Source organism: Stomoxys calcitrans, chromosome 1 (genome assembly GCF_963082655.1).
Source record: "Stomoxys calcitrans chromosome 1, idStoCalc2.1, whole genome shotgun sequence".
In the NCBI taxonomy this organism is placed as follows: Eukaryota; Metazoa; Arthropoda; class Insecta; order Diptera; family Muscidae; genus Stomoxys; species Stomoxys calcitrans.
The window spans coordinates 104,842,823-104,987,001 of record NC_081552.1 but is presented as its reverse complement, the minus strand read 5'-3'; the positions used below and the strand labels follow the sequence as shown (position 1 = coordinate 104,987,001).

General features: G+C 37.7%; 1 protein-coding gene across 5 annotated transcripts; it reads right to left on the bottom strand.

Annotated features, from left to right (window-relative positions):
* Window positions 1–33,152: 33,152 nt before the first annotated feature.
* On the bottom strand, window positions 33,153–126,161 carry LOC106091776 (uncharacterized). 5 transcript variants are annotated; one of them, XM_059370906.1, is made up of 5 exons: window positions 125,748–126,161; window positions 35,845–35,893; window positions 35,539–35,642; window positions 35,313–35,473; window positions 33,153–35,205 (listed from the first exon to the last, which is right to left on the bottom strand). In XM_059370906.1, exons 2-5 carry the CDS (start codon window positions 35,864–35,866, stop codon window positions 34,968–34,970), a joined length of 525 nt encoding a protein of 174 aa, XP_059226889.1. In that variant the 5' UTR covers window positions 35,867–35,893; window positions 125,748–126,161; the 3' UTR covers window positions 33,153–34,967. The 5 variants fall into 5 exon arrangements, with proteins under 5 accessions (XP_059226889.1, XP_059226932.1, XP_059226975.1 ...); XM_059370949.1 differs by having other exon boundaries at window positions 125,958–126,161; XM_059370992.1 differs by having other exon boundaries at window positions 126,139–126,148.
* Between the last annotated feature and the right edge of the window lie 18,018 nt (window positions 126,162–144,179).

The window sequence follows — 144,179 nt, the reverse complement described above, 5'->3', positions numbered from 1 at the left end:
ACTTAACCTGCTTATAGACCAAAAAAGAATCTGTGCAAAATTTCAGCTCAATATCTCTATTTTTAAAGATTGTAGCGTGATTTCAACAGACAGACGGACAGACGGACGGACATGACAAAATTAATATACCCCCATCCTTCGGTTGTGGGTATAAAAAAAAATAGTAAAGTATATGCCGTATGAGGACGGGTAGAGATATCTCTTAGAAACTCGAAATGGTTAGAGCTGAGGTGTTAGCGAGATTGTGTGCAAAATTTCAAGGCAGGACTCTAAGGTTGGTCCCCTCGGTTTTTCGAAAATTTGTTGGGGCTGCTAAATCCTTATTATGGTCCGATTTTCAAGACACTGGTATCGGGGAAATACGAGTTTTAATTTTTATTTGTTGAAATTTTGGCCGGGTGTGGCTTCGTATTTTGTAAGTTACGAATGCATTTGTGCTTCGATTTTCATTTTTATGCATGATTTGTGACAAAATTGAATCAAAAAAGTATTTTCATTGATTAGTGTTTATTGAAAAAAAAAAATGCTCAAATACCTTAATTTTTCTTTTTGTTTTATAAAGAAGACATATTGTAGATGCTTTTAAAGTGAAATTTAAATAAGATATGCCAAGTTATACGGGTGCTATATGTACTTCAATATAGACAATTTGTTGCTGTCTCTCTTCTTTTTTAGGCCAGATTGGGAGATTGATCAATTGTTTTGATCAAAAAACTCATTGGCAGACATTAAGAAGACCGAAAAGTGGTAGTAAAATATTTAATAACAACTAATTCCTCTAAGGAACAGGGGCAAACTCCTCACATATAAATGAGTGCAGTCCGATTCAAGTAAGATAAGGGGCCTCCTTTTTATAGCCCAGTCCGATCGGCGTGCCGCAGTACCTCTACCTCTTTGGAGAGAAGTTTTAACATGGCATAGTACCTCAAAAAAATGTTGCCACCGTTAGGAGGGCAAAACCACCGCTGAACATTTTTATACCCTCCACCATAAGATGGGGGGTATACTAATTTCGTCATTCTGTTTGTAACTACTCGAAATATTCGTCTGAGACCCCATAAAGTATATATATTCTTGATCGTCGTGACATTTTATGTCGATCTAGCCATGTCCGTCCGTCCGTCCGTCTGTCTGTCGAAAGCACGCTAACTTCCGAAGGAGTAAAGCTAGCCGCTTGAAATTTTGCACAAATACTTCTTATTAGTGTAGGTCGGTTGGTATTGTAAATGGACCATTGGAATGAAATTTTGTACGGCGTGTTTTTTTATGATATCCAACAACTGTGCCAAGTATGGTTCAAATCGGTCCATAACCTGATATAGCTGCCATATAAACCGATCTTGGGTCTTGACTTCTTGAGCCTCTAGAGGGCGCAATTCTTATCCGATTGAAATGGAATTTCGCACGACCTGTTTTGTTATGATACCCAACAACTGTGCCAAGTATGGTTCAAATCGGTTCATAACCTGATATAGCTGCCATATAAACCGATCTTGGGTCTTGACTTCTTGAGCCTCTAGAGTGCGCAATTCTTATCCGATTGAAATGAAATTTTGCACGACGTGTTTTGTTATTATATCCAACAACTGTGCCATGTATGGTTCAAATCGGTTCATAACCTGATATAGCTGCCATATAAACCGATCTTGGGTCTTGACTTCTTGAGCCTCTAGAGGGCGCAATTCTTATCCGATTGAAATGGAATTTCGCACGACGTGTTTTGCTATGATACCCAACAACTGTGCCAAGTATGGTTTAAATCGGTCCATAACCTGATATAGCTGCCATATAAACCGATCTTGGGTCTTGACTTCTTGAGCCTCTAGAGGGCGCAATTCTTATCCGATTGAAATGGAATTTCGCACGACGTGTTTTGCTATGATACCCAACAACTGTGCCAAGTATGGTTGAAATCGGTCCATAACCTGATATAGCTGTCATATAAACAGATCTGGGGATTTGATTTCTTGAGCTTCTAGAGGGAGCAATTCCTATCCGATTTGGCTGAAATTTTGCATGACGTATTTTATTTTTACTTTCAACAACTGTGTCAAATAAGGTTCAAATCGGTTCATAACCCGATATAGCTGCCATATAAACCGATCTGGGATCTTGACTTCTTGACCCCTAGAAGTCGCAATTATTATCCGATATGCCTGAAATTTTGTACGACGGATCCTCTCATGACCATCAACAAACGTGTTTATTATGGTCTGAATCGGTCTATAGCCCGATACAGATCCCATATAAATCGTTCTCTCTATTTTACTTCGTGAGCCCCAATGGGCGCAATTCTTATACGAATTGGCTGAAATTTTACACAGGTCTCCAACATATAATTTAATTGTGGTCCGAACCGGACCATATCTTGATATCGTTTTAATAGCAGAGCAACTCTTTTCTTATATTCTTTTTTGCCTAAGAAGAGATGCCGGGAAAAGAACTCGACAAATGCGATCCATGGTGGAGGGTATATAAGATTCGGCCCGGCCGAACTTAGCACGCTTTTACTTGTTTCTGATAGTCTCGCCAGGATTCGAACCCAGGTGTTCAGCGTCATAGGTGGGCATGCTTATCTCTGCACCAGGGTGGCCTCCACCCTAAAAATTGTAAAGCAGAAAAAATCAGGATGTGAACAAAAGAATGCATAAATTTCAAACGCATCAAATTGGAGGACATTGTAAACGTAGTATTTTTAAATGTTCATAATATTATCTTGTTATACCCACCACCGAAGGATGGGGGTATATTAATTTTGTCATTCCGTTTGCAACACATCGAAATATCCATTTCCGACCCTATAAAGTATATATATTCTTGATCAGCGTAAAAATCTAAGACGATCTAGACATGTCCATCCGTCTGTCCGTCTGTCTGTTGAAATCACGCTACAGTCTTCAAAAATAGAGATATTGAGCTGAAACTTTGCACAGATTCTTTTTTTGTCCATAAGCAGGTTAAGTTCGAAGATGGGCTATATCGGGCTATATTTTGATATAGCCCCCATATAGACGGATCCGCCGATTTTGGGTCTAAGGCCAATAAAAGCCACATTTATTATCCGATTTTGCTGAAATTTGGGGCAGTGAGTTGTGTTAGGCCCTTCGACATCCTTCGTCAATTTGACTCAGATCGTACATTTGTCCTCTTTGGGGGATGTTTTTGGGTAGCGGCTGCTCGCCAAGCACTTGGGCCCGCATTTGGATATCAGATTCGTATTCCACACTCAAATATTTTTTATTCAAGTCCCATATTGCCATGGTCAGGTAAATAAGTTATGTTTGGGGGGGTATTTTAGGAAAAAGGTGGACCCCCAGAAACTTGATCCGACATTTGAATATCAAATTCGTTTTCTACTTTCAAATACCTTTAATTTGAGTCCCATATTGCCATGGTGGGTAAATATGTCCGATTTGAGGTGTTTTGTGGTTTGGGGTGGTTCCCACAATACTTCGTCCGACAGTTGGATATCAGATACGTTTTCTAATCTTAAATACCTTTCATTTGAGTCCCATATTCTCGCGATTGGTCTATATATATTTGGTAGGTTTTGCGGGTGGGGCGGCTCCCCTTGGTACCTTATCCGAAATTTGGACACCAAATTTTTGTTTTTAGGTTACTATAAGAGAGCACACAAAATTTAGCTTAAATCGCACCACCTATCTTCGAGACCTGACGTTTTTGAAAATTGAGGTATGAGGGAGGGTCCGCCACCCCTTCGGATATCAAAAAATGTAGTACCCTATTTTCACCGGGGGCTCAAAAACACCATCTGTGAAAATTTCCGTTTTTGAGTCTATAAGGAACATACAAACAAACTACAAACAAACACAAATTGATTTTTATATATAGGGAGAAGAAGATTTAATATAATTAAATCTTTTGTTGGTGTTTTATTTTCCTATCCTATTAAATCTATACGCACTTGAAGTTTTCATGTCAAATTTGTACACATTTTAAAACCTTTAATATTGTATCTTTCATTTTAACTTTTATAATCTTTAAATTTTATTCATGTACTAGATTAAGGCGGATATGTATCTAAATTTAAAAGTCTGTACTGTAATGTATAAGACTTTTTGTCTTGTTGTCCACGAATAACAAATAAATAAAAATAAAACAAGTAAAAAGGCATTAAGTTCGGCCGGACCGAACTTTGGATACCCTTTGGATACCACCTTTCATAACTAGCGTAAAAAATGCATTATTTATGCACCCACAGCAACTATAACCAAATATGGACCAAATTCGGCACATTGAGTGGTCTAATAAATACAAGTCATTGTTCAATATCGGTCTTTTTGGCAGCTATATCCAAATATAGACCGCTCTGAACCATATAGGACACAGATGTCGAAAAGCCTACACTTAAAAAAATGAAATGAAAACGAATGAAAATTAAACTAAATGGTAGTAAAAGTGACCATGATTTGGCGCTTAAGATTTTTTCTCCCGTTTGGTATATACAATTCCTTATTTTAGGTATATGCGAGTGTAATGAAATCAAGTTGAAATTAAATTTTCAGGAAGTTGGGATATCTGAACTCAATTTTAGCATGTTTTCAACAACATTATAAGGAACATTTTTTTGCGATTTAATACCAATTTCATAAAAATTTCTCGTACGATAACCCTTAATTTGTTACATGTAAATTGGATTGGATAGTCTTGGATTTCTTAAAAACTATTTTTTTCTTCCTGTTTTATAAAATATTAATTTGAACGTATAAGGAGAATAGTTCCCATGAAAACTTTACCAAAATCTTTTATAAGCAAACTGCAAATTTTGCCCATGAACATTCTACTAAGGAGCAGGGGCAAACTTCTCACATATCAATGAGTGCCGTCCGATTCAAGTTTAAGCTCAATAATATGGGGCCTCCTTTTAATAGCAGAGTCCGAACGTCGTGCAGCATTAGGAGGGGAAAACCACCGCTGAAAATTTTTTTCTGATGGTCTCGCCAGGATTCGAACCCAGGCGTTCGGCGTCATAGGCGGACATGCTAACCTCTGCGTGACGGTGTTTCCCTATATGGTGTTTCTTTTATATTGTGTAATTAATTGTAGCTTAAAACTTTTACTAATTAAAAAAATTAGTTACTTAATTTGTAACTAGCTGACCCGGGCCCACTCCGCTGCGCCTTCTTTTACTTTATATGGAACAAAAATTTCCTTGGAATATTTATTTTCGACAATTAAAGATTCTTTTGACTAACAGTTTAACAATATAAGTGCCTTTATCTGAATGCCATATGATCTTTATTGGTCTACGAATTTAAGTTTGGATGTAAGGTGTACTCCATTCTTAAAATACTTCATTTCAGCCCGATATTCTCATGATGTCTGATTTAGTGGTGTTTTCGGGGGAGAGGTGGTCCCCCAGATACCTGGCCCTGAAAAAATACCAGCATCGTGCTCTTCTCTCAAATACCATTTATTTAAACCCCATATTGCCATTGGCTTAAGAGGAGTTTACAGGATGACGCGTCCCCCAAACACATGGCCCCAAAATAGGTTATCAAATTTGTTTTCTAATCTCAAAAACCTTTCATGCCACATATTGGCATGGTCGAAAAATTTTTTCCCTTTGGGGATGTTTTGGGAAAGGGATGATGCCCTAAATACATGGTCCTACATTTGGATATCTAATTCGTATTCTACTCCCAAATACCTTTATTTGAAACCCATATTGCGATGGTCACTAAAAAAATGCTGTTTGTGGGGTATTTAGGGGAAGAGGAAGACCCTCAGATAATTGGTCCCGAAAATGGGTATCAATTCTTACTCTACCCCCCAATATCTTTCATTTGAGCCCCACTTTGCCATGGCCGGTAAATATGCCCGATTTAGGGGTGTTTTGGGGAGTGGGGTGGTCCCCCAAATTCTAAGCCCTGAAAATATATCAGCAACGTGCATATATCTATATATCATTTATTTGAACCCCATATGGCCATTGCCCTCAAAATTGGATATCAAATTCGTTTTCTAATCTCATTTAAACTCCTTGTTGCAACAGTCAGCAAATATGTCCGGTTTGGGGTATTGGCCCTTAAAACGATAAATATTTAGATCCACTCTCTTTAAGACCCAAATTGTCTTGGTGAGCAAATACGTCCTATTTGGGGGTTGTTATGGTGGTGGGACGTCCGCTAAACAGTTGGAACTAATGTTGGTATGAGAAACGTGGTCTACTACCACATACCTTTAATTTGAGCCCCATATTTCCATAGTCGGCGAACATGATCGGCTTGGGGGGTTTTTTTGGGGGATGGGCGGCCACTTAGTGAGTTGGCCTTTCAAATATATATCGGATTCGTGTTCAGACACCAAAAAAATTATATTTTGTCTCATATTTGTACTCTACTTTTAAATACCTATTATTTAATACCCATATTACTCAAAGCGGTTGAAGTGTCCTGTCGGTTAATGTTTTTGGGGGTGGGGGCTCCCCGACACTTAGGGTAACATTTTAATGCCAAGTTCGTACTCTTCTCTCAAATACCTTTCATTTGATACCCATATTGCCCAAAGCGGTGAAAGTGTCCTCCTGGGGCTTTTTTTGGGGGTGGGGGACCCTTCCGAAACTAAAGAGTGATATCTGTTCGTACTCTACTCCCAAATACCTTTCATTTGATACCCATATAGCCCAAAGCGTTGAAAGTGTCCTCTTGGGCCTTTTTTGGGGGTGGGGGACCCTTCCGAAACTAAAGTGTGATATTTGTATACCAAGTTCGTATTCTACTCTTAAATACCTTTCATTTGATACCCATATTGTCCCAATCGGTGCTCATGTCCGTTCGGTTGGGTTTTGGATGGGGCGTCAACCCAGATATTTGACATTAAAATTGTTTACCAATTTCGTGTTTTTGGGGTACCATAAGGTGGAATATAAAACTTTGGCTTGAATCGGTGCACGCATCTCCGAGCTCTGGCGTTTTTGAAAATTGGGGTATGGGGGGGGTCCACTCACCCTTCAGATATCACCGGGGGCCCAAACTCTACCACCTTGTGAAAATTTCATGAAAATCGGTTTAGCCGTTTTCGAGGCTATACAGAACAGACAAACAAACTAACAAACAAACAAAGCGCAACAATTTAATTTTTATACCCTCCACCATAGGATGGAGGTATACTAATTTCGTCATTCTGTTTGTAACTACTCGAAATATTCGTCTGAGACCCCATAAAGTATATATATTCTTGATTGTCGCGACATTTTTTGTCGATCTAGCCATGTCTGTCCGTCTGTCAGTCCGTCCGTCTGTCTGTCGGAAGCACGCTAAATTCCGAAGGAATAAAGCTAGCCGCTTGAAATGCACAAATACTTCTTATTAGCGTAGGTCGGTTGGTATTGTAAATGGGCCATATCGGTCCATGTTTTGATATAGCTGCTATATAAACCGAACTTGGGTTTTGACTTCTTGAGCTTCTAAAGTGCGTAATTCTTATCCGATTGGAATGAAATTTCGCACGACGTGTTTTGTTATGATATCCAACAACTGTGCCAAGTATGGTTCAAATCGGTTCATAACCTGATATAGCTGCTATATAAATCGATCTTGGGTATTGACTTCATGAGTCTCTTGAGTGCGCAATTCTTATCCGATTGGAATGAAATTTCGCACGACGTGTTTTGTAATGATATCCAACAACTTTGCCAAGCATGGTTCAAATCGTTCTAAAACCTGATATAGCTGTCATATAAACCGATCTTGGGTCTTGACTTCTTGAGCTTCTAGAGGGCGCAATTCCTATCCGATTTGGCTGAATTTTGCATGACGTATTTTATTTTTACTTTCAACGACTATGTCAAATAAGGTGTAAATCGGTTCATAACCTGATATAGCTGCCATATAAACCGATCTGGCATCTTGACTTCTTGAGCCTCTAGAGGTCGCAATTATTATCCGATTTGCCTAAAATTTTGTACGACGGATCCTCTCTTGACCATCAACATACGTGTTTATTATGGTCTGAATCGGTCTATAGCCTGATACAGCTCCCATATAAATCGATCTCTCTATTTTAATTCTTAAGCTTCCAAAGGGGGCAATTCTTATTCCAATTGGCTGACATTTTACACAGGTCCCCAACATATAATTTAATTGTGGTCCAAACCGGATCATATCTTGATATCGCTCTAATAGCAGAGCAAATCTTTCCTTATATCCTTTTTTGCCTAAGAAGAGATGCCGGGAAAAGAACTTGACAAATGCGATCCATGGTGGAGGGTATATATAGATTCGGCCCGGCCGAACTTAGCACGCTTTTACTTGTTATATAATAGATTCAATTTGTGCTTGTTTGTTCCGTATAAACTCAAAAACGGCTGAACCGATTACCTTGAAATTTTCACAGATTGTGTGGGTTAGTCTGGAAAGAAACATAGGCTACATAATTTTCATACTTTACACCACTACTGTGGTACAGGGTATTATAACTCAGTGAATTAGTTTGTAACACCCAAAAGGATGAGAGATAGACCCATTGATAAGCATACCGATCGACACAGAATCACTATCTGATTCGATTTAGCTATGTCCCCCTGTCTGTCTGTTCGTCCCTCTGTCTGTCCGTCTGTCCATGTTAATTTGTGTACAAAGTACAGGTCGCAGTTTTCAGCCGACCGCCTTAAAATTTGGTACAGGCGTGTTTTTCGGCCTAGAGACGAAGCCTATTGAAAGTGGAAAAAATCGGTTCAGATCTGGATATAGCTCCCATATCGTCCGATTATCAGTAATAATGGAATTAAATGGTCATTTCTTAACGGATTCTCTCTAAATTTGGCAGGAAGGATTTTTTTACGACTCTCGACATTACTGGTGAATTTCATGGAAATCGGATTTCATGGAAATATATATATATATATATATATATATATATATATATATATATATATATATATATATATATATATATATATATATATATATATATATATATATATATATATATATATATATATATATATATATATATATATATATATATATATATATATATATATATATATATATATATATATATATATATATATATATATATATATATATATATATATATATATATATATATATATATATATATATATATATATATATATATATATATATATATATATATATACACATTTCGCCCGATTTTCACTTCTAAAGCCACTGCAAGCACATTTATTGACCAATCTTGCCAATATATTGCACAACGCTTTCCTCGACGAATACCACTATATATTTAGAGCGTGGTCAAAATCGGTTCAGATTTAGATATATCTCCCATATATATGTTCGTCCAATTTTTAGTAATCATGCAATAAAATGGTCGTTTGTAACCCGAGGAATTTTCTCTTCACTTCCATATTACTGGTGATTTTCATGGAAATCGGTTCAGATTTACATATAGCTCTCATATATATATATCGCCCGATTTTAACTTCTAAAGTCACAGCAAGTGCATTTATTGACCATCTTGGCCAAAATTTTGCAAAACGCTTTCCTCGACGACTGTCACAGTATCTGAGGAGTTTGTTCGAAATCGGTTCAGATTTAGGTACAGCTCTCATATATATTTTCGTCCGATTTTGAGAAATATTGCAAAAAATTGCTCATTTGTTAACCGATTCTGTTGAAATTTTACAGGAAGGATTTTCTTCTGACTCTCAATGTAACTGGTGAATTTTATAGATTTAGATATATTGTAGCTGTCATATATGTATATGGCCAGATTTTCACCCCAAGAGCCACTGCAAGCTCATTGTGAACCAATCTTTTGCAAAATTTTGCACAACGCCTTCCTCGACGTCTACTATATTATCTGAGAAGTTTTTCTCGAAATCGGTTCAGAAGTAGATATAGCTCCCATATATATGTTCGTCAGATTTCGGGTCATTTGCCATAATGTTGTCATTTGTCAACAGTAGTTTTTACAGTTTGAACATATTTGCTCGCCGAGGTCTATCAAAATTGGTTCAGAATTGGATATAGGTCCCACATTGTATTTCCCTTCCTTACTGGTTTGATATCGGGAGGCGGACACCCCCCTACCTCAAAAGTAGTACCCAAAAACAAGTAAAAGCGTGCTAAGTTCGACCGGGCCGAATCTTATATACCCTCCACCATGGATCGCATTTGTCAAGTTCTTTTCCCGGCATCTCTTCTTAGGCAAAAAAAGGATATAAGAAAAGATTTGCTCTGTTGTTAGAGCCATATAAAGATGTGGTGCGGTTAGCACCACAATTAAATTATATGTTGGAGACCTGTGTAAAATGTCAGCCAATTCGAATAAGAATTGCGCCCTTTGGGGGCTTAAGAATTAAAATAGAGAGATCGATTTATATGGGAGCTGTATCGGGCTATAGACCGATTCAGATCATAATAAACACGTGTGTTGATGGTCATGAGAGGATCCGTAGTACAAAATTTCAGGCAAATCGGATAATAATTGCGACCTCTAGAGGCTCAAGAAGTCAAGATGCCAGATCGGTTTATATGGCAGCTATATCAGGTTATGAACCGATTTACACCTTATTTGACATAGTTGTTGAAAGTAAAAATAAAATACGTTATGCAAAATTCAGCCAAATCGGATAGGAATTGCGCCCTCTAGAAGCTCAAGAAGTCAAGACCCAAGATCGGTTTATATGACAGCTATATCAGGTTATAGAACGATTTGAACCATGCTTGGCAAAGTTGTTGGATATCATAACAAAACACGTCGTGCGAAATTTCATTCCAATCGGATAAGAATTGCGCACTCAAGAGACTCATGAAGTCAAAACCCAAGATCGATTTATACAGCAGCTATATCAGGTTATGAACCGATTTGAACCATACTTGGCATAGTTGTTGGATATCATAACAAAACACGTCGTGCGAAATTTCATTCCAATCGGATAAGAATTGCGCACTTTAGAAGCTCAAGAAGTCAAGACCCAAGTTCGTTTTATATGGCAGCTATATCAAAACATGGACCGATATGGCCCATTTACAATATCAACCGACCTACAGTAATAAGAAGTATTTATGCAAAATTTCAAGCAGCTAGCTTTACTCCTTCGGAAGTTAGCGTGCTTTCGACAGACAGACGGACGGACAGACGGATGGACATGGCTAGATCGACATAAAATGTCGCAACGATTATGAATATATATATACTTTATGGGGTCTCAGACGAATATTTCGAGTAGTTGCAAACAGATTGACGAAATTAGTATACCCCCCATCTTATGGTGGAGGGTATAATAAAAGTGGACCGATCGGGACAATATGGGAATCTAATGAAAGGTTTTCAAGAGTAGAGTACGAATTTGATAATAAAAGTTGGGTCCAAGTACCAGGGGGGCCGCCCAGCCCCAAAACCAATCAAAATACGTTTTTTGACGATCATGACAATATGTGACTCAAATGAAAGGTATTCGGGTGTAGATTACGAAAATGGTCAGAAAGTAGGAATAGGCTTTATAATTTATTGATAACGGAAGGGGGCGGACTCTCCACCGTTACCCCAAAAACACCACCCAAAATCAAAAGTTTACCGATAAGGACAATATGGGTATCAAATGAAAAGTATGCGGCAGTAGATAACGAATCTGGCATACAAATTCATGTCGAAGTATAGGAGGTAGGTTGGTCTGGAAGGAAACATAGGCTATATAATTTTTCGGTATCGGAAGGGGGAGGGACCCTCCTCCTTATGCCAAAAACACAACCTAAAATCAAAAGTGGATCGATCGGGACAATATAGGTATCAAATGAAAGGTATTGGAGAGTAGAATACGAATATTGTATTAAAATTTGAGTTTAAGTACCCATCGGGCCGCCCCAACCCAAAACTCCCCCAAACAGACATATTGGACGTTCATTTAAATATGGGACCCATTATGACTACATGATACTTGGTTGATTTTCATAAAATTTTTTAGATATCGAGTGGAGGGGGACCCTCCCTCTTACCCCAAAAACGCCACCCATATCCAAAAGAGGTCCGATGGGCACAATAAGGGTATTAAATGTAAGGTATTGGGGACCAGAAAACGAATATGGTATTAAAATTTGGGTCTGAGTACCCAGGGCCCCGCCAAACCAAAAACTCCTCTAAACTTATATATTCGAAGTTCATGTCAATATGGGACTCAAATGAAAAATATTAGGTAGTAGATTACAAATATGGCATAAACATTTGGTCCAAGTAATGGGAGGTCGCCCACCCCTAAATACCCCCAAATGATCATATTAGCCGACCATTGCTATATTGGACTCAAATGAAAAATATTAGGGAGTAGATTACGAATATGACATCAAAATTGGTGGCGCTTTTCCTCCTAAAGATAAATCAAATGGGTTATTTGACCAATTATGACAATATGGGACTCAAATGAGAGGTATTTGAAATTAGAAAACGAATTTGATATCCATTTTTGGAGCCAAGCTTTTTGGGGTACGCCCTAATGCACCTCCTTAACTGAACTTCATTTCCGTTGGGAAAAAAGGACGAGTTTGATATATATTTTCAGTGCAAAGTCCCGGTGGCATCCCCAGCCCCAAATCACAATCCAAACGTTTCATATTTACCGGCCATGGAAATATGGGGCTCAAATTCAAGGGATTTGGAAGTGCTGCACGAATTTGATATCCATATTTTGGTCGAAATGTCTGAGCTGCCATCCCTCCCCTAATGAAAACACCACCAGGAACCGAGAAGGGGCGAATTCTCACACATCAATGATTCAAGTTTAAACTCAATGCAGTGCGACACCTCTTTGGGGAAACATTTTTAAATAGCCATGCATGGCAATGTACCTCGCAAATGTCGCCAACATTAAGAGGGGATAAACACCGCTTTGTACGATGTTCTCGCCTGGATTCGAACGCGTTTAGCGTCAAAGGGTACAATGGCACGAATTCAATATCCGCATTCAGGGTGAAGTGTCCCCACTATTAAAAGATATTAGAGAGTTAAAGAAGGCGCCGCGGAGCGGGCCCGTTTCGGCTGGTTTTAGTTTTTTCTACATATAAAATTTTAAATAAAATAATAAAATAAGAAGAGAAAATTCATATAGAACTATGTCTTAGAAAAATTTTTGTTAAATGTTTGTCTTTCGGAACAATTTGTATAAAAATTATTTTGGCAAGAATATTCCATAAAGATTTTGGCTTAAAGAAACTTTTAATAATTTTTCGTTTAAAACAATCACAAAAATTGTATGTTTTGAAAAAATTATATCGCGATTCTCTCTTTGAAAAAATTGCATTAACCCATTAACGACGACAAATACCCAAGAATAGAGCTGTCCCGGAAAAATTCCAGCTGGATTTAGGAAAAAGAAATCATAGTGAAATTTGGATTAGCGTAAAGTGGACGACTGAACCCAGTTACAAAAATTTTTCCCCCGTTTTGGGGGAAATTAGCTTGTCGAAAGTCGGCAATTTTGTATATCCCAAAAATCAAACGAAACAATTCATGGCAAGAATCCTACTTCTTTTGACAGCAGGTGCGATTTTATACCAAAATCAATAAATCAAGCTTTCTTCGCTTAATGGTCATAAAACACAAAGTAAAATTGTTTTTGCAGGCGTAATGGATTAAAATGTCTTTAAAAATTTTTATTGAAATTTGTCTATAGAAAAAACTTTAGGAAAATATTTGTTGGACAGATATGCATAATAAAAAGACTTTAATAGTCTTGTCTTAGTAGAATATTATGGATAAGGATTTTTATCATATTACAAAATGTTACTGAATTTTTTTGTTTAGAATAAATTTAATTTAAAGTTTTACTTTAGACAAAATCATTTTGGGGTGTGTTTTCTATTATTTGAACTATGTATGCCGATCTTGTTAAAATCGGTTAATATTAAGATATAGTTCTGATATATATTTTCTCCCGATTTTGACTAATATTGCAATAACTTGGTCGTTTATAGACCGTTCCTCAAAAACTTTGTCACTAAGTTTTCTCTAATGTCTCACTGGTAAATTTCATAGAAATCTGTTCAGATTTAGATATAGCTTCCACATATATGTAATTTCCGATTTTGACTTTTAAGGCTTTTGATAAGGCATTTTTTCTCTTTTCGATACGGGCAGCCCTATTTGCCGCGTAACACAATCTATTGTGCCAGGTTAAGTTGGGTTTAAGTGGCAGTCTGCCATCAGACTCACTTAGACGTTTTGGCCCTTTGTAATCCCACAGGAACAGAAGAAGGAAGATGCCTTATAGTTCCTACCAGATCGCTTTAAAGAACCCAATAACTTTCGAATGTTCACATCTGCTAAATCAGACAGGTTCTCAAAGAAATGAGAACCTAAAGTGGAACTCCTTCTGACTGCTATTGCGGGACACACAGAAGGCGTTCTATAGTCTCTTCTTCTTCGATGTCCCTACAGCTTCGGCAAAGTCGTTGCTGGCAATTTCAGTCTGTCAGCATGTTTTCCGATTAGACAGTGATCTGTCATCACGGACACAATGACTGAGACGTCTGTTCTAGCCAATGACAGCAAAGCGGTAGACCTCTTCAAGTCATGATTAGGCCACATAGTTTTGGATTGCTCACAGCCTCCACTTTGTGACCATCTATCATTCGTTGTCCTTCGGGCCAGGTCCTGAAAACTTAGCTTACATGTCGCTAGAGGCATACCAACAGATTCCAATTCCCCTGGAATGTGTTAGGTAGTTCCTAGTCTAGCAAGCTCGTCAACTTTACAATTCCCTAGCACCCAGAACAGGTGAATTTTCAACTTTTCAGCCATCTCGTTGAGAGATCTGCGACAGTTGAGGGAGGTTTTTGTGTTCAGAAATGCGTTCTCCAGCGATTTAATGGCTGTCTGAGATGATATTAATGCCAATCGTCGTAATGACGTTATATCTTTGCCATACCACCACTTCCTTAATTGCAAGGATCTTCGCTTGATACACACTGCAGTGGTCGGGTAACCTTTTCGATATGACCAGTTCTTGATCTGTAGATAACACCCCAAATCCTACCTGATCGTTTAGTTTGGAACCATCCATACAGAAGTCTATGTAACTTATTTTACCAGGGATATCGTAATTCCAATCGGTTCTATCAGGAATAGTTGTAGAGTAATTTTTATCAAATAGCGGCTCAGGTAGTGTGTAATCCACATTGCCTGGAACATGGGATATTGTATGAAGGATAACACAGTGTCCATAGCCGCCACATAACCAATGATAAAGCTTCCTTAACCTCACGGCAGTGGTAGTCGCGATTTGTCTACCCACAATGTCCAGAGGCATTAGATGTAGCATTAAATTCAGTGCATCAGATGATGTCGTCCTCAGTGCGGCTGTGATGCACAAACAAGCCATCCTTTGAATCCGGTTAAGTATTGAGCAGTAGGTGGATTTTTGAATCGCCGTCCACCAGACCACAACACCATATATCGTTATGGGTCTGATAACTGCGGTATATACTCAATGCATGACACGCTGGGGTCTATAACCCCAACTTTTACCAATGGCTCTCTTGTAGGTGTATAGGGCAAAAGTTGCCTTTCTTGCCCTTGTTGGATTTGAAGTTCAATTTCCTGTCCAGCCAAACACCCAGGTATTTTGCGCTTTCTGTAAATGGAATATTCTCTCCTCCCAAGGAGACAGGTTTCACTGTATGCAACTTGTATCTCCTGCTGAAAAAAACTACTTCGGTAGCCCACTTTGCTATTGCACGTAGAGCTTCGTGAAGTTTATCTCTTACAGTGCTGGAAAACTTTCCCTTAACCGCAACTGCCTTGACATCAGCATACGCGAAAACTGTTACACCTTTCTCTTCCAGAGACAATAATATATTGTTAACGGCTATATTCCAAAGTAGATGAGACAGTTAACCTCCTTGGGATGTTCCTCTGCTGACCCATCTTTTTAGATCCACAGATCTCAAGCCTGACGTAATGTATCTTTTAGTAAGTAAGTTATTAATAAACTTTCTTATGGTAGAGTTGATGCCTAGAAACTCCAACTCTATCATGATTGACGTCGGTTTTACATTATTGAAAGCACCTTCAATGTCAAGAAATGCTACCACTGTATATTCCTTGACAGCGATAGAACCATCCATGCAGCCGACTAGGTCGCGTAGGGCTGTTTCAGTGAATTTGCCTTTACAATATGCATGCTGCTGCCGCGACAGGAGATCTCCAGGGATCTTTGCCATAAGATATGTTTCTATCAACCTCTCAAGAGTCTTCAGCATAAAGGATGCCAGACCAATAGAACGAAAATCTTTCGCCTTCATGTGGTAGGTTTTTCCTGCTTTCGGAATGAAAATGACCTTCGTGTCCTTCTATCCCACAGGTATATATGACATTCTGATGCAAGTAAAGTATATCTTCCTAAGACAGGGAGCTAGTCTATCAGACACAAGCTTGTAATTCAACCGGTGATACATCATCGGGGCCTGGCGACTTAAAGGAGTCGAAACTTCTTATCGCCCAAAGGATTTATGGCTCAGACACAATTTCCCAAATGGTCACGTTGTCTGTTGGAGAATTTATCAACGAGTAGCTCTAGTGTTTCCTCACTAGACATTGTCCATAAATTTTCTGACTTCTGAATATACCCCACCGTAATAGGTCTCGAGGACAGAAACTTCCTTAGTCTAAAGATCTCAGAAGTATCCTCCATGGAGCTGCATAATTCTAGGTGCGCTTAAATTTTTTTAGCTCAGCTTTATAGATGTCCCAATCGTGTGGTGCACTTGTGGAATTCGCTCTATTGAAGAGTTTACTGCAGTCCTTCCTTAGACCAACCAGCTCTGGGGTCAACCATAGCGGTCGCTGTTTGTCCCTAGGCTTGGCAATAGGGAATGCTGACACAAGCGAGTCATACAAGGCCTTCGTGATTCGCTTGACCACTATGCCTATACCCTCCGTAGTTTCCACTTCTTTTTCTGGTCTAGAAGGGATAGACGTGCAGAATTTGTGCCGAAATTTTTCCCAATCCGCCTTTTTTCCGTTTAGCCGAGGGACCACTACTGCAGTATTTTCTCAAAGTCTGTAACTTATATAACGAAGATCAGAAGCGGCCTTACAATAGTGGAGATTTATCTGTAGAAACCGGACCATAGTCAGGATTCGGAGCTTTCACCAGTGTTGTGTTAGCCTAGTCTTCTGATTCCACCAGGAGTTCATCTTCACAAGATTGGTTAGAACTTGTCATAATGAGCATCCGTACGCATCCAGGGGCAGGTGAGAAAGCTGTAAAACCACTCTTCCTTAAGACACTGGACACTTGAGGTGTGGAAGATTTCTCCTTAGATGCTTCACTAACTGCTGCTGTCGAAGTACTGGCACACACCTTGAGCCCAGTCCAACTTTGTGAGCCACTCACACAGGGCTTGTTGGGTCCCGTTTCGATGCTTTCCACTCCTCTCTCTTTTGTGGCAGGGAGATTTTCAGTCTCCTGCAATCCGCCAGACTTTAGCAATGTGGTCGATAGTGCCTCAGGCAAGTGTTCAACAACAACTGCCGAGTCGTCTCCTGATTCCCCCACCCCACAGCCTTTATAGACCTTTTCAACTTGTTTCAACTTGTTGAATCCGTAGGATACAACCCATTCATTTGTTGAGGTCTGCCAGACAGCCGGAGTTTTTAACGAATACTGCATGTCTCACTATCAACGTTATACAATCTACCAGTCGGTGTTTGAAAGATTGGGATTACATTCCCTTTGACTTCCAAGTATAGATTCAGGATCTCGGGGAATCCTTGGTATCCAAGCATGCGCCATTGGTTGAGAAAGAAAAACATCCTTCTTGGTTAAATCTAGTGCTGCACCTGGCCAGATCTCACCAATAGTTTTTAGCGCACAACAATACATTTCAATTGAGCGTTGATCCCCGAAGGCAATTAGTCTGTATCGGCCCGATACCAGTCTGCATCGTCACAAATTGGGGGAGGCGCATTGAATTCCGCAAGGACATCGGAGTATACTGATGACAGTCCATTGACTATCCCACTCCAATTATTCGTAGGCATGCAGCTCTGTTCTTCTCCTTTGTCGACAGCTGCTATCACCAAACTGTCCCTAGCGACATTAGCAAAGGTTCTTGGAGCCATCTTGCAATTATAGTTGCTTAATGTTTTCTCTTTGTTTGCGCAAAATTTTATGGAAATAATTGTCATTTAAAATCAATAGATCGACACAAACAATAACCTATTGAAATCATAAAGCTAGTTTGAGAGCAAAAAAATAAGATATTCGCAAAGCAACCACACTTTGAAGGTTTTAAAAGATTCGGATCGGCCTATAAATAGTACCTTGGCAATCAGTACATAATTCAGCATCCAATAGCCAACATAATTCTCAAGAAAATTGCAATTTTCGATTTTAAAAAAATGTGGGGTGTGCCCCACCAAACTAAAATCCTTGCTACGTGCCTGATGGCAGCTATATCTAAATATAGACTGATCTGGACCATATGCTGGTCGGACGACGGGAGGCCAAATACAAGTTACAGTGTCAAATTCCAGTGCAATTGGATGCTAAATGCCGCTTTTATGGGCTTAAGACCCTGATCGGTCAGATCGGTCTTTATGGTAGCAGATCGGTCTTTATGGCAGCTATATCTGAATAAAGACCGATCTGAACCATTTAAAATTTTCACCAAAATCGGATAATAATTGCGGCTTTTATGGGCATAAGATCCCAAATCAGCAGATCGGTCTATATGGCAGCAATATCTAAATATAGTCCGATCTGAACCATATTTCAGTCGGAGGCCGGGAGACTTAAAACAAGTCACTGTGGCAATTTCCCGCTAAATCGGGTAATAAATACAGTTTTTAAGGGCTTTAGACCCTTAATCGGCATATCGGTCTATATGGCAGCTATGTCGGAATAAGGACCGATCTGAACCATATTTGAGTCGGATCTCGGGAGGCTTAAAACAACTCACTGTTTCTAATTTCATTAAAATCGGAAAATAAACGCGTCTGTTACGGGCTTAAGACCCTAAACCGGCATATCGGTCTAATGGCAGCTATATGTAAATATGGACCGATATGGACCATATTCCGTTAGAATATTGGGGCCCCTAGTACAACTTCCAGTTTCAAATTTCAGCGAAATCGGACAAAAAATGAGGCTTTTACAGACTCAAGACTCTAAATCGCCAGATCGGTGATATGCAGCTATATCAACATCTTGTTCGATTTGGCCCATTCAAGAACTTAACCTCCTTATCGAAGAAGTACAAGTCTGTGCAAAATTTCTTCTCAATGTCTCTATTGACTGTAGCGTCATTATAACTGACGGACACACAGACATCGTTAAATCGCCTCAGAATTTTTGGATGATCCGAAATATATTAATTTGTAGGGTCGGAAATGGATATTTCGATGTGTTGCAAACAGAATGACTAAATAAATATACCCCCTAATCTATGGTGGTGGCTATGAAAAAAGTCCTAAATATCTCTTCAACTCATATCCATCTTTTGGTATTGTGTACTGTTCAATTGTGTTAATGTGATCGTCGTTCGGTCGTACCCCTTTCGCACTCACTCTGTAACCTAAATAGTCTAAATCACACTACCCAAACGTACACCTCTTCCACTTCAAAGCCAGTCCTGCTTCATGGAGGATTTTCAACACGAATTTGAAGAAACTGTTTATGTGCGATCCCACAAAACCCATGCGGTTGGGACGCTGTGCCAGTCACCCGCCCCCCAGAAACAAAGGAATGGTAAAAACGGACAACCCTAACATTGACGACCCACGCAAACGAAAAAAGGACCATGATTTGCAGAACTGCACCTGGAATGTCCGAACTCTCTATAGAGAAGGCATAATACGATGCATGAATTTGTCTGTGGATTTGTGGTTAGTCGGGGACTGAAACACCTTGTCTCAAGCTTTACTCCAGTGGGTGAGAGGCTAGCCACAATCCGCATAAAAGCCAAATTCTTCAACACCAGACCAAGGATATATTCTACAAGCGCCTAGAGAGAATATGACAATGATATTAAAATCGTTCTGGGGGATTTTAATGCCATGATACGGAAGGAAGACATCTTTGATCTTACAGTGGGAAAGTTAAGCATCCACGAGATAACGTCCCGTAATGGGTTGCGGCTGATAGATTTCGCCGCGGCAAAAAACTTAGATGAAAGACATTCATCCAGCGTGTTAGATGTACGATCGATCCGTGGAGCAAATATAGATTCAGATCATTACATTGGTGCAGCAAAAGTTCGCACCCGTTTGAACATGGCTAGGAAAGTACGATCTGAAACTGCTCGGAAGCTGGACATTAAAACGCTGCAAACACAACAAATGGCAACGGCATACTCTACTCGACTAACTTAACTGCTTGTTCCGATGATATAATGGCGCAGCGCAAGCCGTTGCCCACTCCATTAAAAATGCCGCGAAATCCGTACTTGGATACCGGAAGCCTCCCCCAAGAAAGCCATTGTTCGACCAGGAGTGTCAAGATGCTACTGAAGCCAAGAATGCGGCGTATAGATCAACCCTGCAATCATTAGCAACACGCCAGATGAAGGAGAGGTATAGGGGGAAAAGGAGAGAGGAGAAACGTCTATTACATACAAAGAAAAAGGAAATGGAAAGACGTGAGTGTGAGTGAATTGAGATGTACAGGAGTCAGAATGAAGTCTGGAAATTCTACCAAAGAATCAAACATCAAACCGATGGCTTTGGTCCAGGCATATTATCCCACAGAGACAAAGAAAGAAATATGAAAGCTGACACAGATGGCATGCTGAGAAAAGGAAAAGAACATTTTATCCAACTCCTAGTGTCCGACGTTGGCGGCGAAGAGGATACCACGGAATCAATCCCTGATGATGGTATAGAATGTTTACCTCCTAGTCAGAATGAGGTCCAAGTAGCAGTGACCCGACTGAAGAACAACACGGCAGCAGGAGTCGACGGGTTACCCGCTGAACTATTTAAGACCGTAGACGACACACTGATAAGGCATATGCATCAGCTTGTCCGCGCATTCTGGCTAAAAGAACTTATACCCGATGATTGGAACGATTTCGACAACCCTTTATGTTCAAAGGTATTTCAAGCAGTGTCTGAGATCGCTGCAACATTAATATGACTCTCCAGGATTACACTTCCTGATACAAGTTCCTCAGTAAGAATAGGAAACAATCGCTCGGAACCATTTAATACCAAACAAGGTTTTAGACAAGGAGACAGCCTGCTGGAGAAGATTTTACGAGATGCAGATGTGAATAGATGTGGCACACTAATCACAAGAGACGACATCGACATCATAGGTCGGTCACTGGAAGTGGTAACTGCAGACTTTGAAAAAATCGAAAGAGAATCAGTGAAAATGGGTCTGGCAGTAAATGGATATAAGATGAAATGGATGGTTTTAACTCCCAAAACGCCTTGTACAACCGATAAGATAAAGAAGATGGAGAAAGTTGAGAACCATAACTTTAAGATAGCCAGCAACTTTATCTACCCCGACACCGCCGTAACCGAAAAGAATGACCACCAGTTTTGAGATAAAACGAAGAATAATACTGGCCAAACAGATGCTACTTTGGATTAAGTAAGCAGTTTGGAAACGACAGACGAAGATTACACTATACAAGACACTGATACTGATACCCGTGTTGTTATATGGTTCTGGGGCATGGGTACTTGTGAAAGCAGATGAGGCAGTGCTTGGGGTATTTGAGGGAAATATATAGACCAGTTTGCGTTAATGGAGAATATAGGCGTCGTATGAACCACGAGCTGTTTGAGCTGTATGACGACGATAGCATAGTTACACGTACCAAAATACAACGGCTACGTTCGCTAGTTCATGCTGTCAGAATGGATGAAAAAGCTCCAGCAAAGAAGTTTTTGAAGGCAAACACGGTGGTACACGAAAACTGGGACGACCAAAAGCTCGATAGAAACATCAAGTGGTGGGAGACTCCTCGAAACTTGGTGGCAGAGATTATAAAATGAGCGCAGAAGATCGAGGTGCTTGGAGCGCTTTTTTATGTTCGGCTAGTGGAACAAATGTTCTGTCATAGCCTATTAAAGTAAGTAAGTATATGTGCCACGAAAGTTCAAGTAGCTATGCTAATATCATCAAGGTGAAATACTATTTTGCCAGCCTCAACAAATTTTCAAAGCAATTTATTTACGCGTTCTTTACACGGAAGGGCATGTAACAATATTCATACTGGCCCATAGGGGTAACGAATGCGGTATAACGTATAGACCCCTTATACATTGGTATTTGGTTGTAGCCACTTTTTAAAACAGTAGTGAAAAATATATCTCTTGTTGCCTAAGTAATCTAGGCAATCTTCTATCGTAGAAAGCGGATAATTATCCTTCTCTGTAATCTTGTTCATGGCTTGATAGTCTTCCTGTCGTTCACGATGTGAAAGGGCTACTAAACACGGGTGTGTCGCTTGTCAATCTAATCCTCATGCAATACGCCATCAAACATGGAACTTTACCTTCGCCCTGAAAACAACCTTGTATGACCGATTTCAGTTCGAAAGCTTCCACCGGATCTGAGTTGTGATCTACATCTATTTCCATCTCACTTTCAATCGTACCGATCGCTTGAACTACCTCTGAGAATTCATAATTTTCTTCAACTACCTCCATTTCCTGCATTACTTCTTTAGAATCCAAACATTCAAATATATTTCCCACGACCGCTTTATCTATTTCTTTATCCTTTATGTTAACGTCATTTATTTTATTTAAAAACGTTACTTACTCAACAAGTCATAATTTTCAACCTTACCTAACTCATATTTTTGCTTTGGGCCCTTATATAAATTAAACAACCTAAGCGCAGCAGAAATTTCATCTTTTAAATGCTAATGCAAATTTGCCCATCAACATTCCACTAAGGAAGGGGGGGCAAACTTCTCACATATCACTGAGTTTAAGCTCGATGATAAGGGGCCCTGTTTTATATCTGAGTCCGAACGACTGTTTTATATTTGAGTCCGAACGGCGTGCCGCAGAGCGACACTTATTTGAGAAGAAATTTTTACATGGCAAAGTACCTCACCGACATTTGTGAGGTACTTTGCCATACAAGGGGATAACCACCGCTGACATTTTTTTCTGATGTCTCCCCAAGGAGACGCCGTTCGGCGATAAAAGCGGACATGCTAACCTCTGTGCTATGGTGCCTCATCTTTTAAATATTCATTTAATTCTATTGAATTCAATTTCAGTAGTTCATTTTAGTTATATATAAGCCTTGGTTGGTGTAAATTGATATTGAATTTAGATAAAAGGTCGCGCCCAATAAGTATAGGCACGACTGCTTCTTCATTCGCCCATATTCACAAAACTTAATGGAGCTTTAAAGTAGATTTATTGGGCAGTTCTAACAAGGTACAACCGTAAGAATATATATTCTTGTTGCCGCGGTATTTTATCTGTGTTTTTTATTTCTTATTGCAATTATCACAATAGAATTCCGCAAGAATTTTCCTGTAACTCGTAATAGTTCATTATTTTGGGAAGAAAAACTTAAGTGCTCCAGGCTCCACTAGCCGGGGCTTTTGTGGAAGACACCTGGATCTAGTCTTAAGGACAAGGCCGAACCTATTGTTCCTTTGCATGCCTATAATTTGCCTGAGCCATCGACCTTCCCCAGCAAACCAACACGCTCTTTAAGAGATTGGAATAATTGAAGACGCATTGCTCTCGGGTATATTGAGAGGCTTGATGCGAATGATTCTATGACTCTCACTAATAAGGAGAGAGACTCCCTAAATTGGGCTCAGGTAGTAGTTCTTTTCAGCAGGAGATACAAGTAAACTACAGTGAAACCTGTCTCCTTGGGTGGAGAGAATGTTCCATTTAAAGAAAGCGCAAAATATCTGGGTGTTTTGCTGGACAGGAAATTGAACTTCAAATCAAACATTTTGGAAGGGGCAGGAAATGCAACCCTTGCCCTATACACCTGCAAGAGGGCATTGGGAATATACTGTAGTTATCAGACCTATAATGCTATAAGGTGTTGTGGTCTGGTGGACGGCGCTTCAAAAGTCCACCTACTGCTCAATACTTAACCAGATCCAAAGGATGGATTGTTTGTGCATCACAGCCGCACTGAGGACGACACCATCGACAACAAATTGCGGTGACTACTGTCGTGAGGTTAAGGGAGCTTTCTCTTCGGTCATTTGGCGGCTACGGACACTGTGTTATCCTTCATACAATGTCCGATATTCCAGGTAGTGTGGATTACACCCAACCTGAGCCGCTTTTTGATAAAAATTATTGTTCCTGATAGAACCGATTGGAACTACGATATCCCTGGAAAATAAGTTACATAGATTTCTATATGGATGGTTCCAAACCAAACGATCAGGTAGGCTTTGGGGTGTACTCTAAAAATCTAGGTTGCCCAAAAAGTAATTGCGGATTTTTTAAAAGAAAGTAAATGCATTTTCAATAAAACTTAGAATGAACTTTAATCAAATATACTTTTTTTACACTTTTTTTCTAAAGCAAGCTAAAAGTAACAGCTGATAACTGACAGAAGAAAGAATGCAATTACAGTCACAAGCTGTGAAAAAATTTGTCAACGCCGACTATATGAAAAATCCGCAATTACTTTTTGGGCAACCCAATAGAACTGGTCATATCGAAAAGGTTACCCGACCACTGCAGTGTGTATCAAGCAGAGATCCTTGCAATTAAGAAAGTGGTGGAAAGGCTAATATATAATGTCATAACGACGATTGGCATAAATATCTTCTCAGACAGCCAGGCAGCCATTAAATCCCTGGAGAACGTATTTCTGAACAAAAAACCGCCCTCGACTGTCGCAGATCTCTCAACGAGAAGGCTGAAGGTTGCCAGCAACGACGTTGGAAGAAGCTGTGAGGACATCGAAGAATAAGAGACTATAGAACACCTTCTGTGTGTGTGTCCCGCACTAGTAGGAGTTCCACTATTGGCTACGTTCCTGTCTGCCATATAGACCGAGCTTCCATTTTAGGGTCTTAATCCCGTAAAAAGTAGATTTGTTTCCGGATTTCGTTCAAGCTGTGACTTATATAAGAGTTTCCGGGACTAGAATCAAATATGATTCAGACCAACCCCAATTTGCATATTACTGTGGATGTGGTAGTGGGGTTATTATAAAAGAGGATGGTTATTTTATCCATGGTGGAGGGTATCCAAAGTTTGGTAGGGCCAAACTTAACATGTTTCTACTTGTTGATACTGAAGAGTTCATTAGTTAAACGTCCTGTGTTGGTAGTTAATGACCCATCACCTGAGACCGAATTACATACTGATGGTAGCTCTAAAGGGTTCGGTTCCATACCTATGCAGAGGCTAGACGATAAGAAATTCCACCCAGCAGCCTATTATTCGAAATGTGCAACTCCCGCGGGGGACTCTATTCATTAAGACGATTTTGGATATACTGAGAGGGCATATCATTCACACTTGTAACAGACTGTAATTCATTGACATTGACGTTGAACAAGAGACTTATCCATCCAATAATAGCCAGATGGGCACTAGAGTTGGAGAATTATGACTACAATATAAGGCATAGAATGCTTAAGTGGCATTCCAATCGTGGCCTCCATTGAAGAAAACGACATGGAATTCAATTTCCAGATCATGCAGATTAACGACCTGGAAATTCAACTGCTTAGATATAAAGTGGAGGAGCATCAGTTAAAAGGTTCTGTTTTGGGAGATTGACTATCGAGATCGTTTGCTTACGTGCAAAGGATTTACACATGAATCAAGAGAGATCAATTTAGGATCATTGTTCTTTTTATTATCTTCGTAACGAGGTGTTTCTGCAATAAAAAATATTCTTTTGTAAGTTGAAAATGAGACAACGTGTTTCAATTCGGACTCTCGAAATGGATAATAAAATATATTGGATCAATAAGCAAATTTCCTTACATTTATTTAATTCACATGTTTTAAGCTTATACTTTTTATACCAAACACCACTACTGTGGTACAGGCTATTATAACTTAGTGCATTTATTTGTAACACCCAGAAGGAAGAGAGATAGACCCATTGATAAGTATACCGATCGACTCAGAATCACTTTCTGATTCGATTAAGCCATGTCCGTCTGTCTGTCTGTCCGTCTGCACATGTTAATTTGTGTACAAACTACAGTTAGCAATTTTCATCCGATCGTCTTCAAATTTGGTACAGACATGTTATTCGGCCTAGAGACGAAGCCTATTCAATCGGTTCAGATTCGGATATAGCTTCCATTCGTCCGATTTGCAGTAATACTGCAATAAAATGGTCATTTGTTAACTGATTCGCGCAAAATTTGGTACGAAGGATTTTCTTATGACTTTCTGCTGAATTTCAAGGAAATCGGTCCAGATTTATATATAGCTTCCATATATATGTTCGTCCGATTTGGAATAAAAATGTAATAAAATGGTCATTTGTAAAATGGTATGAGCTGCTCCCATCTTCAATCCATTCTCCCATTGCCTTAAGTCTCATAGCCGCAGTGGCTGCCTCACACTTAATCTGTATGTCAATGGGTCGGATATTTAGAATAGTCTCCAGTGCCCTAGTGGGCGTGGTCTTTATCGCTCCGCCTACGTCAAGAAAACATGATCTCTGAACCTGAACACATAAAGTAAAGATGTGTAAACAGGTGTTTTAAACTTTTTTTATTTTCTCTGTACCCCAAATGTCAAATGTTGGTTAATACTGCTGAGATTGCTTTCCAAAAGATTAAATTATGTCATATTCTCATGAAATAGTGTAATATTGACAAAAATACAACATGAAAGGTATTGAAAAATATAAATTTAAAGACTAACAAAACTTAATGCAGCCTTAACAGCGTATTCTGTTACACTTTGGGAATAGTTGCGAACAACTTTAACAAAATATTATAATTTTATTAAACAAAATTACTTGAAATTTTTTGTACTACCACAATCTTACCTTTTATATTTCACTAGCCAAACCGGGCCCGCTCCGCTGCGCCTTCTTTAACGCTCTAATATCATTTAGGGTTGGGACACTTCGCCATGAATGTGTATATCGATTTCGTGCCACTGTACGCCTGCGTTCAAAGAAGAGCTTTCATTGATGTGTGAGGAGGTTCATGTGTAAATTTTTACTCCAGTTTAGAGAGACACTTGCCCCTTAATGTAAATATACGCTTTGTGCTCTACTTTCAAATACATTTTATATGAGCCCCATAATGGCATGAGCGGTAAATAAATTCAGTTTGAGGGTGGGATGGACCCCAGGGACTTTGTGCCGAAAATCGGTATAAATTTCCCAAAAATGAATCAACATCATATAGGGAGGTGTTTTCGGGCGGGGCAGTTCCCCAATCACATGGCTCTTCAATTGGATATCAAATTCGTTTTTTTCTCTCAAGCACCTTTTGTTTGAGCTCTATATTGTCGTGATTGTTGTTTATAGCCAATAGGCGGTTTTGGGCGGCCCCCGAGGCACCCGACCCCAACAATAGAAACCATGTTTTGTTTTGACTGTGAGAGTGCAAAACAAATTTCAAACGAATCGCATTACCAATCTCCGAGATCTGGTGGTTTTTTAAAATTAAGGTAATGAGAAGTGCTTATTAGGGAAGGATGGCACTCAGACATTTCGACTCAAATATGGATATCAAATTCGTGCTGCACTCCCAAAACCATTTAATGTGAGCCCCATATTGCCATGGTCAGTAAATAAGAAATGTTTGGTAGGTGTTTTGGGGCTGGGGCGGCCACTGCCACTTTGCCCTGAAAATATATATCAAATTCGGTCTTTACTCCCAAATACCGTTGATTTCAGCTCCATATTGCTATAATCGGAAATTTAGTTCAATTTAGGGGAGCGCTTTATTGCGTACCTTGGCTCCAAATTTGGATATCAAATTCATTTTCTACTATCAAATACCTTTCAATCAAATACCATATTGTCATAATGGATCAATCAACCCATTTGACTTATTTTTGGAAAGAGCGCCACCTGGACTTGAACTCAAATTTTAATGTCATATTCGTAATCTACTCCCAAATACCTTTCATTTGAGACCAACCTACACAATATGTAAAAATTTCAAGGTAATCGGTTCAGCCGTTTTTGAGTCTATAAGGAACAAACAAACAAACATACAAACAAACATAAATTAAATTTTATAGACACACAATTTTTAAGACTAGGATTAATTGTTTTAAGTGCCCTTTTTAAGCATTTTACATGTTTCTAGCTCATACGTTTTTATACCCTACTATATACTATACGTTCTATACTCGACCACTACTTTGGTACAGGCATAAACGTAGAAAGCCCTCTGGCGGTGAGCTAAGCACCCTTCATAGAAGTTTTCGGCAAAATTTGTTAATTTTATTGCTATTCAAAGAATTTGCACGACGCTTTCCTAGAGAACTACCCCAATATCTAAGGAGTTTGGTCGAAATCGGTTTAGATTTAGATATAGTTCCCAAATAAACCTACTTTAAGAGTACATTTACACTGCTTATTAAGGGTTAGTACTCTATTCGGCTTTTCACGTGAACAACCGTCAAACTCCATATAAAAACCAGTAAGGAAGGGCAAAAGTCGGGCGGTGCCCACTGTATATATATATATATATATATATATATATATATATATATATATATATATATCTATATATATATATATATATATATATATATATATATATATATATATATATATATATATATATATATATATATAGATATATATATATATATCGCCCGATTTTCACTGCTAAAGCTACTGCAAGAGCATTTATTGACCAATATTGCCAAAACTTTGTACAATGCTTTCCTCGACAACTTTTACAATGTTAATAAAGTTTTCTCGAAATCGGTTCTGATTTAGATGTAGCTGCCATATATATGTTCGGCCGTTTTGCAGTAATACTGCAATAAAATGGTCATTTGTTAACCAATTCTCTTGACCGTACGAAAGATTTTCTCTTCACTCTCGACATTACTGGTGAAGTTCATAGAAATCGGTTCAAATTTAGACATAGCTGCCATATATGTATATCGCTCGATTTTCCCTTCTAGAGCCACTGCAAGCGCATTTATTAACCAATCTTCCCAAAACTTTGTACGACGCTTTCTTCATCAACTACCAAAATATCTGACAAGTTTGCTCCAAATCGGTTCAGATTTAGATATAGCTCCCATATATATGTTCACCCGATTTTGGGAAAAATTGCAATAAAGTGCTCATTTATTAACCGAAGTTACTACAGTTTCAACATATTTGCTCTAAATAACCCATCTGAAAACAACCGCCGAGGTCCATCAAAATTGTTTATGAATTGGATATAACTCCCACATTGTACTTATACGGTAGGTGTAGGCTATTATACAGTGGGCACCGCCCGACTTTTGCGCTTCCTTACTGGTTTTTATATGGAGTTTGACGGTTGTTCACGTGAAAAGCCGAATAGAGTACTAACCCTTAATAAGCAGTGTAAATGTACTCTTAAAGTAGGTTTATTTGGGAACTATATCTAAATCTAAACCGATTTCGACCAAACTCCTTAGATATTGGGGTAGTTCTCTAAGAAAGCGTCGTGCAAATTCTTTGCTTAGCTCACCGCCAGAGGGCTTTCTACGTTTATGCCTGTACCAAAGTAGTGGTCGAGTATAGAACGTATAGTATATAGTAGGGTATAAAAACGTATGAGCTAAAAACATGTAAAATGCTTAAAAAGGGCACTTAAAACAATTAATCCTAGTCTTAAAAATTGTGTGTCTATAAAATTTAATTTATGTTTGTTTGTATGTTTGTATGTTTGTTTGTCGGTTTGTTTGTTTGTTCCGTATAGACTCAAAAACGGCTGAACCGATTACCTTGAAATTTTTACATATTGTGTAGGTTGGTCTCAAGTGAAAGGTATTTGGGAGTAGATTACGAATATGACATTAAAATTTGAGTTCAAGTCCAGGTGGCGCTTTTCTTTCCAAAAATAAGTCAAATGGGTTGATTGATCCATTATGACAATATGGTATTTGATTGAAAGGTTTTTGAGAGTAGAAAATGAATTTGATATCCAAATTTGGAGCCAAGGTACGCAATAAAGCGCTCCCCTAAATTGAACTAAATTTCCGATTATAGCAATATGGAGCTGAAATCAACGGTATTTGGGAGTAAAGATCGAATTTGATATATATTTTCAGGGCAAAGTGGCGGTGGCCGCCCCAGCCCCAAAACACCTACCAAACATTTCTTATTTACTGACCATGGCAATTAAATTAAATGGATTTGGGAGTGCAGCACGAATTTGATATCCATATTTGAGTCGAAATGTTTGAGTGCCATCCCTTCTCTAAAAAGCACTTCTCATTACCTTACCAGGCCTCGGAGATTGGTAATGCGATTCGTTTGAAATTTGTTTTGCACTCTCACAGTCAAAACAAAACATGGTTTCTATTGTTGGGATCGGGTGCCTCGGGGGCCGCCCAAAACCGCCTATTGGCTATAAACAACAATCACGACAATATAGAGCTCAAACAAAAGGTGCTTGAGAGAAAAAAACGAATTTGATATCCAATTGAAGAGCCATGTGATTGGGGAACTGCCCCACCCGAAAACACCTCCCTATATGATGTTGATTGATTTTCGGGAAATTTATACCGATTTTCGGCACAAAGTCCCTGGGGTCCATCCCACCCTCAAACTGAATTTATTTACAGCTCATGCCATTATGGGGCTCATGTAAAATGTATTTGAAAGTAGAGCACAAAGCGTATATTTACATTAAGGGGCAAGTGTCTCTCTAAACCGGAGTAAAAATTTACAAATGAACCTCCTCACACATCAATGAAAGCTCTTCTTTGAACGAAGGCGTTCAGCGTTATAGTCGGACATAGGCTACAGTGGCACGAAATCGATATACACATTCATGGCGAAGTGTCCCAACCCTAAATGATATTAGAGAGTTAAAGAAGGCGCAGCGGAGCGGGCCCGGTTTGGCTAGTGAAATATAAAAGGTAAGATTGTGGTAGTACAAAAAATTTCAATTAATTTTATTTAATAAAATTATAATATTTTGTTAAAGTTGTTCGCAACTATTCCCAAAGTTGAAGAGAATACGCTGTTAAGGCTGCATTAAGTTTTGTTAGTCTTTAAATGTATATTTTTCAAAACCTTTCATTGTGTATATTTGTCAATATTACACTATTTCATGAGAATATGACATAATTTAATCTTTTGGAAAGCAATCTCAGCAGTATTAACCAACATTTGACATGGGGTACAGAGAAAACAAAAAAAAGTTTAAAACAGCTGTTTACACATCTTTACTCTTTGTGTTCAGAGATCATGTTTTCTTGACGTAGGCGGAGCGATGAAGACCACGCCCACTAGGGCACTGGAGACTATTCTAAATATCCGACCCATTGACATACAGATTAAGTGTGAGGCAGCCACTGCGGCTATGAGACTTAAGGCAATGGGAGAATGGATTGAAGATGGGAGCAGCTCATACCATCGCGGTATAATCGAGGCGACGATAGGAAACCTGGAAGGAAGGGAAGAGGTTTCCGATCGGATACCTGAGATGAACCTTAAAGTCGATTGCGAGGCACTGCTGCCATCGGCACAGTCTTGGATTGACGGAACCCTAAAATTGCAATCTGGAAGATCATGTTACATGTATGGATCAAAGCTAGAGGACAGAGTGGGCCTGGGGTATACATTGAGAACCCAGGGACTGAGGTCTGTTTTAGACTGCCTGACCATAAAACGGTGCTGCAGGCGGAGATTCGGGCGATCACGGAATGCGTCATGTGGTTCGGTGCTAACGCTAGGAAGTCGAGTGTGAACATCATTACCGACAGTAAAATTGCCATAAGGGCAATAACAACCAGGACGGTCCAGTCACGAACAGTCTTGCAGCGTAAGAAGGAGATTAACGTCTTCTCTGAGGATGGCAAAATCCGCATCGTTTGGATGCCGGGCTATAACTGAATAAGGGGAAATGAAAGGGCAGACGATTTGGCAGTGAAGGCCAGAGGACTGGGTTAACCCGAAGTCTAGCTAGGCGTATGTCCATAGTGGCATGGGGCGGATTAATATCTGCACCCTCTTTTCAACCTAACCTAACCTAAGCTAAGCCTAAGCACAAAGTCGTTCCAGTATTCTATTTACAAGAACGCGAGAGGGAGAGCAAATATTAACAGGTCAAAAATTAAGAATCTGCTAATTTCTGCTGGGAGTTTTTAGCCAGCAGAAATTTGCAACTTTACACAGATGTTTTATGAAGGTCAGCTGCTTTATGAAAATACAAAACCTAACACAAAAAGCATTCAAATTGACTGAGCTAATCAAAACAAGTAAAAAGGCGTTAAGTTCGGCCGGGCCGAACTTTGGATACCCACCACCTTGGATATATATGTGAACTACCTTTCCTCAAAATCCGGTGCAAAATTCATACCTTATGCCCCATAGCAGATATGTTCCGATTTGGACCAGATACTAATAAGTAAAAGTTATTGTTCAATTGTATATAACAAAATGTTGGTCATTTTAGTAGTTATATCTAAAAATATACTGATCTGAACTATATACCACACGGATGACGAAAAGCATAACATAAGTCAGTGTGTCAAATTTCAGTGCAAAAAAAGAACCTGTGCAAAATTTCAGCTCAATATCTCTATTTTTGAAGACTGTAGCGTGATTTCAACAGACAGACGGACAGACGGACGGACATGTCTAGATCGTCTTAGATTTTAACGACAAAATGAATATACCCCCATCCGTCGGTGGTGGGTATAAAAATTGTGTTTATTAGTAATGTTTACATTAATTTCATTTGAATTGACTTTTTAACAAGAGCCAAGGCTGCAATCATTATTCTGGAAATTTATCAAATGAAGTGGCAATTTTAACTCAATAGAGTGAAATGGCTTTTCATCTCCTGCAATTTTGTAGTGAAAAGGACGCGAACAGGCCTCTTGTAAATTTAACTTGTGTCTGTGGACAAACAATGCCCATCAACTGCAACCCAGATTGAGCAAGACAACGTGACACTTTTATTTTAAATGTGAAGGGAAATGAAACGTTATTCCAAGTATTGGACTTTTCTAAAATTTCTAAAAAAAAATAAAACAAGAAATGTGAACATATTGTCAAAAAATTTGGACCAGTACGCGTTAAAAAATGAGGATTATAAAAATTGCATTTTATTCAAGATTTTTAAAAAAATTGTTACTTATATGTTAGTTGCATTTTTAATTGTAAAATTAAATAATAAACATATGTATGTATGTGTGGGGTTTTGTACATTATTCAAAAAATATAGCTTACGACTATGTACCACAACATGCGGGTGGCATTATTGCATACAAAAAAATATTCCATATATACCTATATTTTCAAAGAACATGCATATATGGTAAAAATTTCGAGTGTAAATATAGCAAACATGAACATTTTGTTTTTGGAGACTGGAGACTGTAAATATTACAGCACAAGAGAGAACAATGTTATTTAAAAGGTGATTAAAGTCGGTTATAACAATAACCTTTATTTTGGCCGACTCTTTGACTGTTATAAATGGGTGCTGGTTTGCTAACTTATCGTCATCAAGAGAACAAGTTCTCTCTGCTATTAGATTAGTACATATTACAATTAATGGACGGACTGTTGTACAAGTAAATTGCGTGACAACTTGGTATAATTTGTTTTTAGATGTCTTTACACAATGTTATGTATATAGTACAGCGATATTCGATTAACAAAAATTAATTTTGGCAAAATTCTACTTTCTACTCGGGAAAATCATCCACCAGGAAATTGAAGGCCCTCAGTTACAGTACACTTAAAATTTGACTCAATCGCTTGCACCCTCACGCCCTCTTCGGCTGGATCATAAAGTACGCTGATGACTTCGAGCAAGAAGATCGATTAACAGGAGATCGATGGCAAACAACTGATATCAGCCGACCAGAAATGGCGGCAATAAGATTACAGATCTTTGACTACCATCATATCAAAATTAGTTTACTTTCTGTTATTTTTCATTGTGTGTATTGACAACAATGTAATTTTTGGTAAATCCTCTTTTCATTTAGATTGTGGATTTCGCTAAATGATTTTTGTGGTTCTTCAAATGAGACATGGTTATTATTGACTCATGGGTCAGAAGCTTTTCGAACGAAAATTGTTTTCAAGCTTTTTTATGACAGCAAAATGGGGCTTTGAAATTTTTATATATTTGATCCAATGCTTTTATTTGTCATAAAAGAAGAAAACATCGTGTTATTATATGACTCTGTAACATTGTGTAAAGGACTATTAAAACACATGCGCATACCTTACATAAGGCTCTGTCACACTGTATGTTCTTGTCTTATGACGTGTCAAATTTTGCAATTGTTAACCCTCCCTAACAAACTTTTTTCAACATTTTTAAGCGATTTTATTCTTTATATAAAAGCGAAAATTGAATTTTTGGAGAGCGTCCTTTATCAAGGACGATATTTAGGGAGTGCGCCTAATATAGATCAATCTGTTTTATTTTCATCATTATTTGAAAGCGCATATAGGTCTTGCTAACGTACTATTAATTTAAATTTTGTTTTCCTTGTTTTTATTTTCCTGCCACGCTTGCTTTTTTAGACGTTTTTTCAATTGTTTTCCATTTCTGTTAGTAAACACGAACTCTGAAATAGAAACTTAATCAAAATTACAGAATAACTGTGAATTGTGATATGATCTGACTTCTCTTCTCAATAGTTTTTCAAAATATTCATATAAATGAACAAGTAGCGTAAGAAATAAAAACGTCCGATAAAAAGGACATTATGCACCAATGTGCTAAATTTGCATTCATAGTGTGATACGAATGTGAAAAAATTACGATTCGTATGTAATTTGACACACATAATGAGATATCAATGATACATAAAAAGTGGCATGTTATAAGACAAGAACATATAGTGTGATAGAGCTGTTAATAAATAGCAAGACATTTTTATTCTAAATCACCCATCATGCCAAAACGAATTGTGATTAGAATATCCATTAGATATATAAGTGTTGTAACTAAAGAAACTGCTGCTGCTGATAAAACCAAATCCAATCGTGTCATATTTGGATGCCAATAGTTTAGATCCTTTATGGACGACCAATCCCGGAACAATACCGACGTTGTTGCAATAAACAATATGAAAGCGACCAGAGACCATAAAACCGAAGTGCGCCATGGTGCCCTAATTAGAAAAATAAAGAAAACACAAAGTAATCAATTATTGATCTCAAAAAACAAAAAAAGAAAATAGAAAATACGACTGAAAACTAAGGCAGCAAGTGAACTTACACATCACCAAATAGGGCCATAATTAAATAAATGGCCGAGTAAATTAATAGGCTGCCAAAGGTCACATAGCATAAAGCCATTACTCGGGGTGTGATGAACGTACGTATGTTGAACTGAGTGGCCGGCTCGTCGATCAACCCTATGCAACAGATGATGAGACACTAGACACCAGCGACATTAATTAATATTTAATTGACAATCAAGAATTGCTCAGTGTGTCACTTACCAATTCCAAGAACTTTAGGGCCACCAATGTGTAGGAGGCCTTCTTGCTGGGTCCTGAGACATATGACGTTTCTTCTGCCGGTGACATGTCGACACGAGAGATTTCTGCAAAAAGTATACACAAAGAAAAATCTCATAAACACTCACATCTATCTATTCATACAAATAAAAACCATGATGTAGAAAACAATGATTACTGGACAAGAAACAAGAATGCATTGGAGCATGAAAATATTTCAACATGTATGTACGTATGCATGTTTTATATGAGCTATCACATACATATGTTGTTTTTCCATAGTAATACCTATTGAACTCAGATAACTCATCCTCACTGCTTTCGATCGTCGGCACCGCTATAGAAGTGGGGAGGAGAGAGAAAGGAAACTAAAGTTTTCATACATGTTCTCATTTATTGATTCATCACATTGAAGATTATGTCATGGTGGTAGTAACAAAAGAATGTTTTGCTAAATTAGTTTCAATTACTTTAAAAAAGAACGTTAGTGCTATTCCATTGCTGATTCTACTACTGTTCGAATTTTCATTACTTTGTTGCCCGCCTATGGATGGATAAATCAATGGCATTGGCTTTGGGTGTGCTCTCATGCGTTAAAAGTGGGTAACAATTTATTTGTCCGAACATCAACTATCAGTTATGTCTGTTTGATGTAGAATGTAATTGTTTTGTGGAGTGTCAAGGTTTTAGGAATTTCGATGTGTCTGGCAACTTTGGTGTAAAACGATGACAAAGCTCTCAAAGTATGTAATGTGTGCCATGGGCTAATTGTAGTCGTAAAAGAAGTACGAGTATTGGGCTGGAATTTGTGATTTAAAAGAAAGGTAAAAGTCGGCTGGTACCCACTACACAACCCCAAAATGTGTTGTTGCAAAATGCATTGGTAGACTATTGAGATCGTTATTTCACCAATGTAGATCGCCAGTCTTTGAACTATAACTATAAAAGTGTGCCCAGATGGTGATGCCATAAAAAGTTGTATGGATATCAGTTAAAAAATTTGGCCTATTGAAGCCTTAACAGTTGAAATTGGGCCATATATTTATGTAGTGTATTTCTAAATCTTTTTAGAAAGGGGATGAGAGCTGTACATAAATCCATATCTATACAGAAAAATAATAAAAATTGGTTTCAATCACGAAATTAATTGACTGAATTAGCTTTTTAATTAAGAATGTTTCAACCACAAAAATGATAATATCAATCAATGTTTTTCTGTACCCTGCATCACCACTGTGGTACAGGATATTATGCATTTGTTTGCAGAGAAGGAGAAGAGCTAAGAAGGAGAAGAGCTAGACCCACTGATAAGTATACCGATCGACTCAGAATCACTTTCTGATTCGATTTAGCCATGTCCGTCCGTCTGTGAGTCCATGTATTCTTGTAATCAAAGTGTAGGTCGTATTTGTTGCTCGATTGTCACGAAATTTTGCACATATCACTTTTTTGCACCAAGGACAAACGCTATTGATTTTGAAAAAAATCGGTTCAGATTTAGATATAGCTCCCATATCTTTCATCCGATATGGCTTTTTAAGGCTGTAGGAGCCACAATTTTCGTCCGATCTTCACAAAATTTTGCATTGGGTATTTTATTTGAGGTTAGCATATGTGTGCAATAAATGTTCATAAAAATCGGTTCAGATTTAGATATAGCTCCCATATATATCTTTCATCCAACATGGACCTTTATGGCTGTAGAAGCCACAGTTTTAGTCCGATTTTTAAAATATTTTGCACGAGGTGTTTTATTTGACGTCCTAATATGTGTGGAAAATTTCATAAAAATCGGTCCATATTTAGATATAGCTCCCATATATATCTTTCATCCGATATGGCCGTTTAAGGCTGTAGAAGCCACAATTTTTTAACCGATCTTTACAAAATTTTGCATGGGGTGTTTTATTTGACGTCTCCATATGTGTGCAAAATTTCATAAAAATCGGTTCAAAGTTAGATATATTTGCCATATATATGTATCGCCCGATTTGCACTTAAATGGCCGTAGTAGCTTCAATTTTCAACCGATCTGCACAAAATTTGCACGGACTGTTTTGTTACTGCACTTAATATATCTGGAATATTTCCTAAAAATCGGTTCAGATTTAGATATAGTTCCCATATATATCTTTCATCCGATTTGAACTATTATAGCTGTAGAAGCCACAATTTTGGCCCGATCTCCATCAAATTTGGCGTGTGGCGTTTGGAGTCGTTTTTGTGAAGTCTCAATGTATGCGCAAAATTTCATAAATATTGGTTCAGAATTAGATATAGCTCCCATATATATCTTTCATCCGATTTGGCTTTTTAAGACTGTAGAAGCCACAATTTTGGTCCGTTCTTTGCATGAGGTGCTTTATTTGACGTCTTCATATGTGTGCAAAATTACATTAAAATCGGTTTAGATTCAGATATAGCTACCATACAAGTTTTACATCCGATATGGCCTTTTAAGGCTGTAGAATCCACAACTTTCGTCCGATTTTATATTAGACGTTTAAATTGACGTTCCAGTACGTGCGCAAAATTTCATTAAAATCGGTCCTAATTTAGATATAGTTCCAGTGTGTATATTTCATCCGATATGGATTTTAAGGCAGTAAAATCCACAATTTTGATCATATCTCTACAATATAGGACGTGAGATGTTCCATTTCATGTCCCAGTATGTGTCAATAAAATTGGCACAGGTTTCGATATAACTCCCGTATAATCGTTTATCCGATATGGCCTTCTAAAGATGTGGAAATCCAAATCTTTTGTCCTTTGGTAGGAAAATCTTACAAGGTTCTAAATTGCTATTTTAATTGGTATCTAAATTAAAGTCTGACTAGATTTCCAGATAAGTTTTACATATAAAAAGTACTACATGCACTAGGTGGCGTAGGGTATTATATAGTCGGCACCGACCGACTTTTGCCTTTCCTTTCTGGTTTTAAATTGTGATTGAGAAGAATCGCATATTCAATTTAAAAAAATGATTGAACAATTGATCAAAAAAATGATTGAAATTGTCAAAAAAACAAAATTATTTAAAATTTAATTGAAAATAGGCAAGTTTTTGCAAAAAACGCGCTGTATATATTGTATACAAATATAAAAAAAAAAAACATTTTGGAAATTTTTGAGCGGCTAGATTTTTTTAATAACGGAGGTTATAAAAGCGCTTAATTGATAGGACGAGAAATAATATTCAGTATGTTGAGTCTTAGATCATATTTGAAGCGTTTAACAAATTTTCGATTCTATTAATTGATTGAAAGAACTAATTATTTAATTGAAAAAGGTAAAATGTTCAATCACATTATTTATTTAAAAAAAGTTCAGATTCAATTATAAACAAGTAAGAGCGTGCTATGTTCGGCCGGATCGAATCCTATATACCCTCCACCATGGATCGTGTTTGTCGAGTTCTTTGCGCTTTATCTCTTTTTAGACAAACAATGAATAATGGAATTGTTATGCTATATCGAGTTATAGTCCGAGTCGGACCACACATGAATTGAATGTTGAAGACCATAGTAGATGTCATTGGGTAATATTTCAGTCCATTCGGAGAAGAATTGTGCCTTGTTTGGGCTTAAGAAGCATAATCGGACGATCAGTTTATATGGTACAGGTATGTTTAAGGTTATACAAGAAGCCGTTGTAAAAAATTTAAACAAAATCGCATAAGAATTGAGCCCTCTAGAGGCTTAAGAAGTCAAGATCCCAGATCGGTTTATATGGCAGCTACACCCAGAGAAAAATTTATACCAAACGTGTTCATTTCAGTATCATACGGTTTTAATAGTTAAGCAATACCGTATGGTACATAAACAATACGAATGATTAGTACCGTTTGGTACTAGCCTTATTACCGAACTGGTATTGGTTATTGGTTTTAGCACAAGACCGTTATTGGGTTTAGTACAAAACCGTTATTGATTATTTCACCCTCTAATGAACCAAAAAAGCCATTGAAAATAATTTTAATTTAATTTTGTTTCGATTATTTATGTTAATAATTACAAAAAGTTATATTACAGCGTGACCAAGCTAAATTCTTTGGATTCAATTGATTCCATATCCATTGATTCCCAGAAGTGGTTTTCCTATGAATACACCAACACAGCATCGTTTTCCACACCAAAGACTATCATATTTTTGATGTAGAATGTCCTTAGAATTTTTACTATTTCCATATAAGCAGTGAATTATAAGTATTTGAACAGGGATTTACGCAGGCGTACCCCTGTATGCCTCCTATTTTTAGACTGATTGTAGAAGAAAGGCTGTATGGATATCAATGTAGGGAAGGGATTATCCAATAAGATTATCAACCTTATGAAAGAGATATATGATAATATTACGCTTCAGGTCCAGCATGAAGGTATTCAGCTGTACTCTTCACGATCATGCAAATATACCTACACAAAAAAAAATGTAAAATTAAAAAGTTAATTGAAAATAAAATCGTGTTCAATTAAAGAATTAATTGATTCAATCGTCTTTTAATTGAATATGATTTTTTTTCAATTGCAGTCGTGATGGTAGTTTTTGCCATTTTCAATTAAAAAATGAATTCAATTCAATTGATTGAAAATAATGTAATTTTCAATAAAAAATTAAATTAAAAAATGAATTGATTCAATAATTTTTTAATCGAATCTAAAAAATGTTCAAATGTGGTGCTTAATTAAATTCAATTTAAGGCTATTTTGCCCCCTACAATATACAGCGGTCAAAAAAAGTATTCATCATTCAATGTTTTTTTTTAATAAGTCTACAAAAGACAATTGGAATAAAAACATATCAAACTAATGATGCAGTAGTGCTTGTGTGATATATATGTACACAATTTCATTGTTTTTAAAGAAAAAAATAGTATTTATTGGAACAAAAAGGGCCATTTTACAGCTGAACACAAAAAATTAAACAAAAAAAGTATTCATCATTGCAAAAAAACAAAAAAATAAATAACATAATTTAAAAAAATTAATACTTTGTTATTCGACCACCGCGTCTTATTACTTCTTTTAAACGGTTTGACATCGATTGGACTAATTTAGCGGTTATATTTTGGTCTATATTAGTCCATTCCTCCATTATCACCTGTTGCATTTGACTCTTGCTCGAAAAATTGCGCGTTCTCAATTTGCGTTCGAGATGTTCCCAAAGATGTTCAATTGGGTTCAAGTCGGGACTTTGAGGAGGAGTTTTAATGACTTTGGGGCAGTTATACAGCATCCACATCTTGGTATTTAAAGCAGAATGTTTGGGGTCATTATCTTGATAATATTGAAAGTTATTACCAAGCCCAAGTTTTACAGCACTATCTTTTAAATTCCTCTTTAAAATGTCAATGTAATACTTATGATCCATTACTCCATTAATAATTTCAAGATTTCCCGCTCCTGAAGCCGCCATACACCCCCAAACCATTAAACCACCTCCACCATGTTTTACAGTAGCAACTGTGTTTCGTTCTTCAAGCTCTTTATTTGGTTTTCTGTACACTATGACCTTTCCATCGCACCCAAAAAGATTAAACTTGCTCTCGTCTGCAAAAATGACTGTTTTCCAAAATGATTCGGGCTGTTTTACATACATTTTTGCGAAGTTTAGCCTTTTCACTCGGTTTATTTTATTTATAAAGGGCTTCTTACGTGCAGTTCTTCCTCTGTAACTATGCCTTTTGAGTGTATTTCGAATTGTTTGTGTAGTAACTTCCTTCCCTAAATATTCCATAGTGTTTTTACGAAGAATGGTCGCATTTGTCTTCGGAGTTTTCTGAACTTGCCGCACTAGCCAACGCACATCTCCAACTGAAAGTGCTTTTGGTCGACCAGATCTTGGTTTATTGTCAACAGTTTTCGTTTCTGTCCACTTTCTGATGATGGATTGTATAGTAGATCGTGGTCTATTTAATATTTCACTGATAGTTTTTTGAGTTAAACCATTCCTGTGGTGTTTTATTATCAAAACTTTTACCTCATCAGAAACCTCGTTTTGCTTACGACCCATTTTGACAAAAAATATATTTTCAATGAAATTAAATATTTGCTGTCAAGGGCAAAGCCTCCTTTACTAAATAAAACAGAAATGGGGGATTCCCAAATAATATTTGAATTTGACTTTGATGATAGCGCATCAATGATGAATACTTTTTTTGTTCTGTTTTTGGTGTTATTATATAAAATTGCATTTTTTGCGCTAATTAAATTTATTTTTTGAATTTATTTTAAAACATATTACGAAAAATAAACTATTGCATAAAACTGCATTATATGTTTACTTTAAATTTTCTTCAATTACCCAAAATAAGTGAATTTATTATCAATTTTGCTAATGATGAATACTTTTTTTGACCGCTGTAAAGGGGAGGGGTTTTCAAAAACCTATACGTCCCACATTCCGACAAATCTATAAGTACCATGGCAGCCGGTTCTACGTGCCGGATTAAACCGATGGAGTCCTTCATCGGGCAAGGGCTGCCGCCTCAGTGCGCAACACACTGCTACGACAACAACAACAAATCTATAGGGAGAGTTTTTTTATACGAGCGCTCACGGACCTTTGCCCAAACAACGCACCTCTAGTTATTGTTCCAGAAGTTAAACATCTGTGTACCAATATAAAGGGTGATTTTTTTGAGGTTAGGATTTTCATGCATTAGTATTTGACAGATCACGTGGGATTTCAGACATGGTGTCAAAGAGAAAGATGCTCAGTATGCTTTGACATTTCATCATGAATAGACTTACTAACGAGCAACGCTTGCAAATCATTGAATTTTATTACCAAAATCAGTGTTCGGTTCGAAATGTGTTCATTCATGTGTTCAGCGATGAGGCTCATTTCTGGTTGAATGGCTACGTAAATAAGCAAAATTGCCGCATTTGGAGTGAAGAGCAACCAGAAGCCGTTCAAGAACTGCCCATGCATCCCGAAAAATGCACTGTTTGGTGTGGTTTGTACGCTGGTGGAATCATTGGACCGTATTTTTTCAAAGATGCTGTTGGACGCAACGTTACGGTGAATGAACACATTTCGAACCGAACACTGATTTTGGTAATATTTTATATTATAGTTATTGATTATTTCACCCTCTAATGAACCAAAAAAGCCATTGAAAATAATTTTAATTTAATTTTGTTTCGATTATTTATGTTAATAATTACAAAAAGTTTTATTACAGCGTGACCAAGCTAAATTCTTTGGATTCAATTGATTCCATATCCATTGATTCCCAGAAGTGGTTTTCCTATGAATACACCAACACAGCATCGTTTTCCACACCAAAGACTATCATATTTTTGATGTAGAATGTCCTTAGAATTTTTACTATTTCCATTTTCACTGCTTATAAGTATTTGAACAGGGATTTACGCAGGCGTACCCCTGTATGCCTCCTATTTTTAGACTGATTGTAGAAGAAAGGCTGTATGGATATCAATGTAGGGAAGGGATTATCCAATAAGATTATCAACCTTATGATAATCTTATTGGATAACGTTGCTCGTTAGTAAGTCTATTCATGATGAAATGTCAAAGCATACTGAGCATCTTTCTCTTTGACACCATGTCTGAAATCCCACGTGATCTGTCAACTACTAATGCATGAAAATCCTAACCTCAAAAAAATCACCCTTTATATTGGGTTGCCCAAAAAGTAATTGCGGATTTTTTAAAAGAAAGTAAATGCATTTTTAATAAAACTTAGAATGAACTTTAATCAAATATACTTTTTTTACACTTTTTTTCTAAAGCTAAAAGTAACAGCTGATAACTGACAGAAGAAAGAATGCAATTACAGAGTCACAAGCTGTGAAAAAATTTGTCAACGCCGACTATATGAAAAATCCGCAATTACTTTTTGGGCAACCCAATATATATAAAATGGAATTATCATCAAATTTTGGACCAATTAAAAATTATGAGAATGAGAATTTCAAAAATGTCAATAATTTTTTTATTTTTAATTTAATTTTTTAACGAAGAACGAAGGCCACCTCCATTCAATTCGTTTCTCACCTCCATCGTGGTGCACCCTGAAAACTTGAGCAACCTAAATGAAGATAAGGCAATCAACCCCTATGGGATTTTAGGGCAGGGATAGCGGGAAGGAAGTTCCAATGATCAACTAAACTAAACTGAACTGCTAAAAGAATTTGTACTTCAAAGAAGTTCCTGAAAACTAGAAGGAAAAATTTAATTCTTCAGAAGACAACGGGAAACAACTGAAATAGCATTCCTAGAAAATTGAACAATATGAATAGAACAAACAGAACTTACGCCCTCAGTTTTCACCCAAACGAGGGAGCTAAGAATCCTCCAAAGTAAAACCAAACAAAAACTTAATATCGGAATTTGAAATATAAGAAGTCTTTATGAATCGGGAAAACTTAACAATATGATCAGCGAGATGAACCGACCTCAAATAGATATTTTAGGTCTTGTAGAGACATATTGTAGTTGAAAATTAAGATCCAAAACTGTAACAGTTTACACTCTGGAAATCAACAGGGAATCCACAGAATAGGAGTTGCAATCATTGAAACAGAACAAAAAAGCAAAATGCGTAAAGTTTATGTCCCTATGTGAGAAAGAACCATAATGATGAAATTGATGGGGAAACCACAGAATATCAACATTACACGGAAAAAATATTTGTCCTAATTTTCAAGATTCCATCCAAAGATAAGCAATCTTAATTTAAAGATGATCAATATTTCAACTTGTTAAGGAAACATTTCCTTTGGTGAAAGATATTTTCCTTGATATTAAGGATTTTTTTAATTATAAGTCCTTGGCTACGTCCCTGGTGGATGGTATATAAATTTGATTCAGTCAAACGTTATTAACTTATTTCAGACTAGCAAACTTAATTTAAAGATGATAAAATTTCCAACTTTTTAAGGAAACATTCCCATTATTGAAAAATATTTTCCATCATATTAAGGATGTTTTATTTCAAATGGTAGCTTAATAAATACTTAACTTTGTATCTTGTTATTAAGGGCAAACATCTGAAATGAAGGTAGAAGGTAGGTAGGTAGATACATCGTTGAAAGTTAGGAAATTGACTTAGGAACAAAATAGCCTTAGATTTAAGAGTTTAAGATGCTAAGTTTAAAAAAGGAATTTTTGAAAAAATAATTATTTCACAATCATCTGTGTAGTAAAATAAGAATTAATCAGCGATCGAAATTTGAAACGGATGATCGTGTCCGGACATGGAAAACGAAACGGAAGGGGTTATAGATTGGAACAATACTGCCAACGACGCTGATCGGCTGGGTTCGAATGCTGGCAAGACCATCAGAAAAAATTTTCAGCAGTGGTTTTCCCCTCCGGATGTCCACAGAAAAAAATAACTGGTAGAAAAAGCAACTACCAAATTTGTATGTGATACTTTAAATTCTCAACGAATTTTAGCAATGAATCGAAGACATTATTTGTTGAATTATGTAAGCAAGTCTCTTCAAGAGACTTGACAGACAAAATATTGAAATTTTGTTGACTTTCAACAAATTATTTTGTTGAGGTAGTTGTAAAAATAGGCGTACTACTATGTAGAGCACAAAATTCCCATGCCATTCATGACATGCAAACCCAGATTAGAGACCCCCGGTCGGCCAAAATTTTTTTCATTAAATTTATTTAATAAAATTCTGCATAAAAAACTATGAATTTGGTATTCAGAAAAAAAATTGCAAAGAGTGCCTTTCAACAACAAATTTGTTCGTTGGGTCGTTGAGATTCAAAATAAATTGTTGCAGGAAAATTAACAAGTTTCATAGTTGTTTTTTCGACCAAAGTTGTTGTTTTTCAACATTATTTTTATCTGTGTTTGCGACATTTGTGTGGTACTATGCCATGCATAGAAGCCATGTAAAAACTTCTCCCCAAAGAGGTGTCGCACTGCTGCACGCCGTTCAGACTATAAAAACGAGGGCCCTTATCATTGAGCTTAAACTTGAGTCGGACTCCTCTCATTGACATGTGAGAAGTTTACCCCTGTTCCTTAGTGGAATGTTTATGGACAAAATTTTAAATAAGCAATTTACAATTTTAACAAGAGCATCACATGAAATTAGCCAACACACTATTTAAGCTTCATCCCAGAAGGCTATACACCTGGAAATAACCACAGGCAATAGAGGAAATATTATAAGAAATCAAAAACGATACGATACGAACGATATTGTTCATTAAGGTATATTTAAATGTTCAACATATCCGGGGCAGGTGTCCTATCGGAACACAATCTATTGATGGCAAATATACGGGCGAAGCTTTCTACTGCTCGAAAAAGAGAAAAACACACCCAGAGTCGATAATTAAACAACATTTAGGAATAAGATGAAATTTATTCTAAACTCAGCGGCACACTATATTCTAGGAAACTGGCCAGCTAAAAAACAAGAGGAATGGATCCCAGACGAAACTCTTGATCTTCGTAAAGAAAGAGCTAAGCATTAAAATAAAAACTACAAAAGGTAGGATGGTGTTCCCGGTAGCAATAAATGATCTACTCCACAGAAACCCGCTTCATTCAGTTCTGTTTGACGACAACAATGTTGCTATTTTTGACCTGACCCACAGAAAAACATCTGGAGAAGACTTTGCAGCAACATTATTCACGGACAATGAGATATTCTCATATAAAATCCAGAAAATGAGTGGGGAACCCATAACAAGATAGGAAGTTATTTATGCCATCAATTAATTAAAGGACTATTATTAGTAGCCTCGTGAGCTATGCTTTGAAAAATAAAATAAAACAAACAAGTAAAAGCGTGCTAAGTTCGGCCGGGCCGAATTTTATATACCCTCCACCATGGATCGCATTTGTCGAGTCCTTTTTCCGGCATCTCTTCTTAGGCAAAAAAAGGACATAAGAAAAGAGTTGCTCTGCTATTAAAACGATATCAAGATATGGTCTGGTTCGGACCACAATTAAATTATATGTTGGAGACCTGTGTAAAATTTCAGCCAATTCGTATAAGAATTGCGCCCATTGGGGCTCACGAAGTAAAATAGAGAGATCGATTTATATGGGAGCTGTATCGGGCTATAGACCGATTCAGACCATAATAAACACGTTTGTTGATGGTCATGAGAGGATCCGTCGTACAAAATTTCAGGCATATCGGATAATAATTGCGACCTCTAGGGGTCAAGAAGTCAGGATCCCAGATCGGTTTATATGGCCGCTATATCAGGTTATTAACCGATTTGAACCTTATTTGACACAGTTGTTGAAAGTAAAAATAAAATACGTCATGCAAAATTTCATTCAAATCGGATAAGAATTGTGCCCTCTAGAGGCTCAAGAAGTCAAGACCCAAGATCGGTTTATATGGCAGCTATATCAGGTTATGGGCGGATTCGAACCATACTCGGCACACTTGTTGGGTATCATAACAAAACATGTCGTGCGAAATTCCATTCCAATCAGATAAGAATTGCGCACTCTAGAGGCTCAAGAAGTCAAGACCCAAGATCGGTTTATATGGCAGCTATATCAGGTTATGGACCGATTTGAACCATACTTGGCACAGTTGTTGGATATAATAACAAAACACGTCGTGCAAAATTTCATTCTGATCGGGTAAGAATTGCGCACGCTAGAGGCTCAAGAAGTCAAGACCCAAGATCGGTTTATATGGCAGCTATATCAGGTTATATACCGATTTGAACTATACTTGGCACAGTTGTTGGATATCATAGCAAAATACGTCGTGCAAAATTTCATCCCTATCGGATAAGAATTGCGCACTCTAGAGGCTCAAGAAGTCAAGACCCAAGATCGGTTTATATGGCAGCTATATCAAAACATGGACCGATATGGCCCATTTACAATACCAACCGACCTACTCTAATAAGAAATATTTGTGCAAAATTTCAAGCGGCTAGCTTTACTCCTTCGGAAGTTAGCGTGCTTTCGACAGACAGACGGACGGACGGACAGACGGACGGACATGGCTAGATCGACATAAAATGTCGCGACGATCAAGAATATATATACTTTATGGGGTCTCAGATGAATATTTCGAGTAGTTACAAACAGAATGACGAAATTAGTATACCCCCCATCTTATGGTGGAGGGTATAATAAAAAGCGTTAAGTTCGGCCGGGCCGAACTTTGGATACCCACCACCTCGGGTATATATGTAAACCACCTTTCATCAAAATTCGGTGAACATTTCATACCTTATACTCATATACCTCATGCCGATCTGAACTATATACGACACGATGTCGAAAAGCCGAACATAAGTCATTGTGTCAAATTTCAGTGAAATCTGATTATAAATGCGCCTTTTATGGGGCCAAGACTTTAAATCGAGATATCGGTCTACATGGCAGCTATATCCAAATCTGGACCGATTTGGGTCAAGTTGCATAAACATGTCGAAAAGCCTAACACAAAGCACTGTCCCAAATCGGACAATAAATGCCTCTTTTATAGGCCCTAAACCTTAAACCGAGAGATCGGTCTATATGGCAACTATATCCAAATCTGGACCTATCTGTGCGATATTGCAGAAGTATGTCAAGGGGTTATCTTAACTCACTGTTCCAAATTTCGGTGACATCAGACAATAAATGAGCATTTTATGGGCCTGAAACCATAAATCAAGAAATCGTTCTATATGGGAGCTATATCTAAATCTGAACCGATCTAGACCAAATTGAAGAAATATGTCAAAGGGCCTAACACAACTCACTGTCCCAAATTTCAGCAAAATCGTATAATGAATGTGGCTTTTATGGGCCTTACACCATTAATCGGAGGATCGATCTATATGGCAGCTATATCCAAATCGGGACCGATCTGAGCCAAAGTAACGAATGATGTCGATGGGCCTTACACAATTCACTGTCCCGAATTTTATAAAAATCTGATAATAAATGTGGCTTTTGTGGGCCTAAGACCCTTAACCGGAGGATCGGTCTATATGGCTGCTATATCCAAATCTGAACCGATCTGGGCCAATTTAACGAAGGAAGTTGAAGGGCCTAAGACAACTCACTGTCCCAAACTTCAGCAAAATCGGATAATAAATGTGGCTTTTATGGGCCTAAGAACCTAAATCGGCGGATCGGTCTATATGGGGGCTATATCAAGATATAGTCCGATATAGCCCATCTTCGAACTAAACCTGCTTATGGACAAAAAAAGAATCTGTGCAAAATTTTAGCTCAATATCTCTATTTTTAAAGACTGTAGCGTGATTTCAACAGACAGACGGACAGACGGACGGACTTATCTAGATCGTCTTAGATTTTTACGCTGATCAAGAATATATATACTTTATAGGGTCGGAATGGATATTTCGATGTGTTGCAAACGGAATGACAAAATGAATATACTTCCATCCTTCGGTGGTGGGTATAAAAATAATCCAAGAAGAAGATTCTTTTTCTTTATATTGTATATAAAAATCAATTTGTGTTTGTTTGTTTGTGTGTTCCTTATAGACTCAGAAACGGGTAAACCGTTTTTCTTAAAATTTTCACAGATGGTGCATAATGACCCCGTGGTGAAAATAGGGTACTAAATTTTTTGATATCTGTAGGGGGCGAACCTTCCCCCTTAGCCTAATTTTCAGAAACGCCAGATCTCGGAGATGGGTGGTGCGATTTAAGCGAAATTTTGTGTGCTCTCATATAGTACCCTAAAAATAAAAATTTGGTATCCAAATTTCGGATGGGGTACCTAGGGGGGCTGCCCCACCCTAAAACCTGCCAAACATATATTTAGACCAATCACGACAATATGGGACTCAAATGAAAGGTATTTAGGATAAGAAAACGTATCTGATATCCAATTGTCGGACCAAGTGCTAGGGGGACCACCCCAAGCCCCAAAACACCCCTAAATCGGACATATTTACCGACCATGGCAATATGGGACTCAAATGAAAGATATTTGCAAGTAGAATACGAATCTGATATCCAAATGTGAGATCACGTTTCTGGGGGTCTACCCCTTCCCCAAAACACCCCCCAAACTGGACTTATTTACTGACCATGGGAATATGGGGCTTAAATAAAAGGTATTTGAATGTAGAATACGAATCTGATATCCAAATATGGGACCAAGTGTTTGGGGGGCCGCCTCTCACCAAAAACATCCCCCAAAGGGGACAAATTTACGACCATAGCAATATGGGGCTCAAATGAAAGGTCTTCGGGACTAAAACACGTATTTGATATCAATATTGGAGAAAAGTGTCTATGGGGCCACGCCACCCCCACAACACCACCCAAATAGTAAGTATTTTCTGACTATTGCAATATGAGGCTCAAAGGGTTTTTAGAGTAGAACACGAATCCGATATATATTTTAAAGGCCAACTCACTGAGTGGCCGCAATCCCCCAAAAAAATCCCCCCAAGCCGGTCATGTTTGCCGACTATGGAAATATGGGGCTCAAATTAAAGGTATGTGGGAGTTGACCACGTATCTGATATCAACATTAGGGGCCAACTGTCTAGCGGAAGTCCCACCACCATAACAACCCCCAAATAGAACAGATTTGCTCACCAAGAAAATTTGGGTCGTAAAGAGAGTGGACTGAGTGGCCGCCCATCCCCCAAAAAAATCCCCCCAAGCCGGTCATGTTTGCCGACTATGGAAATATGGGGCTCAAATTAAAGGTATGTGGGAGTTGACCACGTATCTGATATCAACATTAGGGGCCAACTGTCTAGCGGAAGTCCCACCACCATAACAACCCCCAAATAGCACGGATTTGCTCACCAAGAAAATTTGGGTCGTAAAGAGAGTGGAACTAATAGGTTTTAGGGCCAATACCCCAAACCGGACATATTTGCTGACTGTTGCAATAAGGAGTTTAAATGAGATTAGAAAACAAATTTGGTATCCAATTTTGAGGGCAATGGCAATATGAGGTTTAAATAAATGATATATGAGAATAGAGCACGTTGCTGATATATTTTCAGGGCTTAGAATTTGGGGGACCACCCCACTCCTCAAAACACCCCTAAATCGGGCATATTTACCGACCATGTCAATGTGGACCTTAAATGAAAGGTTTTGGGGGTAGAGCAAGAATTGATACCCATTTTCGGAACCAATTTTTTGGGGTCTACCCCTTCCCCTAAATACTCCACAAACAACTATTTTTTAGTGACCATCGCAATATGGGGCTCAAATAAAGGTATTTGGGAGTAGAATACGAATTTGATATCTAAATTTAGGACCATGTACTTACCCCTTTCCCAAAACATCCCCAAAGGGTGAAAATTTGTCGACCAATATGTGGCTCAAATGAAAGGTATTTGAAATTAGAAAACGAATTTGATAACCTATTTTGGGGTCATGTGTTTGGAGGATGCGTCATCCTGTAAACTCCTCTTAAGCCAATGGCAATATGGGGTTAAAATAAATGGTATTTGAGAGAAGAACACGATGCTGATATTTTTTCAGGGCCAAGTTTCTGGGCGACCACCTCTCCCCCGAAAACACCACTAAATCAGACATCATGAGAATATCGGGCTGAAATGAAGTATTTCATGAATGGAGTACACCTTACATCCAAACTTAAATTCGTAGATCAATAAAGATCATATGAGATTCAGATAAAAACACTTATATTGTTAAACTGTTAGTCAAGTTGGAATGGTATTTTACTAAAAGATCTTTAATTGTCGAAAATAAATATTCCAAGGAAATTTTTGTTCCCTATAAAGTAAAAGAAGGCGCAGCGGAGCGGTCCCGGGTCAGCTGGTACTCTATAGAAATCAATGGAAAGGAACTACGCCAAAATTCCAGATTTTTCCTTTTTCGTAGGATTTTAGCAATGATAACGTGCCAAAGAATCAAATCTTTAAAATAAAGATCCTACCCTTAAATGTAATGTTCTCTTTAATACCGGACATGACAATTCATGTGAAATTTTTATCGATTCATTCTTACTTTACTTCATAGATTATTTCCTTTCCTTATTTCCTATTATTTCCTTAAACTTAGCATCTTAACCTAAAAAAAATTAAAAATTTGAAGATGTTCCTTTTTGTAAGGCTAGTTTGCGTCTTGCACTACGGTTCACTGTTGTCTTGTCTCATGGTCAATTTCCTAACTTGCAACGATATTTTTACCTTCTTTAATAACAAGACGCAAAGTTATGGATTTATTAAGCTACCACTTAAAATAAAACATTCTTAATATGAAGGAAAATATTTTTTACCAAAGGGAATGTTTCTTAAAAAAGTTGGAGAATTTATCATCAACAAGTAAGAGCGTTCTAAGTTTGGCCGGGCCGAATCTTATATACCCTCCACCATTGATCGCATTTGTCGAGTTCTATGCGAGGTATCTCTTTTTAAATAAACATAGAATATTGAATAAGAACTGTTATGGTATTGGAGTTATATCAAGTTCGGACCATAAATGAATACTGAACATTTTAGAAGACATTGTGTAATATTTCAGTTCATTCGGATAAGAATTGCGCCTTGTAGGGCTCAAGAAGCAAAATAGGGCTCAAGAAACAAAATTTATATGGGAGCTGTACCAAGCTATTTATCTATTCAGACCATATTAGACACGTATGTTGAAGGTCATGAGAGAAGCCGTTGTAGTTTTCAGCCAAATCGGAAGAGAATTGCGCACTCTAGAGGTTCAAGAAGTCAAGATCCCAGATCGGTTTATATGGCAGCTATATCAGGTTATGAACCGATTTGAATCATACTTAGCACAGTTGTTGGAAGTGATACCAAAACACTACGTGCAAAATTTCAGTTAAATCGGAAGAGAATTGCGCACTCTAGAGGTTCAAGAAGTCAAGATCCCAGATCGGTTTATATGGCAGCTATATCAAAAGATGGACCGATTTGGCTCATTTACATTACCAACCGACCTACACTAATAGAAAGTATTTGTGCAAAATTTCAAGCGGCTAGCTTTACTCCTTCGAAAGTTAGCGTGCTTTTGACAAACAGATGGACGGACGGACAGACGGACGGAAATAGCTAGATCGACTTAAGACGACATGACGATCAAGAATATATACATTTTATGGGGTCTTAGACGCATATTTCGAGGTGTTACAAACAGAATGACGAAATTAGTATACCCCCCATCCTATGGTGGAAGGTATAATAAATTAAGTTTGCTAATCTGAAATTGATAAAGATTGGCAGGTGGAATTTTATATACCATTCCCAGGGACGTAGCCAGGTGGGGGAGGCTATCGGGCCCGGCGGTGGGGCCCTAAATTACTTTGCTTCAAGAAAAAAAATTGAGTTACAATTTTTTCTAAATATAATACGAGTATTTGAGTGAAATTTTCTTTAATGACAAAATTTCATATTTACAATATTCCACAAAGACACAATTATCCTCAGGCCAGGGCTAGCTCAGAATTATTTTTCTTAAGGACGAAGTTGTAATGAAATTTTTACTAAAAACAAAACTTTAATGAAATTTTCTTTCAGTGTAACATTTTCTAACAACAAAACTTCAGCCTGGGCCTAACCCTCTTCGAAATTGTCTTTTTAAAGACAAAAGAAATGTATTTTTAAAGCCAAAATTTTAGTGAAATAATGCCTAGAGACAATGTTGCTCATGCCTAGGCCCCTTTAAAACTATTTTTTTAAAGAATGATTTCAATACAATATTTCCAAACTACATTTTCCTAAAATTTTTTTAAAGGCAAATTTTTCATTTTTCACGTTTTTTGCTTGTTAGGGCGAGATCATTAAATTTTACAATTTTGGTTTGTTTCTCTTTCGGGACGAGCTCATTGATCGGAGATGCAAATGGAAAAGGAAAGCCAAAGATAGCAACACACACCAACCACTATGGGACGCGTTTCGTCTTTGGTTAGAAGACTTTTCAACCATATTTGGTGTGATGGCTTCAAGGGCCGTGCGTTGGTATGTTGTATTTGAATTGTATTAATTGCGAAAACGCATCTATGATACAATTACCACATTAACCAAGCTCGACAACCCTACTTATTAGCTGTACTTTTTCCAATGCATTTATTTTTGTGTAATGACAGACATTCTGTCTGTGGTATATTACACTTCTTTCGTACCACACATGATTTTGTTCATCTGTGGGAAGTTGCGTCGATGGCTTCGAACGCTAAGACAACGGAAAATTTTTATTTAAGACAATATGTAATAAAATTTTGTTAAAAGACCGAATGCAATGCAATTTTATCAAAAGATAAAATTTTTGAAATTATTAAAAAAAAAATTATTAAAATTTCCTAAAGCCAAATTGTTCTGAAAGACACGCATTCAACAAAAACTTCTCTAAGACATAATTCTATATGAATTTTCTCCAGATGCTACTTTTTTTATTTTAATAAAAAATTTTATGTGTAGAAAAAATATTATTTAAAAATTAAAGACAATTTAAAATATTTTGCTTGGTAGACTGAAAAATGGTAGTTAATAATAAATGCCATTTCCAAACGATAATTAGTAAGGTTTAATTGTAAATTATTTGAATTACATCAGCAATGAAATGAAAAATGAAAAAGGACGCGGAAACACGTTTGTGCCTTAAAATTCCATAGCTCACAAAACCGTAGTATGTAAGACAATTCATACGGAGCTTATAGTGATTAAGGGTCGAAATCTATCAGACAATAGCAAGCAGGTTTGATGCAAATTTACTCATGAAAATTCCATTAAGGGGAAAACTTTTCACATATCAGTGAGTTCTTTCATGTTAAAGCTCAATGAAAAGGGGCCGTCTTTTTACAGCAGAGTCAAAACGGGGTTCCGAAGTGCGATACCGCTTTGGGAAGAAATCTTTACATGGCAAAGTACCTCACACATTTTTTTTCTGATGTTCTCGCCAGGATTTGAGCGATGTTATGAGCGATCATGCAAACCTCTGCACTACGGTGGCCTCCAAAGAAGAGCTGGCAAACTATTGATGACAATACCAATTTTACCGATACACTATCGATAAAATTAAATTTTTTGTACTTTATAGGCCAAACGTTTATTTTTTATAAAAAGCTTTAAAAATTTAGACAGAATAACAAAATGATAAGAGTTTGTCCTATATTTGCTAATTTTGTGGCAGCCTTCGATATTTCCTCTGTAGAAGAATAGAACAAGTAAAAGCGTGCTAAGTTCGGTAGGGCAGAATCTTGCGAATCCACCCCCATGGATTCTGCAAAAAATTTGTGCAAAATAAATTTTGTTGAAGACCATATTTTTATTCTACATACCAAACTTCTGTCAAATCAGCAAAAATTAAAGCTTTTAGGAACCGAACAAGGATGATCGAGAGGCCGCTTTACATGATTTAAACCGTATTTGGCACAGATGTTGGGAGTCGTAACAGAAGATTGCATGCAAAATGTCAGCCAAATCGGACAAAAATTGCGTCTTATAAGGACTCAAGAAGTCAAATCGGGAGATCGGATTATATGAGAGCTATGTCAGGTCAGGCGCTTATGGGCGGACATTTTCGAAAATTATCATTTTTTAGGAAGACATAAACTATTAATTCTTTCTTTCCCTTTAATTGGCTACGACAGAATATTTGTTCCACTAACCGAACGTAGAATAGCGTTCCTAGCGCCTCGATCTTCTGCGCTCATTCTAAAATCTCTGAAACCAAGTTTCGAGGTGTCTCCCACCACTTGATCTTTCCATAGGACTTTTGGTCTTCCCGGTTTGCGTGTACCACCGTGTTTGCCTTCAAAAGACTTCTTTGCTGGAGCTTCTTCATCCATTCGGACAACATGACCTAGCCAACGCAGTCGTTGTATTTTGATGCGCGTAACTATGCTTTCGTCGTCGTACAGATCATACAGCTCGTGGTTCATACGTCGCCTATATTCTCCATTAAACGCAAACTGCTCCATATATTTTACGAAGAATCTTTCTCTCAAATACTCCAAGCACTGCCTCATCTGCTTTCACAAGTACCCGTGCTTCAGAACCATATAACAGCACGGGTAGTGTTAGCGTCTTGTATAGTATAATCTTCGTCTGTCGAGAGGTGGCCTTGTTTCTAAACTGCTTACTTAGTCCAAAATAGCATCTGTTTGCCAGTATTATTCTTCGCTTAATCTCAAAACTGCCTTCATTCGTTTCAGTTACGGCGGTGCCGGCGGTGCCGAGGTTATTTTTACCGGATATCTTTTCCATCAAATGTGGATTTTCGATCGATTTTAAAAAAGTTCGGAGGAGAACAAGGTGGATTAATGAAGGTGGCCAGTTTGACGGTATTAGGATATCAGTTCTAAGTTTATATTCATAGCAAACTTCCCCATTTTTTCCACGTTCCCTTTGTTTGAGTTTCTCTTTCCCCCATCTTACTTGCACACATACACAAACGAGGACAAGTTTCATTGGTTATATTGAAAACAATGCCAATTTTGAAATGACATATTGATGATGAGATAGCGGATTGCACCGCTATCTCACATGCACCGCTATCTCATCATTACAATGAGATCACCTTTAATAGTTTCGTCATGGGAGGAGAAATTAGCGGCATCATACTCGTCGTATTAGTCTGTCATCCTTTATGCTGAAGACTCTTGAGTGGTTGATAGAAAAATATCGCGGCAGCAGCATGCATATGTAAAGGCAAATCCACTGAAACAGCCTTTCACGACCTAGTCTGCTACATAGAGGGTTCTCTCGCTGTCAAGGAATATATTGTACAATGGTAGCATTTCATGACATTCAAGGTGCTTTCAATAATGTAAAACCGACGTCAATCGTGAAGGGGTTGGAGTTTCTAGGCATCAACTCTACCGTAAGAAAGTTTATTAATAACTTACTTACTAAAAGATTCATTACGGCAGGCTTGGGATCTGTGGATCTAAAAAGATGGGTCAGCAGAGAAACTCCCCATGGAGGTGTACTGTCACCTCTACTTTGGAATATAGCCATTAACAATAAATTATTGTCTCTGGAAGAAAAAGGCGTAAAAGTGGTCGAGTATGCTGATGATGTGGCAATTGCGGTTAGGGGAAAGTTTCCCGGTACTCTAAGAGATATACTTCAGGAAGCTCTACGTGCAACAGCAAAGTGGGGTACCGAAGGTGGTCTAGATATAAATCCGTACAAGACGGAAGTAGTTCTTTTTAGCAGGATATACAAGTTACCTACAGTGGAACCTGTCTCCTTGAGTGGAGAGAATGTCTCCTATGCTTTGGAATATAGCCAATAACAATATATTATTGTCTCTGGAAGAAAAAGGCGTAAAAGTGGTCGCGTATGCTGATGACGTGGCAATTGCGGTTTGGGGAAAGTTTCTCAGCACTCTAAGAGATATACTTCAAAAAGTTCTATGTGCAACAGCAAAGTGGGCTGCCGAAGGTGGTCTAGGTATAAATCCGTACAAGACGGAAGTAGTTCATTTCAGCAGGATATACAAGGTGCCTACAGTGGAACTCGTCGCCTTAGGAGGAGAGAATGTTCAATTGACAAAAAGCGCAAAATACCTGGGTGTTTTGCTGGGCAGGAAATTGAACTTCAAATCTTGCCCTATACACCTGCAAGAGAGCCATTAGCAGAAGTTGGTGGTTTGGACCGCGGGTCATGCATTGGGTATATACTGTAGTTGTCAGACCTATAATGCTGTATGGTGTTGTGGTCTGGTGGACGGCGCTTCAAAAGTCCACCCACTGCTCAATACTTAACCGGATCCAAAGGATGGCTCGTTTGTGCATCACAGCCGCACAGAGGACGACACCATCTGATGCACTGAATTTAATGCTTCATCTTACACATCTGGACATTGTGGCTAGAGAAATTGCGGCGACCACTACCGTGAGGTTAAGGGAGCTTTATCGTTGGTCATGTGGCGGCTACAGACACTGTGTTATCCTTCATACAATATCCGATGTTCCAGGCTGTGTGTATTACACCCTACCTGAGCCGCTTTTTTAAAAAAATCATTGGAACTACGATAACCCTGGTAACAGAAGTTATAAGACTTCTATACGGATGGTTCCAAATTAAATGACCAGGTGGGCTTTGGGGTGTTCTCTAATGAACTAGAACTGGTCATATCGAAAACTTTACCCAACCACTGGAGTGTGTATCAAGCAGAGATCCTTGCAATTAAGGAAGTGGTGGAATAGCTGAGATATAATGTCATTACGACAATTGGCATTAATATCTTCTCAGACAGCTAGGCAGCCATTAAATCCCTGGATTTAATGAACACAAAAACTGCCCTCGACTGTCGCAGAACTCTCAATGAGATGGCTGAACAGTTCAAAATTCACCTGTTCTGCGTGCCGGGCCACAGAGATATCCCAGAGATATACTAGGAACTCCCTACACATTCCAGGGATACTGGAATCCGTGGGTGTGCTCTAGTGACATGTAAGCTAAGTTTTCAGGACCAGGCCCGAAGGACAACGAATGATGGTCACAAAAAGGGGGCTGTGAGCATTCGAAATATATGTGGCATAATCTGGACTTGAAGAAGTCTACTGCTTTGCTGTCATTGGCTAGAACAGACGTCTCAGTCATTGTGGCCGTCATGATAGGTCACTGTCTAATCGGAAAACATGCTGACATACTGAAGGTTGCCACCAACGACTTTTGCAGAAGCTATAAGGACATCGAGGAAGAAGAGACTATAGAACACCTTCTGTGTGTGTGTCCCGTACTAGCAGCTAGAAGGAGTTCCACTTTAGGTTCTCATTTCTTTGAGAACCTGTCTGATTTAGCGGATGTGAACATTCGCAAGTTAACGGGATTTTTAAAGAGATCTGGATGGTTCAACGGTAGGAACTAAAAGGCATCTTCCTTCTTCTGTTCCTGTGGTATCGCAATGGACGAGAACGTTTAAGTGAGTCTGATGGCAGACTGCCACACAAACCTAATCTAACCTAGCCTTGCGTAAAGTTTTGTGAAAATTAAAGTCATTTAAAACCAATTGATCGACAAAAACAGCTTAACAGGTTATTGTTGAAATCATAAGACTAGCTTGAGAGTAAATTAAAATGAGCACAAAAGAAAAATTTCATCAAAATACCAAAGCTGATTCGCCAAAACTATCATTATAAAACTAAGATAATCGCAAAGACATGCACATTTTGAAGTCTTTGAAATATTAGGATCGGCCTATAAGTAGTGTGTTGGCAAGCTGTACAAAATTCAGCTCTGACTTTAACCAAATGTCACCGCCGATAGGCCAGTTCCTGCACCCAGTAGCGATCACAATTTTCAAAAAAATAAAGTTCGAGGTGTCTTTACCCATTTCACAGTAAAAGAAGAATTTTGGCAATTTTCTATTTAAAAAAAGTCGGTTCAGATTTAGATATAGCTCTTAGAATTAGATATAGCCCGAATTTATAATTGTAGGGTAGGGTAGGCCTATAAATAGTGTGTTGGCAAGCAGTACAAAATGTAGCTCTGACCTTATGAGCAATTGTCACCGCCGTTGGGTCAGTGTCTGAACCCACACGCAAAAAAATAAAACGTTTGGGGAATTTTGACGACAAACCAAATGCTTTTATTAAGAATTTTTATAGGTACCCATGTCTCGGAACCATATAACAACACGTATCCGTGTATCCGTGTCTTGTATAATGTGATCTCCGTCTGTTGAGTAATGCGTACTCAATCCAATGTAGCATCTGTTTGCCAGTATCATTCATCGCTTTATTTTAAAACGGGTGTTATTCGCTTCGGTTACGGCGGTGCCGAGGTAGATAAAGTTTTTGACTATCTCAAAGTTGTGGTTCCCAACTTTCTCCATTTTCTTTATCTGCTCGGTTGTACAAGGAGTTTTGGGAGTTTATATCATTTATTGCCAGACCCTTTTTACTGACTCTTTTTTGATTCTTTCAAAGGCTGCAGTTACTACTTCCGGTGACTGACCTATGATGTCGATGTCGTCGGCATAGGCGAATAGCTTGTGATATCTTGAGAGTAGTGTGCCATATCTATTCACATCTGCATTTGCAAAGAGCTTTATTTAATGTTTCGTGGACCTAACAAAACATACATTTTTATACTCACCACCACAGGATGGGGGTATACTAATCTAGTCATTCCGTTTGTAACACCTTGAAATATTCGTCTATATATTCTTGATCGTCTTGACGTTCTGAGTCAATCTAGCGATGTCCGTCAGTCGAAATCACGATAGAGGTCGAACGCGTAAAGCTAGCCGCTTAAAAGTTTGCACAGAAACTTAATATTGATGTAGGTCATTGGGGATTGCAAATGGGCCATATCGGTTCAGATTTAGATCTTATATAAACCGATCTGCCGATTGAATTCTTGCGCCCCTGGAAGCCGCAATTTTTGTCAGATTTGGCTGAAATTAGTCATGTAGTGGTTTAACAGAAGTTTAGTGTGTAGAATAAAATTATGCCCTTCAAATTATTTTTTTTTTTGTATAAATTTTTAGCAGAATTATGGGGGTGGTTTCCCAAAATTCGACCCGGCCGAACTTAATCTCTTGTTTATCTCTTTACTTGTAATTGCAAAAAATGTTTCCAAATTTTGCAACGGTATCGAAAAGTTCGCTTAGGATATGTCAATGCGTTTTTTATGGTAACGAAAATTTCGCCAGAGGTGAATACTGCCGTTAAGATGATACGTTTAAACAAGTAAGAGCGTGCTAAATTCCCCATTTGTCGAGTTCTTTGTGCGGTATCTCTTTTTAGGCAAACAAAGAATAATGAATAAGAACTGTTTTGCAATTGGAGTTATATCAAGTAATAGTCCGATTCGGACCGTAAATGAAATGAATGCTGAACATTGTAGAAGTCACTGTGTAATATTCAGACCATATTAGACACGCATGTTGAAGGTGATGAGAGAAGTCGTTCAACAACATTTCTACCAAATCCGATGAGAATTGCGCCCTCCAGCGGCTCAAGAAGTCAAGATCCAAGATCCGTTTATATGGCAGCTATACCAGATTATGAACCGATTTGAATCATACTTAGTACAGTTTTTGGAAGCGATACCAAAACACCACGCGCAAAATTACAGACAAATCGTATAAAGATTGCGCCCTCCAAAAGGTTATTAACCGACTTTAACCATACTTAGCACAGTTGTTGGAAGTGAGACCGTGCAAATCGGACGAGAATTTCGCCCTCTAAAAGCTAAAAAAGTCAAGACCCAAGATCGGTTTATATGGCAGCTATATCAAACCATGGACTATAGCTCATTTACAATCCCTACCGACCTACACTAATAAGAAGTATTTGTGCACAATTTCAAGCGGCTAGCTTTATTCCTTCGAAAGTTAGGGTGCTTTCGACAGACGGACGGACATGGCTAGATTGATTTAAAGTGATATGACGATCAAGAATTTATATACTTTATGGGGTCTTAGACGCATATTTCGAGATGTTACAAACATAATGACGAAATTAGTATACCCCCATCCTGTGGTAGGGTATAAAAAAGAAATTTCCAAAAAATAGTAATGGGATAGTCATCTATGTAGTAAAATAAGAATCAATCAGCGATCGAAATTTGAACGACCATCCGGGTCGTGTCCGTTAGCAAATAGGAAATTAAATTTAAAGTTTGGTTATTTGATGATTTGCCTCGCTTTTATTGCTAAAATCCTAAGAGTAAAGAAAAATCTTAAACTTTCGGTCAACTTTTTTTTCGGTGTATTTTAAATAGACCAATGACCTGAAAATGTCTTTGGTTCATACACACTTAAAATATGTGAGAAGTTTTTGAAAAGATTTTCCGAAACTTGGAGGATGAGTGAGATGGTGAAGTATTTTATTGTATTTATTGTAACATAGAATTCGTGATATAATGTAAAAAAACCCGTTGACCAGCAAAAAATACCTGGTTTGATATTAGAAGAAAAAAAAAAAACACAAGTAAAAGCGTGCTAAGTTCGGCCAGGCCGAATGTTATATACCCTCCACCATAGATCGCATTTTTCAAGATCTTTGCACGATATCTATTTTTAGTAAAAAAAGGATAATGGATAAGAATTTCTATGCTGTGACACTATGTTGAAGGTCATAGGAGAAGTCGTTGCACAAAATTTCAGCCAAATCAAGCAAGAGCTGCGCCCTCTAGCGGCTCAGGAAGTGCAATCACGAGCTCGGTTTATATAGGAGTTATATTAGGTTATGAACCGATTCAGACCATATTTGGCATGTACGTTAAAGGTCATAGGAGAAGTCGCTGTGCATATTTAATTCAGCCAAAATCGGTAAGAATTACGGCCTCTAAAGGTCTAAGAAGTATTATTGGGAGATCGAATAATATCATATTTGGCAAATCTGTTGAATGTCATAGCAGAAAATTGAATTGCGCTCTCTAGAGGCTCAAAAAGTGTAAACAGGCGATCGGTTTATATGGGAGCTGTATAAAAGCATGGACCGATATAGCCCATTTACAAACCAAACCGAGCTACAGTAATAAGAAGTATTTGTTTCCAAATTCAAGCGGCTTGCTTTACTTCTTCGAAAGTTAGCGTTCTTTCGACAGAGAGACGAACGGACTGGGAATGCCAAGACGATCAAGAATATATATGTATACTTTGATGAGTCTCAGTTCAATATTTCGATGTTCAACAAACGGAATGACGAAATTAGTATACCCCATCCTATGAAAAAACACGACATTTCACGATAAAAATTGACGGCCTGCGTATAAAAACCCCTCAGACAAATAATGGTAAGTCATGTGTGGTAATATTATATGCAGACGATAAATAAAAACTCCAATTCCATATGAATGCAGTTTGTATTTGAAATCACTAAAAAAGGAATAAACCATTTCGCCTTTCTGATAGTCATTTGCATTTCTTTCATGGGACATACCATTTAGTGATTTTTATACCCTCCACCATAAAGTATATATATATTCTTGATCGTCATGTCATTTTAAGTCGATCTAGCAATGTCCGTCCGTCCGACTGTCTGTCGAAAGCACGCTAACTTTCGAAGGAGTAAAGCTAGCCGCTTGAAATTTTTCACAAATACTTTTTAATAGTGTAGGTCGGTTGGTATTGTAAATGGGCCAAATCGGTCCATGTTTTGATATAGCTGCCATATAAGCCGATATTGGGTCTTGACTTCTTGAGCCTCTAGAGGGCGCCATTCTCGTCCGATTTAACATTTAACTGAAATTTTGCACGTAGTGTTTTGGTATCACTTTCAACAACTGTGCTACGTATGATTCAAATCGGTTCATAATCTGGTATAGCTGTCATATAAACCGATCTTGGATCTTGATTTCTTGAGCCAATAAAGCGCGAAATTCATCCGATTTGGCTGAAATTTTGCATGAGGTGTTTTGTTATGACTTCCAACAACTGTGCTAAATATGTCATAAATCGGTATAGAAACTGATATAGCTGCCATATAAACCGATCTGGGATCTTGAACCTCTAGAGGGCGCAATTCTCATCCGAATTCTCTTGGCCGAAATTTTGTACAACGGCTTTTCTCATGACCTTCAACATACGTGTATAATATGGTCTGAATCGATCAATAGCTTGATACAGCTCTCATATAAACCTATCTCCCGATTTTGCTTCTTGAGACCCTACAAGGCGCAATTCTTATCCGAATGAACACTATGACTTCAGCATGACAAGGTTCAGCATTCATTTATGGTCCGAATCGGACTATAACTTGATATAGCTCCAATAGCATAACAGTTCTTATTCAATATTCTAGGTTTGTCTAAAAAGAGATACCGCGCATAGAACTCGACAAATGCGATCAATGGTGGAGGGTATATAAGATTCGGCCCGGCCGAACTTAACACGCTTTTCTTGTTTTATTTGATGGATTCTCTTTCAAGTCTATCGATACCGGGATAAAGCAGAAATGGCTTAGGCCTCTGAAAATAATTACCTAATGAAATGCTAAAAAAAGCGGACTAGACAGGGTCTGATGCTAATGAGAAATATAACAAATCCTTAAGCCGTTATTACACGGCATGTAGTTGTCTTATGACATGCCACTTTTTGTATTCACATGTAATTTAAAATGTTTGTCAAAATTGTCAAATTACACACGTTAAGCTGCAGACCCTTAATCGGCAGATCGGTCTATATGGCAGCTATATCTAAATATAGTATGACCTGGATCATATTCAGGTCGGATGACGGGAGGCTTAATAAAAGCCACTGTGTCAAATTCCAGCGAAATCGGATAATAAATGCGTCTTACGGGATCTGAACATATTTCTGCATATCGGTCTATATGACAGCTGTGTTTAAATATCGTTCGATCTGAACCATAAAACAACACACTATTTCAAATTGCCGCGAAATCGGATAATAAAGCTTTAAGGGCTTCAGACCTTTAACTGGAAGACGGGCTATATGGCAGCTACATCCAAACATATCTGAGCCAAATTGCAGCTCAATATCTCAATTTATGAGGGCTGTAGCGTGATTACAACAGACGGACGGACAGAAGGGCGGACAAACGGAAGGGTCGGAAATTCGATGTCTTGCAAACTGAATGACTTAATGAATATCATCGGGTGGTGGTTATAAAAACGTCGGCGAAACGTTGGAGAACAATTGGCCAAAAAGTAGTACTCTGCTTATAGTAAGGAAAATGGGGAAAAATTATATTGCCAACGTTTGAAACCATTGCCGGCATCACTTTTGTTTGTTTTATTGGTTTCAATGGTTCATTTTTTCTTTTCGTTATTTAATTTAAAATTTTTGGGAAAAAACTATAAAACGATTATACAAAAGCAAATGATTACTGTAATGTTTCGCTCATGAAACAATTAAAAAATTCTGCGACAAATCCGAAAGCTGAATAGAATACCAACCCTAATTTATTGCGATACCACAAGAACGAAATAATGCTTTGTGTGATTACTGTAAAATAGTCTAAAAATTGGCCAATTTAAAGAGCTTTATTCTTTTTATTTGCTAAAACTCCAATGCACTACTAAAGGGTGGAAGAACTGGAGATGGCAAAATATCGATGGCACTCTCGATACTACTTTTAGTTTTTGGCTGAATATCGATTGATAATTTTCCTATCGATACTATACGCAAAGTTACACTATTTGTAAAATTAAACAAAATGTTAGTGATTCGATCGTGAGTGTATCCCAAACATACATTTTTCAATCGTCCTTCTTGTTGAGTATTTCAAGCACCGTTCGGTCCATAACCTGATAAAGTTTCCTTATAAATGCTCTCGTTTTTACTTCTTGAGGGCACAATGTTCACCCGACGTTGATATTGCATTTATAGAAACCGATATCCTGATTTTTACTTCTCATTTTCGTTTTAAATTGCCGTGTTTTATTTTAGTCCTATCTAGTGCAAGGCAGATGTTCTAGATAGAATTACAGTGCAAAGACGTGCTAAAAACGTATCGATAACATGCGATTACAGATAATAATAACCGATTAATAGAGATTTGCACTATGTAGTACAAAAATAAAACACAGCAAATATAGGTGATAGGATATATGCGATAGTATCGATATATCGATAATAATAACTTATTTGAAATATCGAAATTTGCAATATGGATAGTTTGCCTCGTTTCGAGTATTTCGATGTGAAATACACATTGAAAGACGGGTAATTGAAAGACAAATTTCAAATTCTTCCAAAGAAGCTTTTTCAGTATTTGCACATGTTTCAATGAGACTTGTTTGATATAATGAATGTCATAACTGAACTCATAGCTTATCCACTTTTAGCCAAAGCGGATAAGCATTGCACCCTCGAGGTGCTCAAAAAGTCAGTCAATTCTGACAGTAATTTCGTGTTGAATGTGCTCAAGAAGTCAAACCGGTAAATCGAATCATCTTTGGAAAGCACTTACAATAAGGATAAGAAATTATAATATTTAAACATAGTTTTATGCCTTGTTCATGAATAACATTGAATAAATGTTTTATTTTCTTGTATATGATATTTGTTTATTTAGTCGCCAACTAGCACTGTGCCAATAATTTTGTTCGGCACTATAAGAATGACATCACAGAACATAAAATGCCAATTTCCATATAAATCGGCTGATGATAAAGGGTTCTTGGGAATAAAGACGTCGTCTTTAAATATCACAGCCATACTAAATGTCACCCAGTCCCGTTTAAATCTAATTCATATAGAAAAGTCCTGATATGATTTCTTCAAAATAATTCTGATAAAAACTTCGTCAATTAGTGTCGTCTTAGCATGAGTAAGTCCACAGAATCATATTATTTCCTTCCAAAAAAGTGGTTGTGTATGCTGGTTGCTTGGCTATTTTGGTTAGGGGAGCATTTCTCTATACTCTTACAATTGTGGCGTGTCCTGGCTATATGCTGTAATTGTCAGACCTATAATTCAATATGGTGTTGTGGTCTGGTGGGCGGCACTTTAAAACCTACATACTGTTCCTTACTCAGGCTGATCCAAAGCATGGCTTGTTTCTGAAGCACAGCCGCACTAAAGACAATGCCATTGGGTGCCTTATTTAATGTCTCAAGATATTGTAGCTAGACAGATTACTTTATCTAGATAACAGGTTCCAAACTAGATGACCAGATGGGCTATGTTATGTACTCTGATGAACAGAGACTGGGCGTATCCCAAAGGCACTAGCACTGCAGTGTATATCAAATGAAGACCCTTGTTATAATAGAAGTGGTGGAGTGGCAAAGATATAATGTTCAAACTACCGCCGCACTATGGGCGAAACTTGGAAAATGTCGCCAAAATTCGATAAAACTCACAAAAATTATACGATTTTGATAATATATCATAACGGATATCATAACGAAATACTTCGTGCAAAAATTCATTCAAATCGGATAAGAATTGTGCCCTCTAGAGGCTCAAGAAGTCAAGACCCAAGATCGGTTTATATGGCAGCTATATCAGGTTATGAACCGATTTGAACCATACTTGGCACAGTTGTTGGATATAACAACAAAACACGTCGTGCAAAATTTCATTTCAATCGGATAATAATTGCGACCTCTAGAGGCTCAAGAAGTCAAGATCCCAGATCGGTTTATATGACAGCTATATCAGGTTATGAACCGATTTAAACCATATTTGGCACAGTTGTTGGATATCATGACAAAAGACGTAGTGCAAAATTTCATCCCAATCGGATAAGAATTGCGCACTCTAGAGGCTCAAGAAGTCAAGACCCAAGATCGGTTTATATGGCAGCTATATCAAAACATGGACCGATATGGCCCATTTACAATACCAACCGACCTACACTAATAAGAAGTATTTGTGCAAAATTTCAAGCGGCTATCTTTACTCCTTCGGAAGTTAGCGTGCTTTCGACAGACAGACGGACGGACGGACATGGCTAGATCGACAAAAAATTTCACGACGATCAAGAATATATATACTTTATGGGGTCTCAGACGAATATTTCGAGTAGTTACAATCAGAATGACGAAATTAGTATACCCCCTTCTTATGGTGGATGGTATAAAAATGTGAATAATTCATTGGCTGATTTTCAGGACTTTACACTTTTTCTTCGGCAAGGGTATATGTGAAAGAGTAAGCGCTTCCCAAGCAATGACGTTGTTCGTTTAACCAGTTTCCAATGCCGTGTTAATGTTGCCCTTGTCCTTGGTGTAGTCGTAGGTGCTTTTGTTTGTATATCGACTAAAATGAGTGTCATTGGTCTGGACTCTTGGGATGTTGTTGACACTCTCTTGTACAGTTGTGAATGAGTCTTGACCTTTTTTTACGTCACTATTTTAGTTGCTCATTTTTTATGGCTGTGGTTAGTGCCAATGGACGATTGACTGACTATGACGACATTTCAAAGAGCAGTGAATGGAACGAAGGAATCAAGTTCTGCCGGTTGGCACTTGCCACCAGTGTCAGCACCAACGCCAATAACCACTGTTAAATGGTGAGGCAAAAGTGTAAACAAAGACTTCACTTGAACAGGTTTTGTTAGCGTGGTCAAGAAATGGCTTTTGATTTCATATGAATGGGAGATTCAAAGACAGAGAGAAAAACAAAGTCTTTGCATGTATGAGGTTTTGAGAGAAAGATAAACAAACATTGTAGCAGATACACTTTAATGCGACTTCAACTTTAATGTACGAGGCGCGTTTTAAAAATGTTGTAACAAAACCAGAAAAAGGTGGTGAATTCCTTTATATTTATTTACAGCGAACTTCATTTAGAATTATAAGTACAAGACATACCCGTCATGCCACTATGACGCTTGCCGATATTCAATTTGAATTGAAGTTGACCATAAATTAGAGAAAACAAGTAAAAGCGTGCTAAGTTCGGCCGTGATGAATCGTGGGAACCCACCACCATGGATTCTGCTAAAAATTTGTACAAAATAAATTTAGTTGAAGGGCATAATTTTATTCTTCATACAAAACTTCTGTCAAACCAGCAAAAATTAAAGTTTCTGGGAACCGAACAAGAATGATCGAGAGACCGGTTTACATGGGAGCTATATCAGGTTATAGACTGATTTGGACCGTATTTGGCATACTTGTTGGAAGTCGGAAGGATAAGAATTGCGCCCTCAAGCAGTCTAATTGGGAGAACAGTTTATATGGCAGCTATATCAGGTTATGAACCGATTTGAACCATACTTAGCACAGATGTTGGAAGTGATACCTAAACACCACGTACAAATTTTCCGCCAAATCGGAATTGCGCCATATAGAGGCTCACGAAGTCAAAACCCAAGATCGGTTTATATGGCAGCTATATCAAAAGGTGGAGCGATTTGGCCAATTAACAATCCCAACCGACCTACATTAATAAGAAGTATTTGTGCCAAATTTCAAGCGCCTAGCTTTACTCCTTCGAAAGCTAGTGTGCTTTTGACAGATAGACGGACGGAAATGGCTAGATTGACTTAAAATGTCATGACGATCAAGATCACATATATATCTTATGGTTTCTTAGATGCATATTTCGGGGTGTTACGAACGGAATGACGAAATTAGTACATATTTTTATGGAGGAGCCCCACCCCCAAAATGATTTTGTATATAGAAAAAAATTAAATAAAATTTATTCTAAACACAAAATATTAGTAAAACTTTTTAAATGTCAAATTTTCATATTTAAATATTCTACTGAGACAAAATTTTGTTCAGACCAGAACCACCTTAAAATTATTTTTCTTAAGTACAATGATTTTATGATTTAATGATTTTTATAGCCACCATTTTGTCATTCCGTTTGCAACACATCGAAATATTCATTTCCGATCTTATACAGTATATATATTCTTGATCAGGGTAAAAATTTCGGACGATCTAGCCATGTCCGTCCGTCCATCTGTCTGTTGAAATCACGCTACAGTCTTTAAAAATAGAGATATTGAGCTGAAACTATACACAGATTCTTTTTTTTGTCCATAAGCAGGTTAAGTTCGAAAATGGGCTATATCGGACGATATCACGATATAGCCTCCATTTAGACCGATTCGTCGATTTAGTGTCTGAAGCCCATAAAAGCCACATTCATTATCCGATTATGCCGAAATTTGGGACAGAGAGTTGTGTTAGGCCCTTCGACATCTTTCTTTAATTTGGCACTGATTGGTTCAGATTTGGATATAGCTGCCATACAGACCGATCTCTCGATTTAAGGTCTGGCGCCCATAAAAGGCGCAATTATTGTCCGATTTTGAAAATTTGGAACAGTGAGCTGTGTTAGGCCTTTCGACATCCTTTCGAATTCTTCAACTTACCCCAGATCGATCCAGATTTGGATATAGCTGCCATATAGACCGATCCCTCGACTTAAGGTATTGGGCAAATAAAGCGTGCATTTATTATCCGTTTTGCCGAAATTTCAAACAGTGAGTTAAGTTAAACCCCTCGACATACTTCTGCAATATGGCATAGATCGATCCAGATTATAGCTGCCATTTAGACCGATCTCTCGATTTAAGATCTTAGACCCATAAAAGCCGCATTTATTGTGCGATGTCCTCGAAATTTGCGTTAGGCCTTTCGACATCCTTCTTTAAATTGGGCCAGATCGGTCCAAATTTGAATATATCTGTCATATAGACCGATGTCTCTACTTAAGGTTTTGGGTCCATAAAAGGCGCATTTATTGTCCGATGTCTCCGAAATTTGAGACAGTGAGTTGTGTTAGGCTTTTCGACATCTGCATCGCATATGGTTCAGATCGGTTTATTTTTAGATATAGCTACTAATAAGACCAATATTTTGCAATACACAATTGAACAATGACTTGTACTTATTAGTATTTGGTTCAAATCGGAACATATTTCGATAAAGCTGCTAGGGGGCATAAGGTATGTATTTTTCACCGGATTTTGACCGGAGTAGGGCTGCGGAATCGACCAATTTTGACTCGACTCCGTCTCCAGGCAAATTTCTCGACTGAGACTCCGGAGTCGACTCCGGGCACTTAAAAATGCTATGTTTTAACCCACCACTAAATAATGGAGGTGAGGTGCTCCAACCTAGCCAATATGGGTATCAAATGAAAGGTATTAGCGAGTCGATTATGAATATGTATAAACAAAAAATAAAAAATCGACCTAGGAAGGACCTACTGGATCTTGAGGATTTTAGACCCCCTTTAACCCTAGGAAATATGGGTACCAAATGAAAGGTATTAAGAAGTTGATTATGAAACCGCAAAAAACAAGTGAACTACATTCAACTATGGCGCTTTTTTCCAGTTTTCAGTTTTATCCAAAATTTCGCATAAAGAGGAGAAGTGTAAATGGAGCCCAAATTTAACATACTCCTGAGGGCATTAAAATGTGATTACAAGTTTTTAATACTTTTAAACATCCGTTGCAGGATATGCAAAATATATATGGAAAAACTAAAATAAAATTTTCATTAAATAATTAAACAGTTTTTGTCCTGTGATACAAAATTTAATGAAATGTTTTCCACACATAAAATTTATATAAAACTTTTTCAAGGAAAACTTTTAATCGCATTTTTTAAAAAGTTTCTATGAGATTTCTTTTGAAGACTAAATACCAATAAAATTTTTTCTAAAGACAAAATTTCGATCAAATATTTTCTCAAGAAAAAAATTTCGATCAAATTTTCTCTAAAGACAAAATTTGAATGATATTTTTTGAAAACAATATTTAAAAGAATTTTTTCTAAAAACAATAATTTTGTTTCTAACGATATAAATCCAATGACATTTTTTCTAAAGACAAAATTGTAATGAATTTATGTCTCAAGACAACAAAATTAAAAAAAAAACATTTGATGAAATTTTTTTCTAAAAACAAAATTTCAATAAAAACTTTCTAAAGAAAAAATTTCAAACAAAATTTTTCTACAGACAAAATTGTAATGAATTTCTTTTTTTATCCTCCACCATAGGATAGGGGTATACTAATTTCGTCATTCTGTTTGTAACTCCTCGAAATATTCGTCTGAGACCCCATTAATTATATATATAGTCTTGATCGTCATGTCATTTTAAGTCGATCTACTCATGTTTGTCCGTCCGTCCGTCTGTCTGTCGAAAGCACGCTAACTTCCGAAGGAGAAAAGCTAGCCGGTTGAAATTTTACACAAATATGCACAAATACTTCTTTTTAGTGTAGGACGGTTGGGATTGTAAATGGGCCATATCGGTCCATGTTTTGATATAACTGCCCTATAAACCCATCATGGATCTTGACTTCTTGAGCAACTAGAGGGCGCAGTTCTTATCCGATTTGGCTGAAATTTTGCATGACGTGTTTTGATATGATTTCCAACAACTGTGTTAAGTGTGGTTTAAATCGGTACATAACCTGATATACCTGTCATATAAACCGACCTGGGGTCTTGACTTCTTCAGCCTCTTTAGTGCGCAATTCTAATCCGATTTGGCTAAAATTTTGCATGAAGTGTTTTGTTATGATTTTCACAAACTGTGCTAAATATGGTTTTAATTGGTCCATAACCTGATATAGATGTCATATAAACCGATCTGGGATCTTGACTTCTTGAGCATCTAGAGGTCGCAATTATTATTCGATTTGGCTACAACGACTTCTCTCATGAACTTCCACATACGTGTCAATTATGGTCTGAATCGGTCTATAGCCTGATACAGCTCTCATATAAACTATCTATTATTTTACTTCTTGAACCCATTAAGGGCGCAATTTTTATTCGAATTAGCTGAAATTTTACACAACGACTTCTACACTGGTATCCAACATTCATTTCAATTATGGTCCGAATCGGACAATAACTTGACATTATAGCTCCAATATCATAGCAATTCTTTCCTTTTATCATATGTTTGTCTAAAAACAGATACCGGGAAAATAACTCGACAAATGCGATCTATGGTGGAGGGTATATTAGATTCGGCCCGGACGAACTTAGCACGCTTTTAATTGTTGTAATATAATTTTTTTTTTTGTTGAAGCAATTTTTTTGTCAGTAGTCGGAGTCGAGGTAATTTTTTCGACTCCGACTCCAAGTTCGGAGGATAAATTAGCTGCATTATTAAAGGAGAACGTAATGGCTCGTAGTAAAATAAGTCCAATTTTTTATACCCTCCACCATAAGATTTCGTCATTCTGATTGTAACTACTCGAAATATTCGTCTCAAACCCCATAAAGTATATATATTCTTGATCGTCGTGAAATTTTATGTCAATCTAGCCATGTCCGTCCGTCTGTCCGTCCGTCCGTCCGTCTGTCTGTCGAAAGCACGCTAACTTCCGAAGGAGTAAAGCTAGCCGCTTGAAATTTTGCACAAATACTTCTTATTATTGTAGGTCGGTTGGTATTGTAAATGGGCCATATCGGTCCATGTTTTGATATAGCTGCCATATAAACCGATCTTGGGTCTTGATTTCTTGAGCCTCTAGAGTGCGCATTTCTTATCCGATTGGAATGAAATTTTGCACGACGTGTTTTGTTATGATATCCAACAACTGTGCCAAGTATGGTTCAAATCGGTTTATAACCTGATATAGTTGCCATATAAACCGATCTTGGGTCTTGACTTCTTAAGCCTCTAGAAGGCGCAATTCTTATCCGATTGGAATGAAATTTTGCACGACGTGTTTCGTTATTATATCCAACAACTGTGCCAAGTATGGTTCAAATCGGTCCATAATCTGATATAGCTGCCATATAAACCGATCTTGGGTCTTGACTTCTTGAGCCTCTAGAGTGCGCAATTCTTATCCGATTGGAATGAAATTTTGCACGACGTGTTTTGTTACGATATCCAACAACTGTTTCAAGTATGGTTCAAATCGGTCCATAACCTTATATAGCTGTCATATAAACCGATCTTGGGTCTTGACTTCTTGAGCCTCTAGAGGGCGCAATTCCTATCCGATTTGAATGAATTTTGGCACGTAGTATTTTGTTATGATATCTAACAACTGTGCCAAATATGGTTCAAATCGGTCCATAACCTGATATAGCTGTCATATAAACAGATCTGGGGCTTGACTTCTTGAGCTTCTTGAGGGCGCAGTTCCTATCCGATTTGGCTGAAATTTAGCATGACGTTTTTTATTGTTGCTTTCAACAACTATGTCAAATAAAGTACAAGTCGGTTCATAACCTGATATAGCTGCCATACAAACCGATCTGGGATCTTGACTTCTTGAACCTCTAGAGGTCGCAATTATTATCCGATTTCCCTGAAATTTTGTACGACGGATTCTTTCATGACCATCAACATACGTGTTTATTATGGTCTGAATCGGTACATAGCCCGATGCGGCTCCCATATAAATCGATCTCTCTATTTTACTTTTTGAGCTCACAAAGAGCGCAATTGTTATTCGAATTGGCTGACATTTTACACAGGTCTCCAACATATAATTTAATTGTGGTCCAAACCGGACCATATCTTGATATCGCTCTAAAAGCAGAGCAAATCTTTTCTTATATCCTGTTTTGCCTAAGAAGAGATGCCGGGAAAAGAACTCGACAAATGCGATCCATGGTGGAGGGTATATAAGATTCGGCCCGGCCGAACTTAGCACGCTTTTACTTGTTTTTTGTTTGTTTGCGTAACCTTTTGTGGAAATGAAAGCCATTTAATAGACCGATACAAACAATAATCTGTTAAAATCATAAAACTAGTTTGAGAGTAAATTAAAATGATCGCAAAAGAAAAGAAAAAAACGAAAGCTGATTCGCCAAAACTATCACTATAAAACCAAGATATTCGCTAAGACAGACACATTTTGAAGGCGTTGAAAGATTAAGATCGGCCTATAAATAGTGTGTTGGCAAGCAGTACAAAGTTCAGCTCTGTCTTGAACCAAATGTCACCGCCGAAGGGTGAGTTCCTGTACCCAGTAGCGACCACAATTTTCAAAAAAAGTTTGAGATATTTGGCAATTTATGAGAATTTTGGCAATTTTCGACTTAAAAAAATGTAGGGGTGGCGCGCCCCCCCCCCCCCCCCCCCCAAAAAAAAAAGAATCATGTCATCTGATGTGGAATTTTAATGCTGAAGCAGCCACAATTTTTGTCCGTTCTTTAAAATATGTAGCATGAGACGTTTTATTTGGCGTCCCAATACGTGCGCAAAATTTCATTGAAATCGGTCCTAATTTAGATATAACATATTCCAATCGATATGGACTTTTAAGGCAGTAGAAGCCACAATTTTGGTCAGATCTCTACAATATTGAGCGTGAGATATTATATTTGACGTCCCAGATTTAGATGTTCCTGCCATATATATCTTTTATCCGATATGGCTTTTTAAAGTTGTAGAAATACACAATTTTTGTTCTATTGTAAGAAAATCTTACAAGGTTCTATTCGATATTTCAAAAGGTATGAAGTCTGACTAGATTTGAAGATAAGTTTTTTTATTAAAAAATTTTGAGTGCCGTCTTATAATAAACTAAAAACAAAAATTTGGTATCTTAATTTCGGATGGGGTACCTAGGGAGTCGCCCGACCCTCAAAACCTAACAAATATATATTAAGACCAAACACAACAATAAGGGACTCAAATGAAAGGTATTTAGGATAGGAAAACGTATGTGATATAGGATGTTTTACAAATTCCGGTACAAATACGAAAATAAACAACAAGTAAGTTCGGACGTGCCGTACTATTGATTCTCACTACCATGGATATATTAATCAACCTATTTTAATATTACTCCAATATTTATATAAATAGGAGCAGGTCTGGAGCATACTTAATTCAAGTCCCCAGAACTCTTATACAACTCACGCTTTTTACGGGATTAAGACCCTAAATTGGCAGATCTATATGGCAGCTATATTTAAATATAATCTGATCTGGATCGTATTAGTCACTGTGTCAAATTCCTGCAAAATCAGATAATAAATGCGTCATTTACAAGATTTAGTCACTATGTTGGCATATCGGTTTATATGGCAGCTATATCCACTATTTCAAATTTCAACGAAATCGCTTAAAGCTTTTAGGGGCTTTAGATCCATAATCGGCAGATCGGTCTATATGACAGCTATATCTAAATAACGTTCGATCTGAACCATATTTGGGTGGGATGTCGGTGGTAGGGATCGCAAAGTCGGCTTTCTACTAATCGATTAGTCGTCCTTTTGTGTATATAAGTCGAAAAGTTGAAGTCTTCTTTCAATGACTAAAAGGTCGAAAAATCGATTTTGAAGTCGAAAAGTCGAGAACAAAGCTGTACTGAGAAAAAAATCTGCACAAAGATACAAGTTTTGCTTTGCTTATGTTGCTGCTAGGTTGCTACATAAGAATTGTTTCCAATTTTTCTAAAATGCATTTGGGTACTTTATTCTCAAGTGCTGCGATTCACTGCTCTTTGGTTTATTCTTGTTGCCATATATTTTAATACCCACCACCATAGATGGGGGTATACTTATCTAGTCATTCCGTTTGTAACACATCAAAATATTGATCTGCGACCCCATAAAGTATATATATTCTGGATCGTCTCGAAATTCTGATTGAATCTAGCCATGTCCGTCCGTCCGTCTGTCGAAATCACGACAGCGGTTGAACGCGTAAAGCTTAAAGCCGCTTAAAATTTTGTACAGATACTTACATTTGATGTAGGTCATTGGAGATTGGCCACATCGGTTCAGATTTGAAAATAGCTCCCATGCAAACCGATCTCCCGATTTGACTTCTTGAGTCATTACAAGCCGCTATTTTTGTTCGATTTGGCTGAAATTTTGCATGCGATGTTCTGTGGCTGCGCCAAGTACGTCCAAATCAGTCTTTAACCTGATATAGCTCCCATATAAACTCGTCTCTAGATTATCCTTGCACAATTCCTTTAATTTTGCTAGTTTGACAGAAGCTTGGTATATAGAATTAATTATGCCCTTCAAGAACTTAGCGTGCTTTTACTTTGTTTTTTTTTTTTTTCAATTGAATAGTTATTAAAACGTTTTAACGTTATTTAAACGGAAGGCAAATTTGGGTAATATCATTACATGATTAAATCGATTTGATGAACTTTAGCATAGGTATTCAGAAGGTGATAACCATTCGTGCCATATCCAAGCAAAATTGGGACTATGCCTCGTAAGTGTAAGATTCAGCTTAATAGTTTTATGTTTATGGAAGCTGAATTTTGACACAAATGTATTTTTTATCCTTTAAGCTTTTAGGTTCAAAGATGGGATTATAGGTCTAAATATTTTCATTGCTCCCGTAAAGCCCGTCCGATTTTGCGGAAAAGTTGAAAAATGTTTATAATTCACTCATCCCAGTCCATATAGCTACCATATAGATCGATCTCTTGATTAAACATCTTAAGCCTGTAAAATGTCTATGCGGGTCCAACTTTAGGTGTAGGTCCCATACTAACGTACCCACAATTTTCGGTTTTTTTGCTCTGAAACCCACTTTTTTGTTCCAATTTGTATAAAATTTGGCAAGCGACATTTTCTCGGCATGATCAAAGTATATTTCAATCCATGGACTGATCGAACAATATTTTTAAGTAGCTCCCAAATGGGGGTACATTTCACAAATAGAGATTTTCGCACAAAATTTGGAAAATTCTATTTTTGAAAAATGGCCGGATACATAAAATCGGATGGACTAGAGGTATTTTGTGTTTCTTCTGGAGTTTTATAGAGAAAGTGATAGAGAATAAAAGTTTGTTACTCTATGTGTGTACAATAAAATGTGATGTTCTACTTGGATTTTAACGTTCTTAGTAACGCCCGTTGAAAGTCGACTAGGATGTGTAAACCATTACAAGCATTAATTCAAATACAAACAAGTAAAAGCGTGCTAAGTTCGGTTGGGCCGAATCTTATATACCCTCCACCAGTGATCGCATTTGTCGAGTTCTATGCGCGGTATCTCTTTTTAGGCAAACAAAGAATATTGAATAAGAACTGTTATACTATTGGAGCTATATCAAGTTATAGTCCGATTCGGACCATAAATGAATTCTGAACATTGTAGAAGTCAATGTGTAATATTTCAGTTCATTCGGATAAAAATTGAGCTTTGTAGGGACTCAAGAAGTAAAATTGGGAGATAGTATGGGAGCTGTATCAAGTTATAGTCCGAGAGAAGCCGTTGTACAAAATTTCTGCCAAATCGGATCAGAATTGCGCCCTCAGAGGTTCAAGAAGTCAAGATCCCAGATCGGTTTATATGGCAGCTATATCAGGTTCTATTCCGATTTACGCCATACTTAGCACAGTTATTGGAAGTCATAACAAAACACCTCATGCTAAATTTTAGCCAAATCGGATGAGAATTGCTGCGCCCTCTAGAGGCTCAAGAACTCAAGACCCAAAGTCGGTTTATATGGCAGCTATATCAAAACAAGAACCGATTTAAACCATACTTAGCGTAGTTGTTGGAAGTGATACCAAAACACTACGTGCAAAATTTCAATAAAATCGGACGAGAATTGCGCCCTCTAGAGGCTCAAGAAGTCGAGACCCAAGATCGGTTTATATGGCAGCTATATCAAAACATGGACCAATTTGGCCATTTACAATACTAACCGACCTACACTAATAAAAAGTATTTGTGGAAAATTTCAAGCGGCTAGCTTTACTCCTTCGAAAGTAAGCGTGCTTTCGACAGACGGACGGACAGACAGACAGACGGACGGACATGGCTAGATCGACCTAAAATGAGATGACGATCAAGGATATATATACTTTATGGGGTCTTAGACGCATATTTCGAGGTGTTACAAACATAATGACGAAATTAGTATATCCCCATCCTATTGTGGAGGGTATAAAAAGGGAGAAATAAACGGGAGTGTGGAAACTTTTGCAATACGACATATTGGCTTTAAGATAGCGGTGTGGTTTTGATGTAAAAAAGCGTCAATTTTTCATTTAAAACTCTTTTTAAAATACAAAGAAATGATAATATCTTATATATATAGTCTAAAAACTTGTAGAAAATAGAAGTATCTCATTTAGAAATTTTATAAAAAGTTGAAACGTCTACTTTATACAAAGTCGACTTTTTGCAAAAATAAGTCAAAAATTCGAAAAATCTACTTTTGCTATTTTAACAAAAGAGAAATATCTTCAACCATACACACAATATCTCCTAATTTTAGTTCTTTAAATTTTTGCAGCTTAAATCTTACATTAATATCATATATGTAGGTAAATCACTTTTTCAGAACCAACCTCGTATATGCAACCTATCCAACAATCAAGCAAACGCTCTTTACTCTCCGCACGAAGATGGTTTGAATTATTTATGTATATCATGCATGTGTTAACCCAACGGACCACACCTGTTTACCCCCGTTTTGAAGAGATATGTTAGCCTTGTTTACGCGAAATATGTTAGTCTTGTTTATTCGCATTATTGTGGTAGTTTTGCTTGAGAAGTGATTTCTGGTTCATTCGCTGGGCTTGGTGGTTCTCATCGATAAAACTGACTGAATCGTTAGTTCTTCAATTTCTGTTCCCAATTCTAAGTTTAGCGAAACCTTAGACTATTCTATACTCCGGTTGTTGACTCCTTTCGTGAGCCAAAGTCGTTTATAGTTGTTGTTGTTGCTGCTGATACATTTCATTGGGGTGGGACTGACACGCAGCCAAACCAGTCCAAAAGCCAGTCTAGCGAACATAAGTTGGATTGCTTCTTTTTTGCTTTACATGATTTGTTTTACTTTGGAATGGACGCTTTGGGCCTCGTTTAGGCGAATTGCTTGCTGGCTAAGACTGCAGTACAAAAGGAGAATTTATGTGGTCAAAATATGGCAACATAAAAGGCCATTTGGTAAAATGTTGGAAAAATATTTTATTTAATGCCTTTTATACATGACAAAATGTCTATAAACTGCCGTTGGTTTAATTCTTAATCCCATTGAACTTTTAAGCAGATAAATGTTGCCTCTAAAATGGGTAATAGTCCTGTTATTTACTTTTGGTTTTCCTCTCTGTCACCGTTAGTATAGCAGGGATGTACAGGAGTCAGAATGAAGTCCGGAAATTCTACTAAAGAATCATACATTAAACCGATGGCTTATGTGCAGGCTCATCCTCCCGCAGAGACCAAGAGGAAAATATTGATGATGTTATAGAATGTTTACCTCCTAGTCAGAATGAGGTCCAAGTAGCGGTGACCCGGCTGAAGAACAACTAGACAGCTGGAGCCGACGGGTTGCCCACTGAACTACTTACGACCGGAGGCGACACGCTGATAAGTCGTATGCAAAAGCTTGTCTGCGAGATCTGGCTCGAATCTTGGAACCTCAGCATACTATCCCATACACAAGAAAGGAGACAAGACGGAATGTGCCAACGACAGAGGTGTAACGCATACAAAATACTTTCGAGCGTACTGTGTGAAAGATTAAAGTCCAAAGTCAATAAGATAATTGGACCCTACCAATGCCGATTTAGGTCTGGTAAATCCACCATAGACCAGATATTCGCACTGCACCAAATCCTGGAAAAACCCCGAGAAAAACAGCTTAACTCTTACCATCTCTTTGTCGACTACAAAGCTGCTTTCATCAGCACTGAGTTTGGTATACCTGCAAAATGAATAAGACTATGTAGGATGACACTTGCTGATACAAGTTCCTCAGTAAGAATAAGTGAGAATCTCTCCGAAGCAATCAATACCAAACGAGGTTTCAGACAATGATATCTTTAATTAATATCCTGCAGGAGAAGATTATATGATATAAATAGATACGGCACACTACTCATAAGAGAACACATGCTACTCGCCTATGCCGACGAAATCGATATTATGGGTCGGTCACCGGAAGTAGTAACTACAGCCTTTGAAAGCAACGAAAGAGAAACGCGTTTTAACTTGTCAAGATAAATAAAATAAAAACAACAACAACAAAAAAACTAAACATACGTTAAACCTCTCTTACTATGGCTCAGTGTGAACAAATAACAACTATGGAAATTACAGCATCAAACTGCGAGAATACTCTCTCAGCAGATAAGCTGGTAATGGGCCAAAAATATGGAGAAGGCCGCATTTCCAATTCAGACAAGAGTGCATGTAAAGCTGGTTCTACCAAAGATACTACCGTTTATCACACACATTTTCAATAGCATCCTTACAAAATCACAATTTCCAACAGATTGGAAATTAGCAAAAATTCTACCAATGCCCAAAAATAATTCCGAGTTTTGTCCAATAGCTGTACTGTCATTTCTCTCAAAGCTACTAGAACGCACTTTGAGTATGCAAATCGAAGAATTTCAGCATTTAAAAAATTTTTTGACCCATATTGTCATTATCGGCCCACTATTGATTTTGGATGGTGTTTTTTGGGGTAACTGTGGAGGGTCCGCTCCCTTCCGTTATCAATAAATTATAAAGCCTATTCCTACTTTTTGACCATATTCGTAATCTACTCCCGAATACCTTTCATTTGACTGCCATATTGTCATGATCGTCAAATAAACCTATTTTAAGGGGTTTTGGGGCTTGGGCGGCCCCCCGAGTAGTTAGACCCAACTTTTATTATGAAATTCGTACTCTATTCTTGAATACCTTTCGAATATTTGCTAGAGCAGGGCGCTAAATTGTTAGTATTAGTATGCTACCTCTATCGAAAACTTTCTACATAAATTGATTAGGTGATATATCTATATCTTTAATCTAGCTACACTGATGGGACATATGTATGTGTCCCTTGCGTCCTTAAAGGTAAATAAAAGGTTAAAAATCAGTTTTTGACTTTTTTGTATATATTCACTTCTAAGGGTAAAATATTAGAAAATATATAGAAACACAAAAAAAAAAAACAGTAACTGATAGACAAAGGAATAAAATTAACTTAGTTATATTGTCTAAGTTTTCAATGAGATGCAGTTTTCTGTTGGAATAGTTATCACTTCCGTTGCTAACATAATTGCAACGGAAATTCTTTTAAAGCAGAATACACCGTTAAATTTCGCATTCTGAGAGCGAGTTTTGCGAAGGGCTACGAATAGTAAGATGTCATCTTCCTTTATTGTATGTAATAGCATAAAGCTGTTGAAAAAATGTAGAGCGATATAGATTTAACCCGATATCTGTCGAGTCAGTCGCCATTTTCAATATTTTTGGCTTCCCAAGGCCAAAATTTAAGGCGGAAATCTTTTTTATACTCGCTGCTTCATGATGGGGAAAATATTTTTACTCGTCCAGCTTCAAAAAATCCATTTCCGACCCTATGTGATATATATTCTTGATTGTTTCACATCCTAAGTCGATCCAGTGTCTCTCCGTCTGTTGAAATCATGAAAGCGTACGAGCGAAAAAAGCTATCCGCCTTAAATTTTGCACAGATACTTTTTGCAAATTGTGCATATCAGTTTATATAAGAATACTAGCTGAACCGAGCCCGCTCCGCCTTCTTTAACTTTTTAATATAATTTAAGGGTTGGGACACTTCGCCCTGAATGTGAATTCGTGCCACTATAGCCTATGTCCGCCTATAACGCTGAACGCCTGCATTCAAATCCAGGCAAAAACATAGGATTTAAAGCGGTGGTTATCCCCTCTTAATGTAAACAAGTAAAAGCGTGCTAAGTTCGGCCGGGCCGAATCTTATATACCCTCCACCGTGGATCGCATTTGTCGAGTTCTTTTCCCGGCATCTCTTCTTAGGCAAAAAAGGATATAAGAAAAGAGTTGCTCTACTATTAAAACGATATCAAGATATGGTCCGGTTCGGACCACAATTAAATTATATGTTGGAGACCTGTGTAAAATTTCAGCCAATTCGTATAAGAATTGCGCCCATTGGGGCTCACGAAGTAAAATAGAGAGAACAATTTATATGGGATCTGTATCGGGCTATAGACCGATTCAGACCATAATAAACACGTTTGTTGATGGTCATGAGAGGATCCGTCGTACAAAATTTCAGGCATATCGGATAATAATTGCGACCTCTAAGGGTCAAGAAGTCAAGATCCCAGATCGGTTTATATGGCAGCCATATCAGGTTATGAACCGACTTGTACTTTATTTGACACAGTTGTTGAAAGTAAAAATAAAATACGTCATGCAAAATTTCAGCCAAATCGGATAGGAATTGCGCCCTCTAAAAGCTCGAGAAGTCAAATCCCCAGATCTGTTTATATGACAGCTATATCAGGTTATGAACCGATTTCAACCATACTTGGCACAGTTGTTGGATATCATAACGAAATAATTCGTGCAAAAACTCATTCAAATCGGATAAGAATTGTGCCCTCTAGAGGCTCAAGAAGTCAAGACCCAAGATCGGTTTATATGGCAGCTATATCAGGTTATGAGCCGATTTGAACCATACTTGGCACAGTTGTTGGGTATCACAACAAAACACGTCGTGCAAAATTTCATTCTGATCGGATAAGAATTGCGCACGCTAGAGGCTCAAGAAGTCAAGACCCAAGATCGGTTTATATGGCAGCTATATCAGGTTATGGACCGATTTGAACTATACTTGGCGCAGTTGTTGGATATCATAACAAAACACGTCTTGCAAAATTTCATTCCAATCGGATAAGAATTGCGCACTCTAGAGGCTCAAGAAGTCAAGACCCAAGATCGGTTTATATGGCAGCTATATCAGGTTATGGACCGATTTGAACTATACTTGGCACAATTGGTGGATATAATAACAAAACACGTCGTGCAAAATTTCATTCTGATCGGATAAGAATTGCGCACGCTAGAGGCTCAAGAAGTCAAGACCCAAGATCGGTTTATATGTTAGTTGTTGGGTATCACAACAAAACACGTCGTGCAAAATTTCATTCTGATCGGATAAGAATTGCGCACGCTAGAGGCTCAAGAAGTCAAGACCCAAGATCGGTTTATATGGCAGCTATATCAGGTTATGGACCGATTTGAACTATACTTGGCACAATTGGTGGATATAATAACAAAACACGTCGTGCAAAATTTCATTCTGATCGGATAAGAATTGCGCACGCTAGAGGCTCAAGAAGTCAAGACCCAAGATCGGTTTATATGTTAGTTGTTGGATATCATAACAAAACACGTCTTGCAAAATTTCATTCCAATCGGATAAGAATTGCGCACTCTAGAGGCTCAAGAAGTCAAGACCCAAGATCGGTTTATATGGCAGCTGTATCAGGTTATGGACCGATTTGAACTATACTTGGCACAATTGGTGGATATAATAACAAAACACGTCGTGCAAAATTTCATTCTGATCGGATAAGAATTGCGCACGCTAGAGGCTCAAGAAGTCAAGACCCAAGATCGGTTTATATGGCAGCTATATTAGGTTATGAACCGATTTGAACTATACTTGGCGCAGTTGTTGGATATCATAACAAAACACGTCGTGCAAAATTTCATTTCAATCGGATAAGAATTGCGCACTCTAGAGGATCAAGAAGTCAAGACCCAAGATCGGTTTATATGGCAGCTATATCAAAACATGGACCGATATGGCCCATTTACAATACCAACCGACCTACACTAATAAGAAGTATTTGTGCAAAATTTCAAGCGGCTAGCTTTACTCCTTCGGAAGTTAGCGTGCTTTCGACAGACAGACGGACGGACGGACGGACATGGCTAGATCGACATAAAATGTCACGACGATCAAGAATATATATACTTTATGGGGTCTCAGACGAATATTTCGAGTAGTTACAAACAGAATGACGAAATTAGTATACCCCCCATCTTATGGTGGAGGGTATAAATAAATTCTCCCCTAAGAGATGTCGCACTGCGGCACGCCATTTTAACTCGGCTATAAAAAAAAGTCCCCTATCCTTGAATTTAAATTTGAAGCGAAAAGCTTTCATTGATGTGTGAGAAGTGTGCCCCTTCTCGGTTCCTGGGTAATTTTTTACTCCACTCCCAAATACCTTTCTTTTGAGTCCTTTATTTTCGTATTGGTAAATATTTCCGGTTTAGAGAGACACTTGGCTCTTAATGTAAATATACGCTTCGTGCTCTATTATCAAATACATTTTATATGAGCCCCATAATGGCATGATCGGTAAATAAATTCTATTTGAGGGTGGGATGGATCCCAGGAACTTTGTCCCGAAAATGAGTACAAATTTCCTAAAATTCAATCAATTAAAACATCAAATAGCTTTTATATAATAGGGACGGCACCCGACCCCAACAATGGAAATCATGTTTTGTTTTGACTGTGAGAGTGCAAAAAAAAAAAATTCGAACGAAACGCATTACCAATCCTCCGGGCGCCCCATCTCAAAACCACTCGAAAGCACATGAGTACCGATTGGCACAATATAAGTATCAAATGAAAGGTATTTAAGAGTAGAGTACGAACTTTGTATACAAATATAACTCTTTAGTTTCGGAAGGGTCCCCCACCCCCCAAAAAAGCCCCAAATGGACACTTTCACCGCTTTGGGAAAAATGGGTATCAAATGTAAGGTATTTGAGAGTAGAGTACGAACTTGACTTTAAAATGTTACCCTAAGTGTCGGGGGGCTTTGAGTAATATGGGTATCAAATAAAAGGTATTTAAACCCCCCAAAACCCTAAAGAGGACATGTTTACCGAATGGGACTATATGGGTATCAAACGAAAGATATTTGGAAACTGAGTACACATCTGTTATAAGAATTTGGTCCAATCCAAAAAACCCTCAAACGGGCATAAATGTCCAACGTCACAAAATGGGTATGAAAGGTCTTTGGGACTTGACTAGTCCCACCTCACCTCATGAACTCCCTCTAAACCACACATATATACCGACTATTGCAATATGTAGCTCCAATGTGATTTTCGGGAGTGGAGTATGAATCTGATATCCACTTTTGGGACAAAGAGTTTGGCTACTCCAATCCACTACCAAATCCAAAAGAATGAAGTAGATCTAACATCCAAACTTTAAGGGGAGGCCCTTCCCTTACCCTATTTCCAAAAACGCCAGATCTCGGTGATGGGTGGTATATGTAGGGGGCCGCCACACCTCCAAAGCCACCAGCAAAATGGAATATAAACCAATAATGGAAATATGGGACTCAAATGAAAAGTATTTGAGACCAGAGCACCAATTTGATATATGGGGTCCGCCTCACTCTTAGAAACTCCCCCATACCGGACATATTTACCGACCATAGCAATATACGGTCCCACGAAAGGTATTTGGGAGATAGGCACCAATATAATATCCACAATGGAGCGAAATATCTGAAAGGCCGTACCAACACCCACCCAACAGGATTTATTTCCTGGTGTGACCGTATAGGGCTCAGATAAAAAGAGAGTGAAAGAAGGCGCAGCGGAGCGGGTCCTGTCCAGCTAGTTTTATATATAAGAAGATAAGTGAGAAACAAAAGGTTATGTCATTTTTGTGATTATGGTAGCAGATGTGCTGAACTGCCTTTTGTTATACCCTCCACCATATGATGGGGGTGTATTAACTTCGTCATTCCGTTTGTAAAACCACGAAATATGCGTCCGAGAACCCATAATTATTATATTCTTGATCGTCATGTCATTTTATGTCGATCTAGTCATGTCCGTCCGTCTGTCTGTTGAAAGCACGCTAACTTTCGAAGGAGAAAAGCTAGCTGCTTGAAATCGGTTGGGATTGTAAATGGGCCAAATCGGTCCATGTTTTGATATAGTTGCCATATAAACCGATCTTGGGTCTTGACTCCTTGAGCCTCTAGAGGGCGCAATTATAATCCGACTTGAATGAAATTCCAACAACTTTGTTAAGTATGATTCAAATCGGTTTATAATCTGGTATAGCTGTCATATAAACCGATCTTGGATCTTGACTTTTTGAGTCAATAGAGAGCGCAATTCTCATCCGATTTAGCTGAAATTTTGCATGAGGTGTTTTGTTATTATCTCCAATAACTGTGCTAAGTATAGCGCAAATCGGTATAGAACCTGATATAGCTCCCATATCAACCGATCTGGGATCTTGACTTCTTGAGCCTCTAGAGGGCGCAATTCTCATCCGATTTGGCAGAAATTGTGTACAACCGCTTATCTCATGACCTTCAATATAGGTGTCTAATAAGGTCTGAATCGATCAATAGCTTGACACAGCTCCCATATAAACCTATCTCCAGAGTTTGCTTCTTGAGCCCCTACAAGGCGCAATTCTTATCCGAGTCAACTGAAATATTACACAATGACTTCTACAATGTTCAGCATTCATTTATGGTCCGAATCGGACTATAACTTGATATAGCTCCAATAGCATAACAGTTCTTATTCAATATTCTTTGTTTGCCTAAAAAGGGATACCGCGCATAAAACTCGACAAATGCGATCCATGGTGGAGGGTATATAAGATTCGGCCCGGCCGAACTTAGCACGCTCTTACTTGTTTTTTTTTTTTTTTTTATTTTATAACCACTCCGTTTACAATCAATTTAAAGAGGAAAAGCAAAGTGAATTTTCTATTGATGTGTGTTTATTCGTTGGCTTCCTGTTGGGGATGATTTTGTAACAGAAACCACATTAATAAGGGGTCATTAATTTGGAAGTTTTGAAAAAATTGCAACGTACATGCGCTTACACGGGTATAGAGCCACCGTAAAATAAGATGCGCCCATTCATAAATACCTATTAGTAAAGTATTGAAAAATACGTAGTACAGACAAAGTTGAATAACGGCAACATATTTTCCATTCAAGTCATTGTATACAGTACAACATGTCACTCAAGATGAGCTCTTTTAACACAGAGGCGAACTAGGAATCACATCATTGGACGCTTCAAGTTTCTTAAGCCTACTATCAAAGAACTGAGAGAGAGGATCGATCTAATTGCCATAGTAGTTAAGTCCCTTAGGTGCAAAACATTGTGCAAAACTAACAAAACTTCTGAAAGTTAACGAGCGCTGCATAAAAAAACTTTGATTTATTGAAGGAATTGTTTGACATAACCAAGGGCGAATGGATGTGGAAAGAAAATGAGAACTTCTGCGAACTACAAGTTGAGAGCAAAGGCCGCGTTGGCTAGCGGCAAACCTGCTGGTGACAATACCATCCACCCATCCAAGCGAAAAAGGACAATGGAAGCGACAGTTTCCACACTTATCAACTCAGCGATACTTAATTGTTCAGAGAGCAGCACGGATGATTACAATGCAATATTAAGGAGAAAAGGAATCATAACCCAACAAGCATTGTAGAACGCCTTGTTACAAGCTCAAAGCTGTCGTCCCACGGAGTAACAATGATCTGCCACCAGCTTTTCGCTGTGGGCATCGAAATCCCAATCCCATGTCAGTCTGGAATGAATCTAAAGAAATTGAGTTGACTGCGCTCAAATTAAGATGGGAGAGCTCAAACAATCGAAGAAGGTTTCCAGTATGTCTTAAATGAGTTCAACCGTGGGGATCAATTGTGATGATTGTTGCTCTATGGATCGACTAGATCACCAAATATCGCGTACTTCTTTGTGAAGGAATTGATGAGTAATTATGATGAATTGAAAGCAGTCTTCAGAAATGCTAAAACTCAGATTAAGGAAACAGGCGGCTGAAAAGACGACATGGAGTTTCTCTTCCACCTCACTCGTGCCTTCCGTCGCTTCACTAAGAGGAGTAAATTCCCTTTAGTAAAGTTTAACCAGATCCCCAACATCTGCAATGCACGATGGAAACCTCGTGCCATTCTAGCTTTTCTTGCCTGAAACTCGGAACAGGTTGTGTAAAATCTGTTCATTAATTTTTATTCATGGGCTGATCATAGGTGTAGTAGTCAATTGTTTTGCGTGTGAGGTTTCTTTTATTGAATCACCTTAAATTTATGATTTTATCTAATCTTAAATAAAAACTCTGCAAAATATGATACAGTGATATGAGGTTGTAAAAAGTCATCACATCAATATTCATAGTCGAAATTGGGTAATAAATGCGGTATTTATGGGCTTAAAATCTTAAATCGGTAGATCGGTCTATATGGCACTCGCTTTTCCAAATTACAGTGAAATCAGATAACTAATGAGTCTTTATGGGGTTAAGACCCCCAATCAGCGCATCGGCCTAATAACTTTATCTATATATGATCCGATCTGATAAATATTCGGGTCTGATAACAGAAGGTTTAAAACCATTCACTGTTCCAAATTTTAGCCAAATCGTGTAATAAATGCAGCACTTATGGCCTTAAAAGCCTAAAAGTGTCTAAATTCACAGCTCATTTCCAAAAGAGAGGCCCTTGCCATAAAAAACTGAAAATTCGTTCTAGATCCGAAATTAAAGATTTTTGAATAATGGATTGCAAACCTGGAACCATTCTTAATTTGAATGGAATTGAATTGTATAAATTGATGATAATGGTAAAGTTACTTTAGCCGAATATGTTATTGTCATTCACATTCGGCTGAGCATTAATGTTATTTCTTCTCTATGTTAAGTATGGTAGTGTTTATTGGTGCAAAAGTAAATGTCCCGTATGGACTTATGGAATTATACTAGGTAAAAGTTTTAGAAGTCTGTGTTTCAATTCGCGCACATCTTATTTACGAAGAGCTCACTGAGTTTATTGGCTAAGCATGCATAGTTCAGCTGTTGGTTATTGACCGTGATGCAGCTATTTCTATTTCTCTGTTTGTTGTAGTTCTATTTCTCTGTTTATTGTAGAAAAGCAATTATCTTCCTGCATATTTACATATTGGGATTTTTCAAATAAAGAAACATAAATAAAAAAATATGTCAAGAGTCTGTTTTTTTAATTTTTCCACACTGTATCATTTTTGGTACAATATAACATAAAAAAATATAGGGCAATAACCCCAATTTCAACATTGGTTGTCGCTACCGAACTGCTAATGAACCTTCGTAGTATGTGGAACCATCAGCATTTAGTTGGTAAAAAAATTAGTTGAGCCAAAGAATCTGTTTTCTGTGCGCATATTCTATTATAGCTAAAAGACTTAAGTTTGTAAGTAACTTTTTCTGTAGAAGCTTTAAAAACGTCGTATAAGTGGAAACCATAGAACACCTGCAACCTAGACGGTGGATTAACGAATTCTCTCAAAAGATGTGTCGCCCTGTAGCACTCCTTTTGGACTATCGGCTATTGGCTATTTATCATCATTAAGTCCCTTCACATTAAGTTCAAAATTTGCGCCCTGTTCCCTACTGGAATATTGGTGGGCAAATTTGCATTCTTCTGCGTTTGTAAGTAGAACGACATAACTTTTAGGTAAAACATTTTGTGAAGACTTGGATGAATGCATGGTTTTTCAATAGCAAATAATTGAAGGCATACTGCTATGTCTCGTTCAGCGCTATCTCCCAAGTCAAAAAATTTCGCGTAATCAAACGTCTGGATGGAATAATCAGGATCAGAATTTTTGTTTCTACATGGACAACAGGCTATGTATTTATTATCGAAGTGAGTCTATCATAACAACCGGTTGCTTAACTGGTTGACAAGCGGTTGTTTAATTAACCTTAATGTGAAAATCATAAAATTAATAGGTGGAACATATAGATTTCATTATCCTCTTTCTTGTTTTTGTCACTTAATTTTTTTTTTGCAACTTTAATGTTGTTGTCATCACATGTCTTCTGGATTTTCTACTACTCTTCACGTTCTCGAAAATTGTTCACTTCTAATGAATCACCAATTAAGTTGCACTTGTTGTGAGCTGACTTGAAGAAATCCCATGTTAAGAATTATTCATTTAATAAAGTAAACCATCGCTTGTGTGGTGCTGAAGTCAAAGTTCAATGAGTTTTAATGAAACTTTGCTACGCATAGGGGAGTCAATGTAATCTGCATAATTAAATTATTCAAAAGATTTATCATGCCTACTTCGCTTAGACTGCAACTCAAGTGTAGTAAGAACACACTACCATATGTTAAAGTCATCACTATAGGAATCTTTAGAACCATAGAACATCATTACTGCATTTCAAAAATAATGAATGTTTTCCACAATAGCAATAGCAACAATAAAAAAAAATTTAAAGTGGTGCTTTGCAAAAAACTGCATTGCTCTTATTATAAAGCGAAAATAGTTAGTGAACCACATGCACTTGCAGCTACCACTAAACCAGCTGTTACGAAGCGGGCACAAAAAACATAAACACCGAATCATGTTCTACAAATAAAACTTCTAAGAAATTCGTCGAAGTTAGTGTTGGAAATTGCAATCATTGCAATTTCCTGTCATCGTCCGCTAGCCAGTCGATTAACAAAGGACGGAGATTGATCATTACTCGCTACTAGACATCGCATAGTTGCGAGCTACAGTGATGGCCAGAGATGGTCTGTGTGTCGGTTTCTTGGGTTTTTGACTGTCAAAAAGTTGTTAACGTCGAAAACGTCACATAAATACTAATATGAAACGGAAACAAGTAAAAGCGTGCTAAGTTCGGCCGGGCCAAATTTTATATACTCTCCACCATTGATCGCATTTGTCGAGTTCTATGCGCGGTATCTCTTTTTAGACAAACATCGAATATTGAGTAAGAACTGTTATGCTATTGGAGCTATATAAAGTTATAGTCCGATTCGGACCATAAATGAATTCTAAACATTGTAGAAGTCATTGTGTAAAATTTCAGTTCATTCGGAAAGAATTGCGCCTTGTAGGGGCTCAAGAAGCAAAATCGGAAGATAGGTTTATATGGCTGTATCAAGCTATTGATCGATTCAGACTATATTATACACGTATGTTGATGGTCATGAGAGAAGCCGTTGTACAAAATTTCAGCCAAATTGGATGAGAATTGCGCCCTCTAGAGGTTCAAGAAGTCAAGACCCTGATCGGTTTATATGGCAGCTATATCAGGTTCTATACCGATTTACGCCATACTAGCACAGTTATTGGAGGTAATAACAAAACACCTCATGCAAAATTTCAGCCAAATCGGATGAGAATTGCGCGCTCTATTGGCTCAAGATGTCAAGATCCAAGATCGGTTTATCTGCAAGCTATATCAAAACATGAACCGATTTGAACCATACTTAGCGTAGTTGTTGGAAGTGCTACCAAAACACTACGTGCAAAATTTCCATAAAATCGGATAAGAAATGCGCCTTCTTGGGGCTCAAGAAGTCAAGACCCAAGATCGGTTTATATGGCAGCTATATCAAAACATGGACTGATTTGGCCCATTTACAATACTAACTGACCTACACTAATAAAAAGTATTTGTGTAAAATTTCAAGCGGCTAGCTTTACTCCTTCGAAAGTTAGCGTGCTTTCGACAGACAGACGGACAGACGGACGGACATGGCTAGATCGACTTAGAATGACATGACGATCAAGAATATATATACTTTATGGGGTCTAAGACGCATATTTCGAAGTGTTACAAAAAGAATGACGAAATTAGTACACCCCATCCTATGGTGGAGGGTATAAAAATGTAATAAACATTATAAACCTCGAAATTGCTCCGCTTCTTATTTAGTTTCGACCACATATCATTGTTTAAGATTTGTTGTTGTTGCTATAGCGCCTATATAAATTTACAAAATTTTAAATTTGAAAAAAAAGTTTTTATTTAAAATCTATTTATAATCAGCAGAGCGCTGAAGGCCGAAAGGCGAGCGCCTTCCGGAGTAGCTTGACCACGTTAAGATATTCACAAATACCGCCAGTATGTATTCAGGAGTGAGAATAACAGTAAAACAAGTAAAAAGGCGGTTAGTTCGGTTGGGCGGAACTTTGGATACCCACCACCTCGGGTATACATGTAAAGCACCTTTCGTTCTAATCCGGTGAAAAATGCATAATTTTTGCCCGCATAGCAGCTATATCGAAATATGGTCCGATTTGGGCCTTCACACAAATATGATTTAGAACTAAACACAAGGCGACATGACATGAATCAGACTGATAACATTTTGATAGATAGAAGCCATTCATTCAGCTTGTTAGGTTGGAGGAGTGAATATCGATACGGATCACTACCTTATTCCAGCGAAGGTTTGCATTAAAGCGCCGAATTGAATGAATGTGTGATAGGTGTCTTCCGGCCGACACGGGAAAACGGTGAGCATCACACGGACTGGAACTTTGAGCTCCGACTTGTGTGGTGCTCATCGCTATTACGGGAAGAGCTACCGGGAGTCTCCACAGGTTGCGGATAGTGAAAAGCTTCGTTTTTATGCGGAGTAACTGCAAATGCGGCCGCGGGCAGTCAGCGATTTTGAGAGAAGAGTCCCAGTGGCTCTTATTTAAATACCGAGTGCCAATAATACTGGAGATGACAAAGCAAATTTGTGTTGCCTTCAAATAACCAATTGCCAACATCAGCGTTTGTTCCCAGTTCAGGGGCGGCTGAAGGCGAGCGTTGGATCATGGAGCAAGCGTGTCGCGACATCGAGGAATACACTTGCTATCCCCATGCGGCTGGGGCGCCAGGCCAGGAAAATTATAAGAATTACTATGAGAAATAAAAGAATAGAAAGAACGGACTCCCCTAACGATGACGACCCACGCAAACGAAAAAAGGACCATGATTCGCGGATCAGCATCTGAAATGTCCGGACTCTTTATAGAGAAGGTACGCATTACCGCCTTACACGAAGTGCGATGGACCGGGAATGGCATCACAACAACACCAAACGGTGACGAACTATCCTATAACTGCTTTGCTACCAGGTATGAATTTGGCTGCGGATTTGTGGTTAGTCCTAGTCCTTGTCTCAAGCTTTACTCGGGTGGATGAGAGACTAGCCACAATCCGTATAAAAGGCCAATATTTCAACATCAGTTTTATTTGTGCCCATGCCCCGATGGAAGACAAGGACGAGCAGACCCAGCATATTTTAAAGCAAATATAGGGAAGGAAGACATCTTTGGTCCAACAGTCGGAAAATTTTGCCCCGACGACATAACGTCCGATAATAAGACTAATAGATTTCGCCGCGGCAAAAAACATGATATTTGGCAGCACCAGATCAACACAAAACTCAGTAAGGTAAGAAAAAAGTCGAGCGGAGCCGACTATATTATACCCTAAACCAACGAGTCTACGTACTGCTTTAAATTTATAGAACTTATCTCCAAATCTAAACAGACTTTAAAATTGCACACATATTGAAATATAGAATAGAACCTTATAAGATTTTCTTACGATAAGACAAAAATTGTGGCTTCATACAGCTTAAGAAGCCCATATCGGATAAAAAGTATATATTGGAGCTATATCTAAATCTGTGCTGATTTTGATGAAATTTTTCACAAATGCTGGGACGTCAATAGTCCAATATTGTAAAGATCGGTTCAAAATTGTGACTTCTACAGCCTTAAATGTTCATATCGTATGAATAATATATATGGGAGCTATGTCTTAATATAAACCGATTTTTATGAAATTGTGCGTCAAATTAAACACCTCATGTTAAATTGTATAATGATCGGACCAAAATTGTGGCTGCTACAGTCTTAAAAGACCATATCGGATGAAATATATATATGGGAGCTACATCTAAATATGCCACCGTAGCGCAGAGGTTAGCATGTCCGCCTATGGCGCTGAATGCTTGGGTTCGAATCCTGACGAGACCATCAAAAAACATTTTCAGCGGTGGCTTTCCCCTCCTAATGCTGGCAACATTTGTGAGGTAATATGCCATGTAAAACTTCTCTCCGAAGAGGTGTCGCACTGCGGCACGCCGTTCGGACTCGGCTATAAAAAAGACGCCCCTCCCTTATCATTGAGCCTAAACTTGAATCGGACTGCACTCATTGATATGTGAGAAGTTTGCCCCTGTTCCTTAGTGGAATGCTCATGGGCAAAATTTGCAATTTGCAATATCTAAATCTGAACTGATTTTGTTAAAAATAAATAGCGTTTGTTCGGACGATCGGACGATATATGCGACCTATACCTCGAGAAACCAAGTTGATCACGTTGTGATAGATGGAAGGCATTCATACAGCGTGTTAGGCATTCATACAGCGGATCACTACCTCGTTGCCGCAAAGGTTCGCACCCGTTCGAGTATGGCGAGAAAAGTACGATCTGACACTGCACGCAAGCTGCACGGAAGAAAAGCTGCAAACACAACAGATGGCAACGGCATACTCCACTCGACTGACACAACTGATTGATGAAAGCACTCCTTGTCCCAATGATATAACGGTGCAGTGCAAACCATTACCCAATCGATGGAAGAGAGAAACGTCTATTCCGCAGAAAGAAAAAGGAAATGGAAAGATGAGAGCGTGAGCGAATTGAGATGTACAGGAGTCAGGTGACATCAAACCGATGGCTTTGGTACAGGCACATCCTCCTGCAGGCGTATGCATCAGCTTGTCTGTGCAATCTGGCTAGAAGAACTGATACCCGATGTTTGGAACCTCAGCATACTATGTCCCGCACACAAGAAAGGAGACAAGACGGAATGTTTCAACTACAGAGGTATAAGTCTCCTTCCCAACGCATTCAAGATACTCTCGAGAGTACTGTGTGAAAGATTAAAACCTAAAGTCAATGAGATAATTGGGCCCTATTAATGCGGCTTTAAGCTTGATAAATTCACCATAGACCAGATGTTCACACTGCGCCAAATCCTGGAAAAGACCTGAGAAGGACAAATCAACACTTGCCATCTCTTTGTTGACTACAAAGTCGCATTCGATACCCCTATTCGTTTAAAGGTATTTCAAGCCATGTCTGAGTTTGGTATCCCTGCAAAATTAATAAGGCTCTGCAGGACGACACTTGATGATACACGTTCCTCAGTAAAAATAGGTTCTCTTCGAACCATTTAATACCAAACGAGGTTTCAGACAAAGAGACAGCTTATCTTGTGATCTCTTTAATATCCTGCTACTCGACTATCCCAACGACATCGATATTATGGGTCTGTCACTGTAAATAGTAACTGCTTACTAACTCAGTGAAAATGGAAATGAAACGAAATGGATGGTATCAACTCCCAAGACGCCTTGTACAACCAAGCAGCTAAAGAAAATGGAGAAAGCTGGGAACCACAACAATGAGATAGTCAACAACTTTATCTACCTCGGCACCGCCGTAACCGAAACGAATGACACCAGTTTTGAGATAAAACGAAGAATAATACTGGCAAACAGATACTACTACTTGGATTGAGAACACAGTTTAGAAACATGGCCACCTCTCGACAGACGAGGATCACACTATACAAGACACTGATACTACCCGTATTTTTATATGGTTCCGAGGCCTGGTTATTTCTGATAGCAAAGGAGGCAGAGCTTGGAGTGTTTGAGTGAAAGATTCTTCGTAAAATTTATGGACCAGTTAGCATTGATGGAGAGTGTCGGCGTCGTATGAGCCACGAGAAGATCGAGGCGCTTGGAACTCTATTTTACGTTCGGCTAATGGGACAAATGTTCTGGCAATAGCCAATTAACGTAAAGTAAGATTTCTGTCGCAGCATGCCATTGACCGATAAGCTATGCTGTAAAAATTGAAAAACAGACGCAGGTCACCACAACCCACTTTTTCCAAATCGAAAAATTCCAGAAATCCTTTTGTGACGTGAAATATATAAGATAACTCCAATTTTTACGGAAAATTTGTGGATACTACTGGTTCCAGGAACCGACCCATCAGCGATGGCATTTGGTCATAAAGTGGAATCTAAACATTGTATTGCTTGCCAAAAAACAATTTATAGGCCAATTAGATCTTCCAAAAGTCTTCAAATTGTGCTTGTATGAGCGGATGTCTTAGTTTTATGATTCAAAGATAGCGGTCGAATGCATAAAGCTAGCTGTTTGAAATTTTGCACAGTTAATATTGATGTAGGTCGTTGAAGATTGCAAATGGGCCATATCACTCAGACTTAGATATAGCTCCCATATAAACCGATCTCCCGATTTGACTTCTTGAGGCCTTTGAAGCCGCAATTTTTGTCCGATATAACGGAAAATTTGTATGTAGAGTTCTGTTACGACTTCCAACAACTGTGCCAAGTACGGTCGAAATCGGTATATAACCTCTTATAGCTCCTTTATAAACCGGCACACCTTCGTCTTTCTCGGGAACAGGCAGATTTCAGTCTTCTCTGGTTTAACATTGAAACCCCAAGGTCTAGTCCAGTCGTATGCCATTTGCAAGACTCTTTCAGCCATTCTGCATAGATGATTCGGATCTTTTTTGGCATAGAAGGACTCTTCTATTTTTGCACAACCTCTTGCAGTACAGTCTCCACCGATCTTCCATTGACTTGACATGCTGTGTATTTGAGCAGTTCGCTGAATATCCTACTCTTTATCATAGTATCCACAATACGTTCCATGGTTTTGGGTAGAAAGGACGTAATTAAAGGTCTGTAGGCCTATGATGTCGTATAATTTGCCTTACCGGCCTTGGGTGTAAACACCACCCTTGCCTCTTGCAAGACTTTCGGAATTTATGGAAGTTATAGGCAGGCTGTGAAAATAGTGGACAGATGGGGCGCCAGATAGTTAAATGGTTGGAAGCTTCTCCATCAACCCCATTATACCAAAATTCCGTTGACTTCATGAAAAAAAAAAAAATTAAAATCGTTCTCCTTAGTTTTTTTATTTTTTAGTCTTAAAAATTATGTTTCTAAGCCTGTAAAAGTATCAGCTACTATTGCTTTGCTATGTCATTAATTTTTTTAAACCACCGTAGGATGGGATTGGATAACTTCAATATAAAGTGAAACTTCGATTTGACTTCTTGAGCCATCAGAGTGTTTTCTTGGTGGGTATTGTCCAAAAGGGAAATGGGTAAAAGAGAAGTGAAAATAATAAACTCTATCTAAACACAAAAAAAATCACAATTTTTTTTTTTTAATTAAAAAAAAAAATGTTTTAAAAATTATTTGAATCAATAATTTTTTAATTAAAACAAAACCTTTTTTAATTATGGTCGTGTTTGAAATTTTCTATTTAAAAGATAATTGATTCAATCATTTGTTTAATTGAATCTTGAAAAATATTATATTGCACCTTCTTTCACTCTCTTGCTTAATCTGAGCCCTATACGGTCACGTCAGGAAATAAATCCTGTTTGTGGGTGTTGGTACGGCCTTTCAGATATTTTGCTCCATTGTGGATATTATATTGGTGCGCTTCTCCCAAATAACTTTCATGAGAACCGTATATTGCTATGGTCGGTAAATATGTCCAGTATGGGGGAGTTTCTAAGAGAGAGACGGACCCCATATTCGTGCTCTGGTCTCAAATACTTTTCATTTGAGTCCCATATTTCCATTATTGGTTTATATTCCATTTAGCTGGTGACTTTGGAGGTGGGGCGGCCCCCTAGATATAGCACCCATCACCGAGATCCTGCGTTTTTGGAAATAGGGGAAGGGGAGGGCCAAATTGGATGAGAATTACGCCCTCTAGAGGCTCAAGAAGTCAAGACTCAAGATCGGTTTATATGGCAGCTATATCAAAACATGGACCGATTTGGCCCATTTACAATTCCAACCGATCTACACCTATAAGAAGGAGGGTATATAATACCCTCCACCACCTAGTCTACGTTCTACTTTCAATATATAGAACTTATCTCCAAATCTAGTCAAACTTTAATTTTGCATACCTATTGAAATATCGAATAGAACCTTGCTAGATTTTCTTACGATGGAACAAAAATTGTGGATTTCTATAGTCTTAAAAAGCCATATCGGATGAAATATATATATGGGATCTATATCTAAATCTGAATCGATTTTTTCAAAATCAATCTCCGAGGGTTTTTCCAAAAATGAAACGGAAAATATTGTTTTCCCAATTATAAAAGAAAGAGTATCCAGACAGTAACTTTATTAATTACTTGCATTGGGGAAGTAAACCCAACAGAAAATGTTTTAATTAGGTCGATGCTACACAGAAAAATTAGGTCGATGCTACACAGAAAAAACTAAAGGGTGATTTTGTAGCTGTTATCTTTTTGGCAACACTGGTTTTAACAGCTCACGAACGTTTCTTGTTTTATTTCACTGTCTTCGGTCTATAATATAACCATGAATCGTCCTACAAACGAACAACGTTTGTAAATTATTGAATTTTATTATCAAAATTCATGCTCAGTTAAGAAAGTTCATCGCGCGCTTCATGTCGTTTTTGGAGTGAAGATCAGCCAGAAGCATTGCTAGAGCTACCAATGCATCCAGAACAAGTAAAAGCGTGCAAAGTTCGGCCGGGCCGAATCTTATATACCCTCCACTATGGATCGCATTTGTCGAGTTCTTTTCCCGGCATCTCTTCTTAGGCAAAAAAATTATATAAGAAAAGATTTGCTCTGCTTTTAGAGCGATATTAAGATGTGGTCCGGTTTGCACCACAATTAAATTGTATGTTGGAGACCTGTGTAAAATGTCAGCCAATTCGAATAAGAATTGCGCCCTTTGGGGGCTCAAGAATTAAAATAGAGAGCGATTTATATGGGAGCTGTATCGGGCTATAGACCGATTCAGAGTATAATAAACACGTATGTTTATGGTCATGAGAGGATCCGTCGTACAAAATTTCAGGTAAATCGGATAATAATTGCGACATCTAGAGGCTCAAGACGTCAAGATCCCAGATCGGTTTATATGGCAGCTATATAAGGTTATGAACCGATTTGAACCTTATTTGACACAGTTGTTAAAAGTAAAAATAAAATACGTCATGCAAAAATTTCAACCAAATCGGATAGAAATTGCGCCCTCTAGAAGCTCAAGAAGTCAAGTCCCCAGACTTGTTTAAATGACAGCTATATCTGGTTATGAACCGATTTGAACCATACTTGGCACAGTTGTTGGATATCATAACAAAACACTTCGTCCAAAAATGCATTCAAATCGGATAAGAATTGCGCCATTTAGAAGCTCAAGAAATCAAGACCCAAGATTGGTTTATATGAGAGCTATATCAGGTTATGGACTTAGCACAGTTGGATATCATAACAAAACATATCGTGCAAAATTTCATTCCAATCGGATAAGAATTGCGCCCTCTAGAGGTTCAAGAAGTCTAGACGCAAGATCGGTTTATATGACAGCTATATCAGGTTATGGACCGATTTGAACCATACTTGGCACAGTCGTGTAAAATTTCATTCCAATCGGATAAGAATTGCGCTCTCTAGAGGCTCAAGAAGTCAAGACCCAAGATCGGTTTATATGGCAGCTATATCAAAACATGGACCGATATGGCCCATTTACAATACCAACCGACCTACACTAATAAGAAGTATTTGTGCAAAATTTCAAGCGGCTAGCTTTACTCCTTCGGTAGTTAGCGTGCTTTCGACAGACAGACGGACGGACGGACATGGCTAGATCGACATAAAATGTCGCGACGATCAAGGATATATTGTATACTTTATGGGGTCTCAGACGAATATTTCGAGTAGTTACAAACAGAATGACGAAATTAGTATACCCCCCATCCTAAGGTGGAGGGTATAAAAAGTCACAGTTTGGTGCGGTTTATGGGCTGGTGGCATCATTGGCCCTTACTTCTTCAAAGATGATGCGAATCGTAACTTAACTGTGAATGATGAGCGCTATCGTTAAATGTTATTCCACTTTTTTTTGTCCAAAATGCAAGAACTTGACTTGCAAGACCTGTGGTTTCAACAAGACGGTGCCACATGCCACACAGCACGCATAACAATGGACTTATTGAGAGGCGAGATCGGTGAACATTTTATTTCACGTTCGCGACTGGTCAATTAGCTGCCTAGATCGTGCGATTTAACGCCTTAAGACTATTATGTTAAAATTGGGACTAAGCGGATGGATCATTTGAGACGCAGTCAACATTTGTATGAAATAATCTTCAAACATTAAATAGTATGGACCGTACTATCGATTCAAATAAAGATTTTATGCATTTTTCTGAATTTTATGCGTTTTTCTTTAATCTATCCTATAGCTTTTAAAAAATCATCTTTTTTTTGCGAAATTTTTTTTCAATTAAAAATTTAATTGAAAAAAAAAAAATGTTTCCATTTAAAAAATTATTTGAATGAATATTTTTTTTTAAATAAATCTGAATTATTTTCAATAACGATCATGATTAATATTTTTGTCGTTTTCAATTAAAAAACTTATTGATACAATAATTTTTATACCCTCCACCATAAGATGGGGGGTATACTAATTTCGTCATTCTGTTTGTAACTACTCGAAATATTCGTCTGAGACCCCATAAAGTATATATATTCTTGATCGTCGTGACATTTTATGTCGATCTAGCCATGTCCGTCCGTCTGTCCGTCCGTCTGTCTGTCGAAAGCACGCTAACTTCCGAAGGAGTATAGCTAGCCGCTTGAAATTTTGCACAAATACATCTTATTGGTGTAGGTCGGTTGGTATTGTAAATGGGCCATATCGGTCCATATTTTGATATAGCTGCCATATAAACCGATCTTGGGTCTTGACTTCTTGAGCCTCTAGAGGGCGCAATTCCTATCCGATTTGGCTGAAATTTTGCATGACGTTTTTTATTTTTACTTTCAACAACTGTGTCAAATAAGGTTCAAATCGGTTCATAACCTGATATAGCTGATATATAAACCGATCTGGGATCTTGACTTCGTGACCCCTAGAGGTCGCAATTATTATCCGATATGCCTGAAATTTTGTACGACGGATCCTCTCATGACCACCAACAAAGGTGTTTATTATGGTCTGAATCGGTCTATAGCCCGATACAGATCCCATATAAATCGTTCTCTCTATTTTACTTCGTGAGCCCCAATGGGCGCAATTCTTATACGAATTGGCTGAAATTTTACACAGGTCTCCAAAATATAATTTAATTGTGGTCCGAACCGGACCATATCTTGATATCGTTTTAATAGCAGAGCAACTCTTTTCTTATATCCTTTTTTGCCTAAGAAGAGATGCCGGGAAAAGAACTCGACAAATGCGATCCATGGTGGAGGGTATATAAGATTCGGCCCGGCCGAACTTAGCACGCTTTTACTTGTTTTAATTGAATCTGAGCCTTTTTATACCCTCCACCATAAGATGGGGGGTATACTAATTTCGTCATTCTGTTTGTAACTACCCGAAATATTCGTCTGAGACCCTATAAAGTATATATATTCTTGATCGTCGTGAAATTTTATGTCGATCTAGCCATGTCCGTCCGTCTGTCCGTCTGTCCGTGCGTCCGTCCGTCTGTCTGTCGAAAGCACGCTAACTTCCGAAGGAGTAAAGCTAGCCGCTTGAAATTTTGCACAAATACTTCTTATTAGTGTAGGTCGGTTGGTATTGTAAATGGGTCATATCGGTCCATGTTTAGATATAGCTGCCATATAAACCGATCTTGGGTCTTGACTTCTTGAGCCTCTAGAGTGCGCAATTCTTATCCGATTGGGATGAAATTTTCCACTACGTGTTTTGTTATGATATCCAACAACTGTGCCAAGTATGGTTCAAATCGGTTCATAACCTGATATAGCTGCCATATAAACCGATCTTGGTTCTTGACTTCTTAAGCCTCTAGCGTGCGCAATTCTTATCCGATCAGAATGAAATTTTGCACGACGTGTTTTGTTATGATATCCAACAACTGTGCCAAGTATGGTTCAAATCGGTCCATAACCTGATATAGCTGCCTTATAAACCGATCTTGGGTCTTGACTTCTTGAGCCTCTAGAGTGCGCAATTCTTATCCGATTGGAATGAAATTTTGCACGACGTGTTTTGTTATTATATCCAACAACTGTGCCGTGTATGATTCAAATCGGTCCATAACCTGATATAGCTGCCATATAAACCGATCTTGGGTCTTGACTTCTTGAGCCTCTTGAGGGCAAAATTCTTATCCGAATGGAATGGAATTTCGCACGACGTGTTTTGTTATGATACCCAACAACTGTGCCAAGTATGGTTTAAATCGGTCCATAACCTGATATTGCTGCCATATAAACCGATCTTGGGTCTTGACTTCTTGAGCCTCTAGAGGGCACAATTCTTATCCGATTTGAATGAATTTTTGCACGAAGTATTTTATTTTTACTTCAACAACTGTGTCAAATAAGGCTCAAATCGGTTCATAACCTGATATAGCTGTCATATAAACCGATCTGGGATCTTGACTTCGTGACCCCTAGAGATCGCAATTATTATCCGATATGCCTGAAATTTTGTGCGACGGATCCTCTCATGACCATCAACAAACGTGTTTATTATGGTCTGAATCGGTCTATAGCCCGATACAGATCCCATATAAATCGTTCTCTCTATTTTATGTCGAGAGCCCCAATGGGCGCAATTCTTATACGAATTGACTGAAATTTTACACAGGTCTCCAACATATAATTTAATTGTGGTCCGAACCGGACCATATCTTGATATCGTTTTAATAGCAGAGCAACTCTTTTCTTATATCCTTTTTTGCCTAAGAAGAGATGCCGGGAAAAGAACTCGACAAATGCGATCCATGGTGGAGGGTATATAAGATTCGGCCCGGCCGAACTTAGCACGCTTGTTTCAATTACGATCGTGATTTTTGAAATGTTCAAGTAAATAAGTAATTGATACAATCATTTTTTGATTGAATATTTACAAATTTTAGATATAAAATTCAATTAAAAATTTGATCTTTTTCAATAAAATAATAAAAAAGGTCTTCACCTCTAATTTTTTTTCTTTTTGTCACTGGATTCGTTCGCCAATTCAATTTAAACCGCTTTTTTCTTCATCAGCTATTTTCAATTAGTTGGCGACCAAATTAAGTCACAAAAGAAAAAAAGGTAGTGGTCTTGGCCGTTGTTGTTTGAAAATTGAAAAAGATTAAGTTTTCAGTAACATTTTATATTTTTAGATTCAATTAAAGAAATTATTGAATCAATTTATTTTTTTATTAAAAATTTCAATGATTAAAAAAATTCAGATGCAATCAAAAAATGATTGAATCAAATAATCTCGTTCGCAATTGAACAAATCCGGATTCAATTCAAAAATGATTAATTCAAAAATTTTTTTAATTGAAAACGTTTTTATTTTCAATGAAATTTTTAATTGAAAAAATTTTCGTGACATTTTTATACCCACCACCGAAGGATGGGGGTGTATTCATTTTGTCATTCCGTTTGCAACACATCGAAATATCCATTTCCGACCCTATAAAGTATATATATTCTTGATCAGCGTAAAAATCTAAGACGATCCAGACATGTCCGTCCGTCTGTCCGTCTGTCTGTTGAAATCACGCTACAGTCTTTAAAAATAGAGATATTGAGCTGAAATTTTGCACAGATTTTGTTTTTGTCCATAAGAAGGTTAAGTTCGAAGATGGGCTATATCGGACTATATCTTGATATAGCCCCCATATAGACCGATCCGCCGATTGAAGGTCTTAGGCCCATAAAAGCCACATTTATTATCCGATTTCGTTGAAATTTGGGGTAGTGAGTTGTGTTAGGCCCTTCGACATCTCTCGTCAATTTGGCTCAGATCGGTCCAGATTTGGATATAGCTGCCATATAGACCGATCCTCCGATTTATTATCCGATTTCGCTGAAATTTGGGACAGTGAGTTGTGTTAGGCCCTTCGACTTCCTTCGTTAAATTCGCCCAGATCGGTTCAGATTTGGATATATCTGTCATATAGACCGATCCTCCGGTTTAGGGTCTTAGGCCCACAAAAGCCACATTTATTATCCGATATTGATGAAATTCGGGAAATTGAATTGTGTAAGGCCCATCAACACCCTTAGCTAATTTGGCTCAGATCGGTTCAGATTTGAATATAGCTACCATACAGATCGATTCTCCGACTTATGATGTAAGGCCCATAAAAGCCACATTCATTATCCGATTTTGCTGAAATTTGGGACAGTGAGTTGTGTTAGGCCCTTCGACATCCTCCGTCAATTTCGCCCAGATCGGTTTAGATTTGGATATAGCTGCCATATAGACCGATCCTCCGATTTAGGGTCCTAGGCCTATAAAAACCACATTTATTATCCGATTTTGCTGAAATTTGGGACAGTGAATTGTGTTAGGCCCCTCGAAATCCTTCGTCAATTTGGCCCAGATCGGTCCAGATTTGGATATAGCTGCCATATAGACCGATCCTCCGATTTAGGGTCTTAGGCCCATGAAAGCCACATTTACTATCCGATTTTGCTGAAATTTGAGGCAGTGAGTTGTCTTAGGCCCTTCGATATCTTTCGTCAATATGGCTCAGATCGGTTCAGATTTGGAAATAGCTGCCATATAGACCGATCCTCCGATTTAGGGTCTTAGGCCCATAAAAGACACATTTACTATCCGATTTTGCTGAAATTCGGGAGAGTAAGTTGTGTTAGGCCCTTCGACATCCTCCGTCAATTTGGCTCAGATCGGTTTAGATTTGGATATAGCTGCCATATAGACCGATTCTCGAATTTAGGGTCTTAGGCCCATAAAAGCCACATTTATTATCCGATTTTGCGAAAATTTGGGACAGTGAGTTGTATTAGGCCCTTCAACATCCTCCGTCAACTTGGCTCAGATCGGTCCAGATTTGGATATAGCTGCTATATAGACCGATCTTTCGGTTTTAGGTTTTGGGGCCATAAAAAGCGCATTTATTGTTCGATGTTTCCGAAATTTGGGACAAAGAGTTAAGTTAAGCCCCTCCACATATTTCTGCAATTTGGTCTAGATCGATACAGATTTGCATATAGCTGTCATATAGACCGATCTCTCGACTTAAAGTCTTGGCCCCATAAAAGGCGCATTTTTAATCCGATTGCACTGAAATTTGACACACTGGCTTATGTTATGCTTTTCGACATCCATGTTGTATATAGTTAAGATCGGTTTATTTTTAGATATAACTACTAAAAAGGCCAATATTTTGTTATATACAATTGAACAATAACTTTTACTTATTAGTATCTGGTCCAAATCGGAACGTTTATTGATATAGCTACTATGGGACATAAGGTATGAATTTTGCACCGGATTTTGAGGAAAGGTGGTTCACATATATATCCGAAGGGGTGGGTATCCAAAGTTCGGCCCGGCCGAACTTAACGCCTTTTTACTTGTTTTTCTGTGTACTTATTTGATGGCAAAAAACTAGTTTTACTACATCTCTTAAAAACAAGAGATCAACGATCAACTGCCACACAATAATGCACATTGAATAGAAATAATGTTTACGCCTGGCAGCTCCATTCGACAAAAAGAGATGCAACAACATGTAGCCAACGCCAACAACGAAGATCGCGATATTAACACAAGACCAAATATGTATTTTAGTTGGTCACGCAAGTGCCCTAAGGTCTGATGATCGCGTACTCATCACTTCTGCAGCTTGTTTTGTGTCTGTTTTTACTAAAAAGCATTCCATTACTCCTTTCTCACCTGTGAGAGAATGCAAAATGGAAACAATTGCTTTTGCATGTATGGCAAAGATGCAAAAATGAATGCAAAATTAGCCTACAGGGTGGCTGATGAAAGCCGCTACCAAAAAAAAATGTAATAACTTTTTTTCTATTTAATAATAATAATTTAATAATTAATTTAATTAATTAATTAATTAATTTAATTAATAATAATTTAATAATTAATTTAATAATTTAATTTAACATGAATAAAAGAAAAATGTATTCCATACACCGAAAAAAAAATGTAGCAATATTCATCATTGTAGCAATATTCATCAGCCACCCTGTACATTAAAAGCTTCGATTTCAAACCTGGCAAGTAGGCAGGGTAATGAACGACAAAGTGTAAATAACCTGATATGGCTGCTAAGCCGAGCTTGTGGTGTGGTGTGAGTAGGTTGATTGTTTGTTATGAATATGGGCGAAAAGCAAAAATGAGAACAAAAAAAAAAAAAAAAAAATAATGACCATAAAAAAGCAAGCAGCCGATTAACACAATTTCAGAAAGGAAAATTTAAACCCGATTATACAATAGTAATGCAGTAGGACATTAAATAAATGAAATAATTGCTAAAAAATTACACTGATATTTCAAATTGATAACATTTCAGGTTTTGTGTTCTATGTACTAGATTGCAAATGATCACAGACCTAGCAATAGTTATAATTAAAACATATTATAAACCATACACAGCAAAAAAAAACATCTTTAAAATTGTCTTAAAATCTTCTGATTGAATTTTTCGGTCATTTCAATGGAAGGAGGCGGGCTATCCTGCGCTCCATCCAACATCGATATTCATAGCATGCTTAAGATTGACTTATACGCCTAAGTCCTGGAACGAGGCAAGGGATGTGTTCATATCCAAGCCCGACAAGTCAAATTATGCTACCAAATGGCTTATTCACAAAACGTAATATACATAGAAAAAATATTGGCTGAAATGTTACCAATCAAACATGGTATTGACTAATAATAACATTTTTAGAAGGAGATAAATTTATTTGATATATATTGATTTTATATTGACATTCTATTATGCATTTAATCATTGCATGTGTTTGGTAAAAAAGTTGTATGTTTAACACAATTTTAATTGCACAAAATAAAATTATTATTTAAAGACTGGCACTACGTTCTTTTTTTTTTTGGAAAAATTTCCCTAAATCGTTCTTTTAGTAGTTTGACAAGGTTTCCACATTTGATTTTTTTGGGTTTCTTTGACCAAAATGTTGTCATTTACACATATAAATTAATATGGCCCCAACCAATTTATCAGCTGCTTACGTACATGCTTACACACAAATGTGAGTGTGTGGACCGTACTCAAATTCATATATGTTGTTGCAATTTCAACCAAAACCCACTCCTTCGAAATTAATAAATAATGAAACACAAAACTATTTAAAAACAAACGAATTCAGCTTTTATATGTAAAAATAATTAGATTTTGTGGGATTTTCGTTGGTGTTAGTTAAATAATCTCAACTTTCCAAAAGCCTTTTCCACATGTATAAAAATAATGTTGTTGAAATAGGAAGACCAAAAGCGCAACACTTTCTTTCACAATCGTTATTACTTCGTACAGATTTATTGCAATAGCTTGTTATGAAAGAAATATTTTTTTTTTATTTATGTTAGAAGTATATTTATTTATATTTTTATACAAATAGTTTCTTATCCACATGTATCCACAAATAATATTTTTTTCCCCCTCAAGTAAATACATGTGAGCAAGATCACAAACACTTAGTTACAATTAGATGTTTGGCGATCGCGTTTATTTTATGTAAGAAAAGGACTTGTTGCGCAGCTACAGGGGTTGTGCTCTTTTTTGGACGTTGTGAAATTAAATTTCCCCTAGATGAAAAAACAAGTTATAGTGAAATGAACACTTTTCATCAATATTTACCGCTCATTTTTTTATATGTAGTTTCACCGCGAAAACCGAATATAGTACCAACCTTAGTAGTATACACGGTATGTATATGTTTCTACAAAAGGCAAGGTGATATTATGTTCTCTTTCACACAGATGTAATCCGGACAGAAGTGCAAATGAGCCAAATATATATACACATACACCACTGAATAGAAAAATAACCAAACAAATAACCTAAAACAATTATATTTTCATTTTGTGCGTCTCTGACGAAGATGAAGAACGTTGTAGAAATAAAATAAGGTATTTATGCATGTAATATTGTGTTGAAATATGTAATTATACATAAAAAAGTTAGGCTTCCTAATCTTGATTGACAGAAAGACAACAACCTAAATTACCCCTTCAAGTGAATCAATGATTCGAGATATTATACGCGAAATGATGAGGTTGGTATCCATTACGATTTATTTCAATATAAAAATATTTTCCTTGTTATACACTTTACAGACACGGTGCCGGCAATTGTGCCCCATTTCTGATATGTTAATTTCCAGTCGAACCCATATACTTTGTTTAACAAAAACAACAATAAAACAAGTAAGAGCGTGCTAAGTTCGGCCGAGCCGAATCTTATGTACCCTTCACCATGGGGTATTTGTCGAGTTCTATGGGCGATATCTCTTTTTAGGCAAACAAAGAATATTGAATAAGAACTCTTATGCTATTGGGGCTATATCAATTTATAGTCCGATTCGGACCATAAATGAATGCTGAACATTGTAAAAATCATTGTGTTACGATCATTACGCCTTGTAGGGGCTCAAGAAGCAAAATCGGAAGATAGGTTTATATGGGAGCTGTATCAAGCTATTGATCGATTCAGACCATATTGGACACGTATGTTGAAGATCATGAGGGAAGCCGTTGTACAAAATTTCTGCCAAATCGGATGAGAATTGCGCCCTCTAGAGGCTCAAGAAGTCAAGATCCCAGATCGGTTTATATGGCAGCTACATCAGGTTCTATACCGATTTACGCCATATTTGGCACAGTTATTGGAAGTCATAACAAAACACCTCATGCAAAATTTCAGCCAAATAATATGAGAATTGCGCGCTTTATTGGCTCAAGATGTTAAGATCCAAGATCGGTTTATATGACAGCTATACAAGATATGAACCGCTTTAAATCATGCATAACACAGTTGTTGGAAGTGATACCAAGACACCACGTGCAAAATTTCAGTCAAATCGGACGAGAATTGCGCCCTCTAGAGGCTCAAGAAGTCAAGACCCAATATCGGTTTATATGGCAGCTATATCAAAACATAGACTAATTTGGCCCATTTACAATCCCAACCGACCGACCTATTTGTGCAAAATTTCGACCGGCTAGCTTTACTTCTTCGAGATTTAGCGTGCTTTAGACAGACATACAGACGGACGGACAGACGGACGGACATGGCTAGATCGACTTAAAATGACATGACGATCAAGAATATATATACTTTATGGGGTCTCAGACTATGATGGAGGGTATAACAAAAGGCAAACACGGTTGAAAACATTTACTTGGACTTAAGTGTCCACGCAACAATGTATAAAATTAAAAATATTTTGTTAACCGCTGATATCCATATAGTTGTTCCATTAAGAACCTCTCCGCTTGTAATACTAATAAGTTTCTTGTTTTTAATAAAAAGACAAAATATTTTAATGCAATACATTGCATTTTGTATCCACAATCAAGCAACTGCAGTGAAACTGGTTCATTTATGGGAAAAATACTAATTATTTATTTTAATTAGGTCAACTAGAAAGAATAAGCAGTTTTCTAATAAATTGGTTAATTGAGTTGGAAACCGCTCAAAAGCTGAATTATTCAGCGTGGCGTAAATGAAAATTGCAAAATCGTTTATTAATATTGCAGCAAACATTTTAATGGAATTTACAAATTTCTTAATTAAATCAAGATTTTCATTTTTCTGCGGCTATTTGAAATAGGGTTATATCACAGATTTTCAGATCTGTCGAATAAAAGAATAAAAAAGACCAATGTTTATAAAATTTTTAATTACACGAATTCAAATTGATATTTAATACCATAAAATCTATGTATCTGTTTCTACAAAAAGAAAGACGGTATTGTATTTCTGATTGCATATGTGAATTGGAGGAGTGCAAACAGAAAAATCTAGGATGTGAAAATGTAAATGTAAGAATTGCATTGAAACGCAGCCGAAAGTGGAGAGCATTGTAGAATTTAAAGGGTATCCTAAAAGCAAACGACAGTATTTATGCTACCCAATTGTATTGGATTATTTAGTTATACATCTTTTATTTAAGCGTCTCCTAGTACTTCAAATCGCAATATATTCGTTGCGTTTTGAGCGATTTAATAAACTGGTTTCACTTGTGTATATGATTGATTTTACTCGTCTTTTAAAACAGATGATCAAGCCTACACAATCATACTCGTTGCAGCTCTCTGATGTGCACAAACCGCGGATTGAAAATTTACCCCACATCAAGATTACAAACTATAAACAACAAATTGGTTGAAAAACTTTTTAATTTGAATATAATATCCTGCCAGGTGCAAATTCAAGTTCTGCATCAAGGACACCCGTTACTTCAAATAAGATAACAAAGTATACGTATATACAGGTCAAAGGTATGCCAATGGGGTTACCAGCATCACCTACTGTCGCACATATTCTGATTTAAGAATTCTTGGACGGTATTTTGGACAGAATTAATAAGCCACGTATTTTGACCAAATATGTTGACGATTTGTTTGCTATTATTAACAAATCTGACGTAGACCAGCAAACCTTCTTATAACAGACAAATCCAATTTTCGAAAAAGAAAGAATCTCACAATAAACTGTTTAAGTTCAATTAAAACATTCGGTTTTGATTTCGAATATTCGTTTGATCCAGGTTTATTGACCCTAGCTTGATTGAAGTTTCAGTTAGAATCTTTCTGCTCCCTTTGAGTTCAACTTTGTAGTTGAATTGTGAGATTCTAACAAGTAACTAATCCTTTTTCTAATACGTAACCCGCCACCTTTCTCCATCTTATAAATATAATCACTCGTTATCGCCCCAACCCCAAACCTACCAAATATACCTAAAGACCAATCACGACAATATGGGACTCAAATAAAGAGTATTTAAGGTTAGAAAATGTGTCGGATCTAGTGTTTGGGGGACCACTCCAGCCCCAAAACACCCCTAAATCGGACATATTTATCGACCATGGCAATATGAACCTCAAATAAAAGGTATTTGAAAATAGAATACGAATCTCATATCCAAATGTGGGACCAAGAGTTTGGAGGGCCGCCTCTCCATCAAAACACCCCCAAGGGCGACAAATTTACCAATCATAGCAATTTGGGGCTCAAATGAAAGATCGTTGGGAGTAGAGCACAAATCTGATATCAACATTTGGGCAAAAGTGTCTATGGGGCCAACCCACTCCCATACACCCCCAAATAGGACATATTTTCTGACCATAGTAAGAGTATAACACGAATCTGAAATATATTTTTAGGGCAAAGTTACCCAAAACACCCCCCAAACCGGCCATGTTTGTCGACTATAGAAATATGGGGTTCAAATGAAAGATATTTGGGAGTAACGAACAAATCTGATATCAACATTCGGCACCAACTGTCCAAGGGACGTCACACTCCCATAATACCACCCGAATAAGACTTATTTGCTGACCATTGCAATATGGGGCTCAAAAAGAGTGGAGCACGATATTTATAATTTTTAAGACCCAACCCTCCAAATCGGACATATTTGCTGACTATTATAATAAGGGTTCAAATAAAATGTATTTGAGATAAAAAAAACTAATTGGATATCCAATTTGGGACCAAGTGTTTGGCCCCCTTAAACCAATGGCAATGTGGGCTTCAAATGAATGATATTTGAAAGTAGAGCGCGATGTCGAAATTTTTTCTGAGCTAAGTGTTTGGGAAACGACACCACTCCCCAAAACCATTAATATTTACCGACCATGGCAATATGGGGCTTAAATGAAAGGTATTGGTGAGTAGAGCACGAAATTGATATCCACTTTCGGGTTCCACCCCATCCACAAAACACGCCCCCAAACAGGACTTATTTACTGGCCATGACAATATGGTTCTCAAATAAAAGATATTTAGGAGATATACAAATCTGATATCCAAATGTGGGACCAAGTATTTTGGGACCGCCCCTACCCAAAAGAGGACAAATTTACCGATCATGACAATATGGGGCTCAAATGAAAGGTATTTAACATTAGAAAACGGAATTGATATCCTTAAAACTTAAAAAAAAGGTAAAATAAATGGTATTTAGGAGTAGAGCACGATGCCGATTTCAGCTCTAAACACCCCTAAGTCGGACATTCATATTTACCGACCATGGCAATATGGGGCTCAAATGAAAGAGCACGAAATGGGGTACAGCACGAAATTGATACCCACATTTTACGTTTCTGGGGTCCACACCTCCCCCTAATCCCACCTACTACCATCCTGGGGCCCTTCCCGCTCTCAAAATCCCCATGAGAATATCGGGCTCTAATAAAGACTTTTAAGAATGGAGTACATCTAATACCCAAACTTAAAGACTCTAAAATCTCCGAGCGAATTCAAAGACCAATCATGTGGGATTCACGTGAAGGCACTCGTTAATTGTCGAAAATAAATACTCAAAGGATAATTTCTCCCATATATTGAAAAAGAAGTCCCAGTGGAGCAGGCCCGCTTCAGCTGGTAATATATGAAATAAAATGTAACGGCATATGTTGGTACAACAATGACTAAACTTAAAACTAGATTATCCTTGCACAAATCAGATCTAAAAGCGAAGGATAAACCATTGGAGCAACCCACTGTGCTTTGACGGGACACAAACCGAATTTCAACAACGTTAAGATCTTGGCTGAGGAAAACCACTACAAGCGTAGATATAATCTCGAAATATTAAACATCATAGACGTTGCTCCGAGAGTATATAGACACACACACAGAAAAAATATAGACCTAAATTTTACCGATTAAACATGGCATTGACAAATAAAAAAAACTTTTCAAACAAATTGTTAATTGCTTTAATTACTTTTATACCCATCAACGAAGGATGGGGGTATATTCATTTTGTCATTCCGTTTGCAACACGTCGAAATATCCATTTCCGACCATATCTTATATATAACAAGTAAGAGCGTGGTAAATTCGGCCGGGCCGAATCCTATATACCCTCCACCAAGGATCGCATTTGTCGAGTTCTTTTCTCGGCACCTCTTTTTAGGCAAAAAAGGATATAAGAAAAATTTGCTCTGCTATTAGAGCGATATCAAGATATGGTCCGGTTTGGACCACAATTAAATTATATGTTGAAGACCTGTGTAAAATGTCAGCCAATTCGAATAAGAACTGCGCCCTTTGGGGGCTCAAGAATTAAAATAGAGAGATCGATTTTTATGGGAGCTGTATCGGGCTATAGACCGATTCAGAGTATAATAAACACGTATGTTTATGGTCATGAGAGGATCCGTCGTACAAAATTTCAGGTAAATCGGATAATAATTGCGACCTCTAGAGGCTCAAGAAGTCAAGATCCAGGATCGGTTTTTATGGCAGCTATATCAGGTTATGAACCGATATGGCCCATTTACAATACCAACCGACCTACACTAATAAGAAGTATTTGTGCAAAATGTCAAGCTTTACACCTTCGGAAGTTAGCGTGCTTTCGACAGACAGACGGACGGACGGACATGGCTAGATCGACATAAAATGTCGCGACGATCAAGAATATATATACATTATGGGGTCTCAGACGAATATTTCGAGTAGTTACAAACAGAATGACGAAATAAGTGTACCCCATCCTATGTTGGAGGGTATAAAAATGTAGGAAGACATGGTTCAAGAAGTGTTTGGAGCACTTGTCTCACAGGCGAAAATTCTTTGGAACAGATAAATATATCTACTTAAAACTTGACATAGTGAATGTCGAGATAGTTTCCACAGTAGGTCCAGGCGCTGACATGAAGCGTTTATATTGGTCACCTCGAATATTCCAAATAATCATTTATAGGCAGCTCGTCATGATTCTATGGCATATTGGAGTTACAACATTTTTTTTTAAGATTTCAGCCAAGGTATCGTCGGAATTTTTTAAATTGTGGCACTATTTCGTTGCTAATTGAAAATCTGTTTACACCATTGGAAAGGCTATAAAATGAAAAAGATTTTCGTTTTCTATTAAAAGCTAACGCTTTACACTGCTACAGAAAATTTAAAAATTTATTTAAAAAAAAAATTTTAAGTTTTGCTTGATAATTTTTAAATTTGAATGCCTTAAGAGAAAAAAATCCAAAATTGAAAGTTTTTTTTTTCTTCCACTTAGTTACAATTTTTCCACAAATTTTGACTTTGATGAGGAAGAACTTAGCACCTAAGACACCTCTTTGGGGAAAAGTTTTGACATGGCATAGTTCCTCACAAATGTCACCAGCATTGAGAGGGGAAACCCACCGCTGAAATTTTTTTTTCTGATGTACCCGTCAAGATTTGAACCTAGGCATTTAGCGTCATAGGCGGACATGGTAACCTCTGCGCTACGGTGGCCTCTTGATACGATTACCAACCACACCAAATTTCTCAGTTCAACAATGCCCACAAAAATCAGAAATGAAAGTAGACAAAATTATCGTTCACACAGAATATATATTTGGTTAGATGAGATCCTACAAGCAAAGTTGTGCTACAAGGAGGAAAACTACGTAAATAGCATACCAAGGACGACACATTTTAACACACAAAACTATAGTCTAAAACAACAGTTTGACAAACTTTCGTAAATTTGTATACCCTCCACTATAGGATAGAGGTATACTATTGGTTGCCCAAAAAGTAATTGGGGATTTTTCATATTGTCATATAGTATTTTTCATATAGTATAACACAAGCCTCGTGGGGAGGCTTGTGTTATCCACTGGTTGGTACAAACCGAATGGACACTTATATGGGCTTGGACCGTGATCCTTCTTTCTGAGTTGCACATACATGTGGGTGTGTCGGCTAGGAGCTTGCTTCCAATACCCCTCTCGTCTCGTGGTAAGGGGATTCAATTTTTCTACTTACGGATATCACAATTGACTTAACTCTCTCTCGAGTAAATTCACCTTTGTGGTGGACTATAGCTATAACGGGGCGAAAACGCCACTCTTGCCTTATACATCTAGCACTACTGTTGGAAAATGTAAAGGGTTTAATAAATGGGTCATGCAACATGCCTACAAAAGTTCCATTATGGAACAGCGGATAGACTTCTCTTATATCGAAGAGTGCTTTCCGATTCTATACTCAATAATAAGGAATCTATTTTGTAGCTTTTTTTTTGATCGGCTATTACAAGATAAAAGCAACACACTACAATATCTGAGGGATAGGATTGGAAGTACACAACGCCCTTTCTTGCATTCAATCATTTAAAGAAAACTTGTTCGAAGCCTCCAATACAACTTCCAACAGATGCACAGAATCATGTACATACATGAAGTTCATGGAAGTAGTGTAATTGTTGCAGAAAAAAAAACTGTCATTACACGAAAAAACATGCATTGGGAAAAGTACAGCTAATAGACAGAGTTGTCGAGTGTGGTTAATGTGGTATTTGAGGCGTTTTCGCAATAAATACGATCGGTGTTGCCTTTTTTTGGTAGGTTCCTATCAAAAATGTTAGGTTTTTATTCTCTTAGTAGGTTGGTAGGCTAACCTCAATTTTTGTTAGGATTTTCGATTAAGGGCGGTATGCACCTCAAAGGAAATTCTCGCAACCATGAGATATGCACAGACATATTGTACGTGAAATTGTCGGTTTGCTTTGTGTTACAGGGTGACATTCAAAGCATTGGACATTCTTTTGGGTTTCATTGCAAGAATGGTTCATTGGAAATGGTTTTATTTATACACAGCAAAATTTTTACAAATGCGTTCTTTATCAGCCAAAGAGTGTGGCAGATTGGCCAAACGAATGTATAGAGTGCAGAATAAAATCATGGAAGTCGAGGGCTTAATACTGTTACAGGGGCCCAATTTTTTCAAATTTCAGAAAAAATGGTATTGACTGAAGCTGGGGCCGAATTACCACATACAGGAACGAGTAAAATTGTTCGAAAATTTTTGTTTTGGCATTACCGCATTCGTTAACAAATAAGTACAATCGAAGTTCGAGATTGTGGCATTCGTTAACGAGTGTATAATCGAGTTCAGGTGTTCGAAATCCACTCGTGCGCTCAAGAGCAATCGAATAGAATTGTTACTTGATATAAATAGTTAAAACATATTTAAAAATTCAAGAAATTGAGTGTAATTTATAATATAAAACAAGTAAAAGCGTGTTAAGTTCGGCCGGGCCGAATCTTATATACCCTCCACCATGGATCGCATTTGTCGAGTTCTTTTCCCGACATCTCTCCTTAGGCAAAACAGGATATAAGAAAAGATTTGCTGTGCTATTAGAGCGATATCAAGAAATGGTCCGGTTTGGACCACAATTAAATTATATGTTGGAGACCTGTGTAAAATGTCAGCCAATTCGAATAAGAATTGCGCCCTTTGGGGGCTCAAGAAGTAAAATAGAGAGATCGATTTATATGGGAGCTGTATCGGGCTATACACCAATTCAGACCATAATAAACACGTATGTTGATGGTCATGAGAGAATCCGTCGTACAAAATTTCAGGCAAATTGGATAATAATTGCGACCTCTAGAGGCTCAAGAAGTCAAGATCCCTGATCGGTTTATATGACAGCTATATCAGGTTATGAATCGATTTGAACCTTATTTGACACAGTAGTTGAAAGTAAGAATAAAATACGTCATGCAAAATTTCAGCCAAATCGGATAGGAATGGCGCCCTCTAGAAGTTCAAGAAGTCAAGTCCCCATATCTGTTTATATGACTAGCTGTCATATAAACAGATATGGGGATCAGGTTATGATTTGAACATACTTGGCACAGTTGTTGGATATCATAACACGTCGTGCAAAATTTCATTCCAATCGGATAAGAATTGCGCACTCTAGAGGCTCAAGAAGTCAAGACCCAAGATCGGTATATATGGCAGCTATATCAGGTTATGGACCGATTTGAACCATACTTGGCACAGTTGTTGGATATCATAACAAAACACATCGTGCAAAAAAAACCCAAGATCGGTTTATATGGCAGCTATATCAAAACATGGACCGATATGGCCCAACCGACCTACAATAATAAGAAGTATTTGTGCAAAATTTCAAGCAGCTAGCCACCAACAAATGATGACAAATCTTGGAGGAATATAAGTTTAGCGCAATTCAGTCAAATTAAATGCGACGTATTATCGGAAAACATATTGGAAGCTGTTTTGGAGCAGTTGGCACGTAAACATTTCGGTCGTCGACCATGAAAGTACCATAAAGACGCGGCACTGTCACATAAAACACGTGTAAACCTAGAATGGCCAAAAATCATGTTCCGCACTTCATTTAGTCTACACAGTGGCTGTTCAATTCGCCAGATCCCAATCCGATAGACTTTTCCATATGGGACACTTTGGGTAGCAAGGTAAAGACCTAAAAATATCATAGCATGAATGCGCTTATGAAAGTCATTGAAAGGGAATGGGCCAAAATGGCGGCAGATTACATTCGTGTAGCTTGCAACTTGTAGCAAGAGGTTATCTCGCGGCACGGGGTGACTATGAGCACAACATGGTTTGGAATTCTGGGCTTCGATTTGTGTAGTGTTTATCGTCATCACCAAAAGATCGGTTGGGAACTACCAGGCGCCCCCACTGGTTGCGGATAGTGGACAGTCGCGGACAATCAACGGTATCAAGTGGCAGGGCGTCACCGACTCTTGCTTAAATACTGAGTGTCAGTGATACTCGATATGACAATGCGACCATAAATAACCAATGACCAAAACACTCCCACGGAGATCGATGAGCTGTCCCACATTTTAGCAAAATCGGAAACTAAATGCGCCTTTTATGGGCGTAAGATTTAAAATCCAGAGATCGGTCTATATGTCAGTTATGTCCAAATCTGGCCCAAATTGAAGAAATATGTCGAAGGGCCTAACACAACTCACTGTCCCAAATTTCAACAAAATCGGATAATAAATGTGGTTTTTATGGGCCTAAGACCCTAAATAGGCGGATCGGTCTATATGGCAGCTATATCTAAATCTGGACCGATCTGGGCCAAATTGAAGAAAGATGTTGAAGGGCCTAACACAACTCACTGTCCCAAATTTCAGCAAAATCGGATAATAAATGTGGCTTTTATGGGCCTAAGACCCTACATCGGCGGATCGGTCTATATGGCAGCTATATCCAAATCAGAACCGATCTGAGCCAAATTGAAGAAAGATGTCGAAGGGACTAACACAACTCACTGTCCCAATTTTCAGCAAAATCGGTTAATAAATGTGGTTTTTTGGGGTCTAAGACCCTAAATGGGCGGATCGGTCTATATGGCAGCTATATCCAAAACTGGACCGATCTGGGCCAAATTAAAGAAGGATGTCGAAGGGCCTAACACAACTCACTGTCCCAATTTTCAGCAAAATCGGGTAATAAATGTGGCCTTTATGGCCCTATGACCCTAAATCGGCGGATTGGTTTTATGAAGATATAGTCCTATATAAAACATCTTCGAAATTAACCTGCTTATGAACAAAAAAGAATCGGTGTAAAGTTTCAGCTCAATATCTCTATTTTTAAAGACTGTAGTGTGATTTCAACAGACAGACGGACGGGCATGGCTAGATCGTCTTGGATTTTTACGCTGATCAAGAATATATAACTTCATAGGGGCGGAATTGGATATTTCGATGTGTTGCAAACGGAATGATAAAATGAATATATCACCATCCTTCGGTGGCGGGTAAAATATTTGGTAGGTTTTGGTAGGATTTTCTTAATTTTTGGTAGGAAATAATTTTTGTGAATACGATACTAATTCAACATACCAACGTACGGCTCTTGAAGCCATCACACCTACTAACCACAGTTGCGATATCTGGATTTCTTTTTTCATTTGCAAAGAAAAATCTTCAATCAATGAGCTCGTCTCGAAAGAAAAAAAAAAAAAAAACAAAAAATTGCATTATTTCTTACATCAGAATAGTAATTTAAAGCCTAAATAAATTTATAGTATAGTTTATAATTTGTGTTCTTTTTCCTAATATTTTGCAAATGATTCATTCCCTAAAATGATTTGAAGCAAATACGGCTCTATTGGCAATCAAAATATACGAAGTCCGCATAAAACTGAGGGTGGCAACCATTATGAATGGCATTGCAGTTTATAGTATGTGGGTGAAAGCATTTGTCAAGGTTAGTACTGTCAGTATTGTTGGTGTTGTTGCTGCTGTAGCACATTGATATCGATGAATGAATATATAGTATATTTGGCTATATTCTAAAAAATATGTAACAATAATAACAAACACAACAAGTCAATGCAAAAACACTTAGCAGGTAATTAAGTCGATGAGATGGATTTAAACGTAACAAGTAAAAGCGTGCCAAGTTCGGCCGGGCCGAATCTTATATACCCTCCACTATGGATCGCATTTGTCAAGTTCTTTGACCGATATATTTTTATAGGTAAGAAAAGATAAGAATTGAAAGTCATAGGTGAAGTCGTTTTGCAACATTTCAGAAAAATCAGAAAACAACTGCTCTCTCTAGAGGCTCAAGAAGTATAATCGGGAGATTGGTTTATATGGGAGATATACCAGATTAAAGACCGATTTGGACCAGAACCCCACGTGTAAAATTTCAGTCAAATCGTAGTTATATCAGGTTATCGACTAATCTAAACTATACATAGCACAGTTGTTGGAAGTCATAGCAATAAGCCACGTGTAACATTTTAGCCAAATCGGATAGGAATTGCGCCCTCTAGAGCCGAGATCGATGGCAGCTATATAAAAACATGGACCAATATGGTCCATTTACAACCCCACCAATTTACACTAATAGGAAGTATTTGTGCAAAATTTCAAGTGCCTCACTCCTTCGAAAGTTAGCGTGCTTTCGACGAATAGACAGACGGACGGACATGGCTAAATTGACAAGACGATGAAGAATATTTATAATTTTTTGGGTCTCATATACTGATATGATATTTCGTTGTGCTACAAATGGAATGATGAAATTATTATACCCCCATCCTATAAAAACATGAATGTATTGATATATGCTATATCAGTTAGCAGTAACTAACAGCCACAAAGTGTGAATGCAAAGGACACCCCAAGAGAGGAGGGAAACGTTGATGGTTTATTGAAATAGTGTTTGTGTAATAGTTAAAACAATACCAACTACAAAAACCGCAATCACATGAAAAAACAATGTTATTGTATTATCGAAGTGACCGAAGAGTGTGCATGAAAAAGGGCGCCAATTCGGAAAGCAACTAAGTGGTGGAGATGGAAAAATGAGAGGGGATAGTTGTTTAATAGCCAAAGCTCGTTTTGAAATTCCCAAATGATTCATAAGTTGGCAATTTCTAGAATTTCTCAATAGGCAATTGGAAAACAATAACAACACCAACAATAGTTACTAGAAGCTTAAGCCGCTATCACGCGGCATGTAGTGGTCTTATGACATGTCCCTTTTTGTATTCACATGTAATTAAAAATGTTTGTCAAAATTATCAACTTACAAACGATTCATAATTTTTGCTATCACACCAATACGTATGTTATTTTCGTTTGTTATAACCTAAAAATGTTAGGAAATCGACTTTTTAAGGTCTAAAATATATTAAAGTTGTGATAAAGTTTAACTTTGGGTTGCTTTCATTTGACTGACAACTAAAACAGCTGATTTCTTCATGTTTTTGTCAGAAGGAATAGAGCACGCTCTAAACCAAAAAATTACATGTGCTGTTTTGAAAAGTGATTTTCATATGTAAGTTTCATTTGTATCGCACGAAATTTGACATGTCTTAAGACGCCTACATACCGTGTAATAGAGCCTTCAGTGAATTTATATAAGTAAATGTTTTTTTTTCGCTATTGCTTGTTATGTAGTATAGCCAGACACTCACTCAAATCCAAACATAAACAGCTTTGCTTATTTATATGCATATCTGTATTCCCCAAAATAGGGTGTGGCTCGTGATGTTCGTTCATGATGCGACTGATCGTTAAGGTGCTAAATGACAAGCTTTGAATGGTTTCAACAAATGTGTCAAAAAATATAGCTGCAATCTTATTTACCATCTCGAGTGAAAGAAAGCTAAAAAACGTTTATTTACACAGCTGTGACGGTGGGGCTAAGAAACAAAAACGCTTGGCTATTTTCCAGTTTATGGGCTGATTTTTCCCTCGATAATCCACGACTTTGTCTTTCAGGTTTCACAAACGTCTGACGGCCATTGTGATATGCATTCGAATTGAAGCCTTTTATATGTGTGTACATACATTCACTTGTATATTATAGGCATTTTTTTTAGGCACAAATATTTAAAATATTGACTGACATGTAGAGATAGATGCCACTTAATTTGAGGCAAATCATTAAGAGAAAGTCCAATACTTCATATTTGATTAAATGTTTTCAATCTTAAGGCTGGTACTGTATTCGCTTTTCACAGTTGAAAACATATATTTCTCGTGGTTTTTTTTTTGAAACACTACAAAAAAATGAAAATTTTTTCATAGGTAATGGCTGGTACTATGTTCGTTTTTCAACGTTGAAAACCCATGTCTTTCGCGATTGATTTTTGAAAAACTACACAAATAACAATGATATTATAACAATTTCATTAAAATTTTACAATAAGCAATTAGGAAATGTCCTACTGAATGAAATCAGCAATTCTTGTGCTTTAAAATCTATTATCTAAAAAAGTAGTTGACGAAAAATATCGCGAAAAGCGAATATAGTACCAGCCTCAATCAGAGAATGTCCTACTGAATGAAATTAGCATTTTTATTGCTTCAAAATCTATTATCTAAAAAAAGAAGTCACGAAGAAATTTCGCGAAAAAGGAATATAGTACCAGCCACTATATTCACATCCTAATATATATAACGACTTTTCATTATATATGAGTAGGTTGCTTTTCAAATTGTAATAAAAAAGACGAATACATATTTTCCAATGATTTTGAAAATTATGGAAGTCCAGATCAATGGGGTTTTCACGAAGGGTTACCTTTGGTGCGACTAAAATGGACCTTTCTTCCCCAGTTATGAAGCCTTGTCCCTTTTCTTGACTCTTTTCAATAAGAATTGTTATTTTGGTGTTTAAGAAAAATGTAATTGTTTGAGAAAAATGGTCGGATGTTTATTTCATAGGGTTTGCCGTTAGTAATCGTAAAGAACATCAGCCAAATGGCCACCACAACCATATCCTTTTCATGAAATTTTCCATAACCAAATCGCAAGGTAGATGCCCTATGTCTTGAATCGATCAAGGGCTGTTGGCGTCCACCTTATCTTTCACCTGATCCCAAAGGAAGAAGCACCAGGTGTTAAATCATAAAATCTCGCTGGCCAATTGTAATCACCTCTTCCAGAGATAACATGGCCCGGAATCTTTTACCCGTTAAAGACCAAAGGCTTCGTTGCTTGTGCAGCACAGTGGGATAGAATCGACAAAAAACCAGTAAGGAAGGGCAAAAGTCGGGTGGTGCCGACTGTATAAAACCCTACATCTACCCTATAGGTATAATGTGGGAGCTATTTCCAATTCTGAACCAATTTTGATGGACCTCGGCGAGCAAATATGTTCAAACTGTAGTAACTACGGTTGACAAATGACAACATTATTGCAAATTGCCCAAAATCTGACGAACATATATATAGGAGCTATATATAATTCTGAACCGATTTCGAGCAAACTTCTCAGATAATGTGATAGTCATCGAGCAAGGCGTTGTACAAAGTTTTGGGAAGATTGGTTAATTAATGCGCTTGCAATGGTTCTAGGAGTCAAAATCGGGCGATATATATATGAGAGTTATATCTATATCTAAACCGATTTTCATGAAATTCACCAGTAATGTCGAGAGTCATAAAAAAAATCCGCCCAGCCAAATTTTGAGAGAATGGGTTAACAAGTGACCACTTTATTGCATTATTATTTCAAATCGGACGAACATATTTATGGGAGCTATATCTAAATCTGAGCCGATTTCAAGCAAACTTCTCAGATATTGTGGTAGTTGTCGAGGAAGGCGTTGTACAAAATTTGACCAAAAGATTGGTCAATAAATGCGCATGCAATGACGTTAGGAGTGAAAATCGGGCTATTATATATATATGAGAGCTATATCTAAATCTGAACCGATTTTTATGAAATTCATTGATAATGTCGAAAGTCATACATTAATAAAAATGTTCAGTCATTCTAAGGGAATATTTTTTGTCTGTTTGCGCTCTCTTTTTTCGGTCTTAAAATCATATTGAGATTCCATTGCAGGATATTGTCCGGCTTTAGACCATTGTTTAATGCTTTCTATTCAAAGAAAAGAATTGGGCAAATGTATTTGTTTGTAATAGTTGGATGTCTTCATTTGGTAGAAACATATAAAGTGGAGCTATTTTCTTTCTTGCTGCGCTACAAATGAAAATACTCTTAAGAACATAGTTTAAACCTAGAATACATACCTTTTTGACAAATCCTACCGACGAGTTGGAGTGGTTCCAAATGAAATCGCGATCCTAGGTAACTAGTCAAATGCTACTACAAAGCAAAAAACAAATTTTTCTGCCTTACTTTGAAAAAGGGTTTTTTGTGTTCTATTTGTAATTGAAACAGATTATCCTATGGTCTGCAACCAGATTGTATGAAGTATTTCAACACCAAATAAATTTAGCTCAATACTTTTTTCACATATTATTTTATTTCTTTTTTGTTCTTTTCTGTTTTGTTGTATTTTATTTAGCTACTAGCCGAACTGGGCCCGCTCCGCTGCGCCTTCTTTAACTCTCTAATATAATTTAGGGTTGGGACTTTTCTCCCTGAATGTGTATATCGAATTCGTGCCACTGTAGCCTATGTCCGGCTATAACGCTGAACGCCTGCGTTCAAATCCTGGCGATAACATTATGCATGGTAATGTAACAAATTCTCCCCAAAGAGATGTCGCACTGCGGCACCGCATTCGGACTCAGCTATAAAAAAAAGTCCCTAATCATTGTGTTTAAACTTGAATCGAGAAGCTTTCGTGAGAAGTGTGTCTCGGTTCCTGGGTAAATTTTTACTCCACTCCCAAATACCTTTCTTTTGGGTCCTATATTACCGTATTAGTAAATATTTCCGGTTAAGAGAGATACTTGGCCTTTAATGTGAATAAACGCTTTGTGCTCCACTTTCAAATACATTTTATATGAGCTCCATAATGACATGATCGGTAAATAAATTCTGTTTGAGGGTGGGATGGACCCCAGGGACTTTGTCCTAAAAATGAGTATCAATTTCCCGAAAATCAATCAATTTAAACATCAAATAGCTTTTATATAATAGGAAGGTGTTTTGGGGTGGTGCAGGTCCCCAAGCACATGGCTCTTCAATTGGATATCAAATTCGTTTTTTTCTCTCAAGCACCTTTCGTTTGAATTCTATATTGTCGTGATTGATCTATATACCCATTTGGCGGGTTTTAGACAAAATTTTAACGAATCGCATTACTAATCTCCGAGATCTGGTGATTTTGAAGATTAGGGAAATGAGAAGTGCTTTTTAGGGGATGGATGGCACTCAAACGTTTAGACTCAAATATGAATATCAATTTCGTGCTGCACTCCCAAATCAATTTAATGTGAGCCCCATATTGCTATGGTCAGTAAATATGAAATGTTTGGAGGGTCTTTTGGGGCTGTGGCGGCCACAGGCATTTTGCCCTGAAAATAAATATAAAATTCGTTTTTTACTTCTAAATACCGTTGATTTGAGCTGCATATTGCCACTGAGCTCCATAATGGGAAATTAAGTTCAGTTTAGGGCGTACTCCCAAACAAATTCGTTTTCTACTCTCAAATACCTTTCATTTGAGTCCCATATTGTCATAAGGGGTCAATCAACCTATTTGATTTGTTTTTGGAAAGAAAAGTACCACATAGAATTGAATTCAAATTGTAATGTCATATTCGTAATCTACTCCCAAATACCTTTTATTTGAGTCGGCTAATATGCCCACTTGGGGGTACGTGGGGGTGGGGCGACCTCCAATTATTTGTTTCTAATACTTATGCCATATTTGTAATCTACTGTCGAATACTTTTCATTTGAGGCCCATATTGACATGAACATCGAATATATCTGTTTAGAGGAGTTTTTGGATTGGGGAGGCCTTCAAATTTAAATACGATATTCGCTTTCTAGTCTCCAATACCTTTCATTTGATACCCATATTGTGCCTATCGGTCCACTATTGGTTTTGGATGGCGTTGTTGGGGTAGGGGGGAGGGACCGCTTCCATCCGATATCGAAAAATTATATAGCCTATATTTACTTCCAGACAAACTTAAACAATCTGTGAACATTTTAAGAAAATTGGATTAGCCGTTTTTGATTCTAGGGAACAAAAAAAAAACGAGTCCCATTTAGTCGTGATGGGTCATATGCCCATTTAAAGCGTTTTTGGACTCCCTATTCTTCGATCTGATTTTGTATGCCAGATTCGTAATCTACTGCCGAATACCTTTCATTTGAGGCCCATGTTGACATGAAGGCCCAATATGTCCGTTTGGGAGAATTTTAGGGTTGTGGCATCCCCATGGGTACTTAGATCCAAATTTAAATTCCAAATTCGTTTTCTATTTTCCAATACCTTTCATTTGATACCCATATTGTCCCGATCGGCCCACTTTTGATTTTGGGTGGTGTTTTGGGTAAGGGGGGAGGGTCCGCCCCCTTCCGAAATCAACAAACTTTAAAGCCATTTTCTCCTTCCTTACAATATTCGCAATCTACTCCCGAATGCCTTTCATTTGAGTCCCATATTGTCATGATTGTCCAAAAAACCTATTTTAAGGGGTTTTGGGGCGGCCCCCCAGTTACTTGGACTCAATTTTTAATACGAAATTCGTTATCTACTCCTGAATACCTTTCATTTTAGTGTAGACAGTTAGCGTAGCACTTAACTTAATTGCTTCGCACAAAGATGCTGGCGAAACAAAGATAATTCCTTCAAGAGGAGCTACCCTTACCCAGAGAAAAAGTCTGCAGTTAATTGTGAAATCCAATCGATACATTTTAGGTGTCATAAAATCAAAATCTCCAAGTGCATAAAGTTCTTTTCAAAATTGTTGAATAGCCACAAGAAAACATAATAAAATGAACTTCTAATCAAACATAAAAATACTCAATCAAACAAACCAAATTCCTTAAATAACAAAGAAAGAATCAAAACTGGTTTGGTGGTTGAAGTGCGATCACGGACTATGTGCAGAGAGATTAATATTCAACAACAATATACAATACAACGAGCGACACAGATATTTTAATAGTAAAATTGTTATAAAATATACGAAACTAGAAATAGATAAAGAAAAACAAAAAAAAAAAAAAAAAAACACTGAAGACGTCTGAAGAATGTGTTGAATAAATTAGGGTTGATCAACAAAAATTAGTTACACACTTTTTGGGCAACGTGGTTGTTGGTTGTTTATCAGCTTCTGTTATATTTTGTTTGGCTTATGGCTCAAAAATGCATCCAATTTTTGGTGTGGTTAATCAACTGGTGCAATCAAATAATTATAGGGTTGTTGCTTTTAGTTTTTTTGTCGTGGTATTAGTATTTTATTTTATTGTTAAAAACATAAATTATACTGGTGATATTAATTCACACTTGGTTTCTTTTTAAATATTTTTCAAAATTTCGTTTCGTATTTCACTTTGTTTGAATACACTATTTATTCAATAAACAAAACTATTCAAATTTAAATGTGTTTTTTTTTCGTGGCCCGTTCTTAACCGCTCATCGGCTCACAAACGGTAAGTGGATTGGATGAATGATTTTATTTACGCACGCGTTCTCTTCGGCTCTCGGACAACAACTGAATTCATCTCTTGCCTATTTCGGTTTATTGGTCGTGGTTAGCTCTCTTTAGGGCTGTGGCCATAGCAGACAGCTTCGTATACCCACTACCATTGGATAGGGGACGCATTAATTTTGTCATTCCGTTTGCAACAAATCGAAATATTAATTTTCAACCTTAAAACGTTTGTATATTCTTCATTGTCGTAAAGGTGTAAGCCTATTTAACGATGTCTGTGTGTCTGCCCGTCCGTCTGTTTTAATCAAGCTACAACCTTAAAAAAATGGTATGTTGAGCTGAAATTTGGCACAAATTCGTATTTCCATACGCAGGTTAAGTTCTTGAACAGGCCAAATCGGATCATATATGCATATAGCTGACATATGAGGATCTTAAGCCTATAAAACAAAAGCCGCATTTAGTACGCGATATTGCTGAAATTTAGAACAGTGAGTTGGACGATTCCTTCCAAAGTCCGATCCGAATATGGTCCACATCAGAGCATATTTAAATGCTGTAGAGACCGATCTTCGGATTTAGGGCCTTAATTCTATAAAGAAGGTTTATGACAGATTTCGGTGAAACTTGAAAAGTGACTTGTATAAAAAGGCTTCTCGGCACCTGAACCAAAAATGATCCAGATAAGCAAATATTTGGATAAAGCTCGTGATATAGCAGAGCTATAATAAATATATCCATGGTGGTGGGTATCCAAAGTTCGTCACGGTCGAACTTAATGTGTTTTTACTTGTTTACTCACTCTCCGACATTTATGTTACTCACCAGCAGCTGTTAAGAAGCAGCACGTTAGCAGTATTATTTCTGTTAAAATACATATGGGGGGACGTGTTCACTGTCCATGTTGACTGAGGCTATTGCTGCTACAGTAACAGAAAGCTCACTATTTCCGGTTTCCGTTGGCAGTTTTTAAATCTTTGTAATATCGGAAGTTTTAAGTGAAACTTTTTATTTCTTGCCTATAATTTTTTGTGTACTCTCGTACTAAATATCACGTCACTGTCAAAGAGCTTTGTAGAAATATTAAAATGAAGGCAAGTACATTTCGCTCTAACCGCTTTAAGTGGCAAAAGTAACGAGTTGGAGTTTTTTTTATTGAAATTTTAAATATTTATGTGACTAAAGTTGCGTTTAATTTTTTACTATACTTTGATGCAACACAAAAAATTGTTGATATAAAGGGACATTGGCGTATATCTAAATAGCTAGGGTGGTCTGCTTCTTCCTAAAACCGGATTTCGAACTATTCGGAAAGTGATTTAAAAAATACTTTTTCAGTTTTTGAAATGTTTCAAAACCTATTAAGCCGGTTATTTCTACACTCTTAGCTATTTTCTCAATGATAATGATAGGAAACAAGATGCCGCAAAAAATAGTGTAATTTTCAAGGTGTTTGTTGTTGTAAGTTTTAATGCAGAAAATGTTTTAAAGATAAACCTTTTTGTGTTGCGATTTTACACAATAATATATTACTGAATTGTGCACTTTTCTCCTTAAAGCCTAGTACTTATTTCGAGTTTTCGTTCGAAAAAGTGTCAAACCGCATTATAAAAAAACTTTTGTGAAATGGCCACGAGATTTTTACAAATGAGCAGTACTAAGTTTTTTTACGAAATAATTTCAATATGTTGCTAGCAACTTTGTCAAATTTCGTAGATTTGAAATGTACATGCCTATAAAATGCAGCGCACAACGTCAATCAGCTGTTTACAAAAATTTTTAGTTTAAATTTATGAAGAAACTATGTCATTTTATTTTGTGTAGAGATGAAAGATACTACACCCACCCAGAAGTCTATAATTCCTGGGAATTCAATAAAAAACTCTGACCCAGTGACCTCATTCAGTTTGGACCAATCCGTGTAAATAGAGGGACCGGAGAAATTCGGGACGCCTCAATCACAAAGCTACCTTTCCGAAAAGACAAACTTCGACAGAGAGAGAACCCTCTATGTAGCCGACTAGGTCGTGAAGGGCTGTTTCAGTGGATTTGCCTTTACTATATGTAATCTGCTTCCCTACAGTCGATCTCCAGGGATCTTTGCCCTCAAGAGTCTTCAGCATAAAGGATGACAGACTAATAGGAGGAGTTCATCCTCACAAGATTCGTTAGATCTTGTCACGATGAGCTTCCGTACGCATCCAGAAGCAGGTGAGAAGGCTGTGGAACCGCTCTTCCTCAGGACACTGGACACTTGCGGTGTGGACGATTTCTTCTTAGATGGTTAACTAACTGCTGCTGCCGAAGTACTTTTTGAGTTCCGTGTTTCCTCGCTGGCGCACCCCTTGAGCCCAGTCCAACTGTGTATGGTGATTAAGCCTTAAAAGGAAGACAGTGTCAAAATTAGTTTCGCAAATTCCGTTCTGGAGATTTTTCACTTAAATGAGCCACGTTCAGGTCGGTCAAATGAAGTTGATGATGACCAAATCAAAGCATTAATCGAATTGGATCGTCATGTAACTGAGCGTGAGATAGGAGAGAAGTTAAATATACCAAAATCAACCGTTCATTATCACATAAAAAGTCTTGGACTGGTGAAAAAGCTTGATATTTGGGTACCACATGTATTGAAAGAAATTCATTTAACAAACCGAATCAACGCTTGTGATATGCACCTTAAACGCAATGAATTCGATCCGTTTTTAAAACGAATCATAACTGGAGATGAAAAATGGATTGTTTACAACAACGTTAGTCGAAAACGATCATGGTCGAAGCATGGTGAACCAGCTCAAACCACTTCAAAGGCTGATATCCACCAAAAGAAGGTTATGCTGTCTGTTTGGTGGGATTGGAAGGGTGTGGTATATATTGAGTTGCTTCCAAGGAACCAAACGATTAATTCGGATGTTTACTGTCAACAATTGGACAAATTGAATACAACCATCAGATAAAGGCCAGAAGTTCTATGAGAGTGGAATACCAAAAATTGACAGGAAGATGGCAAAAGGTTATCGAACAAAATGGCAATTATATATTTGATTAAAGTTCATTCTAAGTTTTATTAAAAATGCATTAACTTTCTTTTAAAAAATCCGCAATTACTTTTTAGGCAACCCAATATATAAATGAATTTGTGTTTGTTTGTTTGTGGGTTTGTAAATTTGTTTGTTCCCTATAGACTCAAAAACGGCTAAACCGATTTCTTTGAAATTTACACAGATTGTGGGGAGTGGTCCAGAAGGAGCAATAGGCTATATAATTGTTTGATATCGCATTGGGGGCGGACCCTCCCCCTTACCCCAAAAGTACCAGCCAAAAATAAAAATGGACCGATGGGGACAATATGGGACTTAAATGAAAGGTATTCAAGAGTAGAGTACAAATTTCATATTAAAAATTGGGTCCAAGTAATTGGGGGCCGCCGCGACCCCAAAAACTTCCTTAAATAGGTTTATTGGACGATAATGACAAAATGGGAATCGAATGAACGGTATTCGGGAGTAGATTACGAATATGGTCCGGAAGGAGCAATAGGCTATATAAGTTGTTGATATTGCAAGGACGGCGGACCCTCCTACTTACCCCAAAAGTACCACCCAAATATTATGAATATGGTGAGGAAGGAGGTATAGGCTATGTAATTTGTTGGATGGGGGCGAATCCTCCCCGTTACCACAAAAACGCCACCCAAAATCAAAAGTTGACCGATAGGGACAATATGGGTATCAACTGAAAGATATTGGAGAGCAGAAAGCGAATGTGGTATAAAAACTTGGGTTCAAGTATCCAAGGGGTAGCTCAAGGTCGAAAACTGCTCCAAATAGACATTTTGGACGTATATATCAATATAGAAATCAAATGAAAGTTATTCGGGTTCAAGTATCCAAGGGGTAGCTCAAGGTCGAAAACTGCTCCATATAGACATATTGGACGAATATATCAATATAGAAATCAAATGCAAGGTATTCGGGAGTAGACTACGAATATGACATAAATAACGAGGTCCAAGTAATTGATAGTCCCCCCCTCCCCGATAAGCTCCCCAAATGGGAATACTACCCAATCATGGCTTGATGAAACTCAAATGATAGGCATTTGGGAGCAGATGACGAATATGACATTAAACTTTGTGTCCAAGAACCTAGGTGATGTTTTACCTCCAAAAATCGCCTCGAATGGGTTATTTGACCTATTAAAACAATGGGGAATCAAGTGATAGATTTTTTGAGTTGATTGCGTCATTCAAATTTGTGCTCAAGTGACAGTGTGAAGCACAACCCTCATATAGACCTCTCCACCAAACGGCTATATACACCAATCATGACAATATAAGGTTAAATTAAAGGTACAGGGTTGTATACTGCGAATCTGATATCATTATGCTGCTCATATATCTAGCGGACCACCTCACCCTAAAACAGTTGATCAATTATAATGACCTAACGGGACATGTGTAGACCGCCTTAGCCCCGAAATTATAACATTCAGCGTGAAAGCAGGTGTTGCAATCCTTAACGATAAGGTTGCAACCATTTTTAGTTCACCGATAGAAGAGACCAAACGTCGTGTTGCTAGGCAACACTTTTTTGTTCAAGAGTTTTACACGGTAAGAACTATCGCCACCGCACCAAATATATAGACTGGCAAATTAATTTTTTACCTCAGCAAATCGTTTAAAATGGCAATTCAATATGATTTAAAAACAAGTAAAAAAGCGTTAAGTTCGGCCGGGCCGAACTTTGGATACCCACCACCTCGAGTCTATTTGTAAACCACCTTTCATCAAAATTCGGTGAAAATTTCATACCTTACGTCCCATAGCAGTTATATCGAAATATGTTCCGATTTGGACTAAATACTAAGAAGTACAATTGAATTGTTCTATTGTGCATAACAAAATAGTGATCTTTGTAGTAGTTATATCTAAAAATAAACCGATCTGAACCATACACGGCACGGATGTCGAAATGCCTAACATAAGTCACTGTGCCAAATTTCAGGGAAATTGGATTATAAAATTGGATAAATTTTATGGGACCAAGACTTTTAATCGAGATATCTGTCTACATGGCAGCTAGATCCAAATCTGGACCGATTTGGGCCAAGTTGCAGAAAAATGTCGAAGAGCCTAACACAAAGAACTGTTCCAAATTTCGGCGAAATCGGACAATAAATGCGCCTTTTAGGGACCCAAAACCTAAAAACGAGATACCGGTCTATATGGCAGCTATATCCGAATCTGGACCGCAGAAGTATATCAAGGGGCTTAACTTAACTCAATGTCCCAAATTTCGGCGACATCGGACAATAAATGCGCCTTTTATGGGCCCAAAACCTTAAATCGAGAAATCGGCAGCTATATCCAAATCTGAACCGATCCGGGTCAAATTGAAGAAAGATTTCGAAGGGCTTAACACAACTCACTGTCCCAAATTTCAACAAAATCGCGCAATAAATGCGCCTTTTATGGGCCCAAATCGAGAAATCGGTCTATAACCAAATCTGAACCGATCTAGGCTAAATTAACGAAGGAAGTCGAAGGGCCCAAATTTCAGCAAAATCGGATAATAAATGTGGCTTTTATGGGCCTAAGACCCTAAATCGGAGGATTGGTCTATATGGCAGCTATATCCAAATCTGGAGCGATCTGATCCAAATTGGCGAAGGATTTTGAAGGGCCTAAGGCAACTCACTGTCCCTAATTTGAGCAAAATCGGCTTTTATCGGTCTATATGGGGGCTATAGTCCGATATAGCCTATTTTCGAACATAACCTGCTTATGGACAAAAAAAGAATCCGTGCAAAGTTTCAGCTCAATATCTCTATTTTTGGAGACTATAGCGTGATTTCAACGGACAGACGGACGGACATGACTAGATCGTCTTAGATTTTCACGCTGATTAAAAATGTATATAACTTAAAGGGTCGGAAATGGATATTTCGGTGTGTTGCAAACGGAATGACAAAATTAATATAACCCCATCCTTCGGTGGTGGGTATAAAAAATGACTAAATGATGACTATTTAATAGGTAGTCATATGGTATGGTGGTTGTCTATGAATGACTAATCATAGACAACAACCATACCATATGATCTATTCTAAGCGAGTAGCATTAACATTTTAATAAGCGTCATCTGGCAGTCTTCATCTAAAATTGTTTGATCCAATTGGATTTAGTTGATCCAATTAAAAACATTCCAACATGAACAGAGAGAGGGCAGAGTGGTAAAAATTAATCATCAGCATGTGTCTTTGTTATGACAACATATCGGTCCTTTGAACAAAGAAAAATAAAATATAGGAATATAGGAAGGACCTAAAAGCAAAAAATTTGGTGTCAAATTCTGGGGTGGGATGCCTAGGAGAGCCGCCCACCCGCAAAACCCGACAAACGGATTTATAGACCAACCACTACCATATGGGACTCAAATTAAAGGAATTTGAGAGTAGGAAACGAATCTGATATCCAATTGCGGAACTACGTATTTCGTGGGTCACTCCACCACTATAAAACCCCTCAAATCGGACACACTTACCGACCATGGCAATATGGTTCTTCAATAAAAGGTCTTTGGGAATAGAGCACGAAATTGTCTTTCACTTTTGGGACCAAGTGTTTGGGGTTCCACCACACCCCAAGAAGGACTTTAACTGACCATTGCAATATGGGGTTAAAATAAGAGGTACTTGAGTGCAGAAAGTCCATAGGAAAACTGGAATACATTTTCAACAACAATTATGCAGAAATGTTCAAATTTAGAGTCCTCCTCTCCAACATAGAATGATCGGGCGCAGCAGAGAGGGCCGGGCTCAGATAGTCTTATATATAAAATTGAATTTGTGTTTGTCGGTTAGTTCCGCATAGACTCAAAAACGGCTGAACCGATTACCTTGAAATGTTCACAAATTATGTAGGTTGGTCAGGAAGGAAATATAGGCTATATAATTTTTTTGATATTGGAAGGGGGCGGACCCTTCCCCTTACCCCAAAAATAAATGTGGACCCATCGGGACAATATGGCATTCAAATGAAAGCTACAATATTTAAGAGAAGAGTACAAATTTCATAATAAAAGTTCGGTGCAAGTAACGAGCGGCACGCCAGCCCCAGAACCCCTTAAAATAGGTCTACTTTACGATCATGACAATGTGGGACTCAAATAAAAGGTATTCGGGAGTAGATTACGAATATGGCCAGGAAGTAGGAATAGGCTTAATAATTTATTGATAACGGGAGGGGGCAGACAATCCACCGTTACACTACCCAAAATCAAAAGTGGACCGATCGGGACAATATGGGTATCGAATGAAAAGTATGCGGGAGTAGATAAAGAATCAGGCATACAAATTCATGTCGAAGTATAGGGGGTCACCCACCCCCACAAAAACGCCCAAAATGGGCACATAAGCCAATCATGGATTTATGGGACTCGGTTTGTTTGTTCCCTATAGACTGAAAAACGGCACAACCGATTTTCTCGATATTTTCGCATATTGTGTAGGTTGGTCTGGAAGGAAACATAGGCTATGCCAAAAACACAACCCAAAACCCAAAGCGGACCAATCGGGTATCAAATGAAAAGTATTGAAGAGTAGAATACGAATATTGTATTAAAATTTTAGTCTAAACACCCATCGGCCCGCCCCAACCCCAAAGCTCCCCCAAACAGACATACTGGACGTTCATTTCAATATGGGCCTCAAATGAAAGGTATTTGGGAGTAGATTTCGAATCTGACATACAAAATCAGATCGAAGTATAGGGAGTCACGCGGCCCTTTAAAAAACGCCATTAGACCCATTATGACTATATGATACTAGGCTGAACCGAGTTTTTTTTAAATGTTCATAGATTGTAAACGTTTGTCTGGAAGGAAACATAGGCTATATAAGTTTAAGATATCGGGTGGAGGCGGACCTCCCCCTTACACCAAAAACTCCACCCATATCCCAAAGTGGTCCGATGGGCACAATAAGGGTACCAATGAAAAGAACCCCAAAACTCCTCTAAACATAGGACTCAATATGGGACTCAAATGAAAAGTATTAGGCAGTAGATTACAAATATGGCATTAAACATTAGGTCATAGTAATGGGAGGTCGCCCACCCCCAAATACCCCCACATGGGCATATTAGCCGACCATAACTATATGGGACTCAAATGAAAAGTATTAAGGAGTAGATTACGAGTATGACGTTAAAATTTGCGTTCAAGTCTAGGTGGCGCTTTCCCCCTAAAGATATGTCAAATGGGTTATTTGACCCATTATGACAATATGGGACTCCAATGAAAGGTATTTGAGAGTAGAAAACGAATTTGATATTCAATTTTGGAGCCAAGTGTTTTGGGGTACGCCGTAAAGCACCCGTTGGGAATAAATAACGAATTTGATATCTATTTTCAGTGCAAAGTGCCGGTGGCCGCCCCAGCCCGAAAACACCCTCCAAACGGCTCGTATTTACCATAAAGGGATTTGGAAGTGCAGCACGCATTTGATATCCATATTTGAGTCGAAATGTCTGAGGTGCCATCCCTCCCCTAATGAGACCCGAAAAGGGGCAAATTCTCACACATCAATGAGTGCTTTCCGATTCAAGTTTAAACTCAGTGATAAGGGACCTTTTTTATAGCCGAGTCCGAACGGCGTCCCGCAGTGCAACATCTCTTTGGGAAACATTTTTTAAATGACGATGCATGACCCTCGCAAATGTCGCCAACATTAAGAGGGGATAAACACCGCTTTGTCCGATGTTCTCGCCAGGATTCGAACGCGTTTAGCGTCATAGGCTACAATGGCACGAATTCGATATCCGACTTCGGGGCGAAGTGTTCCCAACCTAAAAAGATATTAGAGAGTTAAAGAAGGCGCAGCGGAGCGGGCCCGGTTCGGCTAGTTTTATATGTATATAGCTGACCCGGGCCCGCTCCGTTGCGCCTTCTTTTACTTTATATGGAACAAAAATTTCCTTGGAATATTTATTTTCAACAATTAAAGATCTTTTAGTGAAATCATGATATTTCACTAAAAGAAACTTGTCTAACAGTTTAACAATATAAGTGCCTTTATCTGAATCTCATACGATCTTTATTAGTCTACGAATTTGAGTTTGGATGTGAGGTATACTCCATTCTTAAAATACTTCATTTTAGCCCGATATTCTCATGATGTCTGATTTAGTGGTGTTTTCAGAGGAGAGGTGGTCCCCCAGATACTTGGCCCTGAAAAAATATCAGCATCGTGCTCTTCTCTAATCCCATTTATTTAAACCATTGCCATTGGCTTAAGAGGAGTTTACAGGATGAGGCGTCCCCTAAACACATGGCCCCAAAATAGGTTATCAAATTCGTTTTCTAATCTCAATTACCTTTCATTTGAGCCAGTCGAAAAATTTTTTCCCTTTAGGGATGTTTTGGGAAAGGGGTGATGCCCTAAATACATGGTCCTACATTTGGATATCAAACTCGTATTCTACTCCCAAATACCTTTATTTGAGCCCCATATTGCGATGGTCACTAAAAAATTGCTGATTGCGGGGTATTTTGGGAAAGGGGTAGACGCCCAGAAAATTTGGCCCGAAAATGGGTATCAATTTCTGCTCTACCCCCCAATACCTTTCATGTGTTTTGGGGATTGGGGTGGTCTCCCAAACTCTAAGCCCGGAAAATATATCAGCAACGTGCTCTATTGTTATATATCTATATATCATTTATTTGAACCCCATATTGCCATTGCCCTCGAAATTGGATAACAAATTCGTTTTTTAATCTCATTTAAATTCCTTATTGCCCTAAAAACAATGAATATTTAGATATTTAGTTCCATTCTCGTTAAGACCTTAATTGTCTTGGTGAGCAAATACGGCCTATTTGGGGGTTGTTATGGTGGTGGGACGTCCGCTAGACAGTTGGCCCCTAATGTTGATATCAGATACGTGGTCTTCTGCCACATACCTTTAATTTGAGCCCCATATTTCCATAGTCGGCAAACATGACAGGCTTGGGGGATGTTTTGGGGGATGGGCGGCCACTCTGTGAGTTGGCCTTGAAAATATATATCGGATTCGTGTTCAACTTTAAAGACCCTCTTATTTGAGCCTCGTATTGCAATAGCCAGAAAATACTTACTATTTGGGTGGTATTGTGAGGGTAGAGTGGCACTTTTCCCGAATATTGATATCAAATTCGTGCTTTACTCCCAAAGACCTTTCATTTGAGCCCCCAAACACTTTGTCCCATATTTGGATATCAGATTCGTATTCTACATTCAAATATCTTTTATTTAAGCTCCATATTCCCATGGTCAGTAAATAAGTCCTGTTTGGGGGGTGTTTTGGGTGGACCCCCAGAAACGTGGTCCACATTTGGATATCAGATTCGTATTCTACTCGCAAATATCTTTCATTTGAGTTCCATATTGCCATGATCGGTAAATATGTCCGATTTAGAGGTATTTTAGGGCTTGGGGTGGTACCCCTAGCACTTGGTCGGACAATTGGTTATCAGATACGTTTTCTTATCCTAAATATCTTTCATTTAAGTCCCATAATGTCGTGATTGGTCTAAATATATGTTTAGTAGGTTTTAGGGTGGGGCAGCCCCCCTAGGTACCTCATCCGAAATTTGGATACCAAATTTTTATTTTTAGGGTACTATATGAGAGCACACAAAATTTCGCTTAAATCGCATCACTCATCTCCGAGATTTGGCGTTTCTGAAAATTATGGTAAGGGGGAGGGTCCGCCCCCCTTCAGATATCAAAAATGTAGTACCCTATTTTCACCACGGAGTCATTATGCACCATCTAAGAAAATTTCAAGAAAATCGGTTCAGCCGTTTCTGAGTCTATAAGAAACACACAAACATACAAACAAACAAATACAAATTGATTTTTTTATATAAGATAAGAAGACTAGCTGAAACCGCCTCGCTTCGCTGCGCTTCCTTTTACACCATATGAATTACAACTTTCTTTTCAATTACTCTTATTTGCATTCACTAATTTAATTTTCAGCACTGGATATTCCTTCAATAGTAGTTGCGAAAATAATCATTATCCATTTAAGACTTCAGTACAATAACTTACGGCCTAGACCACTAAATTTCTTTTTTCTTTTTATACCCTCCATTATTAACTAATTTCGTCATTCCGTTTGTAAAGCATCGAAATATTCATCTGAGACCCAACAATGTATTTATATATTTTTTTGATCATCTTGACATTCTAAGTCGATTTAGCCATGTCGGTCCGTCCATCTGTCGAAAGCATGCTTACTTTCGAAGGGATAAAGCTAGGCGCATTAAAAATTTGCACAAATACTTTTTATTAGTGTAGGTCAGTTGGGATTTTAAATGGGTCATATTGGTCTATGTTTTGAAATAGCTGCCATATAAACCGATTTTGGATCTTGACTTCTCGAGCCCCTAAACGCCCCAATTATTATCAGATTTGTCTTAAATTTTGTATAAGATATTTTGTTATGACTTCCAACATCTGTGTTAAGTATGGTTCAAACCGGTTTAAGACTTGATATGAGCCTCTAGAGGGCGCAATTCTTATGCGATTTAGCTAAACATTATTTTAACGACTTATCCTATGACCTTCCACACACGTGCCAAATATGGTCTGAATGGGTTCATAATCTGACATAGCTCCCATATGAACCGATCTCCCGATTTTAATTCTTAATTCACTATAGGGCTCAATTCCTATCCAATTTTTATCTACTATGGTCTCCAACAGCCAAACCAAGAATGGTCCAAATTGGTTGATAACCTGATATAGCTCCAATAGCTTTGCATTTTTTTCCATTATCCTTTGTTTGCCTATAAAGAGATATCGGGCAAAAAAATGACAAATGAGATCCATGGTAGAGGGTATATAAGAATCGACCCAGCCGAATTTAGCACGATTTTTCTTGTTGTGACTGGATTCGTTCGCCAAGTCTTTGAAAACAGCTTTTTTCCATTTATAAAATCAGCTGTTTTCAATGACTTGGCGAACGAATCGGGTGACAAAACGAAAAAAATGTGTGTTTATCGGCACGCCACTTCGGCTCTACTATAAAAAGGAGGTTTCTTATCTTTGAGCAAAATTTTCAATCAAATCCGGTCCACTGAGTTTTCGCTTTCAAGACGTAGAAAAATTTCACCACAGTAATATAACCTACTCTCCAATAGCTCTGATTTTGTGTACGTTCGTTGAGCCTTCCCCTCGTAACAGTTTAACACAAACTTGGATATTCGCACTACCTGAAACATCTATTGTTAAGGCCCGTCTTAGGGTGGGAAATTTAAATAATAATACAGCAAACAACCGAAACGAAATTCCTATATTTTATTTTTCTTTATTTTACGGACCAATAGGTTGCCATAACTAAGATAAATCTTGCATGATCAATTTTTGCCACTCTGCCCTCTCTCTGTTCGTGGTGGCGCCTCCATTCAGTTGATCCATTTGCAAACGGAATAGATGGCGCTTATTTAAATGTTAGTGCTACCATCGATAAGGAAATGGTTTAGACTTTAATACCCAAAATGTTAATAAAATAACTTAAAAGTTCTCCGTTCCATGTCGCCCCGGTTGCTTGCGCAACGACTGCGAATTTGACATTTCTCCCATCTGTTAGAGTTTTTTTGAACATAGTGTTATGTGTCTATAGATTTCCTTTTTCTATGCTGCTATTTGCTTGGAGCGGCTTAGCGCCTATAACATTGATCATCATGTGATAGTTGTATTGTAACGACAGGTTTCCCCTCGTGTGCTGGGGTTATACCCCAGCACGGGGGAAGGGCTCGTCACAGAAATTTATATTTGCCGAGACTAGAGTAGAGAACACGGAGTTTGTTTCGGATTCCACAATCTGTTTATTTGAGTTTGGGCTATAACAAATTGATGTCGGTGGAGACCTGGAACAGTCCTCCAATCTTCGAGGGGTGTTAGCCCACAGCTACACCGGGTGGGTGAAGACCTAGGACGGTACTTTTCCGAACACAGACGCTCAGTTCACGGCTGGGACTTGGCTGGGCTGCGGTTATTGCCTGCGGTAGGGTATCACAGTCGAAGTCGAGAATGGCACTCACGGGGCGGTGATTTGGGCAGCAGCGCGGGTCGATGCTGAGTGGTGCAGGAGGACGAAGTGGAAGACCTGGTACAGTACTTCCTACACGGTTGCTAGGTTGAGGCCAACGGCCAGTGGTTTGGTTACGAGGCAGCCGGAGTCAGCACTTCTAAGCGGAACGGGGTTCGTCAGGGTTATCCGTCGAGAAAGTCGGGGTCAGGTTCCGTCGGTTGTTGAGTCAGAGTACGAACGGTCGGGAGCTGTCTTGGGTGGTTATGGTGCACGAATACCGGGACAAAGTGTAACGTAGCTTTTACGGTGCAGTGACCACGACAGTCCACTGTTCAAACGGCAGACGGCTCAAAAGGCAAAGTTTAACAAGCATTTACGTTGCAGTCACCACGAAAGTTCACTGTTTGCGGGGCTCAAACGGTAAAGTTTATCAAGGCATTCACGTTGCAGTGACCACGAAAGTTCACTGTGTACGGGGCTCACACGGCAAAGTTTACCAAAGCTTTTACGCAGCAGTGACCACGAAAGTCCACTGTTCAAACGGCAGACGGCTCAAAAGGCAAAGTTTAACAAGCATTTACGTTGCAGTGCCCACAAAAGTTCACTGTTTGCGGGGCTCAAACGGTAAAGTTTATCAAGGCATTCACGTTGCAGTGACCACGAAAGTTCACACGGCAATGTTTACCAGAGCTTTTACGTTGCAGTGACCACGAAATTTCACTGTTTGCGGGGTTCGAACGGCAAAATTTACCGATGCTTATACGAAGCAGTGACCACGAAAGTTCACTGTTTACGGGGATAACACGGCCATGTTTAACGAATATCACACGGCGCGCGAACACTGTCACTTTTGTCTTCGTCTATGTCACTAAGCACTTGTTCACTCTACTCACCGATATTTCCTTGGCTTCCCCGCTTCGTCTTGGCTTCGCTTCCGATGCTTGACTTCTGATCCCCTTTGCCTGTCCTTGCCCTCCTTTTATATGCTTATACTCATCGCAACATATTTTCCAATTCACCACGGCAGCACTAGTCCAACACAGAATATTCTCTCTTGCAGCATACCCGCAGATGTGCGTATATTCGCTGCTGCTGCCAGCTGACTACCGCACAAGCGTAGCCCTTGTACGTACCACTAATGTATGTACGTTTGTTTGGCTATCGTAAGTAAAGTCGTTGAGCCTGGCTGCTGTGTATATCACTGCATTTGGCTGTGATATTTGTTGGTGGCCCTACGGTAACTTGTTTTGATCACTTTTGAAAATAATTGTAAACAATTATGAGGGCCATTCACCTTTTCGGGAAATCACTGCCTGCTTGCATAAAGTCTAATTAAGGTACATGGTAAAATTAACTATATAGATATATACGTTCTAAGATCGGTTGGGACGTACACTTAGAGAAAAATAGAAGTAATTGCAATGACAAGGTACACTGTGAAAAATAGTTCCATTGCAGTTAAAAACATGCACTGTGATAAAAATAATTCATCTTTGAAATAAGTACCTACACTGCGAAAATTAATTGACATTAAATGATTACACTGAGCGAAATTATAGTTCATTAATTAATAGTTAAACAATTCATTTAAAAAAATCCAAAATTCATTAACATTTTACACAAATGGGACATCACAGAGTGTGGACGGAAACGAGCCAGCGACTTCCGTCGTCACGGTATATAACTGACTATATGGCTTCCTGTAGAACATTCATAATTTAGTCTTTTATAAATTAAATCACATTGCCATATTAAACGATTCTCAGTGGTAAAAAACTAATTTGCCGGTCTTTATATTAGGTGCGGTGGCAACAGTTCTTAGTAATTAAACCATGTAAAACTATTGAACATCAAAGTGTTTCCCAACAGCATGTTGTTTGGACTTTTCTAGGAAAAGAAGGTTCCTAGCCGATGAGCTAAAAATGGCGACCAACTTGACGTTAAGGTTTGCAACTAATCTTATCACACTTAACGTCATAACTTTGGCGGTATGGCGGCAGTGTCCTGATAGGTCATTATAATTGATCAACTGTTTGAGGTAGTCCACTAGATATATGAGCAGAATAAAGATATCATACTCGCAGTCCACAACCTTAAACTTTTAATTTAATCCCACATTTTCATAATTGACATCTATCTATCACTTGATCCCCCATTGTTTTAATGGGTCAAATCAATTGGAGGCGACTTTAGTAGGTAAAGCATCACCTAGACTCTTGGACACAAACTTTAATGTCATATTCGTAATCTGCAACCAAATGCCTTTAATTTGAGGCTCATTTAGCTAGGATCGAACTATATTCCCATTTAAGGGGGGTCGGCCCTCAACAACTTGGACCTCATTTTTTATGTCATATTCGTAGTCTAGTCCCGAATACTTTTCATTTGAGTCCCATATTGATATTTATGTCCAATACGGTTTTTTGGGGTTGGACGACCCCTCGCATAATTGATCCCAATTTCTAATACCATATTCGTATTCTACTCCCCAATACCTTTCATTTGATACCCATATTGTCCCCATCGGTCCACTTTTGATTTTATGTGGTGTTTCTGGGGTAACGGGGAGGGTCCGGCCCTTACAATATAAAAAAAAAAAATAAATAAATATGCCTTTTCCTTCTTTCTGACCATTTTCGTAATCTATTCCCGAATACCTTTCATTCGAGTCCCATATTGTCATTATCGTCCAATTAACCTATTTTAGGGGGTTTTGGGGTCCCGGCGGCCCCAGTAACTTGGATCCAATTTTTAATATGAAATTCGTAGTCTACTCCTGAATACATTTCATTTAATTACTTGGGGTCGTACTTTTTGGGTAAGGCGGAAGGGTCCTGGTCCTGGCGATGACAGTATTCCAGTATCATTTACTCGGAAGTGTATTAGTGAGATATCATGCACACTAGTGAATATTTTTTACGATATGGTGAATGTATTTGTATATCCTGATGCCTTAAAGTTTCATAAGGTAGTGCAAATACCGAAGATTTCTGACACAACTGAAGTAAGCAACTTTAGGCCAACAGCGCTTCTTTCTACTATTGACAACATTTTTGAGAGAATCATTTATGACCAGCTGTTTAGATTGATTATCGTGTTCCCCAAGTTAGTTGTCGTTGCCCGTTTTTGTTTTCAATATTTCTGAACGATATCAAGAACCTTCAGTTAATTGGAAAATTATTCATGTTTGCTGATGATATATTTTTTTTCTACCCTTATATAAGTGACATGGCTTTAAAGTTTGTATGGTACGAGATTCTGCTCTGTTGTTTTGTTTGAATACAGTAGGATAAATCGACTTGTGTTAAATCCTGGGAAGACTAAACTAGTGCGATTTATACCGTTTCCCACAAATGGCAATTTCAGTGTATTTGTTGACGGCGAACTGAGGCAGTAGACATCCTGCGTCAAGTGCCTTGGTGTTATCTTGCAGAATAATTTGTCTTGGGATATGCATATCAACTCAATTGAAATAAAAATAGCTCGGGCATTGGGAATTCTTTTCAAGTTGAAAAATAAGTTAAAGTTACTTCAAAACTTATGATATGCCATTGTTTAATACAATCCCATATCAATTACTTAATAACAGTGTATGCTTACAACAGAAATAATGTAAGCTTAACATCTTTAAAACGGTTACAAAATAAACCCTTAAATTAGTATACAATTTACCTGCAGGTTATTCCACTTTGTAGCTTTTTAGGAATGTGTGTTCATGCATTCTGCCATTTAATGGTTTGTATAAATATGGCATATTAAAATACAATATGTTTTCAAGTGTTTATTGAATATTGGGTATCACACATTTACAATTTGATTATTGTATACAATTCATATTTTTTTCACTTTTATTAATTTGATCTCTGTAATTTTCTTTGCTGCCTTAAATTTGCTAAAATTGAAATATATCACTTAATTTTTACTGTATAACTAAGTTGCAAATCAAAACTGTACGATTACCTTCCCCATACTTTATGTAAGACCTAGTCTTTTGTATGGGTATTATCACATTAAAAATAAATGCAAATACAATACATCAAAGAAGATCTTTAATCTCGTCTTCTATAAACAGTAATATCTATTAATATCATATAAGTAGTATTAAACCCCTTACATATGTATATATATATATATATATATATATATATATATATACATATATATATATATATATATATATATATATATATATATATATATATATATATATATATATATATATATATATATATATATATATATATATATATATATATATATATATATATATATATATATATATATATATATATCGGACGAACATATACATGGGAGCTATATCCAAATCTGAACCGATTTTTTCCAATTTCAATAGGCTTTGTCTCTAGGGCGAAAAAGATACCCATACCAAATTTGACGATGATGGGATGAAAATTGCGACCTGTAGTTTGCACATAAATGAACATGGACAGACAGATAGACGGACCTAGCTAAATCGAATCAAGAAGTGATTCTGAGTCGATCGGTATACTTATAAATGGGTCCATCTCTCTTGCTTTTGGGTCCTGCAAACAAATGCACAAAGTTATAATACCCTGTACCACAGTAGTGGTGTAGGTTAGCAAAACTTGATATATATATATATATATATATATATATATATATGTCTATATATATATATATATATATATATATATATATATATGTATATATATATATATATATATATATATATATATATATATATATATATATATATATATATATATATATATATATATATATATATATATATATATATATATATATATATATATATATTTATATATATATATAGAGAGATGGACCCATTTATAAGTATACCGATCGACTCAGAATCACTTCTTGATTCGATTTAGCTATGTCCGTCTATCTGTCTGTCCATGTTCATTTATGTGCAAACTACAGGTCGCAATTTTCATCCCATCATCGTCAAATTTGGTATGGGTATCTTTTTCGCCCTAGAGACAAAGCCTAT

Bases quoted from the DNA above. Each gene is read 5' to 3' on its own strand.
- LOC106091776 (XM_059370906.1), bottom strand. From the start codon at position 35,866: ATGAGTTATCTGAGTTCAATAG. The intron at 35,474-35,538 runs GTAAGTGACACA...GCTGGTGTCTAG, and splicing joins CCCTAAAGTTCTTGGAATTG to TGTCTCATCATCTGTTGCAT. The intron at 35,206-35,312 runs GTAAGTTCACTT...TTTTCTAATTAG, and splicing joins ATGGCCCTATTTGGTGATGT to GGCACCATGGCGCACTTCGG.